Source organism: Choristoneura fumiferana, chromosome 15 (genome assembly GCF_025370935.1).
Source record: "Choristoneura fumiferana chromosome 15, NRCan_CFum_1, whole genome shotgun sequence".
NCBI classification, from domain to species: Eukaryota; Metazoa; Arthropoda; class Insecta; order Lepidoptera; family Tortricidae; genus Choristoneura; species Choristoneura fumiferana.
In genome coordinates, this window is record NC_133486.1 from 9,438,387 (window position 1) to 9,582,565 (window position 144,179).

The 144,179-nt window shown below is 37.3% G+C and overlaps 4 protein-coding genes across 7 annotated transcripts; 2 read left to right on the plus strand and 2 right to left on the minus strand.

Moving 5' to 3' along the window:
• The first annotated feature begins 13,510 nt into the window (after positions 1 to 13,510).
• On the plus strand, positions 13,511 to 15,656 carry LOC141435815 (cytochrome P450 6B2-like). The gene is made up of 3 exons (XM_074098638.1): positions 13,511 to 14,697; positions 15,008 to 15,261; positions 15,337 to 15,656. The coding sequence occupies exons 1-3, from the start codon at positions 13,583 to 13,585 to the stop codon at positions 15,513 to 15,515; spliced, it is 1,548 nt and encodes a 515-aa protein (XP_073954739.1). The 5' UTR covers positions 13,511 to 13,582; the 3' UTR covers positions 15,516 to 15,656.
• Positions 15,657 to 21,872: 6,216 nt separating this feature from the next.
• Positions 21,873 to 24,572, plus strand: LOC141435797 (cytochrome P450 6B2-like). The gene is made up of 3 exons (XM_074098622.1): positions 21,873 to 23,063; positions 23,916 to 24,169; positions 24,254 to 24,572. The coding sequence occupies exons 1-3, from the start codon at positions 21,949 to 21,951 to the stop codon at positions 24,430 to 24,432; spliced, it is 1,548 nt and encodes a 515-aa protein (XP_073954723.1). The 5' UTR covers positions 21,873 to 21,948; the 3' UTR covers positions 24,433 to 24,572.
• Positions 24,573 to 28,217: 3,645 nt separating this feature from the next.
• LOC141435798 (cytochrome P450 6B7-like) lies at positions 28,218 to 36,680 on the minus strand. Its single transcript, XM_074098623.1, has 3 exons — positions 35,620 to 36,680; positions 31,623 to 31,876; positions 28,218 to 28,683 (listed from the first exon to the last, which is right to left on the minus strand). The coding sequence occupies exons 1-3, from the start codon at positions 36,555 to 36,557 to the stop codon at positions 28,505 to 28,507; spliced, it is 1,371 nt and encodes a 456-aa protein (XP_073954724.1). The 5' UTR covers positions 36,558 to 36,680; the 3' UTR covers positions 28,218 to 28,504.
• A 10,534-nt stretch (positions 36,681 to 47,214) lies between these two features.
• On the minus strand, positions 47,215 to 113,656 carry LOC141435540 (U8-agatoxin-Ao1a-like). 4 transcript variants are annotated; one of them, XM_074098247.1, is made up of 4 exons: positions 113,564 to 113,656; positions 54,220 to 54,331; positions 53,010 to 53,088; positions 47,215 to 48,331 (listed from the first exon to the last, which is right to left on the minus strand). In XM_074098247.1, exons 2-4 carry the CDS (start codon positions 54,302 to 54,304, stop codon positions 48,169 to 48,171), a joined length of 327 nt encoding a protein of 108 aa, XP_073954348.1. In that variant the 5' UTR covers positions 54,305 to 54,331; positions 113,564 to 113,656; the 3' UTR covers positions 47,215 to 48,168. The 4 variants fall into 4 exon arrangements, with proteins under 4 accessions (XP_073954348.1, XP_073954346.1, XP_073954345.1 ...); XM_074098245.1 differs by having other exon boundaries at positions 113,434 to 113,646; XM_074098244.1 differs by having other exon boundaries at positions 113,498 to 113,645.
• Positions 113,657 to 144,179: the final 30,523 nt, after the last annotated feature.

Here is a 144,179-nt window from a genome sequence, read left to right on the forward strand (position 1 = left end):
TTGCTGAGACTACCGCTTTTAGCTTGAGTTCGTGACAGTGCAAGAGCCCCTGATACTTAAGTTAAGCCCAATTTGACGACCGGATGGCCAAGTGGTTATAGAGCCTGACTACGAAGCTTGAGGTCCCGGGTTCGATTCCCGGCCGGGCAGATATTTGTAGGAATAATACGAATGTTTGTTCTCGGGACTTGGATGTTTAATATGTATTTAAGTACCTATGTATTGATGTATATAAGTATGTTTATCCGTTGCCTAGTATCCATAGTAGGTACAAGCTTTGCTTAGGGACTAGGTCAATTGGTGTCAACTGTCCCATGTTTTTTTTTATTAGTCATTTTCTATGTCCCACTGCCGGGCAAAGGCTTCTCCCTCAGATTATTCACACAAAAATCGGCCCCGACCGGAAATCGAACCCAGGACCTCAAGCTACATGATTTCTTTGATTCTTTTTCTCTCCTTTGTAAATGTTACGAATAAATGTTTGTCTTTCTTTCTTTCATTACATAGTCAGGTTTTCAACCACTTCGCTATTCGGCCGATAACTAAACAAATTTCCAATTAAGTACGTTTCTTTTTAAAATCGATTATCATGCAAACGATGGCACGAGCCAAAACCCCTGTACCTACCAAAAAATATAACAATGCGAGTAAATCGAGTGAGTTTTTAATTCAGATATGATGATTCCCCAGCTTTACTTATTTTACATATGCCCTCAACCTTTTTAATGAAAAACATGTTTATCCTAAAATTTTTTTAGGTTTCATAAATATTAGCATAACCCTCATTTTTGCATAGAATTCTTTTGGAAAACAAAATCAGTTAAAAAAAATCTTTTGCTAAAGAAAATATGAACTTTGTAATAATTATAAAAGTCAGACTTTTCTGAAAACTTTTGAGTCCTTTTGTTATATACAGGGCTTGTTGGATCGAAGTAGTGCCTGCCAAATGTAATAAATAAATAAGACTAATTGACATCAATTGACAATTCACTATAATGCAGAAAAATTACTTTGAGAAAATCTACAAAGTTAGCAAAATTTACCATACGGACAGAAGCCATTTATTAAAAAAAAAATACAAAGTAAGCACTAGGAAGCTTTATTGCTGCTGATGTACCTCTGGCTGGCCTCTGCCTGTTCAGGCAGCCTCGCTGGAAGTGAAAAGAAGAAAAAAATAGTTTACGCAGGTACTAGGTAATTTTTTTCTGAAAAGTCAGTTTTTACGAATATTAGCAAAAAGTTGTACAGAAAACAGTAACTAGCTATTAAATATAACTATTTATTTACTTAGGTATCTTAAACTTAAGACTATCCAACTATCTACTAACGTTAACTGGTAAAATTGATATATAACTGAAGCCATGGTCGTTAAATTCCGTTTAGTGTTAAATCGTAAAGTATTTGAATTGAAACAGCGAGATTGCAAAATGAAATTCCTTTAGATCTGGTTCGTATTTTATTGCTTAGAAATCTATTGCATTGGGCACCTCTCGTTTATTCAGCTATTCTGGTATTTTTTTAAGCATTTGAAGTCTAGTCAGATATTTTGATCAAATTAGTACGAGTATTAATGTGAAAAAACCGGCCAAGAGCGTGTCGGACACGCCCGAAATAGGGTTCCGTAGCCATTACGAAAAAATTACGTAATATTTTTCTAAGGATTTTGTATTTTATACGCAATCTTTCATAGTTTAGGTATATTTTATACCTTAGGCTGCTATTTTCTCTTAAACTACTAATAATTCTCAAGCGAACTCAACCGTTATAATTTTCCTTGAAAGTTTGATATACCTACTTACACCATCCTGAATTTTTTAAATTGTTTCCACCCACCGGTTTGATTTTAGAGGGGGGGGGGACGCTCGATTTTAATGAAAATTTGCACTTTAAAGTTGAATATTTCGCAAACAAATCGCTAAATAGAAAAAAAGACTTATCCAACGACACCCTACACTATAGGGTTAGATAGATGAGAAAAAAATCACCCCCACTTTACGTCTATGGGAGGTATCCTTAAAATTTTTTTTATACTTTTTTATTGTATCATTTTGTCGGCATAGTTTACATATATATTCGTGCAAAATTACAGCTTTCTAGCATTGATAGTACCTGAGCAAAGCCGCGGACGGACGGACAGACAGACAGACAGACATGGCGAAACTATAAGGGTTCCGTTTTTGCCATTTTGGCTCCGGAACCCTAAAAACAGAACATGCTGATAGTATTTCATGAAAAGTTTTGTCTTTCAATAAAAAAAAGTAATAAAATGGGACTGGGCGGAACACGTCTGTCGCATGCATCCAGATGCTGGACCAAAGTTATCACCGATTGGGTTCCATGCGACGGGCACCGAAGCAGAGGCAGACCTAGGAGGAGATGGCGGGATGATTTGGACCGTTTTCAGCCAGACTGGCAAGATTTAGCCAAAAGTAGAGACGAGTGGAAGAAAAAAGAGGAGGCTTTTGCCCAGCAGTGTAACACACCATAAACTAAACAAATAAAAAAAAATAAGTTAGCATTTCTACATACCAGCTGAAAGACGTCTACTGCTGGTCAAAGGCCGCCCTCGAAGAGTTCCACAATGATCCACAACGATCGGTCCTGCACTCGGTCCCGCAACCATAACTAGACTATGATATTGGGTAGAAATGTGAAAAGCTTTTGGATTTTGAGCTGTGTTTGGCTATCCTTGATTTAGAACTACAGTATTGACTTTGAATTTCATAATAATAATACCACTTTCTCTGGTTACCTAATAAAGACGCCATTTTAGCAGAAACTTGAGTCACCTGACACTTGCTCAAAGCGGGACAAAGAGCGTTGTTTCTATTAAGACGGAGTATGCGCGTAACTCATACTTTAGTAGAGTCATGAATAAATATGAGAATCATTTTTCGTAATCCCACGTTTATTCTAGTGATGAAATGGGGACAAACCTGCAGAAATCCTTTTCGTAAGTTATCTAAAAAGAAAAAGCGTATTTTATTGGTCCTATCGAAAAATTTGACCCCTCTATTAGCGTATGCGCATTGAAGATTCGGGTAGGTTGGTAGGAAACCCCATGGTGCAGTTGGTATCATGAGTTTGCGGCGTTTGCTTTTGAGACAGTGGGACCATGATCAGAAGACACCAAACTTTTCATTAGAGATTTGTCATCACGTTTGGTTTTGGCTTCTGGCGACTCCAGGGCTGGGACTTTCCTCTCGCAAAGATTAGGAATAACAGTTCAGAGAGATAATGCGGCCGTGTCTTGGTCAATGCCTGTGGCAGAAAATCTTAACGATATATTTTTAGTTTGTAGTTTTAGTTTTCTAATTGTACTTAGACGTGTATATTTGATTTTGTATGTCAATAATCGTAAGGTCGCGGATGAGCAATGTATATAGTTAATTGTTTCTTATTCATTAATAGCTTAAGTATAGTTACAAGCTCGTATTCTGAGACTCAACTAATCTTATCAAACAGGCACGAAGCTGAATGTGAACGTGCACAAACGTAGTTAGCTCCACAATACATTGCCATGTTGACGCGGTTTTGCCCGGGCAAATAAAGGCAGATCCGCTGTTACGCCGACGTACGTCAACATCACGTAGGGATATATGGGTCAGACGGAAAAAGGACGCCGGTGGTGATTGTTTTTACACACTTATTCGTATCAGCTTCACTTGTATCTAATTCACTAGTGGTTCTGTGAGCTGTGGAATTGAGTGTTTATAAATGGCTGAATTTCTTAAGCTGGCCACACACGCTAGGCTATAACCGATTGATGGTTATGCGTGCACAGTTAATTTGTGCAGGCATAACTGAACGTGTGCACGACATGACTCCTATTTTTTTTATTCTTTTGGATGGAAAACGAGCAAGTGGGTCTCCTGATGGTAAGAGATCACCACCGCCCATAAACATCTGCAACACCAGGGGTACCTAGAGGCCTAAGATGGGATACCTCAAGTGCCAGTAATTTTACCGGCTGTCTTACTCTCCATGCCGGATTAGCGAGTAAGATGGTGGTAGAAATCCGGGCGGACCTTGCACAAGGTCCTACCACCTGCAAATAGCTAGCCTAGCCTAGCTAGTCCTAGCCTGCGCAAGCAAAATTTGAAATATATTGATACTTTTTGGTTATGCCTGCACAAATATACTGCGTGTGGCCGGCTCCACGTTTAATATATTTTACGATTTCAACCTACATAGCTTTGCCAAAATAGTAGATTGTTCAACAAGGGACTAAAACAAACAATAATGATACGAGATGTTTAGCCACCCTAGCAGAGCGATGCCAAAATCTGCAATACTGTACACAACGCAAAGGTATTGTGAAACACGCGGGACGTACAAAAAGCAAAAAGGACATTCGCATTTTTCCGATTTATACATTTTGAAGTTTTGATCACTTTGCAGTAGGTTTACTCGTGCCCATGACTGCTGTGATGTGGTCGAAACGTTGAATAATTTTACCAATAATTCGTCGTGTCGTGATTAAGTTCCAAGTGTGTTATTAAGGGTTATTATATCACCATTTCGACCACTGTGCCCTAAAAACGGCACAAATCTGGGCTATTACTGCCGTGACATCTGACGAAAATGGCGGCACTTCCTGTTGTATAATTCAGCCGTTTCCACCGGACCCCAACATACACTGACCCCGACATTCGATCCTCGTTTGGGGGATAATATCAGATTTTTTGGGCACATTTCGACTTTGATTTCGGGTCGTTAGATTTGTATCGGTGGCTTTCCATTTTTATTGTACTGTAACCATGAGATATCTGTGGAATCAATAAATATGAAACGTCATATTTCAATTTGAATATAATCTTCTTTCATTAATGCTTTTGTAAGCGCATAACTTCAGTATGGCTGCACTTTTCAAATTAGCTAGATAATTAATTAATATTTTGCTGCTTGTTATTTATTAGGACAGGATGGTTTGTAAGAAGAGCCGGTGAAATTACTGGCACTTGAGGTATCCCATCTTAGGCCTCTAGGTTGGCAACGCATCTGCAATACCCCTGGTGTTGCAGATGTTTATGGGCGGTGGTGATCTCTTACCATCAGGAGACCCACTTGCTCGTTTGCCATCCAGTCGAATAAAAAAAAAAAGAAAGAAAAATTGTTTGGAACAGTGAAAAATTTGAGTTAAAACAATTTCATAATAAAAAGTGGGCGAGTGACTGAGACAAAATTGCTTGCAGGGAAAATTTGGTTTTATTTGCTTCATTGTTATATCCACACGATGAAGGTGGAGTGGACAACTAGTAGATACTATAATGAATAAAGCCTTTCTACTTATTTCTATTTCTACAATCAGCACCACCTATATCGACACAACGAAGCGTGCATAAATATCTGATACACGTCTATTTCTATAGGGCCGGTAGGACCTGTCAAATATTTCTATAGGGCCGGTAGGACCTGTCAAATATTTCTATAGGGCCGGTAGGACCTGTCAAATATTTCTATAGGGCCGGTTGGACCTGTCAAATATTTCTATAGGGCCGGTAGGATCTGTCAAATATTTCTATAGGGCCGGTTGGACCTGTCAAATATTTCTATAGGGCCGGTAGGACCTGTCAGATATTTCTATAGGGCCGGTAGGACCTGTCAAATATTTCTATAGGGCCGGTTGGACCTGTCAAATATTTCTATAGGGCCGGTAGGACCTGTCAAATATTTTTATAGGGCCGGTTGGACCTGTCAAATATTTCTATAGGGCCGGTAGGACCTGTGAAATATTTCTATAGGGCCGATTGGACCTGTCAAATATTTCTATAGGGCCGGTAGGACCTCTCAAATATTTCTATAGGGCCGGTAGGACCTGTCAAATATTTCTATAGAGGGCCGGTTGGACCTGTCAAATATTTCTATAGGGCCGGTAGGACCTGTCAAATATTTTTGCACGATCGGCTGTGGCAGATATGAATACACGTGACTATATACATCAATTTGAAATGGTTTAAGTGTTTCAGATAATGTGGACACCCTAATCGAGCTATCCTGCATTAAGTTAAAAAACAAAAGTTCCAATCAGATTTATTACTCAGTGAGTACAAAATAATGCAAATCCAATCTGATTAAATTCCAAAAACGACTCCAAACTGCCGTTCGCAAAATTGAACCTCCGGAGGATTAGCATGGATCTTTAAATTCTACAAATAGGCAATTTATTTTTGCGCTCGCGCAAACTGCTACGTTAAATTAGCACGGTCCGGTTACATGTGCACTCGGATTTATGTCCCTCTGCGGCTGGCAGCACGCCTAAGCGACAGGCTTTGCCGGCAAATTGTTACTGGACATTTGTTTTTTGCATGTTTGCGGTTGATTCAATTGTTCGCTGTGGGCATGTGAAAAAGTATATTAACTGGGGTGCTTTTTCAATTCAATATATAAAAAAACAGGCCAAGAGCGTGTCGGACACGCCCGAAATAGGGTTCCGTAGCCATAACGAAAAAATTAAGTAATATTTTAGGATTTCGTATTTTGTACGGAATATTCCAAGTTTAGGTATATTTTATACCTTAGGCTGCTATTTACTTTTAAACTACTAATAATTCTCAAGAAAACTTAACCGTTATACTTGTCCTTGTAAGTCTGATATACTTGCTACCATCCTGAATTTTTTAAAATTATTCCACCCACCAGTTTAGATTTTAGACGGGGGGGGGGACGCTCGATTTTAATGAAAATTTGCATTTTAAAGTTAAATATTTTGCAAACTAATCACTGAATCGAAAAATCGTCGTAGCAACTCCCTAACTTAGGAGACATATCCAACGATACCCCACACTACAAGATTGGATGAGAAAAAAAGGTACACTAAAAAAAATTTTTTTTTTTCAATTTTTTATTGAACTATTTTGCGGCATAGTTTATATATAATATAATCGTGCAAAATTACAGCTTTCTAGCACTGATACTCCCTGAGAAAAGCCGCGGACGGACAGACAGACATGACGAAACTATAAGGGCCCCGTTTTTGCCGTTTTGGCTACGGAACCCTAAAAACGTAGCGTCTGTGGTGCTAGAGAGTGGCCAGCGACGACGAGGCATACCAAGAAGACGGGGGGGACGGTCTGGGTGTGTACACAAGGATCTAGCCTGAGGGACCAGGTACTGTGGAGGTCAAAAGGGCTACTGCCCAGCGAAAGGGCAGTAATAAAAATTATATAAAAAATTAAAACGTAACTGTTGTGTTACTATTCTGTGCTAATCTTAAAATTTTGGCAAATAGTTCGTGGTATGACCTAACCTACCCAACAAAAAGTTGGAAAACCTCCGACTTTGTCAATTCAAAGTTCAATATCTCAAAAACGGCTGAACCTATTTTGATAAAATACGTCTAAACACCATCGCTAGAAAACCTGCTTTCAAATAAAGAAAACCGCATTCAAGTGGTGCCACAGACAGACACACACACAGACACACATAGCGGTCAAACTTATAACACCCCTCTTTTTGCGTTGGGGGTTAAAAATAGGTTATTTGGAAACGATAAGCTACTTCTACGTAGATGCGCAACCGCGGGTATAGAGCTGCTAAGATTATTATTTTGTGTTCTGTTTCATCACTTAGTATTTAACTGTGAAACTCGCTTTCTGTTCGTTCCTTGCGCTAGGTATTCGCAATATCACGCATATTTTTTACTTTTACCGCTAACCGCGTAGGAGCGTTATAAAAATATATCGCGGCAGGATTTTTTCTAGTTTATGAGGCCATTTATAATTTTATTATAAAGGCGATATGAGATATGACAACTTTTAGTAAAGTGTGAACAACAGCAAGTTGCAGGTGGTAGGACCTTGTGCAAGGTCCGCCCGGATTGCTACCACCATCTTGCTCGCTAATCCTGCCGTGAAGCAGCAGTGCTTGCACTGTTGTGTTTCGGCGTGGAGAGTAAGACAGCCAGTGAAATGACTGGCACTTGAGGTATCCCATCTTAGGCCTCTAGGTTGGCAACGCATCTGCAATCCCCCTGGTGTTGCAGGTGTCTATGGGCGGTGGTGATCTCTTATCATCAAGAGACCCACTTGCTCGTTTGCAATCCAGTTGAATAAAAAAAAAACAGCTCGCCTTTCATATAGTATATCTCGATAGTAATTCTCTAGTAAATAATTAAAATTTGCAAATTTTGTTTCTCCGCTTTTTCTCCGTGATCAAACGTGACAGAACGTCATCTTGGAATCTGTTTGTACCTGTAAAAGAGTGACGTGACTGACTGATTGATTGTTTGATTGACAGACAACGCACATCCTAAAGCACTGGAGGTAGTATTGAGTAGCAGTCGCATGCCTTGAGTTGAGTAGGTATCATAGAGGTTCAGGAATTATTTTAATTCCCGCTAGGTGGGAAACGAAACTACATACCTAAATTACCTATAACACAAGATTTGCTTTTTTCAAGGCCCCACACTCGAATTTCGACGCGTTTCATCTTAGTCATTTTTTAACCCTCGACGCAAAAAGAGAGGTTTTATAAGTTTGACCGTTATGTGTGTCTGTTTGTGGCACCTTAGCTCTTAAACGGGTGAACCGACTTGAATGCGGTTTTTTATTTGAAAGCAGGTTTTCTAGCGATAGTTCTTAGACATGTTTTATCAAAATCGGTTCAGCCGTTTTTGAGATATTGAACTTTGAAGTGACAATGTCGGGGGTTTCCAACTTTTTGCTGGTTAGGTTATGTGTGACTGACATACTCGTAAGAAAAAATATGTATTCAGTATTTATTTATTACAATTTTACAGTAATACGTTAATTAACTTATTCATAACATAATTATTTTATGCTCACCCACGTCACTGGGCCAATATTTCCTGATAAATAATCTAAGTAACGGACTAAAGTCACATAAGGCTCAAGGTTATTATTAGTTACCTATGTGATCGGAAGGGTAGTCTAGGATAAACTTTACTGTGTGCAGCGGGCTTAGCCCGGCTTAGGTAATTGTAATTGCACATTCAGTATACGGAAAACTTTTTCAATTATATTTGATTATTGAGTTAATTGTTTTTCCAGCAAACTGCGAACCAATAAGACAAAACGTGGACCGTTTAAAGTAACGAAACCGCACTCTTGCCGCTCGTTTTATTTCACCCGCCCCTAAATTGTATTTCTTGCTCTTACTTAATTAGCTTCGGCTAAAACAGGCATTTGGTTAGGGCTGTCAGTTAAGATATTGTTTCAAGGGCAAGTGTGAGCTGGTTCCCACTTGTCGGATGTCGGGTCCGGACGCTATAATTTGGTATAGTAAGGATTATAGCGTGCGTTGCTGCAGTGTAATAAAATAATAAATAAATATCACGGGTCAATTCACACCAATTGACCTAGTCCCAAAGTAAGCTTAGCAAAGCTTGTGTTATGCACGTCACGCGGGCGTTTCGAGGCAGTGCGCGGCAACTAGTACATAGCACACTCTAGGGGGCCCCAGACATATACTTGTAGCGAAGAACAAAACCGCGGAGTGAGCCACGCCTAGTGTCAGCAGGAGAGTTCACCTCGTTGAACTGGATGATTACATATACAGCTAGGTACATAAAGTACTCATTGTATAAAACGCACTGAATGAATGAATGAGCAGGGTAAATGTGACAAAACCATTATCTGACAACAAAGCGTGCATAATAAAAAAATAATTAAAATAGTAGATTGTACAACAAGAGCATAAAACGAGCCATTTTACCCAAGACGTTCATATAGCCACCCGAGCCGGTACGGCGAGGGTGGATAGACATGTCGAGGGGAAAATGGATTTAATGCTCGAGTTTTACACTCTGCTTTTCACTTCGATGGCGAGGAAATGAAATAGCAACAGTGAAAACAATTGTTCACTCACTAAGTAATTAGTTTTATATAAATAAAAAATGTATTAAAAAAATATAAAGAAACCTCTTTGTTTGTGGCTGTTGCATAAAAAGTCATTTTATGTTGCCTGGATCCAGCATAAACACCAACTTTACGAGCATGAGAAGTGAAAAATATATTATTTCTAGGGCCAGTAGGAAGTGTCAGATATTTTTGCACGCTACACTCTGGCAGATATATACAAGTTTAAAATGCCAAATACAAAATACTTTGTGGAAGTATCGGGGGGAGGCCTTTGCTTAGCAGTGGGACAGAACAGGCGAATAATAATAAATACTATATTAGGTTATCAGGTAATATGTAAAATATGAATCATATAGTTAAATTATTACCCAAGTTACAATTTTATTTATGTTTTTAGATTTAAATAGTTGAAAGTAGTTGAATTGTAGGTAATTCCAGGATTACATTAAACTCTATTTACATTGTACGAAGAAAACCCGTAGAAAATGTCATAAAATTCTAGATTTAGCGGTTAAAATCTTGGGATTTTACATGGACCCCATGGGTTTGTCGGGATGAAAAGTAGCCTTTCATAACCTTAGTAGCCATTTGTCTTGTATTTGACAAATAACTATTTGTTCATTTGATAGATTCAAATTTGGGTTTCATATTTGGAATGGTGGCAGCCCTGACAGCTGATCACACTGGCGTACTAATGACAAGACAAATGAAGGACTCGAGAAAGGCGGGTCCTTAAATCCTTCAACATAGGTTAACTAACAATATGCCTCTTAGTGAATGGTGCCCACGAATATGGTAGGTAATTCCCACGCGGGCCCAGTGCGGATTGGGAACTTTACACACATCCTGGAATTGCTTCGCAGGTTTGTGCAGTTCTTCTCACGATATTTCCTTTCACAGTAAAGCTCGTGGTAAATTTCAAATGTAATTCCTATTTTCTCAGGAGGCCATAGGTCAAACCACTAGGCCACCACGAATTACTAATTAAATACGGTGTGTGGCACATCGTTAATACGTACCAGAAAGGCATAAATATTCTGGCTCATTGAACACTACTCTTTTTTGCCACTTCGATAGCGCACAAATAATTACACTCGCGCCAACCTAATGGGGTCGCCGGCTTTGCCGTACGCTCTTCTGCCCCTGAGACCAATCGGGCGAGCGACTATTTTACTGCTTCCCATTTATATCTCCCTGGTACCTATTTGTCTATAAATTAGTTGGTTTGATTCTCTGGAGGAGAGTTTTTCAGTGGGCTAAATTTAGTGTTTTTACCTTACGGACAGTTAGCTGTGTGGCAGTGACGTGTCGTCGTAACAACTCGATACCCAGTGGATTGTTTAATTTTTTTATGCCGTCACTGTGTACTAACTCCGAGGTGTTGCATTCGAAGACATTAGTATCTAACTCACGCTTCTCCAACTCTTCGAGTTGTCTACCAAAAATGTTCACACTTCGTCACTGCTGTGTAGTGCTTGTGATATTAGTTTGTATTTTCAATTTATCCTATTTATGTCCTTCCCCGGGACGCAAAGTATTTGTATACCGAATTTCATCGAAAAACTATTCTATGTCCTTCCCCGGGACTCAAACTATCTGTACCTACCTATACAGAATTTCCTCTAAATCGGTTCAGCGGCTTAGACGTGATGGAGTAACAAACAAACAAACTTACACTTACAAACTTTCGCATTTATAATATTAGTGGGATGGCGGAGTGTAGTCGGGAAAAATCAATTATGGACGAGTAGGAAGGAAGAGCCCAGATCGTGCAGAATTCTCACCGGCTGAAACACCCGGCTGCACATCCTCAACTCCCTGGAGCTTACTACGAGGAGAGGGTTGGAGGGGTCTCAAAAGTCAAAGTCAAAGTCAAAATATATTCAATTTAGGCCATAACAAGCACTTATGAATGTCAAAAAAATCTACCACCGGTTCGGAAAAACCTCCGTTGAGAAGAATCCAGCAAGAAACTCAACGAGATATATTTTTCTCTTATGTACCCACAGAGTTTTGCTTCAGCCATTCACGGGTGATGAGCAGGCACTGTATTAATTTGATAGGGCTAGCTTTAGGCGTGTTGGGGATTTAATTAATAAAAATGGATTCTCACTCTGTAAAACGTGTATTTGCGCTCGCACAGGTGCACATAGAAGGGAAGGGAAAAATCTTAAGTCTAACAAAGAGTCGACAATCGAGATAGTGTGTACCTGTAGTGTTGGGGTGCCAACAACGGGAAAGCCGGGAGAGTAGTGATTGAAGCCCAATATATGTAGGTGACGTAGAGTTCCACTCCTGCTGGCTCGTGCTGTGAAACCGACTTCAAACTACCTAGTTGAAAATTATTTTCAAGGTTTTTGAAGTCGGTTCCATTTTTTGTTAAAAACGTTTTTCTTTTATTGTTTTTGAAGTGACGCTTTAATATGCAAATATTTAGCCAACAGTTTCAAAATTGAAAACTATTTTAAAACTGATTGGATTATGCATAAATTATGCTGTTTGTTTCGGTCGGAAGTGGCCTGCATCTACCACGAACTCGCCGCATTGGCGTGACCACAATATTTTTTTTATTTTCATTGAAATTTCAGTAAAAATCTCAACATGCTCTAATGAACCACTTGTGCAAATCTAGTTATGTAATAGACACAGCTGGTTGCAAAGCCAGTCGCAATTTCAAAATCAATCAATGATACCCATTAAATTTAGTAGGTAGGTATCCAAGATTAACGAAGAATGATTCAGCACATTATTTGCACTTTGTTCGATGTTGACATCATTTAGGCTCATATTATCTGATTATATCTTTCAAGAGTCATCATTACGCTTGTTTTGGCACGTAGGACAAAAATTGGATGATTGTTGCATTTTGCCTTTCTACAATTTTTATGTAAGGGGATTATTTTTCGTCAGGGAATTAGGACTGGAACAACCCTGCGAATGTTTTTTAGTATTTTCTAACTATGGTTGACTGATGAATTTTTAAATTGATCTTTAACTAACTACCTTGGTTCCTGACTTTACAGTGGATTTTGGAGTTGGAGATGAATATAGTATGTAGTCCGGTAGTTAGTAAATTGTCCCCGCAGGTCAATGTTCAAAGTTAATGACGACTACATTTTTAACGTGGGTAAATATACCACGGTGAACGGTTGTGTTGCTATGAAGATGACCTCTGGTTTAGATCGAAACTCGTCAGTGTAGTGTGGTGGTGGTGATAGGTGAGTTTGTGTGATTTGTGTGTGTTACAGTATTGAGGTGGAGGAACTGCATGAGCACACATTTCTTGCATTAACGTATTTATCATAAGGTTGCGGGCACGTCGCGGGTGAGCAAAGTAATTGTTTCAGTTCATTACGTTTTTAAACACAGTTCTCTTAAAAAAACTTTTCCAGCAGTGTTTAATAAAAGTAACCCAACGATCTGTTCACATATTCCGGATACATTTTAAAACACCTGACAAAGTCAGTTTTAAATAACTTGATTCTAAAACTTAGATAAACTTAGATACTGATTATATATTATTATTCTGCCGTGTTACTCGATAATAAATATTTTGCATAGCACGAACGCTCAAAATATTCATTAAATAATAACAGTAAAGGTAATAACACAGATATGATATTATGTAGAAGATTAGATAATTATTGTTTATATCAAATAAACTTAGTACCTATAGTATAAAGCAATTTCAATTCGCTACGCTTTTAGTCAACGAGTCGTTGAAACAGGTTATAGTCGTGTTGATTTCATCGCCTGAAAACATGTTATTCATAACAGTGGGAATTATTGTCATTCTCATTCTGATTTACTACTACGGCACTAGGACTTTTAATTACTGGAGCAAGAGAGGAGTCAAGCATGACCCGCCCATCCCCTTCTTCGGCACCGCCAAGCGGCAGTTCCTGCAGCAGATCAGCTATGCTGATATCTACGACGAGATGTACTGGAAGTACCCCAAGGAGCGATTCGTCGGCTACTACCTCACGACTACGCCTCTGCTCATCTTAAGAGACCCAGAGCTCGTCAAACGTGTGTTAGTGACCGATTTCAGTTACTTCTATTCGAGGTCCGTCCATCCCCTTGATGAAGTACCAGAGCCGCTGCTAAACAACATATTTTCCTGCGAAGGTGATTTGTGGAAACTGTTGAGACAAAGGTTAACACCTGCTTTTACTTCGGGGAAATTGAAAGCAATGTTTCCCTTGATCGTGTCAAGAGCTGAAAAACTACAGTTACTAGCTGCTGATGCGGCTTCTTCAGGAACAGAAGTTGATATAAGAGATATTATGGCGCGTTACACCACTGATTTCATTGGAGCTTGTGGTTTCGGCATTGACACCGACACGCTCAACGACGAAAACTCATTGTTCAGAAAATTAGGGAAGCGCATTTTTGCTAATACAAAACGCGATGCGTTTGTCTCAGTTCTTAAATACTTTCTACCAAGTTTGTTTAGTGGTTTACACTTTGCACCACCTTGGGTGGAGAAGAATGTTATTTCATTAGTAAAGACAATAATGACAAGAAGAGATTATAAGCCAACAGGCAGGAATGACTTTATAGATATGCTTCTCGAGCTAAAAGCGAAGGGCAAACTTACGGGAGACTCTCTGAAAAATAAGAATCCTGACGGTTCGCCGTGTATCACCGAGATAGAGTTCGATGACGCACTTATGGCGGCCCAAGTGTTCGTGTTCTTTGCTGCCGGATTCGAGACGTCGTCTTCGGCGACCAGCTACACTCTGCACGAGCTCGCTCATCATCCGGAGTGCCAAAGAGAATGCCAGGAGGAGATCGACGAGGTGCTGGCTCGACATGGGAACAAACTGTCTTACGAAGCTGTCAAAGAGATGAAATACTTAGAAATGTGTTTCAGGTAATGATAGTTCAGACATTGCATCGGTAGCTAGTATTAAAAATGATAACATAATGACGATATACCATGAATAAGATTGAAATCCCATTGCGGATAGAAAATATTTTATTAGTTATTAAAATCCAGATTGCTTCAGAATAATTTATTGAATCAGGCGTTACTTTGCGGAGGTCCATGGTCCATATCAATGAACTGAAACAATTAGTTCGAAGGTCGCGGGTGAGCAAAGTAATTGTTTTAGTTCCTTGCTTTAGAATATTTACTTACTTAACTTTACTTGCTTTACCTAAATAACGGATTCACGTTTCAGCGAAGGCATGCGAATTTTCCCGTCTCTTGGCTACTTGATGCGGAAATGCGAGAAGCCTTATACCATCCCAGACACGAACATCACAATCGACAAGGGCGTTAAGGTGATAATCCCGGTGAAGTCGCTGCACGCTGACCCGCTGTATTGGGACAAGCCAGAAGAGTTCCGTCCGGAACGATTCCACCCGGACAACGTTTCTAGAATCAATAACCATGTATATTTACCTTTTGGAGAAGGACCAAGGGCCTGCATTGGTAAGTTATGAGTTTTATAGACTTGAAGCTTTTTAGTGCAGTCAGTTGTTTTATATGCTGTGTTTTGTTTTGCAGGTGAGCGTCTGGGGCACATGCAGTCGTTAGCTGGTATGGCTGCGTTGCTCAGCCGTTTTTCAGTGTCTCCTAGTGGAAGCACCATCCGACGCCCGCCTGTCAATCCATCGGACACAGTCGTGCAGAGCATCCAAGGCGGAATACCACTATCCCTCGTTGCTAGGAAGAAGTTACTATAAACATCAATGACTACGATGAACGAGTTTGAATAAAACATTGCAGATATTTTTGATCACTTATTTAATATAGAAAGCTAAACGTGTATTTTTTTAGTTTTTAGTTCAACTCTTTCAATTTGAATAAACTGTACTATTTTTAGCCTACTTATTTATCTCTCTGTGGCGGTAAAGCAAGGTAAATACTATTTACGTATATTAAGTGTAGTACCTATAGTTCATTGATATGGAATGTTGTGAAACTGTGGACTATGGGTGAAATAACCCTGAAATATTTGACGTGGAACGTTTTTGATTTATAAATGTTAATAGAGGTCCCTTGCTAAAATCAAATTTTATGAAATAATATAATAATAAGGCACGATCGCTTATGACTTTGAAAGTACTCAAAGGGGTCACTAGTAGAATGACTAGATCGCAAAATGACCACATCGCATAAGGGCTGCATCGCAAATGTGCTTCATCGCATTCATTTTGTATTTCCTTTTTGTACAATAAAAAGTATAAACAAACAAACAATTGCTATATCACTACATCATGATTTGACTAGGTCGTAAGATAGACTACATCTCTAAAATGCCTTGTTCTTTATAATGATGAAATAGTAAAATAAACTTAATGCTGAAAATCTAGGTCATAAAAAGTCAAAGTCGCAAAATGCAACCTATTCCGTATAGTTGGTTAGATTAGACATAAGCAATGTGGTCATTTTACTATTTAGTCATGATCATCATCATCATCATCATGTCAGCCGAAAGGCGTCCACTGCTGGACATAGGCCTCCCTCAAGGCTCTCCACTCAGACCGGTCTTGTGATTTTCGCATCCACCGCGATACCGCGATCTTAACCAGGTCGTCGCTCCATCTTGTTGGAGGCCTACCGACAGCTCGTCTCCCGGTCCGCGGACGCCATTCGAGAACCTTTTGACCCCATCGGCCATCAGACCTGCGAGCAATGTGCCCCGCCCATTGCCACTTCAGTTTCGCAATTCTTCGGGCTATGTCGGTAACCTTAGTTCTACTGCGGATATCATCATTTCTGATTCTATCCCGCAGAGAAACCCCGAGCATAGCCCTCTCCATAGCCCTTTGAGTGACTTTGAGCTTCCTCATGAGGCCCATCGTTAGCACCCACGTCTCAGATCCGTATGTCATCACTGGCAACACACACTGGTCAAAGACTTTTGACTTCAAACACTGCGGTAATTTGGATGAAAAGACACTGCGAAGCCTCCCGAACGCTGCCCAGCCGAGTCGGATTCGACGAGTGATCTCTTTCTCGAAGTTACTACCAAACTTAACTTCTTATTTAGTCATGATACTACCAAAGCATTGTTCGCATATAAAATAAAACAATTACTTATGCAGTTTTCAATAATGTTATTTAATTAACAATTAAAATAAACAAGGTTAATCTTGTGACAAAAAAACTATAGTACAATGTTGTAGAGGCTCGAATGTAAGCAATAGAGGAACGAGTTAGTTTGAAGGTAGAACCGAAGAGGAGGCCTTCAATAGTACGAGATCAACTATTGCACTTTTGTCCCAGACTAAACATTGGCTTTTCACGATCACTGCGAGGTAATATAAAAGTACATCACTTAGGCCAACATTATCTGATTATATCTTTCAAGAATTGTTATTTCGCTCCACCGATTGACATTTGACTTAGTCTTGTCTTGGCACGTAGGACAAAAATTGGATGATTGTTGCATTTTGCCTTTCTACAATTTTTATGTACGGGGATTATTTTTCGTCAGGGGATTAGGTAAATTTGACTGGAACAACCCTGTGAATGTTGACTGATGAATTTTTAAATTGATCTTTAACTAACTACCTTGGTTCCTAACTTTACAGTGGATTTTCTTGGAATTGGAGATGAATATAGTATGTAGGTGATATAGGATCCTATATCACCTAAATTATTTTCAGCAGTGCTGGAGATGATATTCAGGAATCTTAACTGGACCAAAAATGGCATCAATATAAATGGCGAAAATCTCAACCATCTACGCTTCGCGGATGATTTGATTTTGTTCTCAGAGGATGCAGGAACTCTGGGAATAATGTTGCAGCAACTAGCCGATGAAAGTGTTAAGGCCGGCCTGACAATGAACTTAACTAAAACCAAAATTATGACGAATTCCCAACAAACAGTAACCAATGGACAAATAACAGTAAATAACGAACAAATAGAATATGTAAATGAATATATATATTTGGGCCAACTTATATCTACAGATGATTGCATGAATAAAGAAATAGAACGAAGAATAACTAATACCTGGAAACGGTTTTGGTCTCTTAGGGAAATAATGAAAGATAAAGACATGCCAATGAAAGGAAAAAAGAAAGTATACGAAATATGTATTATGCCATGCTTACTATACGGATGCCAGACATGGGCGTTAACAGAACATCAAGAAAGTAAATTAAAAGTCTGCCAAAATTCAATAGAAAGGAGTATTTTAGGTATAAAAAGACGAGATAGGGTGAAATTACAAGAAATTAAACAGAAAACAAAATTTAAAAATGTACACACAGCCTACAGACAGCTGAAATGGCGTTGGACGGGACATATGTTAAGAGAAAGCAAAGAGAAATGGACTAAGTTAGTAACAGAATGGTATCCAAGAGATAGCAAAAGAAATAGAGGCAGACAAACCAAAAGGTGGGAAGATGACTTCAAGAAAATAGCTGGTCCGGTATGGACCCGTTTAGCAAGAGACAGGAATACGTGGAAATCTTTAGAGGAGGCCTTTGTCGACAGACAAGCTGTTTCACACAAACATCCAGTTGCCGATCATTCAAATACAAATAGAATTAATTAAATCAATTTAGTTTTTATAGTAAGTAGGCATGTATTAATTGTAAGGAAAGAAACAGCAATAAAGGCTATTTTATTTTATTTTTATTATAGTATGTAGTCCGGTAGTTAGTAAGAATTTTATTATTTATTAGAATACTGAACAGTTATAGGGGTGAGCTAAACATGTGGAAGCCGGGGCGCATTGCTATGAACCTGCTACCGAAGACTGACTGCAAATACAGAAAATATTTATATTGTCCCCGCAGGTCAATGTTCAAAGTTTATGATGACTACATTTTTAACATGGGTAAATATAGCACGGTAAACGGTTGAGTTGCTCTGAAGATGAACTCTGGTTTAGATCGAAACTCGTCAGCGTAGTGTGGTGGTGGTGATGATATCTATTTCGAGATTGTGTGATTTGTGTGTGTTACAGTGTTGAGGTGAAGGAACTGCATGAACACACATTTCTCGCATTAACGTAGCTATCATAAGGTTGCGGGCACGTCGCGGGTAATCAAAGTAATTGTTTCAGTTAATTACGTTTTTAAACACAGTTCTCTTAAAAAAACTTTTCCAGCAGTGTTTAATAAAAGTAACCCAAGGATGTGTTCACATATTCCGGATACATTTTAAAACACCTGACAAAGTCAGTTTTAAATAATTTGATTCGAAAACAGGTAAATTTGACTGGACTGGAGTACTTGTTTACTTTGGGTGAGTGAGATACTAATTAGCCGAAGGGTATTAAATTAAACTGCTTCTGTGTTAATGTTCACAAAACCTTCATTTCTATAGCTATTTCTGCCGAGGAAAGTTTGACATGAAAAGGTAACAGATAGAGAGAAAGAAATATAAAGTAACTTTCACGTTTATAAAATTAGCAATGTTCTGTTCTATTTTTATACTTAATACAATACAAAAACTCTTTAGTGTATTACACTATAAAGTTTAGAGCAAATGGCAACCTACCATTGGTCTTTATCACATATTTCTTACCATGTAAGTTTTCTTAATGTAGGTTGCCATTTGCTCTAAACTGTTTGGTATAGGTAAAATGGTCCAATTCATAAAAGATAATGTAATTTTTTTTTAAGCATAGGTCAAAGCTCATTGTGATCATTTAAAAAAAATCGTTTTGACTTTAATGACTTTATTGTTAAGCAATAATTAATTTAACAACATTTAAAATGTTCAAAATAATGATTAGAGACAAACAGTAGGTAAAATATGAATTTTAGTTAATTTATTTCAAAAATTAGTAAGTTATCATTATCAAATTGAACAAAGGAGTTCAGCTGTACCACAGTGTAAGAAAATGTATAGACTTCTTAGAAATGTATAGAGTTCTTAGACTTTGGCTGTACAGAGATAGCTGTGTAGACATATACCATTGTCATTTACCTACCGATTGTTTTATTTCTGAACAATTTTTTGTCTTTCTGTTTTATATGTCTAATATAAGAAACTAATACTAAAAGATAATAATCCAATATAAGACTTATGAAAATAATAAAATTATATTTGACTACTTACCATTATAAAATGTATAATATGACTAATTAAGAAAAAAACTCAATAATTATACCATGTATATGCCATATAGGCTGAATACGTGTTCCTTTTTTTTTTTTTTTTTTTTTTAATTTATATCTAAGCTGAAGTGGGACTGGGCTGGCCATGTTTGCCGCATGCCAGACGAGCTTTGGGCCAAGATAACCACCGAGTGGATGCCTACCATCTCGAAAAGGCGACCTGGCAGACCTAGGCGGCGATGGCGGGATGAACTGGACTTCTTCTTGAAGGACTGGCCCTTGTATGCAGGGGACAGAGAGCAGTGGAAGTATTGGGGGGAGGCCTTTGCTCAGCAGTGGGACAGAATAGGCTAACAATAATAATAATAATATCTACCCTTGGGAAGAATGTATAGTTTTCCTCCCTGTTGTTAGATATGATATGCCTCACTTTCCGAGTAGGTATTAGAGATGAAAATATTTTTTAAAGGAACTTAAAAAAAGGCTTCATATTTTCAAAGGTAAAAATTAAAAATTAATTACGATAGTGACATAAAAGGTAAGTATAGTTTATGGTTTAGGTAAGTATGTCTTTTTAACGTGCCTTGAGACTTTTTGTACTTATTTTTGCTCCTAATGTTATATCGGTTTAACAAAATACGTAATTTCCATCATACGAGTATCTATTGTTGGATTTTAAATGATAAAAATATTTAAAAACCAATTTCTTGATTTATTATGATCTGTACTGTGTTATGTTGTATTAATAAATGGATATATTACACTTACAGTATTGGCAATTAAATAAATGAGTATGAGTGGATTTCTTTATAATATGTGACTTAAAAATCTTATTTTATTTTTTCCTAATACAAATTAGACGTATAACGACATAATCACTTTAGTGTTTTTTTTAATTTCCTGTTAGATATAATCGGCGTTAGTGGATTCAGCTTGCGGGGCTAAAAACTGAATTATTCAAACATATTTTGTCTGTAAATTTACTGATAACATTTTTGCTAAAAGAAACACCTATTGTAAGGCATTTTTTTTATACCATCTTCCGGAACAAAATTTTCGATTCGACTTCGATTCGACCAAATTTGAAAATATAGGCACAGAATATATAATAGTACTAACGTACAGAATGGCTACGCTCCGCCCCGCACCGATACGAGTTACCCCACCCCTCAAGCGCAGATTGCAGGAAAACCGCAGGAAAGCAGTCGGGTGCGCGACGCGATGTGTGTCGGCCGCACGGCACTAACTAAGTTCGGGAGCAATAATTTTGCGAAATCGTCACGGTACCCTACCTACTTCCTTTTTCTAAATAAATAGTGATTTCTGAAATTAACGCGATCAAAACATGAAATAACTACCTACCGAATGATTCTTTTAAGTTTGTAGACGTAGATGTATATCTATTGTAATTGAAAATAATAATGCTTTAAATACGCAGACAGACACATTTTACGTAGGTTTAAATAAATCGAGGATATTCTGGCAGAACCGGATAAGTGCACAATATTTATTTTTCATACGGTTTTGCTAGATAAATAAAGCAGAAAACATTGAGTATGCCTATGTATGTAACTTTAAAAAAATGCACTTATTCTGTTTTGCCAGAATACCCTCGAATTAGGTAAGATTAACGATTACATTTATTTGCACATATCTAAGCCATACCTACATATGAGTGCCATTAAATGTCATTGGTAGCACTTATAGTAAACGGTTTTGCAATAGTCAGCCCTGTGCAGCTTACGCACACATTGACGCGTGTACAGACGTCGTCGTGCCTATGTTGATTCAAGAACGCGTATTTTGTACGGCGTGGCCGCCCCGTGATATAGGTTCTTAAAATTACACGTAAAAACCGCATACAAAACATTATCCTTATATCGAATTATTTCCAAAAAAACTATAAAATGACTAGGCTATTTTTATTTCTACATGCATCATGATTCTGATTTATTCTTTGATGACTTTGATAAGCTGGAGAGATAAGACAACATTATAAAAAGCAAACCAATATTTTTTTAATATCATTCATTAGTTTTCGGGCGTTATCAATTGTTTACGACGCATATAGCGTCAACTCGACGGCTATAATATGTTGTTGTTAGTAGCAGGACTATGCGCCATTCTCGTTCTGGGCTACTACTACGGCACTAGGACATTCGATTACTGGAGCAAGAGAGGAGTCAAGCATGACCCACCCATCCCTTTCTTCGGCACCGCTAAGCGGCAGTTCCTGCAACAAATCAGCTATGCTGACATCTACGACGAGATGTACTGGAAGTACCCCAAGGAACGATTCGTCGGCTACTACCTCACGACTACGCCTCTCATCATCCTGAGGGACCCGGAACTCGTCAAACGTGTTTTAGTGTCGGATTTCAACCATTTTTATGGAAGGTCAGTGCATCCACTAGATAAAGTGCCCGAACCATTGTTAAACAATTTATTTTCCTGTGATGGCGATTTATGGAAACTATTGCGGCAAAGAGTAACTCCTGCTTTTACATCAGGAAAGTTGAAAGCTATGTTTCCTTTGATTATCGCTAGAGCTCAGAAATTACAGATAATAGCTGCTGAATCGGCAGCCTCAGGATCAGAGGTTGACATAAGAGATCTTATGGCGCGCTACACCACAGACTTTATAGGAGCTTGTGGTTTCGGCATCGACACTGATACGCTTAGCGATGAAAATTCACTGTTCAGAAAATTGGGCCGACGTATATTTACAAACACTAAACGTGACGGATTGGTTGCGATCCTGAAATATTTCATGCCAAGTTTGTTTACAAGCTTACACTTTTTCGCACCTTACGTGACGCAAAACACGATTTCACTGGTAAAAACTATAATGGAAAAACGAGATTATAAGCCGTCAGGCAGGAATGATTTCATAGATATGCTGTTAGAATTAAAAGGGAAAGGTAAACTGACAGGAGACTCGCTAGAGAGTAAGAATGCTGATGGTTCGGCACGGATAGTCGAGATTGAGTTTGATGATGTACTTATGGCTGCCCAAGTATTCGTGTTCTTCGCGGCTGGGTACGAAACGTCGTCGTCTGCAACCAGCTACACCCTGCATGAGCTCGCTCACCATCCGGAGTATCAAAATAAATGCCAAGAGGAAATAGACGAAGTTTTGGCTCGACATGGAAATAAACTGTCTTATGAAGCTGTTAAAGAGTTGAAGTACCTGGACATGTGTTTCAGGTAAAAAAATATTGTTTCGCATTGTGTTGTCATCTATTTATCAGAAATGGAAGTCATTATTAATCACTTAAATTACCAAATCACAAGTGCAGCCATGTGCCATGTACTGGAAAATAAAGCAAAACTAAAACAATAGCCAGCCAATAAATAAAATTACATTTTATTTTGTATTGGTTCTGGTGTATGGAACATAAATATCTTTTAAGGGTTCCGTAGTCAACTAGGAACCCTTATAGTTTCGCCATGTCTGTCCGTCTGTCTGTCCGTCCGCGGCTAATCTCAGAGACCGTTAGTACTAGAAAGCTGTAATTTGGCATGAATATACATATTAGTCACGCCGACAGTGGTAAAATAAATAAATAAACGAAATTAATTTTTTTTAGGGTACCTCCCTTAGACGTAAAGTGGGGGTTATTTTTTCTCGACTAATCCTAATAGTGTGGGAAATCGATGGATAGGTCTTTTATAACCATTGGGGGGTTGCTATGACGATTTTTCTATTCAGTGATCTGTTTGCGAAATATTCAACTTTAAAGTACAAATTTTCACTAAAATCTAAACTGTTGGGTGGAAAAATTTGAAAACAATCCTGGATATTAATAAATATATCATTTTTACAAAAAAAATATGGGGGCTAAGATTGCTTAAGAATTATTAGTGGTTTAGGAGCAAATACCAGCCTAAGGTATAAAATATACCTAAACTTGATAGATTCCGTACACGATACGAAATCCTTAGAAAATTATTATTTCATTTTTTCGTTATGGCTACGGAAACCTATACTGGGCGTGTTCGACACGCTCTTGACCGGTTTTTTGTTCAATTTATCCTTAGATCATACTAATGTTTTAGCGAAGGCATGCGGATTTTCCCATCTCTCGGCTACTTGATGCGGAAATGCGAGAAGCCCTATACCATCCCAGACACGAACATCACAATCGACAAGGGCGTGAAGGTGATAATCCCGGTGAAGTCGCTGCACGCTGACCCGCTGTACTGGGACAAGCCGGAAGAGTTCCGTCCAGACCGCTTTCACCCGGACAATGTATCCAAAATCAGTAAACATGTGTATTTGCCGTTCGGAGAGGGACCTAGAGCTTGTATTGGTGAGTTAATGATTTACATTACATTAGTCTAGACGGCCTTTTGTACACATATAGATGTCTTACGAGCAGTGGTTTGTTTTGCAGGCGAACGTCTGGGGCATATGCAGTCGCTAGCGGGTATGGCTGCTCTGCTCAGCCGTTTCTCGGTGGTTCCCAGCGCCAGCACCATCAGACACCCGCCTATTGATCCTGCAGTTGTCGTCGTGCAGAGCATTCAAGGTGGACTGCCGCTTACCCTTATTGAGAGAAAGAAACAACAATAATGCAATTTAAGAATTTGGAATGTTATAGTCACCATCATCATCGACATTATTTAGACTATCTAGTGCCAATCGGTCCTGTGCTGAACACAGATAAAAGGTGTTACCTGATCTCCTTTTTAATAAATTTATTATGAATTTGCTTTTATTAATTTTATTTATGGTATTTTTTATTGCTGTGCCCTTGCAGGGTTTATGTTTCTGGATTTTAACCGACTTCAAAAAAAGGAGGTTATCAAATTCGGTTGTATTTTTTCTTTTGTTACCTCAGAACTCCGTCATTTATGAACCGATTTGAATTTTTTTTCGGTCGGCTAGGAATGCTTTCAATTAGGTCCCATAAACACCAAATCAGGATCTGATGATTGGATCCCAAGGAAATCGAGGGAACTCTTCAAATATCGTAGGGATACCTATAGTAATTTTGATATATTTAGTAGTAACTCATGCATTTGCTCTTAAAAATCATCATTTAGTGAAGTGGAACTGATGATGAAGACCACATTAGACCAACGGAGCGACTTCCCAATAACAAATATTTCACGGGTTGAATTTCAATTACTTTAACACAGTTGCTCAGCCATTTATGCTCATCGCAATGCATATGGTGAAATAGAACGGGTGATGAAGCACCAGGACTCTACAAGAATGAACGTCCTTGCATCGGAAAAAGCAATTTTTCGTAAAAGGTGACGAGCAGTTGACATTAAACTATTGTATCTTCGATCTTTTAGGTACAGTAAAAAGCGAGAAAAAAAATTTATAACAAAAAATTGAACCGACTACAAAAGTACGTACGATTAGTCGGTTCAATTTTTGTTATAAATTTTATTAATTATAATTAATGTAAGGCCTTATGTACGACATGACACGCAATAAATAAATTATAAATTATTATTATTATTTTACTTGTATTTAGAGTGCCTGAGGTACTAATTAGCCAAAGGGTATTTAATGAAATTGCTTATGTGTTAATGTTCACAAAACCGTCATTTTCCATACTTAGCTAATTCTACCGAGGAGCGGTTTAAACATTAAGAGGAAACAGGCAGATTGAAAGATATACAGTTACTTTCACGTTTATGATATTTTGTAAGGATTTGTTATTTTTATACTTATTATCACAATACAATAACTCTTTTAAGTCCGAATGCAAGAAGCACTATACCATCCCAGACACGAACATCACAATCGACAAGGGCTTGAAGGTGATAATCCCGGTGAAGTCGCTGCACGCTGACCCGCTGTACTGGGACAAGCCGGAATAGTTCCGTCCGGACCGTTTTCATCCGGACAATGTAGCCAAAATCAATAAACATGTGTATGTGCCGTTTGGAGAGGGACCGAGAGCTTGTATTGGTGAGTTAAAGATATTTAGTCCAGACTGCCTTTTGTATAGATCAGCTGGTCTTACGAACCGCGTTGTGTTTTCCAGGCGAGCGTCTGGGACATATGCAGTCGCTGGCGGATATGGCTGCTCTGCTCAGCCGTTTCTCGGTGGCTCCCAGCGCCAGCACCATCCGACGCCCGCCTATTGATCCCACAGTTCCAGTTGTGCAGAAAGTACGTGGTGGACTACCTCTTTCTCTCATTGCAAGAAAGAATCAACTATAAATCAGGTCAAGAACCCAACTGTATAAGTTAAGTCAATGGTAAATTAAAATTAACAATACATATTAACATGATGTCTAGGAAAGTATGGTGCCCTTTCACGCGAGGTAAACTCGCACTGGTCCGGTTTTTTATTATTTTATTCTACATTATTTAGGAAAAAAACTTCGCAAATAATAATATTAGTAATTTTAAACGATAAGAAATTATTGTTTCTGTTTGATTGTTTTGCGGTGTTGCAAAAGATAACCTTTACCTATCAGCTTTGATAACTTCGCCTTGTCCCGCTTTTCAACCTTTATCTGCCCAAGGCTTAGGACAGGTCTCTTATATAAACATATAACTCTTGCGATCAGTTTTTATTAAAAGTTAAAAGGCATAAAATCACATATTTCTATAACACAGCCTAACCCTTTTTTATCTTTATTAATAGTTACATAATTGTAATTAAAATCAGAAAATGAACCAAATATTTTTTTAAGCCAGTTATACCTAAATTGATACTCCAAAATGCTTGATAACAAGCCTTCTTACAAATATTTATGGAACTTGAATAACATAAATTATAAAATTCTTTGGTTAATGATTAACGTTCATTATTAAATGCATAAAAACCTTGATAACGCACGCGCACAAATCTTGTCAAATAGAAAATATAACAGTAGAAAACATAATAGTAGATTGTTCAACAAGGGACTAAAACAAACAAACAAACACCCGAGCAGAGCGAGGATGGCTATAGTTCGAGTGGCATTATGGTTAAGCCGGTACTTTTTGTGATCAAGTTCGAAGGGATCGGACTGCTAGGCAGACTTGACACCCTACACTTTAGTCTACTCGTGACCACGGCCACTGTAATGTGGTTGAAACGTCGAGGTAAATATTACTCGTGTGTTTTAGCGTTATAAGTCCCGTTTGTGGTATTTTGACTACGATTTAGACAAAATTCGGTGTACAGATACTTTGAGTCCCGGACATAGGATAATTTTTATTCCGGGAAATACCGTAAACTGCTTCAACTTTGCCCTCTGGCCCCAACATTGCCCGAGTTAATTTAGAGTCGATAACTTAGCACTCTTATAGGTTTTAAACTACACGGGAATTATTATTACGGGGGATAAAAGTTTTAAAACCTAAAGGGTGCTAAGTTATCGACTCTAAATCGAATCAGGCAATGTTGGGGCCAGAGGGCAAAGTTGTAGCAGTTTACGGTAGCATAGTTCCCGCGGGGTACCGATGAACCAATTGAAATACTTTTTAAAAGCAAATATCACATATAATCGTAATTTCCATAAGATAAAAACACAATTACGTCATTGCCGTTCACATATAATCATTACCATTAACACAAAACAAATGGCAATGATGACGATGGTTATGATGACCATGACTTCATATTTTTTTTTTAACTGAATACTAATCCTAAAAGAGCACCGCCAGCGATTTTTATTGTATTGTTCACAAAATACGCAAGCCTAAATAGTAAAAAAATGTGTAATATTGGTATTTTCCTTGTTTTCTTTGTTGTTGGTAATGATGCAAAAGTGTGACAAAGTGTCCACAAGCAAATGTAAATCCAAAATTTGATAAATCTGCGTAGGAAAAGTAGACATGCGCTCTGCCCCTATTAGCAAGAGATCTTGAGGAAAGAATGCGCGGCCTCTCGATTGCGGTAGGTAGTAAGAACATTTGATTAATTTAACTTTGACGGTGCTGCAACGGTGTTGACGAATTTCCGTGACAAATTTATTTTATTTATTATTATTATGATTCATCAAATCGAATTATTTCATAATTTATTTTGTTATTCTAGATCATGTGTACTTTAGAAATATCAAAACAAACACGGAAACTACGCAATGAATTTTTAGTAAATGAGTAAAGAAGTTTAACTATTCAACTTTTTTTTGTAATTGGCGATGACATTTGGTGCGTGTCTTTTGTAATAATTAATTAAATATTTGTCATAGACTATTTATAATACATGCAACTTATGTAAAAACATGTGAGAAACGTCATGCAAAATGAAAAAAGAACGCAGCCGTGATATTGAATTTATTATTAGCATATATTCGCTATTATTGAATTTTCGTTGATTGGCCCACCTAACCTTTCCTAACACCTTTCACCTTTCTAACTTATTTCAGAAATAAAAGATTTTTATTTTTATTTTTTTTATTTTATTAATAAAATTAATGAGCTACAAACAATTACTTGCTCACTTGGGACCAGATAGATGTCTATGCAATAAATGCGTGTTCATGCAGCTTCTCCAGTTCCTCCACCTCCGCACTGTAAGAACACACACAAATCACACAGACCCAACTGTCACCACCCCACACTGGCGCGTTTTGAACTCAACTAGAGTGACATGGAGAACTGTTGTGTTGCTCTGAGGATGAGCTCTGGTTGAGTTCGACACGAGTCAGTGAGTGGGTGATCAAGCTAATTGTTTGCAGTTCACTCACTGCGTCTTCTTCCTAGCAATCAGGGCCAGTGGTATACCTCCAAGGATGCTTTGCACCGCCATTACTTTGGTGTCGACGATGGGCCGGCGGATTGTATTCTTGCTGGGGGCCACGGAGAACTGGCTGAGGATTGCTGCTAACCCTGCCAGCGACTGCATTTGTCCCAACCTTTCACCTGAAATACAAGAAAAGAAAATTTAACCTTTTTTGTATTTATCGAATAGCGACCGCGGATCGGCAAGCGCAGCGTGAGGCGGCTACCAGCGATATCCCTTCGCCTGGCGCCGCCATTTTGCTGATTTACGCGCATCTGGCGCCTGTACTGCTCCGGGAGAGAAGGGGAAAGGCTAGATATGGCAGCCGCCATTTTGCAAGTTTTACCACATCTGGCACAGGTCTAGGAAGGACAATTTAAACTAGTCTTCGATGTTTAGAAAAACTTAAATTTTACTGCTTTTATGTATTAAAAGCGTAATAAAATGTAGCATTTTAGATTCTTAATTAAGTACGCTATCATATTGCATACGGTAAATATGTATAAAGTGTGAAAATAAAACAATAATGTAAAGTAAATATATGGTCATTGTATTTTTTCCAATTCTTGATATACCATACCATAATTAATAAATGATACTTTTTCTCATTAATATTTGTATTTTGTTTACAATACTATACCCTAATTTAAAACATACAGTCATAAAATCACCTCACTCCATACATTTTTTAGGAGTAGGAGCATTACTAAATGTGGGCCTTATCAGGCGGCGTCCCGCCGGTGTTATAAAGTGACTCATGTTTCAAGATTAGTTCTGAGAGAGACGTGGCTGTTGCAGTGTAGTCTATCCTTGTTCTATAATTAAGCTTCAGTATAAGTTAGAGCAGTGCAGAATGCTTATTAGCCGCCTAAATGCACGTTTAAAAAAGTCCTTAGCTACTCTCCCGGAGCAGGGCGGCCGCCAGATGCGCGAAATAATTATGTGTCCCGGAACGGGACAGATGCCACATATGCGCTAATATAAAAAATGACATCCGCCATAATGCGTCTATTTCTTTTTCTCCGGGAGCGGGAACTTGCCACACGAAGGGTTATGGACGGATGACTTGGTTAAAGCCGCGGGTTCATGGTGGATGCAGGCCGCGGAGGTCTATGGGGTCTATGGGGGAAGTCTGGGTTCAACAGTGGATGGCCTTCGGCTGATATGATGATGTACCATCTATATTTCATGCCGTTAGACAGAGAAGGGTTTTCTCGAAACTAAGTTAGGTACATAGGTGTAAAGTAAATAGGTGTATAGGTACGAGTATATCCCCAAACCGCGCATATTACACCCTCAGTAATTGATAATGGATCGCTCACAATTAGACCTATTTAAGTAAAACCTGTCAATTATATTTGAAACCTTTAATTGCAGGCCATGTACTTAGTAAATTAAATTGACAAGTAATAACTAATAATCAATGTATCAGTCGGCTGTCATTTATACGGGTCCATATTGACTCTCATAAAATTCTTATTCCTATTTTTATATTTTACTACCCACTTGTGTTCATAATAATCACTCTTCATAATTTTTTCCTCATACCTTCCTTCCTTCCTTTTGTTCATAAATTTTTATTACTAACATCGGAACTCATAACAGACAGTGTTCATATTTTTTTTACTCTATGTTTGTTGTTTTTCAGAAAAAATCTTTCATAACAGACGAATATCATAATTTTCTTATTAATAATGGCATTAATTAGCAAAAAATTGAACTCATAATATTGTTTTTCATAACGGTAACTACTTATTCAAAATAAGATTTACTTATATCGTTAATTATTTATATTATATTAGTCATCCCAGCCTATATACGTCCCACTGCTGGGCACAGGCCTCCTCTCAGAACAAGAGGGCTTGGGCCATAGTTCCCACGCGGGCCCAGTGCGGATTGGGAACTTCGCACGCACCATTGAATCGCTTCGCAGGTTTGTGCAGTATATTAGTATTAGTTGAAAAATATGTAAGGTCACAGTTCTACCTAACACTCCTCCTCGCTTCGCTCGTCGTCGTACCTAACGGAGTCATTCCTTAAATACATAATTTCGCACCATCAAAATTTTCCAAGTCCCTGCGCGTCAATAATGCGGATAAATAACACTTATGATTAAGAAATATATGAAAACAAATATTAGTACTAACAAAGTTATGAATATTGGCGTTATGAATTAGAATGATTAGGAGAATTATTTAAATCGTTAGTGTAAGAAAATATATGAAAACCAATATTAGTCTGAACAAGGTGTATGATTAGTGATATTATGAATTCCGATGATTATAAGTTTCGATCGTTAGTATTTAAAAAAAATGAAGAGTGATCGGTATGAAGTAAAATGGTATAAACACATTTTCGGACTTCCGATAATAGGACTTAAAATGTTATGTGAAAAAATGCGCACCCCATTTGTACACATACTTGTCAATTTACTTTGCTGACGTTGCTGGCAATTATAATTTTGTTAGAAAGAAAGAAAGAAAGAAATATTTTATTCGGACCTCGCACATTACGTAAAAAGCATAATTCAAATACATTAAAAAATAAAAAAGTAAAAACAACAATAATATTAAAATAAAAAGAAGTATTATGCATATGCTAGAAAGTATGTTAGAAAGTTAACAAAGTCTGAATTTTACTTTATTAATTAAATTAATGTCATGGTTAAGTTACAGAGATACAGATAGTTCAACTCAGTTGTGCGCGTGGCCCTATGTGTGCGTGCGCTTGTAAATATATAACATTCACGTGACGCGGCAGTCGTTGTCCGAGCAAGACGTGTTCTTATCGCTTCACCCACACATAGGGCCGCGCGCACAACTGAGTTGAACTATCTGTACGTTACTTTAACCTCCCTTAAAAAAAGCCTGGCTGCCGGTAGGTAACACACTGTATAACCAGTTGTAGCTCCGCGTGACGCCACACCGTGAGACACATTTTAGCAAGGCGTGTCGTCACTCCCAAACTTTGACGCATTTAATCTACGCCATTTTTTGTTTGATAGACAGAAGAAATAATACGTGTTTATAACTGACGGAGTAGATAATTATTTTTTACCAGTGAATCTACGCAAACTCACCAATACAAGCTCTTGGTCCATCTCCAAACGGCACATACACATGTTTATTGATTTTAGTCGCGTTGTCCGGATGGAATCGTTCCGGACGGAACTCTTCCGGCTTGTCCCAGTACAGCGGGTCAGCGTGCAGCGACTTCACCGGGATTATCACCTTCACGCCCTTGTCGATTGTGATGTTCGTGTCTGGGATGGTATAGGGCTTCTCGCATGTACGTATTAGGTAGCCGACGGATGGAAATACTCGTAAGCTTTCGCTAAAATGTTTTAAATAAATATTTAGTTTAATTTAAAACGTGTTACGAATTGCCCTTCCATACCAGCGATGGCGGAGTTCTAGGGTTGAGATTTTCGCAAAATCCCTTCCATCCTTTCTTTTTAGCTTTCTTTAGGAGGCGTTTAGTGTGAGCAGAGATTTTTTGGTAGGCGACGAAATCTTCGGAAAGACCGGATTCATTGAACTTACGTTCGGCGTTAACCAAAGGCTTGCCTAAGCTCCAAGGCACCAACGTACACCCGTCGGGCCTCTTTCCTTCCGAAGCAGACATGCCTGAGGGCTCGAGGGTCGCCGGTATGGCAATAGTGCTGAGTGCCCGGCGGATAAGGTCGTTAAGCGACTCATGTCTATATACACGACCAGCACTCAGTTGACAATGTAAGCCGTGTCGGCCTAAGCCATCAACTGTATTACCACACCGGCAGCAAGTGTGAGGTTCACAAACTTTTAATCCAAGGCGCAAACATATGGCAATTTTCAATGAGCCAGGGTCCAGAAGCGTGCCAAGGTTTCGGGAAGGAACTGCATGCAGCCAATGACCAGATAGTGTCCTGGCAGTTTTGTAAGAGCCTGTTGGATGAAGCTTTGACATAAACACTGCTCCAGGCAGCTTGGCTACCTTTTTCTACAGGGATGATCTCACTAGGATTATCAGCACTCCATGCTGCCTCCCCGTCCATCAAGCACGACACCTTAACATCAACTGGGTTGGTAATGTTTAAAATGCCACCGATGAGGGTGATAGTGCTGTTGACAGATGCCAAAAAAGCTGGGAGAGCCAAATCACTTGTGGTACGGATGCCAAGACCGCCATATTTTATCGGTAGTGTCCAACAAGGTGGCGAAGGGGAAATATTTAAAATTTTGCAAACAGTTTCTTTCAAAACGTTATCAATGGTATTTGTCAGTGATTGAAATTTAAAAACAGGACAGCAGCGCAGAAGGTACATCAATTTAGGTGAAAATAGGCAAAGGCGTAGAATGTATATAGCAATGTGAGGGTTAATTTCGAACAATAAGTCAGAAGAGTTTTTAAAAATATTTTAGAATTGAGTGTAGGTAGAACAGCATCTTCGAATATTGGAGCGCCCAGAAGGGTAAGAGAGTCGCGGGCTAGAATGGAGATATTAGGCATGAAATTTTTACAGCTGCTAATGATTTGAATCCGATTAATGTCAGATAGACTGTCCGAAATAAATATCTCACATTTGTTAGGGTTGAGTGTGAGACCAATCTCAGAGAAGCGACTTATAATTGTTTTCAAGTCCTCCAACACTGTAGATGCCGTTCCCCCAATGGTACCGTCATCCAAATACGGTTTTAAAATGGTGAAATAACACAAATTAATACTTAAACACTTTTGACCTAAAAAACTCGTAGATCTATTTCTTACATTCGTCTACATCTATACATGTAATAAATCTGTAGAAAACCGGTGCCTGTACATTGGAAATATTTGAGAAAAACTATCACTAGGGACCTATATTAGCGTAATAGAACCCAAAACAATGATTTTTAGAATTATTGTCAGTTTGTCTGTTTATCTGTTTCCTGTGCGTTTGCACACGCTAATCTCAGAAACCACTCAATATAGAAGGATGCGGTTTTCAATAATGTATTGTCCTTACTTTGGATTAAAATTTAGTGTTTGTTTCATTCGAAGCGGTTCACAAATAAAAAAGATATGTCCATTTAAAAAAAAAATGTCGAGCACGTTCCCAACCGTTGATGATTTCGCGAAAATTTTGGATACCTATAAATTTTATGATTAATTATAGTCTGTAAAATGATTTCAGGAATATAAAATTCGATAAATGTATATTTCGTAGAAATTATTTCCAGCGTAAGATGAGCTGACAACAATATCGACCATAGGGTTCATCTTAAGTTGGACAGTTCATCTGAGTTAGGTAGGTACAACACGGAGACGCGCTGCCTATCCTGGTATCAGAATTTGATTGATTTCAGGGTATATACATTATATAAAACTGTGACTGGCCGATATCTATCAGTACTGTACATTGAAGATATTTGCGATAAATATTCATAATTATTCATCAAAACAATGATTTTTAAAATTGTCTGTTTGTCAGTTTGTGTATTTGTGCGTTTGCTCACGCTAATCCCAGGAATGGCTTAACCGACGTGGATGTGGTTTTCATTGATGCGTTGTAGGTAAGTAGGTAGTTTTCTTAGATTAACGAATCGGTTCACAAGTAAAAAAGACACCTGTCAATTCAATCTAAAAAATATCAAAGAACGCTTTTGACACAATGACTGTTAGTTGAACGTTGGCCGTTTGTGGCCTATTGGCCTAGATGGACGGACGACATTGCGAGAGTTGTAGGCAATCGGTGGATGCAAGTGGGGAGTTGTCCTTAATTGTGGTGTTCCAAGGGAAGCCTTTGTTCTACAGTGGGCGAACTGCTGATGTCTGGATGATGATCATACTGTTAGTTTACGTACCCGAAGCTTTGGTTAACTATATAACCTTTTTGTGAATACAAAAATATCAATACAAAAGTAGAAATAAATATGCAAGTGGAAGTGGCAATGGACGGGGCACATCGCTCGAAGAACAGATAGCCAAATAACCTAACCTAACCTAACCGTTGGGGGAGAAAATTCCACGAGTGGCAACCACGAACCGAGGACGAAGCGTTGGCAGGCCTCCCACCAGGTGGACTGACGACATTGTGAAAATTCGGGAAACCGGCGGATGCAAGTGGTGAGTTGTCGTTCATTGTGGCGTTCTAAGGGGGATGCCTTTGTTCAGCGGTGGACGTCTTCCGGCTGATAATGATGAAATGCATAACCAACGTGAGTTGCGTCACATTAAGTACTATAGTTAAGCATATATTTAATAGAGTTCAGCTTATAGGCCGGAGGGTGTTTAAGGGCGCTTCGCGCCGGTTCTCAAGAGATTGTCGGCGAAAACAGGGAAAACACAGGACATATATCTCCATGAAGTAGAAGAGACTAGCATCGGTACTCCGATTTTGTGTTCAGACAGTGCTTTATTCAGGCACCGTAAAGGACCTGAGTGAAGTCACCGGTAATTCGTGTGGTGCGACGCACATCCAGATGCTGCCGGTCGCGTGTGATGGGCCTGAGAAACCAGCGCCTTAGTGATAATAGGTAACAAACAATAAAGCCGTTAAAAGCCACCAACCCGTCATGCGGTAGAAAAGCAAAATGGGATAAAAGTCGCAGAAAAGTTACCCGGTACGTCTAGATAAACTAATCGGGATAAGTCCACAATCACAGGTTTTTTATTCGGTAACTATGAATAAGAAGTGAACATTTTGATGGCATATATCTTTTGTAAGCTGCTAGGCAGTCAAATAAATAACTGACTGAGATAAATCTACGTCCAGGCGGACGAAGTCGCGGGCACAGCTAGTAATAATAATAAATATCACGGGACACTGGACACCAATTGACTCCCAAACTAAGCAAAGCTTGTACACTATGGACACTACGCAACGGATAAACATACTTATATAGATAAATAGATACTAAACATCCAAGATCCGAGAACAAACATTCGTACTATTCATACAAATATCTGCCCCGGTTGGGAATCGAACATTATCTCTTCAACTAAAATATTAAATTAAGGCCGCCTATTGCTTACCTCAGAAAGTCTCTGTGTTATCTATACTGCTTACTATGTGTTGGTGTGCAATAAAGAGTTATTGTATTGTATTGTAAATTACTCACCTGAAACACATGTTTAAATACTTCATCTCCTTTAAGGCTTCATAGGACAATTTGTTATCATAACGGGAGAGGACTTCATCGATTTCCTTTTGGCATTTCCTCTGGCATTCTGGGTAGTGGGCCAGCTCGTGCAGTGTGTAGCTGGTGGCTGAAGATGACGTCTCAAACCCGGCAGCAAAGAACATAAACACTTGGGCAGCAATAAGTAAATCGTCAAACTCAATTTCAACAATGCACGGCGAACCATCAGGGTTCTTGCGTTCAATAGAATCTCCCGTAATTTTCCCTTTGAGTTTCAACTCGAGAAGCATATCAATGAAGTCATTTCTACCAGACGGCTTGTAGTTTCTCTGTTTCATTATTGTTTGTACCAGAGAAATAGTATTTGATGTAACTTCAGGGGGTGTGATAGTTAAACTGGTAAACAGCCTTGGTATCATGTATTTTAGGATGGTGGCTATTACATCCCGAGTTGTCTGTTTGAAAATGCGATGCCCTAGTTTTCTGAACATCGAGTTTTCGTCGTTCAGTGTGTCAGTATCGATACCGAAACCGCAAGCGCCAATAAAGTCTGTAGTGTACCGTGCCATAAGGTCTCTGGCATCAACTTCTATATTAGTCGAAGTTGCTTCAGCGGCAACGAGCTGTAGCTTCTCTGCTCTTGAAATGATCAAAGGGAACATGGCTTTCAACTTTCCAGAGGTGAATGCGGGAGTGATTCTCTGTCTCAACAATCTCCATAAGTCACCTCCGCACGAAAACAGGTTGTTCATCATTGGTTCTGGTACTTTATCGATCGGGTGCATTGATCGTGAATAGAAATAAGCGAAATCGGATACTAGTACACGTTTGACGAGTTCCGGGTCCCTCAATATAAGGAGAGGCGTAGTCAGGAGGTAGTAGCCAACGAATCGTTCTTTGGGGTATTTCCAGTACATCTCGTCGTAGATGTCAGCATAGCTGATCTGCTGCAGGAACTGCCGCTTGGCAGTGCCAAAGAAGGGGATGGGCGGGTCATGCTTGACTCCTCTCTTGCTCCAGTAATCAAAAGTCCTAGTGCCGTAAAGTACAATCCAATAGAATCTGTCAATTTTCTACATATTTAAGACACCGTATCGTGGGCACACTTGATTATATTGTCCCTGTTGTTGCAATTATCATCTAAAAGGAATCAAAAAAGAATAATAGTCACATCACAAAGCATTAGGCGGCCCGGTGTTTACATTAGTAGGCTGGAAGTGTCTACAGGATTGTCAGATTCTATTGAATTGGAGTTTAGAAATATAATAAAGTGACAATGGCAGCTAAACCTATTATAAGCCAAAACATACTGTTAGAAAAAAAAACGCTGTAAATTTTAGTCCGATGGCGAAAGACATTAACAGACGTTTGATAGAATAATATCAGGTGCGGTTATTTAAGTGGTTTATAAACCTGGTTTGTTGTTGTTGGCGATTCTCGGAGCGTTTGAACCGTTTGTTTATACCACTCCAACAATAGCTAGCTAGCTCTGTAAGTAATAAAGCTATGCAACTATTTATATTTGTAATATAATTAGTTGCTTTAAAGAATCGTGGTTTTAGGTTTAGTGTTTAAGGTAATAACAATTTTAAAACCGATAGCGATATAGAACATAAGTAAGAAGTGCAAAACGGATAAAACTTGAATTAAAATGATATAATTAATATTTGAAATTACCAATGACCATAGGGCTGGTGCATTTCTCGCCCAACCTAGCCCAGTTAGTAAAGGCCCTAATAATCACATTTTATTACGTTTTAGTAAAAAATGTGGACTTCTTATTTTCCTTACAAAATTAATTAGAACGCAATGTACCACTACACGATACTACTTTGTTTTTATTCAAAACGTCGCACTTGTTGACGTGACAGCTGTCACAGGACGCTCCTATCTCGTATTAAATTATTGTACGCATTACATTGCTGCTCGAAAATATTTCAAAAATTAATTACGCTCTGGTAGTTAACTCTAAATTAACAATTTGTTTTGATATCGGTTTACAGCACTTAAATCTTCGTCTGGTTACAGTTTGAGGTAGTATCAAAAATACACTCTGTCTGTATACGAGTATATAGTTAAGTTATTTTTAGGATAGTTTAGTATACTTCAATTGTACCTTTACCATAATGCGTATCATCATCATCATCCCAATCCCAATAAATAAATATAATTAATTATTTAATTATGCAGTTAATTTTAAGTAAGTAGACTGTCACACTAGCATACCTAAACGTACTAAAAAAAAGAATAACAGCACATAGCCACAATGTGATATGTTATTAGTCGTCAATGCACTTTTATCAAAATACGATATTTAACGGCCGTAATCATTAAAATCTAGTGTTAGCAGAGCCCTGCTTCTTAGTAAAATTCACGCAGTGTGTGTAATTTTATTTATGGTAGTTGTTTAGGACCTACTTATATAATTTTATTTTAATTATTTTTGTCGTTGAAGCAGAAAAAGAAATACCTAGTATTGTATAGCGTGGGGGACACCACAATAGATAAATCTCGCTCTAGGTGGACCCATACGGTTCTCGTATGGTTGGTTCAGTTCGGTTCTATTACGGTTCTAAGACACAGCTCCGCACATAGCTATATGACTGACAGACGGATGAACAATGTGGCCAATAAACATTAGGGTTCCATTTGACATCGTTCGGGTGACAACTTTAATATCGCTGTTTTTTTACTATTCAATAACCGCTTGTTGTACCGGCTTAAAAAAATAAGATTTAATTGTTGTAGAATTTAGGTTACCAAAATAACTCTAAATAAATTATTTTAATTTAAAAAAAATGGGCGTTTGAACTGCTCGGGGAATAAACCGATTGCGTGTTTGTTAACCGTGGATGATATCAAGGTCAAATTTGGGCCATTGTATGATATGTATGACGTTAAAATATTTTAATGGCCGCCTATGAACATCGTTGATGTTAACATACTATTATCAGAAAAGATATGTATACATTTACTAATGTAATGTAATGTAGTAAGTATGTTTTTGAGAATAAAGTATCCACTGATACAATACCTACCAATAAGCACTTTATTATTCTTTATTATTGGACAAAGAATGATGCCTTTTTACCCGACTTCCTAAAGGATGGTTATGTTTTTCGATCAGGTAGTATTGTGTTTCTTTGGTTAACATATGAGTTATTAGATTTATAATAAAGGACTACGTTAGTCTAGAAAGAAGGTAAGCAATCTTGACGTGTCTTTTTATTGAAAAACACTTTTGAAAAATAAGTTAGGTACAGCAAATATGTAACAATTAGGAAGGACATATGATCATTTATATTCTTTTGGTATCATAAGTAATAGTTTAGTTACTGTTTATTAAAAACATTTCTCAATAAAAAGACTCGACGTGCTGTGTGGGTGGGTGCGCCGGCGCCAGTTAGCGTAATCCCTACCTGTCGGAGTGACATAATGTAGGTATATCATATATTTCATATGGCGCCTGCAAAAAAAAGTTTGCTACAGGGACGCTAGACTTTGTCATGGTATGTATGTATGTAAACTCTTTATTGTACAAAAGAAAATAAACAAAATACAATTGACAAACTTTGAGATACTTGTACAAAGGCGGACTTATCCCTTTAAGGGATCTCTACCAGTCAACCTTTGAGTGGATGAGAGGAGCAATACGTTAGGGTCCGACAAAGAGTGAGTTTAAGAGTTAAAATAGTGGAAGCTACAATACAGTGCTTTAAACAATATAATACATAAACTACAATATAAATAAATAAACTACTATATATATAACCATTATACATACAATATATAAGCATATTAAACAAAGGAATGTTCTTAAATATTTAAGGAGAAGGTGTAAGCCACATTCTTCTCAAGCCTTCCCTGAAAGATCCCTGATAGTATACGGCATTCATCATTTTCTAACTATAGGGCAAATTGTGCGAGTGCAAAAGAGATGAATGCTTTACATTAAGATAAACGCTTACGTGCGAGAGCCTCACGTTTTAACTTATTTACTGTCGTTACACGAATGTAGGTATCATAATCTGAAACTGCTTCATGACAATGTCATAAAATTGCACCTTTAACATGTACTTTTGTAACTGAAAAAGAAACATAAACAACGAAAAACAATGTTGCAGCTCGATTTATACTAATTTCTAAAAATAGGGTACTTTCCTGGGTGCAAACAAATATTAAATAAATAAATAAATAAATATCAAGGGACAATTCACACCAATTGACCTAGTCCCAAAGTAAGCTTTGCAAAGCTTGTGTTATGGGTACTACTAAGCAACGGATAAATATAATTATATAGATAGATACATACTTAAATACATATTAAACACCCAAGACCCGAGAACAAACATTCGTATTTTTCATACAAATATCTGCCCCGACACGGGAATCGAACCCGGGACCTCAAGCTTCGTAGTCAGGTTCTCTAACCGCTAGGCCATCTGGTCGTCTAAATATATATTCTCAAATAAATGTATATTATTCTATTATTTAGTACAGTCAGCATCAAGCATAGCTGCACACTTTCTTACTTTGTCGTTTTATAGCCACGTACAAAACGCCATGCAAGATTGCCAATGTGTCAATTTTTTTTTTTTTTTTTTTATACGACTGGATGGCAAACGAGCAAGTGGGTCTCCTGATGGTAAGAGATCACCACCGCCCATAAACATGCGACAGAGTAAAAAAAGGATCCGCTACCTTTGATGCCGACTGTACCGATGTACGAGTATGTGTAGGGGAGACTGAGGAAGGTTGTGACAGAGGAGAGTAGTGACAACGTCGATTTTTGGAAACTTATTAACTGCTAGCGAGCCCGCAATAGCACGCGTTTGATAGTTCGAGACTTGAACTAAACGCGCCGTTCCCTCGGGAACTGTGCATTTTCCGGGATTAAATGTAGCCTATGTCACTCTCTGGCCCATAAACTATCTCTATGCCAAAAATCACGTCGATCCGTCGCTCCGTTTCGATGCACAATGTATTTAAGATACTTATTGGATAAGGATTAATGCTGTATTGCTTAAAATCGCTTCGTAAATAAGCCATTATTTCTCGTAAAAAGTAAAGGATCAAAAATGGTTATTGTGGGTTATCCCTAAGAGATAGACATATGCCATCGTGGACTTTTTTGTAGACCTTTTTAACGTGTACAATACTGTAGTACATACTTTGATCTATCTCGTAGGGTTCAGCCAGCGTTTGCAATGTAAGCGCAAAAAGATGTGTTTATTTACGACATCACATTAGAAACCTCTAACATTATCAGTGTTTCTCAACTATATTATGCATCTATTATACATATAACCCTTCCTCTTGAATCACTCTATCTATTAAAAAAAACCGCATCAAAATCCGTTGCGCAGTTTTAAAGATCTAAACATACATAGGGACAGACAGCGGGCGACTTTGTTTGTTATATACTATGTAGTGATCAACTATTTAGCTTTAGAAATAGAAATAAACTTTAAGAGATAACTTTATTTTTCCGAATGACCAACTAATGACCACGTAATGTACACCAGTGTGAGGATCACTGATCTAATTGACAGACTAATTAACTGATTGACTTGACTTTGAGAAGGTACATAGATAATGTAGAGCTCCGATGACACTGAAATAATCAAGTAGGTACCCTCCACAATAATATATGGAAGTGTTTAACCTACGTCAAACACTGTGTTTCTTATTAAACTTGTTGTCAAGATCATAATATTTTTTAGATTGATCGTAAAGGGCCTTGAGTTGCTTGTTTTGGTTGAATGTATTCAACATGTCACGTCATGTATGATGTGATATGATATGACAAGTCTTATTGTTTGTTTTGTTCAGTTTGACTAAGTAAGAAGGAAAAAATCAAGGCCAAATTTCTGGATGTATGAGGTTGACTAGAAAAACCGAGTCGGACGAGCACACGAAGGGCCAGGGTTCCGTACAAGTGCCGTTTTGCCTAACACATTTGGAATCACCACCGATTTCACCACTTCTTTCTGTCACATGGCATTAGATTAGGGTAGAAGGAGATGGTGAATGCGATTGACCACTACAAACTCGTTGGCTTTAGGGCCTCGCAATCTAATGCAACTTGCATGATTTTTCTTGCAAGTCTGAACTCGGCTTATGACAATACGGCCGCAATTTTGAACCCAATACCTACACTATTAAACGCCACGGTTAAATTTCTTATCAGTAATCGACTATTGTACTCTTCGGTATTATAGACATTCGATATTTAGAATTTCGACCTTAGAATCGTTCGAAATTTCAATTTTCGATATTTTATCCGTCGATATTAGGATTTTCGAAATTTTAGCATTCGATAATTGTACCGTTCGATAATTTATACTTTCGACATTTTGAATTTCGACCTTATGATCGTTCCCATATCGAAAATACAAACTGAGACATGGATGCACAGAAAAACCAGAAAAAGAGACCAGCGCTGGGAATCGAACCCAGGTCCTCAGCAATCCGTGCTGCGTGCTATAACCCCTATACCACCGCTGGACAGGAATTTAGACACGAATTTTTCCTATGCATACATATCTCAGGTTGCTTATTTCTACTACGCTACTTATGCAGCAGCACTAGCGACATCTATGTTCCGCTCTCATCGAGAGACGTCACATTCTTTCGGAACCAACCGCTCACCCAGACAAGAGATGTCGCTACTAAGCAATCAAATTATGATTGGTTATTTGGAGTCTTTTTGTATTTTTTATTCAACTCCAAATTTGTTACTTCTACGGGTATCCCGTGAAACCATATCGAAAATACAAACTGAGACATGGATGCACAGAAAAACCAGAAAAAGAGACCAGCGCTGGGAACCAGACCTGGGTTCGATTCCCAGCGCTGGTCTCTTTTTCTGGTTTTTCTGTGCATCCATGTCTCAGTTTGTATTTTCGATATGGTTTCACGGGATACCCGTAGAAGTAACAAATTTGGAGTTGAAATAAAAAATACAAAAAGACTCCAAATAACCAATCATAATTATGATCGTTCGGCATTCTGATTTTCGATATTTTGACCGTCGACGTTCTAACTTTAGATATTTTAAATTTCGATATTCAAATACGTGCCCAGATGCAGGCTACCTATTACAAAATTCGAAAATCGAAGTTCGTTTCGGTCCGTCCCGCTTACGCTAATATCATTTAATACGACAATGAGAGGGACGGTTACGATACGAACTTCGATTTTCGTATTGGCCCCTCTGATCTATTGAACAATGTTTCTCCATCGCATTTTGTCGGATACGCTAGCACTTATCTTTCTTTCTCAATTAGTTGCAGTAAACTTTAGTAAGCTAGATGAGAAAGCAAGACAAACACGAACTCAACAAAACACGATGGCAAAGCACTATTCAGTACATACGTAACGTTATCTACCTACCTTTACCCGTTCCATAAAAATAGTCGTGTCAGATATACAGCCAGCCGCCTGCGCAGACAGACAACAAAGTCATTCTGTAGGGATTTCGTTTTTCCGTTTGAGATACGGAACCCTAAAAATATTTTTACCACTGCACAGCACAAGGCGAATAACAGAAATCCTTATAGTATAGCCTTCTGGGGCCAATGTCTAGTGACTGCTTGGTATTTTGAGTTGTAGGTTATGTGGTGTGGCAGGTGGTAGGACCTTGTGCAAGGTTGCAGATGTTTATGGGCGGTGGTGATATCTTACCATCAGGAGACCCACTTGCTCGTTTGCCATACAATCGCATAAAGAAAATGTTATACTTTTAGTTTTTCCATTTTCATTTCTGTATAGTATAGTTGTTTTTTACTTATCTATAATATTTAAGCTGCGGGTTCACGGTGGATGCAGGCCGCTGCCAACCGAAGCAACTGGAGGTCTGTGGGGGAGGCCTATGTCCAAAAGTGGACGTCCTACGGCTGAGATGATGATGATGATGAATATTTCGAATACTCACTTACCACAATTTCCTTTACCATAAACTCATTTGCTTTACTTACCATAAAATATATAGAACCGTGCTGTTTTCAGATTTTTAGAACAGATAGGTAGGTTAGGTAAAAAAAATAATTCTGAAAAAAATGTTCTTTTGAAAATAAATTAGGTACTTTATGATGAAAGAAAACTATTTCTATATTAGGTATAAGAAATTCAAGGAAACGATAGAAAACCATTACATTTATCGTAAAATGTTGAAATATTAGAATTGAATATAAATTATTATAAATCAAATTGTAACGTAGAAAAAAATAAGTGGGTGGGTCCCCACCCACCCACCTTCCCACTTTCTGGGAAGAAAGTTATTTAAATATCTTTCAAATTCGGGGAAGTTTGCGATAAGATAAAATAGAAAATATTTTCAAAGTTCCCAATTTAATACGTAAGTACGTTTAAAAGGGAATGATTTATGCGAAAGGATTAGCTGTGAGTGATGAACCGAATCAGAACTTCGGCGAAGTTCAGCATTAACCGAGTTGTTAATGGCGTTTTGTGAGTTAGGGGCGTTTGCTCCTGGCGTATTGTCAGCGGCCAACTGGAAGCACGTGTAGGTACCTACTGCAGCTGTTTAAGAGCAGAAGTGAGAGGTATTTAGAACAATTAACTAGGTAGCTGTTTTTAAAGGTCATCATAACAATTATATTACAATTCTTACCCCCTGTTTCGCCATCCATCCATACTAATATTATAAATGCGAAATTGTGTGTGTTTGTATGTTTGTCCGTCTTTTACGTCGAAACGGAGCGACGGATCAACGCGAGTTTTAGAGAGTGACATAGGCTACTTTTATCCCGGAAAAATGTAGAGTTCCCGAGGGAACATCGGACGATAACCGAATTCCACGCGGGCGAAGCCGCAGACAAAAGCTAGTTGATTAAATTTATTTGACGGATAAATGTGATGCCGTCTTAGTTGGTTTTGTTCGAATAGCCGTCTATTCGATGCCGTCTCCGTAGACGGCATCACATCTATCCGTCAAATAAAAATAATCAATGGGTGGTAAAACAGCCCCTTATGGTAAAACTAACCTAAAATAAACTAACTACCTCTATATATAAACTAGCCGGTGCCGACGACTTCGTCTACGTTGAATTTTTTTATCGCTATCTCGCGGGAATTATGCAATTTTCCAGGATAAAACTATCCTATGGCCTTCCTTGGGACTCAAACGGTCTGTGTACCGAATTTCACCTCAATCGGTTCAGCGGTTTAGACGTGAAACAAACAAATAGTCGCATTTATAATATAGTGGGATACTTAGAAGTAAAAGTAGTTTCTATCATAAATCGCCTAAATCTTGTCTCTGCGGAAGAGTTCCCATAATTTCTATACGACGGGCTAGAAATGCGCAAGCTCTATGTCATTATGGGAACAGATTTTTGGAATACGTCACGGAATAGAAATCCATGCTTTAAATATGTTTTTCGAAATGGGAAAAATATTATACTTATCTAAATTAAACTGAATTACTTACTACTTACCGATGATACAAAATACCAGCGCTGCCTATCCTCAATGCATGTCATAGCCTGTATCACGAGGGGTATTACAGGTGCTTTGCCGGCCCTTTTAAAGATGGATAGGCGGCTTTTGACGATCTCTAAGTTGGATCCCATATATTTAAATAATTTATTGAATCAGGCATTACTTGCTGAGGTCCATATCGATGAACTAAAATAATTACTTGCTGCGGGTGAGAAAATTAATTGTTTTATCGAAAATACAAACTGAGACATGGATGCACAGAAAAACCAGATAAAGAGACCAGCGCTGGGAATCGAACCCAGGTCCTCAGCAATCCGTGCTGACCCCTACACCACCGCTGGACAGGAATCTAGACATGAATTTTCCTATGCATACATATTTCAGGTTGCTTAAAAAATAAAACTGAAAAAAGATCTCTATCTGGTTTTTCTGTGCATCCATGTCTCAGTTTGTGTTTTCGATATGGTTTCACGGGGTACCCGTAAAAGTAACAAATTTGGAGTTGAAATAAAAAATACAAAAAGACTCCAAAAACAATCTTAATTGTTTTAATTCACCCATATGTGTTCGCATTTTAGTGGTCTGTTTCTACCTTAATGCGGACTGTGATAGACTACCAATGATCAAGGTGATGAGGATGAAGATTTTTACTGTGTACTCATTCTTGTCGGTTTGTTAATGTAATGGTGGTAACTTAATGTTCTACCTCACCAGCGCGGTGTACGCACCAGCACCAATATATGTATCATACAACAAAGCGTCCAATAATCTCATTGAGGTGTCCTAGCTTCCGTTCTTGAGAAGAGAACTTGTTCGCTACGCCGCTTTGTCGTACTAATTATGCCAGAAATTTATTCCTAGTGAGAGTGTGTTCTAACAATAATAAGAAGCTTCGGTGTGCTGATGTGTTTCATATGGAAATGTGAGAGTTTATGTCTGCAATAAAAATAATAATAATAATAATAAACAAAGTTCCTGTATTAAGGTGATTCTTTCAGTATTAAATATATTTTAAAGGTTGCTTACAGTGTTCAGAACGTTATCTAAATTTACTCTTATTTGCTTAAAACAAGTCAAATGACTAGGATTTGTATATTTTTATAACTATTTAAATTATGCGTGTAAATCGGAGCATTAAGATGCATAGAAATAGCTATGTGGAAACTGTTTTGGCTAATGTGTTATTGAAGTGTTTATATATCGTTGTGTTATTTTAAGCTGTTTGTTTCCCACTTTAATAAAATAAATAAATATTTGATACGACTATACTTCGGGGGCCGATAGGACGTGTCAGATATTTTTGCACGCGCCGCTGTGGTCGATATTAGTGCAGGTGACTGTACACTTCTCAGCGTGTGATTCTTCCTATGTTTATTATGCCTAAATTCAACAGTCGACTGGAATAAGTAGTTATTTTATTAGTGACTTGTAAGAGTGATTACTGTAATCAATCAGATTTATCAAAAAACTACAATATTCTACTAAAATTAAAAATGTGAAAGTTGTGTGTTGGTCACTCTTTCATGCTAGAACGGGTGGACGGGTTTGGACGAAATTTGATATGTTGATAGCTGAATCTCTAGAATATCTCATAGGCTATTTTTTATTCTGACATTGAATTTAATCATGATATATTCTGAAACCTCAACCACCGGAGAAATAGAATACAAGGGTATTCATCTTGCAACGTAAATGAAGAATACGAGATACCTACATTTAAAAACTTTAAAGTGGCTATCTTAAAATTCTTGCTATATTCAATATATATATAATTTTAGCTGTTACTTAATTGTTAATGACATCGAAATGTGAACATTATTCAACTTGTAGCTTTATTTACCTACACTAAGAACATTTTTGCATGCCTACTTCTATAAGATAATTGACATTATTGATACTTAATTGAAATTTAAACTTATCACCGCCTATTATGACATAACGTTACGCAAATATATTTCATTTCATTTCATTTACGGTGAAAACTTTCCGAATTTCGGTTCAACTACTTCTGTGAAACCGCGGATTTAAATCAGTTTAAAATATAAAAGTCATCATTCGGTTTAGGCAATTTGTTAAACGCTGTTAAAAGGGTGAAAAATAATAATGCTAAAATCGTCCATAAACATTTATTAATATAATTTATCATTTCCCATATTCCAATATTAGTAATAATACAATTATCATATTCCATAATCAGGAACGTACGATATAAGAAGCTACGCACAGAAGTCTACTAGGCTGCAATACCATATACCCCCTGTCCGAGAGTAGCAGTACATTAAAGATTCTTTATCAATAATATGAATAATTATATTATGACACATTCATATTGTTAAAAGTCTAAGTTGCCAATCGCAAATACAAGTGGCGCTGTTTCATAAAAAGGCTTAATATAGCGTCTTTCACCAAGTTTATTTATCATTAGTCTCTTATAACTCTAAAACACTAATGTTACATTTATATTTTTTTCTATTTTGTAGTATTTGCTACTTCCTATTGACATAAGTTTACCACCAATTTTTAGTAGCTACTGCGTTAGATTTCTACTGTTAGCTTAATTAACTCTACATACATACATCGTTAAGAAGTGTTGAACCGAGCATAGAACGACCGTGCTGCTGCCAGAACGAAATCGAACTCAAATGATTGGTCAGCAGCGCGGCGTTCGCGCAGGTTGCGAACATCTGATTGGCCGAGCACAGCGTCGAGGCGTACTGATTGGGCAATAAGGCTGGGTGATTGCCCAACCACGTAAGCGGACACTCAACTCAATCAGATAAATTATAAAGTACTAATGAAACCAAAGAACAGAACGCTTGTAGATGTAGCTAAAAACACTAAATTTTGTATACAAGGTCCAAAAATATTTCCAAACTAAAATTTAGGTCCCTGTTTTCGATTCGAATCTCTCTAATTTGAAACTATAAATACTGAAATTAAAAAGCCAAGAACGTAATGGGTCCGTTTATTAACGCAAGAGTTGTCGCTTCCGATGGAGCGGCGGTCAAGTCGGCTGGTAGGAGCTGGTCGCCGCTTCAGGGGAGCCGTGATTGGGTAGTGGGGCAATCACCCCCACTTCTGGAAGAGGCCCATGCGCTGGCAGCGGCAGTTGGAGCCCCACAGGTTACAGCGGCACGACGAGGAGTGGCAGCAGTCGCCGGGGCGGTGGTCGCAGTTGCCGCCGCGCCGCACACAGGCGCGTCTGAAAACGTAGATCAGCGACGATCGTCTGAAATCACCATCGGATACTAATCTATACTACTATTTCAGGCATTAAAAAGAATGCCTACAGTCTTTTGAATACCTTACAGCCCAGTTTGGGCCATCCATAATTAGTGCTTGTCTTAGCCAAAATTAAGCGTCCCTCACCCAGGGTGAATATCCGGGCGCTTGTACCGCCGTCATTGTTCTCACCAATTTTTTTATCAGATTTCTTAAGAACTAGGTACAATAAACATCAACATGTGTAAACATTCATCAATAGTGTCGGATGATGATGTTTGTTGTACCTATTTCTTAAGAAATCTGATAAAAAAAGTGGTGAGATCAATGACGGCGGTACAAACGCCCGAATATTCACACCCAACTAAATCAGTTCTTTACGACTAGATAGCCAGCAAATCTTACAATAAGCGCCTGAGTCTTACGAGGATTTAGTCACAAGCTCTAAATAACACCAATTTCTAGCTACCCCCACCCCTCTTCTCCCACTTATTTGCTATTAAAATCGCAATTATTTTTGTTCCTCTGTCACAAACCGCCTGACTTCTCCCCCCTCCTAAATGTGTCACGTAATTTACGGATGACCCAAGACCTGCAACAAATATCGTGCAAGAGGCTAACGTCCTAAATAAATTTATTAGTCATCAGTTAGATGTTAGAAAATATTGTACACGCATTTTTCTTTTGTCACTTAAACAACTAAACCTCCTTCGGGCAGTTTCGCAGGTTCACCCGTTTGGTCTCTATATCACGCTTAAACCACTGAATCAATTTATATGGTAACTAGCATGTTGCCCGCGACTCTGTCCGTGCAGAATACGCGTGCGTGTGTCCTATGTCCTTCTCCGGGACTCAAGCTATCTGTATACCGAATTTTATCTAAATCGGTTAAGCGGTTTAAACGTGATTGAGTAACAAACATCCAAACGGACGTGTCGGACACGCTCTTGGCCGGTTTTTGTTTATTTACCTACCTTAGAGTACTACCCAGGAAACTTTTTAAACTCGTGTTCGCTTTACTGCTACGTGATGTAAAGCAACTTGCACGATATTTCTTGAGGTCTAAAGTAGGCTTAAGAGGAAACGCGATTTAGGAGTCTATAGTGCTCTAATAAGTTAATGATGTACCTAAATCTACGTTTACTAGGGATGGAAAATGTGAGAGTGATATTGAAAGGAGAGTAAAGGCTGGTAACATAGTGAATGGAGCGTTGCACACCTTTATGAATAGCCAGAAAATCTCCAAAAGAGCTCGTCTGGCTGTGCACAGAGGGGTGCTAGTACCAACACTCATGTATGGAAGTGAAAGTTGGGTGTGGCAGGAAAGGCATCACAGAGTAGAATAAATGCGGTAGAAATGAGAGCATTAAGAAGTATATTAGGTGTGAAATTGAGTGACAGAATTAGAAATACATAGTGCGATAAGGGAACGCTGATAAATGAAGGCATAGTCACACGGATTGAGAAAGGGATGCTTGGATGGTTATTGTTGTTGTTGTAACTCTTTATTGTACATAAAACATATGAAAATAACAATTAACAAGAGAAACGGGCTTGTTGAGAGAATGAATGAAAACAGATTGACTAGGCAGATCTATAAGACGAGCGTGAATTGTATTGGGAACGTTGGAAGAGGAAGGCCCAGACGAAAACGTACTACGATCAAATCGAGGACGTTCTGAAGAAAGGTCGAGTCAGGAGTACTCTAAACCGACGTGCATGCATGAAAAGATTGATGAATGTAGAGGAAGCGAGAGTTGTATGCCAGGATCGTAGCAAGTGGAAGGATGTAGTTTCTGCCTACCCCGTTGGACAAGAGGCGTGATTTTATGTATGTAGTGCCCTAATAACGACTTAGTAGCTCGAGGATGGGCGCGCCACATCGCTCGAAGAACTAATAACCGTTGGAGGAGTCCTCGAGTGGCGATCACGAACCGGAAGGCGAAGTGTTATCTGATAAAGCCTCCCACTAGGTAGACTAATGTCGCGAGAGTTGTGCGCAACCGGTAGAAGCAGGTGGCGAATGGTCGTTCATTGTGGCGTTCCAAGGGGGAGGCCTTTAATTAAAGATACTTTGACTTTGACTTTGTTCAACAGTGGACGTCTTCCGGCTGATGATACTAAGGATAAGTTCTGACAAAGATGTTTTAAAATTAGCCCTGATAATAGCAATGGTTTTGAATATCGATCAGCGTATAAAAACATTGGAAATAACGCATTACATTTGAAATTTACCAACAACATTGTAAAGGAACCTGCATGCAGACGCAAATTCTACGGTGTATCTGATTTCCTAATTCGATCTGGACCCGCATGGAAACTATAGCAATGTCCTTCTTATCCTAAAAGGAATCCTCCTGAAAGGATCCTCCAGCTGTGAGACGTATATAAGCCGGAAAAGAGAAAACTCTTTTTCGTCCGCCTTTAACCTTAGTATGAGAGGCCTTGACATTTTACCATAAATAAAGCCGTTACTATACTGTTAAATATTTATAAATTGGGAAAAACAGCAAGCAATCATAAAAACTACTGATGTTATCACAGCAAATAGGCTTTTCTTCGTAAAACCAAACGTATCATAATAAACGTAAAGATGATTTACGCTTATGGATAAGGATTAAGGACACAATGTTTCCCAAATGTTGTTATCGTGCTTATTTTTTGTGAGCAATTCGCGTAAAATTGCGTTAATTAGATGATAGTTTATTTAAACGGGTTCGTTAACACAATCGAAGAGGAACCGTGGTAGTACAGCTAGCTATACCTGCACTGCATGCCTCTTGCGTGCCTCTTGCATTGGCTCATTGGGGGCTTGACGTCTCCCGCTGTTGAAGGTCAGCGTTAGAATAATTTTTGTTTTACTATACTTATTTTATTGTTTATTTCTATTTTTATTGTATATCTTTTTTTTTAGTACATCACTGTTGGTTACTGATGGTCGGGTTATCGCACAGTTGTCGGTGTACTTAAGTCTAGACATTGGAACTTTTCTATTGTTGATTCTATTGTTAGTTTTATTTCGTTATTGTTTTTTTGTTCTCTATTTTCTAAAATCTTAGCAGTACACACTGTCAGTGTCGAATTACTTTAATATAATTCTCAGTGAGAGCTGTCGAGGAGGTAGATGAATGTGATTTATAAGAAGTTAGAACATAAGAACTATTATTGTACATCTATTTCTGTTTGTTCTCCAAATAAAACTATATTGCATTAAAACCTATTTTTGAAATCTAAAAGAGAATAGGTCCTATTAGGAAATTTGACGCCATCAATTAATTGACTGTTTGTTATTGAGATGTCAAAACGTGATTCTATAGGTACCGAACTGTGACATCAGTAGACTACATGTAATAATTAGATAACTCAGTTGACAATACAATACAAATATTATTTATTGATCACCAAAAGCAGTACAGACAGTGACAGCGAGGCGTAGTGACATAATAGTCAACCCTTCCAGTATGGAACCCTAAACATGGCAAAAGAGAAACGCAAGTTTTAAACCGATTGTAAACGGGTTTTCAAATGCGTTACTGGGTTTACTATCAATATTTTAGATGATGGTTTATTACTTCGATTCGTACATGGTTGCTTTGATTTTTGTGGGAACTTCGAGCTTGATTGTGGGATTTGATTTCATAATACATACCTTACGGTCATTTCTTATATGAATATTTATAAAAAATATATATTTATTGACTAGTCATAGAACATGACAGATGTCTTATCTATCTGGGGTTGCAAATTAAGTTCTATTCCGTCTATAAAGTGGATTCTTCTTAACAGATATTTTTCCGAACCTGTGGTGGATTTTTTTGACATTCATAAGTGCTTTTTATAGCCTAAATTGAATAAAGATATTTTGACTTTGACTAATCAAATAACTTAAAAAGCTTTTTAATGAATTAATTTCCAGTTAGCTGGAAATCGTTTTAATACCTTCATTTGGTACTAACTGCCTATAATCCTAGTTTATAACATTGTAAGAGCAGATTGATGTTAAGCATATAATGTTTTTAAGGCTTGCCAGTACCCAACCTGAAAGAATAACCAAATTTATCTTCGGGGGCCACTCTTAGCCTACTAGACCACAAATCGAGAAGAGTATCGCTTTCGGTGCATCTACCCTTTGATTTTGGCTGTACCACTAAACCGAATTTGACGTTTTAGATGCTCATTCGATACAGAATTTAACATTCTTTAATATTAAAGCGAAGAACTTTTCCAGCGGAAGCGCCGTTTTTGTGCTACAAGCAAAAAACCGAAAAAAGAGCAAAAATTTTTTGGTTATTTGGCTCCCAAAAGTTATACACACCACCTGGAATCAATCACTGATTAGATACAGCTATTTAGGACCTAATAATGGTAATTAAACGATTTCCAGCTTACTGGAAATTAATTCTTCAAAAAATTCTAATTCTGTCGGCCTATCTTAAAGCTCGCTGAAACGTTAACTTTAACGCCGAGTTTAGACTTTCAAGAAAAATAGTGCGAGTTGCATTACATTGCGAGTATTTGCGAGGCCGTAAAACCAACGAGTTTGTAGTGGTCAATCGAGCGCCGCAATGTAATGCAACTTGCACGATTTTTTTTGCAAGTCTAAACTCGGCTTAACATTAAATTGGTATATTGGACTCCACTGAGTCCTAGCACCATCCATCACAACGAATGGTATCTGAACTTACTTCCCAACATCCTGCAGCAACTGCAGGTCGGCTGGATCCTCCCCGTAGTCGGGTAAACTGATCTCCACATCCTCGTCACCTGGGTAAACATAATTGATATAAGAAACATAGGTAACCCTTACAAAATTAAACGGTTCAACTTATGATTATAAATCAGGAAAGGTCCGACTATAATAGAAACGGTATTTCGGAAGAACTTTTTCATATAACGCTTAAAACTTTCGTGATTTTCACTCATAGTCAAAATACCACAAACGGGACTTATCACGCTAAAACACACGAGTAATATTTACGTCGACGTTTCGATCACATTACAGTGGCCGTGGTCACGAGTAGATTGAAATGTGGTATGACCAAGTTCTGGTAGTTCGAGATACGAGTGCCGGTACTTTTTGCGATCAAGTGCGGGTAGTTCGAAGGACTCGTGCTGCTAGGCAGACTTGACACCCCACATTTCAGTCTACTCGTGACCACGGCCACTGTAATGTGGTCGAAACGTCGAGGTAAATATTACTCGTGTGTTTTAGCGTGATAGGTCCGTTTGCGGTATTTTGATTATCTTTTTCATAGGTCAGTGCGTTCACTTTCACTTGTAATGGAATGTTTTTTTTTGTCTTTGTAACAGGTGTTACAAATGATTTGTTAATTATATTACACTATTAATCAATTATATTACTATTATTACTAGAACTATGGCACTATAGCACGAGTTGATAACTCGAAAAACTCATTGTAGTTACAAAAAACATTATCTAGGAGCCACTTTTTGAGTTGGCTTTTAAAATTGTGGGTAGGTACCCGTTTAATTTTGTAAGTACTTTTTTTTAAACAATCCGACGTTGTCCTCTTTCGAGGTTTGGTAGTGCCGCGGGATTCCGGAAAGAAAAGGTGGATTAAAGGCTACTTGACAGGCCATCGAAAATAATCGAAATATCGCTAGATGGCGTTAGTATCGTGAGGTTTTTTGACGTTGCGATCTTACTTGCAATTGGCTCATTCAAATAACTAAATGAGTCAAGCAAGACCGTAACGCCCTAGCCCTCATTGAAAGAAAGAAAGAAATAAGTGACAACCTTCGAAATAAGAAAAAGAAATTAAAGTTTAAACATGTCACGAAATGGCCCCAAATCAGCAAAAACTGCCGGTCTTGCGAACGGCGCTGTTCTTCCTTTGGGACCATCTGTTTATCATACATTCGTGGTGTGCTCACCTGGATCAATATAAGAGGCGTGCGCCCATTCCGCGGCGAGCGCGACCGCCGCGAGCGCAAGCAACAGAGCGCCGGTGCGCGGCATGCTGCCCACGCACGAGCCGCTGTTAGCCTGCAACAGAATATAATAATAATAATAATAAGAGACAAGAGACATCAAGAGACTCTCGCTAGATGGCTGGATCAAGGGCCAGATACAGAAGGCGGTACTTCTGGACACGGCACGCATCGTCCGGAGGTTCCTCACTCTGCGGCCCTGACCACCGGTAGCTTGGGACCCTACCCCGTTACCGGCGGCAAACTAGGTTAGGTTTTTATAATATTTTTATTTTGTATGTACTTTTCTGTATTTTACTTTTTATAACTATTATAAAAACCTAAACCTAAGATTGAAAGAAAAATAAAGAACATAATAATAATAATAAACGTTTATTGCAGACCAGGGTCCATAGATTGTTAGTAACATGTAGTCTCATTTAAAAGGGTTAGTAACACAAAGAAATAAAATTATCATCAAAATTACTAATCAGAATCAAAATAAAATACATCAAAATTACAATCAAAATTAAAGTCAAAATTATAGTTATATACCTATGTTATGTGCATTAAGATGTATAATGAGCTGCCGGATGTCTTTAAAGATAAGAAATTAAAGGCATTTAAAAATCTACTAATGCAATGGTTAAGTGAAAAGTGTTTCTATAGCGTTCGTGAGTTCTTTGATAAGTAGTTAATGTTGGCATCTGTGATAGAAATTAATAACATAAAAACGAATGCACTCAATTACAAATTTGTACGCAAGTCTGTTGGCATAATGTGGCGATCTTATGACTGTATAACTCTAAGACCTTGATTGAAACCCACTATTAACAAATAAAATATTTCCTTTCATTTCATTTCATTTCACTAATGCCGTAAAATATCGATTCATGAACAAAAGGTACTTTTTATGAACAAAAGGAATTCATGAACAAAACGTAGGTACTTTTTATGAGCTGTCTAAACGCGTTTCTCCCACAGATTTGGATGGCAATAAGTGTCCTGAAAAGACAAATAAAAACAACTCAACAATGTTGATTCTTGATTTCCGAGCGACCTTTTTCTCAAATCTCAATCATAGTTCTCAATCACTTCGGAATCTCACCCGAGCTGTGATTGATCTCAAATCCCCGATTCCTCGGTGTTCTTAATCAAACCTCTAAGAAGTAATTAAAGTTAAGTTCCATCTCTGAGCATCTCGGCCTGTTTATGAATGTCGCTCCAACTTGAGATCGAATGTTCACGATCAAATTGGCTCAATCTCAGCTTATTAAAGGGACTCAAAGATAGCGACAAATCAAAGACGCGGTATTTAAAAGTTTTATTGGATCGCGATTTTGTTTTGTTTGTTTTTAAACCTACAAAAATAATGTGTTCAAAGAAACTAAAAAAAATATGGAACCTCCAAAAATGTCCTCAATTAGACAAAATTTTAGGTTTAGTAGTTTTCGATGGTTTCTTTGACATTGTTCCAGCTGCCAAGTTCCATCAACACAACAGCATAAATAAATAAGATGGTGGTCCTTCACTGTGTGATTTAAGCCATCTTTCTTGCGTCGTAAGTGCAAAAATATGAATGGATTGGCAGCTGGAGTTTTCCCAAGTTTCCTAAAAAGTTATTAACTTGCACTTATAGGTATCTACGTATATTACAACCTTTCTCAAAGTTATAGACATTATTTTCTGTAATTTATTTCGTGGTAAAGACACCTTTCAAATATGTCTTATATATACCTATATTACGAGTATATTCAGATGTTATTACAACGAATTCAGTTTCTAATATAAAGTTAAATGGTCAAACTATTGAATTTGTAAAATCAACAGTATTTTTAGAATAACGCTCGATTCTAAACAACAATGGGGACCTCACGTCACAGCAATCGCGGTAGATTGAGCTCTGCTGCTTTTGCAGTTTGGAAAATACGGCAGCTAACCGATGTGGCGACGGCACGGTTGTGTATTTTGCTTACTTTAATAGCATTATTTCGTACGGCCTTATTTTATGGGGATCTGCTGCAGACATTGGTCAATTTTTATCTTACAAAAGAGAGCAATTAGAAGCAATTTATAATTGAAGACGCGTGAATCTTTAAGATATTTTTTTAAAGAAACATGTATCCTAACCTGCCGTCGCTTTATGTTTTTGAAAATAATCATATATGTAAGGAAGAACATATGTGATTTTCCCACTAACATCGATAAGCCAAAGGCTACTAGAAACACAGGGAAGCTTAAAGTTCCATCTTACAGACTGGCTAAAACCAAAAAGTCGTTTCAGGGAAGTTGCATACGTGTTTATAATAAAATTCCAAAAAATATTACAAACGAAACGGATACAAAATTCAGATCTATTGTCAAGAAGCCATTAATATCTAAGGCGTATTATAAAGTTAATGATTATATCATGGACAGGGATATTTGGAAATAATTCCGATCCGCATTAGCGATAGCCTACCTACTGTGTTAAAAATAAAGTTGTGTTAAATACTTGTGATGTATAGATACGAGTATAATTTAATAATATTGTTAATCTGTTTAAAAATATATATATACCTCGTTGAGCTTCTTGCCGGATTCTTCACAACAGAGGTAAGTGCTTGTTATAGCCTAAATTGAATAAAGATATTTTGACTTTGACTTAGACTTTGAATGCTCGGGTAATCCATCATTTTACCGAAAATTGTTTCATCGATTATCGTTTCTCATAACATTATTCGCAGAATTTTGTTATCAATTAGGAATCATTTATCGAACTTCGTTTCATTGCTCATAAAATTGCTCGAATTACTTTTTACACAAGAAACCACTCATCGAATTTTACTTCATCATTTTATTTGTATATCGACATAGTCGTTCATCGAATCGCCATTACTATGATTTTGGTTCATCGTAAGTTTCAGTTCCTAAAATTCTTATAACACAGAAAATCGTTTCGCCAGTGTTACTATACTTGATAATACGTTTCTATGACAATACATTTTATCGGAACACTAATTTAATATTAGATGGTATACTATCATGCGTGCCAAATGCAAAAAAAAAAAATGATTTGAGCGAAGCGAGCGAGCAAGACGGTTCGGAGCAAAAACGACTCGGATAGGTTAGGTTCACAAGGCTAAGGCGGGGGCGAAGCGGAGCCCCCTTAGCCTTCGATGTAAGATATTTTTTTATAGCAGCCCGGATAATATTGGTTCACAAATGATCTTTGCTGTTGGATTCTTAAATAGAGGGTAATTGTGTATTAACTTACGACTGACCGCAATAAATTTTCTAAACGTGCTGCAATAATAACAAATGCATCGGTCGATGAAACGTGACCGCGGTGATGATTCTTCGTGGCAATAATAATATATAGGAACCGTACCGTCTTTGAATCATGTTTCGATAATTTGATACTATTAATAATTGATAATTCCATGACAGGTAAATTCGATGAATCGTTACGCTTGATTTTTGCTTGATGATTAAAGATTATGTGATTAGAAAAAAAGGTAATGAAATTCGTAGAATAGTTTTCGATGAAATGAAAATGGACGTAACAAATTTCGATATAATGATAGCTACCCCAATGCTCGTATTGATTAAATCCAGAAAACAATAGTCTGATTTATGACCGCACTCGGATGCGGACGTGCGCTTTGTGCCATTGTTTACCAAATTAACTCACTGTATCTGATTATTTTATGAAAAATGGCGGTACGATAGAGCTTTCATTAAAATACGTCCTAATTAATGTTTTACACATTTAAATATTTTGTGTTAGCGGAGAGATACGAACATCGAAATCGAGGTGTTAATTACCAAAAATGCAAAGCGTTAATTGTTATAATTCAAACAATAATAGTTACACACAACACGCCCAAGTTTTTTTCTCGTTCTTTTTCTAGCTTAGCAAATCTATTTCATAAACTTTTATATTGTTTTATCACTTTAACAGCTCTAGGTAAAGATTGCTACTTTGGTCAAAATACATCATTTTGTTTGAAAAAAAAAATACTCTTCTGGCAGTAGGCTAAAAAAGTGAGGGAGGGCAGCACCACCCTTCCTGTCTTAACAGCCTTGCCTCACAGGGACGTCATGGCGGCGTCGCCGGTAACGTACATGATGGTTAAGTACCTCTAATATCCAAGGTCGCCAAACCTATGCTACGCCAAACAGAGTAGCTATGGCTACTCTTCAGTCAGTTCCGTTACTAAAGGTCGCGGGTGAGCAAAGTACTTGTTTAGTTCACTTACAATAGTACATTTTTAATCAAGGGACTAAAATAAGCCAATATATACCCGAGGTGGTTAGCCACCCGAGCTTTAGCGAGGGTGTCTATTTATCCGATGGTTTATATTGACATTAGTCTCGAGGTGAAAACTCTATTTTTCACTTCGATTGCGAGAAAAATCAATTTATTTTAATCGTTTATGATTTACGCTCTACAACATTTCAAAGTTTTCGCGGTAAGAATTTTTGTTTCCAACCAGACTCAGTTATATAACAAAATCGCATCGGCGAAATGGTCCATACACAAACTGGAATAAATAGAATGGCGCCATCTTCTATGCCGAAAAAGAAACGTAGACTAAAAACGTAACATTTCCGTCATTAAAATGGTCCACACACAATCTTATTTTATGCCAAAAAGGCCATCAGGGCTTCCATATGAAACTAACATTAATGTCCGCCCGTAGGTCAATTTGCCCATTCTCTTTTGGATAACTATAAGTATAGTATAGGTAGGTACCCAACAAAAAAAGCTTGTTCCTGTTACAAGTCAATAACTTATTTATTTTGTTTTTTATAGCGCAGGCGTGCAGTTTACAGCAACACTATTTAAATACTTTTAAACCGTCTTCAAAAAAGGAGGAGGTCCTATGTTCGACTGTATGTATTTTTGAGCTCTGGCATTATTAATACAAACAAAGCTTTAGTAACTGTACACAGATCAACACGGGGTTTCATTACGTCGGCTTTGTCCTGCGCCCACGGGAACGGGAAGATTAGAAGTCCTTTTGTGGCTTGCGATTGGTGCTTCAATGTTTGAGTTGTTGATGGAGCCTTACGAGCATTGATGAGGATTGAGGGTTTTTCGACTGGCGAAAAATCACTAGATGGCGTTAGTATTTTGAGGTCGGTTTGACGTTTCAGTCTTGCTTGCGATTAGCTCATTTATACTTGAAACCATAAATTCGTGAGACTAGATTGACAATTCATTGTGCACAAGTGTTGCCACAGTCAGGGTAGTGGTGTTCGTGTGGATATTAAAACAACATTACGACATTGGCTTCTAGTTGTATTTATCCATTACTTGCGGTGACATTATCAAATTAGTTTAATAATTTACTTTGCAATGTAAGATATCATTTAAAGAAGTGCAAATACGAACCGACGACAATTATTTCATTTATTGTTTTGATTGGTCTCATCTTAAATCCGCTTTATCTATTTTATATGCGCATGATATCATTGCCGTCACCAAGTGCGCAGTGCGCTAACCGAAGTAATAGTTTCATCATTATCTTCACAAGAGATGCCATTTTGACACCGGTATTGTTTCGCGATTGGCGGGGGCGGAAGGGGGTGCGGGTCATTCGTCGATTTTTCACTTTGAATCGATTTTTTGACTCATTATGGACCGTAAACCTCTGAAACGATTCACGGATCGGATCGCAAGCTTGTGAATCTATCTCACAAAAATCGTATCCAAAATCGATTTTAAATTGGTATTTATTTTGTCAATTTTAATATTAGATCTGACCACACATTGGATTTAATCGTTGGAGCCACCATTTAGTCTAATCGATACTGAATATCGATATCGGCTACATCACTATTTAATTTCGTCGAGCCCTGGTAACCCTTTAACTGTCATTGAATTGTCAATCTAGTCTCACGAATTATGGTTTCAACCATAGTTATTTAACCAATCACGAGCGCGACGCAAACGTCAAACGGACCTCACGATACTAACGCCATCTAGCGATATTTCGCCTGTCGAAAAATCCTCATTGCTTGTGGTTTAAAAGCTTTATAACTTCATCATCGTTATCTCAGCCTATATACGTCCCACTGCTGGGCACAGGCTCTAAATGAGAGGCAAAGAGTATAAGTACCTATGTAGAAAATGAGAGGGCTTGGGCCCACGCAGGCCCAGTGCGGATTGGGAAATTCACACACACCATTGAATTGCTTCTCAGGTTTGTACAGGTTTCCTCATGATGTTTTTCCTCACCGTATAGCTTGTGGTAAATTTCAAATGTAATTTCGTACATAAATTTCGAAAAACTCTGAGGTACGAGCCGGGGTTTGAACCCACGATCATCTGCTTGAGAGGTGATAGGTCAAACCACCGCCACCACGGCTAATTACTTAGGGATCTTTCAACCACTCTTATTTTTGTGGTCACATTTTATTATGATTGGGCTGTAGAATTTGATGACATTTTCGATTACTGTTTAGGACGATACTTTTACTAGATGTAACTACTGAAAACCATAACAGAATTTTCTACCATGCCAACAAAAATGTGCCCACGTTAAACTAAACGGAATAAACGCTCGAACAATGATCCTCTTAAACTTCGCCACAGAAACAAAACAAAACATGACAATTATTTATAAGACAGATTAATAAAACAAAAAATATAATTTTCATTTAAATTGCTGCTAGAAGTCTGAAGCTAATCTGCATAACACTGTCTCGAGTTGTAAAAACTTTGCCAACCCATGAACAATTCCACAAAGTTTTAACTTGGAGGTTTGGACACGTCAAACCGAGCGACAGATTTCAATTTAACTTCGCGGGTATTGAGGTCAAGTTCACGAATCTAGTTATTTTAATTGGATTCCAGGCTTACTGCCTTCCATTCCAGGGATAAACTATCAGCGATTTCAATCGTTACACACAGCCTTTTTGTGTCTATTTAATTTTGAAAATGTTTGCTTTTGCGTCGTTTTTGTTCTAAAGATTGTTTTACCAACATCTTAAACAGCTATTCTAAAGTAAGTTAGCCAAAATGTGTGAATTTTTAAGGTTTTTGTTTACTTTCTATTTCGAAGATTTCCGGACAGTAAGCCGTACGATTCAACACTTGTCCTCCAATCCGAAATATTTATGTTTCTAAAAAAACTTAGATTTTGTTGAACACAAAATTTGCATATCTGACTACACTTATTTTTAGCTGTTTCTTGATAAAACCAGTATTAAAGAACACCAACATAACATGCGATGAATTCATCAAATTTTTGCGGTTAAAACCAGTCTCAGATGGCGAGTTTTGTCACCAAATAAATAGATTTGTTGTTGTTTTCCCCTGTCAACAGGTCCTGTTTGTTCCTACACATACAGTCAACTACAAAGAGACTGATATGGTCAGAGTTGAAAGAAATATTTATTTGCAACTTTATTCACTGACGTCAAGGTTGTGCATAGATTTTTTTATTTGATTTTGGTTGACTGTACATATAACAGCGCAGCCAATACGAGACTGGCAGCGTTATAGGAATTCCCTTCATTTCACGGTACAGATGTGAATCAGACAGCGTAGGTATAAACAAATGCGATGCAAAAATCGCTCGCCGCACGGTTGATCTAGATTTGTCATTGTCAGGCCATAAGAATTATTTTACTTGGAAATTTCTCTATCTTGAGATACTGTTACCCCTTAAGATCTCTACATATTACATCGCGTGCATCGTATCATGCCATGACCGTAATAGGAACGTGTCAGACGGAGTGTCAAACGAAATGCCAAACGCATACATGACACGCGACGGTGATGGTATCCAATCATTTGGCAACAAACGTTTCAGCAATATTCATTTAACAAACAACGTTTCACAAATTTTTCTTTTACAAATTAATCGTTTTTTAAAACCACATTCTACAAATTTATCATTTCACAAACTCTTTATTTTACAAACCATCATATAACAAATCACTTGGCAAACTATTCATTTATTATTTTCGTCATTTGGCAAATCACGTTTGTCAAAAAAACATTTAATGAAATGCATTATTTGGCAAACATTTTATTAAAATTAATTAGAGGTGCCTTTAGCTCTGGTTAACTTGGTTAAGAAATAGGTTCTGCTAGTACAGTAGGTTAGGTTAGGTTAGGGTAGATAGAACTGCGACCCATCGAAAAGCTAACTAATGTTAGCGTAGTTGCTTAGGTTAGGTTACAAGTGCGACCTTAGGGAATGCGAAACGAGAACAAGCCACGAGAACCAAATCCTATCAATTTAAACATGTTATATATATAAATGTCAAATAATTATTTATAAATTGATGTTTTGTAAAATAACAAGTTTGAAAAATGAGTTGTTTGGGTAATGTATATTTTTTAAATGATGATTTATCATATGATGTGTTTGTAAAATGACAAGTTTGTTAAAAGTATATTTATCAAATTATCATTTGGTAACGAAACGTGCCAGTGGGCATAGTCGCATACTTTTCAATAGAAAGAATATATTTTTGCCTGTTATTTTAAACAAACCATTTTTTGGAATATAATATTAGCCAAAAGAAAATATTTGCTTAATAAACGTTTGTCATAATAAAACTTGACAATGTAAAATTATGCCAAATCATAATTTGACCAAATAAATAAAATGCGAAATGTTAATATGCTAAAGATTCGTTTGGGAAATGAAACTACTGCGTTAAGTTTTTTGGGAAGTGAAATTTGGCGAAACATATTTTGCCCAAACGGCAGTATACCCTACATTCAGTGTCGAGTTCACTTAATGAAGCTACAAACCACCAAACACCCACGTGCGGCCTGTTCCACTCCCACACTAATTTAAATTAGGGACCCAATGAATCAACACCTGAAGTTAAAATCACAGTATGTTCCACAGACACTCGACGAATTCGCTCTCCCCTGGAATCTATTCCCAATTTCGTTTCATACCGTCTTTCTCATTCCCACATAAATACTATACAAAGTTCGAAAGCATAAGACTAGCTCTCGTAGACACGTAACATTTTGTCAAATTCGGAACATTTGCTTTCCGATTTTTGAATTGTTTTTGCGATTATCAGTTTTTTTTTTCACGCTAGAAAAAAAAAACATAAGTCTAGCTGCAGCTGGGAATCAAACCTAATTCAACATTATTCCGTTATAATTAATTTGTAATTCATTTAATAATCGGGCTAGTGTGTTATTTAATTATTTTATTTTTAATTTTTTATGATGAAACACACACAACTGAGCCATGAGGAATAATGTTATTTTTTACCGCGTGTTCTACTTATATATAAAATAATAATAAAATATCTTTACAATTTGTTCTATGTAACTGAGAATCACAAGTCTTTAAAATGTATGCCACATTTAGGGGCTGTTTCACCACCCATTGATTAATTTTATTTGACGGATAAATATGATGCCGTTTCCGTCTATTCGAACAAAATAAACAGAGACGGCATCACATTTTTATCCGTCAAATAAATTTAATCAATGGATGGTGATACAGGGGGTTAAAGTCATTTAAAAATCCAGTCCATGAAAAAGGCGGTCATTCTCTGTTTATGTTTTTAAAAAGTTTGACTACACTCGTGACGTCAACACAGTTTATTTCTTGGACAAGTCGGTAACTCTCGAAGCACTTCAGAAGTTTTGCTTATGGGAGTCTTTTGTTTTTGGCAAATGTACAAGCATAGTTAACTCTGGTGCTAAATCTCTACCAACATTAACCTTATAGCTTAATCGATATTTATTTAATCAGTAAGTATATGTATAATGTCCATATATAAGTATATACAGGGTGAAAAAAATATATGGGCCCTGGAGGGCAACTACCTAAAATCGTTTAGTTAGCTAATTGTACTGAAAAGAAACATTCCTTTATTTAAAAAAAAAACTGCATTCAAAGATCGAACTAAAAAATTCGAACCAACTAAAAATGAACACTCGCTATTTTATTATACGAATCTATATGATTATTGTTTAGGATAAAATCTGTCTAAACATTTGGCCTTACACTCATCTATTGTACGAGATACCATGAAATGATATTTACAAAACGTGTTATAGTACTGAACAGGACTTAAGGGTTGCAGTAGAAAATGTTACCTATTAGGAGCATACACCACAACACTTTGCAGAGTGCTACGCGAAATGAATTTCAACGAAGACTAAATTTGTGTATCCAGAAAGAATTTTCGAATTGTCGATTTCGAACAACTGATCAGTTAAATGTTAAAACTTTTTCTCTTTTCAATATCCGTCTAAGTAAAAAAATGTTTCATGTTTACGTGTTCTTTAATAAAATTAAAATACAATTAATGTTAGTTTTCACTTTTTTTTCGCACACCAGATGTTTATTAGACAAATTGTATCCTGAACAATAATCCTATCGATTTATATAATAAAATAGCGAGTGTTTATTTTTTAATTTTTAGTTGGTTCGATTCCCGGGTGATACAAGCGAAGTTTAGTAGATCTTTGAATGCAGTTTTGTTTTATTTTAAAAATAAAGGAATGTTTCCTTTCAGTATAATCAGCTACTAACTAAAGGATTTAAGGTAGTTGCCCTCTAGGGCTCATAGATTTAGATAATCCGCAAAATTTTAAAAATTTAAAGAAGCTTTTGCCCGCGACTCCGTTGATAGTTCAGTGGTTCAGTGGTTCCCATGAGCTTAAAGTAAAGGAAAATATCTTGAATTCCCAATCCACACTGAGCCCGTGTGGGAGCTAGCCGTAATTCGTACGACTTGGGTTGCCAAATCCTCTCATTCCAAGAGGTGACCTATACCCTGTAGTGGGCCGCAGTCACATATAGGCCGAAATGATGAGGTCATAAATGAATTATTGATTTGTGACTATAAATTGAAGAATAAAATTGTATCGATTCCGGAAACACAAAAATAAACACCCTGTCTGCCTTGAATAAAACTTCTGTCAAAAAAAACTTGAACTGAAAAAATATTAATGACAGTTAAAAAATACAGCCCAGAGTATTTCCATGTAAAAGTTAAGTTAACATTAATTCTACAAGATTGTAGTGGCTCCTAATCCCGAACAGATACACGTGAAGCAAAGTTACCTAACTAATTATAGGACATGATTAGCTACCGATACAACTAAAACCTTTATCGAGGTGATCTCCTCTGAATAATCTGTTGAGGTGGTGCGCTTAATTACAGTAGCTAATTGGGAAACTGATTGATTAACCGTGTTATTAAACCCTAACGAGGCTTACTCGACGCTTCGTGCGGGTCTTGAGTAAGTTTCTTACATTTGGAAAAGAGACCTCGTCTGACCAAGCTTTTCTTTTTCTTTCTCGGCGGAGGACATGACACTTTGAAAGATGTAAAGAAAAAAAGTTAGGCACTTATATGGTAGACTTAATTGACCAAGAGATGTACTGTTCAATAAGGTCTCTGCATTGCCATATGCAGCGAAAGTATCTTAAATATTATGGATAGAAAAAAATATTTCAAGAACACGTAATTTTGATTTTAAAATCAAAAGATTTTTAATAATAAGTTTTTTTTAATAAGTTTTTAGAAGCATGGCAAAAGAAAGAAAAGGCTAAGTGTAAATTTTGTGATATCATAAAAGTAAAATTTTGTGGTGTTCTTTTTTATTTTAGATGCTATGTTATTCAGGAAATCTTTGCCCAGTTGTGGGACATTACCTAAAAAAAACTGTAAAAGCTTAAGAGATGTGTAGTCCTAAATTTACAAATAAATAAAACACAAAGCAAGTATATATCTTCTTCCTTCGAATGATATAAAACAATATCGTGCAAGCACTATCCAATTTGTTTAAGTGTTTCCATTTTCCAACGAACACTGTTAACATTGTTTACCCTTGGACTAGTTGAGTTCTAGGTAATCAGTCTGAATGGTTTTATTTCGATACCAATAAAATGTTAATCGAAATAAATTTATAAAAAATATTTTTTTTTTTCATTTCTGTCCAAAGTTGAGAACTGGAACACTGGAAGTGGTGAAATTGGTAAGCAAATAGCTCATACGTTGGAATAACACGGGGAATATCTAAAAGGAGATTTCTTAGTAAATATCCCAATTTTACCATGAAATCAAGTAAGTAATATAGTATAATAAGTAATACAAAAATTTCGTCCACTGGTCTTAGAAACGTGAAATTTTGGCAGGATATTGAAGACGTCGATGTCATTTTTGATATTTCCCATGGGTATTTTTGCAAATCCGGGAATTTCAATTTAAATGCAGATCTTATGATAGACGCGTCCGAAACCAGCGGTATTAGCTAGTATTGTATAATTTTGAGTAGGTGCAAAAGTAAATAATGAAATGATAACATTTTCGAATAATTGAATTGCAAAGCATTTGCAAAGATAATACCATATTCAAAACAGGCTTCGCTCGCTGAGTATCTACAGAAATAAATCTAAAGTCAGCTTTATTCAATAAATTGTACATCAAAGATAATATATATTACATATTTAAGCAATATACCTATTATATGGAGAATTAGCTTTTGCCCGCCACTCATTTTAAGAAGTATTTATTTATCGCTATCCCGCGGGAACTTGGCCACTTTTCGGGATGAAAACCATCCTATGTTTGTCCCAGCGTCTCCAACGGAAGGGTCCACGGAAAGAACATGTCTAGTCACCTAAGCAACTTTTTGAGTTAATATAGCGGTTTGAAAGTTAGTCATCACGAACAATTACTATGGTTGGTTACGTACCATTTCTTTAAAAGATAAAAATATATATTTTAAGTATAATTAGATAGTTTCCTGGGTATAACATAGTATTATATTTAGTCCGTCAGTTAGATTATAAGAGAATATAGGACAAAAAGCCGTCGTGGCCAAGTGGTTTGACCTATCGCCTCTCAAGTAGATGTTCGTAGGTTCAAACCCCGGCCCGCACCTCTTAGTTTTTCGAAATTCATGTTCGAAATTACATTTGAAATATACCACGAGATTTACGCTGAAGGAAAACATCGTGAGGAGACCTGCTCACATCTGTGAAGTCATTCAACGGAATGTGTGAAGTTCCCAATCCGCACTACTGCCCAAGCCCTCTCAATCTGAGAGGAGGCCTGTGCCCAGCAGTGGGACGTAAATAGGCTGGGGTGATGATGATGATAGTAGGAGACATATTTTTTCTTTTGTCAATCAAACAAAAAAATGACATAGATGAAGCGCTTCAAAGATCGGCAGTGGGTCCCCGTGCTAAAAAGTGTCGCACGACGTGACGTCACGCGTACATCTTTGGAGAAATCTTTTTTTTTTATTTGACTGGATGGCAAACGAGCAAGTGAGTCTCCTGATGGTAAGAGATCACCACCGCCCATAGACACCTGCAACACCAGGGGGATCGCAGATGCGTTGCCAACCTAGAGGCCTAAGATGGGCTACCTCGAGTGCCAGTAATTTCACCGGCTGTCTTACTCTCCACGCCGAAACACAACAGTGCAAGCACTGCTGCTTCACGGCAGGATTAGCGAGCAAGATGGTGCTAGCAATCCGGGCAGACCTTGCACGAGGTCCTACCACCTGCAATTCTCTCATTGCAGGTGCAATGTCTTTGCAGATCTGTATATTGTTGTCTCTCTGTCACTAAACTGGAATGAAGTGAGTGGAATAAAGTGGAAACACACAATACCACATTCCACGCTCTCGGTAATATATCTATACAGGGCTCATGCACCTTCGGCCTCACAAAACACAGAGACGGTGAAGTGACAAATCTTGTACCGGAACTTGATCTCGGATATTCCGCATTAAGCGCCTCTTGAACGTCAAAGCGATTGCGGCTTACAAATTGCCACATAAATTAGATCATAGAGTATAATATTGTGTACAGATTGCACAAGCAAACAGTTTAGTTCTGTCGCAGGACGTGAGGTGTAAATATTGGCTTCAGTCGATTAAATTGGTACAGTCGAGTGCAAAAATATGGACTTATCTAACCCTTCAAAAATATGTACCACAGAGTCTTATTCCGACGTAATAAGGCCGTGGTAACATATTTTTGAGCGGTTCGAATAGATACATATTTTTGCACTTGACTGTACCTACGCTAAAGTCTGGTCGCGGAGGACGAAGAATTTCGTACAATGACCTTTCACTGTGTGTCTCTGTTGCTCGCGCGTAAATATTTGCCGTCGCGCTCGCACAGATGAATTTATACGAATGCGACGTCAAATATTCACGCGCGAGTGACAGAGACAAGTAGTGGAGGTCATTGCGCGAAATTCTTCGTGTTCCGCGACCGTACTTAAAACAAATTATACATGAGTAGGTATAAAAAATCTCTATGTATTTAAAGCCATAAATAAAAACTTATTTATTTATTTATTTATTCATTATCATGTCAGCCGAAAGACGCCCACTGCTGGACATAGGCCTCCCCCAAGGCTCTCCACTCAGACCGGTCTTGTGCTTTTCGCATCCACCGCGATCCCGCGATTTATTTATTAAGTACACTTAATTAACAAGTTTAGATAGACTGTGACCTCACAAAGAAACGAGCTGGTACCAACAAAGTAGGTTAGGTTAGGTTATAACTGCGACCCAGCACACAGACCTTAGGCTGCGGCTCCACTGAGGCGAAGACAAGCGGAGCGGAGAGGAGACGTGTAGGGATCGACCAATCATATCAAAGTAAAATATCTTTATTCGTCTCCGAGACCGTGGATTTATAACTTTAATATGATTGGTCGATCCTAAGCGGACGGACATATCCCTATATTAAATCTCGTCTCCGAGACGTGGATTTTAACTAATATGATTGGTCGATCCTATACACGTTTCCTCTCCGCCTCAGAGGAGCTGCAGCCCTACACCCTCCACACCACACAAGGCGTTAAGCCAACAAGATATGAGTTTCGTACAAACGAGGTTATGTGAGATGAGTGACAAATGATGATGTGACAAAATCATGACAAATTAACCGCCAGTAACAAATAACATGCCTTTTATTCCTGTATAACGTGTAACTTAAACGTTTTATCCTCGTATGTCGCCTCGCTTTGCGCACTAAAAGATTCTATTTGTCACGTCTTTTGATTCAATGACTTCGATTTATGGCTTGCACAACGCTGGATGACGTTAGTGTATTGCATACAAAGCGTTGGACTAATGCTTGGTATTTTAACATCTTTTATTTTATTTGTTGCTAATGGTATAAGTAAGAGAGGCAGGCCGAAGAAAAGATGGCGAGATGACTTAGAAAGACGCATATCAAATAGAGTGGCAGGAGCATGCTTTCTATAGGGACGAGTGGCGGAAAGAAGGGGAGGCCTTTGCCGAGCAGTGGGACACTTTAACAGGCTAAAAAAATCCTCTTATAATAGTTCTGTGGGCATACCAACCGCATCACTACATTTACAATCAGCCACTGCCGCCACGCTGCTACACAAAAACAAACGTCTGTCTCCTCTACAGCGTTGCGGCTTGCCGTAACATTATGCTGAGTGGGGCCCACTTTATACTATTCGATGTTATTTTTTTATGATATTATTTGCTGATGATAGCACAACTATTATAAAATGTCAGAATCCAGCTCGACATAAATAATGCAATCTCTGACATAGTAATGTGGCCTAGTTTTCAATTATTATTATAATTGAAAACTAAATTTGACAAAAACCAATATAATGCATTTTTATCAACGCATTCAATTTTTTTTTAAAAAAAACCGTGGTGGCCTAGTGGTTTGACCTATCGCCTCTCAAACAGAGGGTCGTGGGTTCAAACCCCGGCTCGCACCTCTGAGTTTTTCCAAATTCATGTGCGGAATTACATTTGAAATTTACCACGAGCTTTGCGGTGAAGGAAAACATCGTGAGGAAACCTGCACAAACCTGCGAAGCAATTCAATGGTGCGTGTGAAGTTCCCAATCCGCACTGGGCCCGCGTGGGAACTATAGCCCAAGCCCTCTTGTTCTGAGAGGAGGCCTGTGCCCAGCAGTGGGACGTATATAGGCTGGGATGATGATTCAATTTTTTGATATTAATATCAATTACCAAGGAAATAGTAAAGCAACAGTAGGAGTTACAAAGATTTTAGGATTATTAATTGACAATCAAATGACCTGGAAACATCAAATAAATGCAATATGTAAAAAACTAATTAAAACAGCTTTTACTCTAAATAAACTATCAAAAACAGTTAATAAAGATGCTGTACGCATTGCATATTATGGGCGCGCTGCATCTATACTGAGATACGGCGTCATATTTTGGGGTAATTCAGTTGATAGGGCAAAAAAAAAGCAAGTATTCAAAGCCCAAAAAAGGTGCATTAGAGCCATGTGTAACTTGAAAATGACTGACAGCTGTAAACCGCACTTCAAATCACTGAAAATTCTTACTCTACCATGCTTATGTATATTTGAAGTAGCAGTACTTGTTAAATGCAATCCTAATTTAGTTACAAAGTTTCAGACACACGTAGGCTCCCTACTCGATCACAATACCAAAATATGTTGCGCAATACAGCATGTAACACAGCATTGATGAGGAAAAGTATATTAGGAATGGCACCAAAATATTTAATAAAATTCCAGATAGTATAAACAATCTTAATACCAACCAATTCAAAAAGAAATTGACATGTTTACTAATTGAAAAATGTTCCTACTATAATATTGATGAATATCTTAACTACACGAATTTATAATTTTAAGCATCTTAATGACATTAATTTTTAGTTTTATATGATTTAATATATGCGCTTACTTAAGTTATTTTTAAAATTTTGTTTTTATTGCTGCTGTGAACTTGTTGAAGGAAACAGATATATTTGTACGCCTACTGGCAAAACATAGAGATTCCTGAATGTTATACTTTTAAGATCGATTATGTACACCTATGTTCCACAAATAAACGTATTCTATTCTATTCTAGTTACTCGTATTTATTGGTATTGACGACCAGATGGCCTAGTGGTTAGAGAACCTGACTACGAAGCTTGAGGTCCCAGGTTCGATTCCCGTGTCGAATGTTTGTTCTCGGGTCTTGGGTGTTTAATATGTATATAAGTATGTGTCTATTTATATAATTATATTTATTCGTTGCTTAGTACCCATAACACAAGCTTTGCTAAGCTTACTTTGGGACTAGGTCAATTGGTGTGAATTGTCCCGAGATTTTTTTTTTATTCATTCCATCTAATGTATTTTTACGTGTATCAAATATGTGTAAGTAAATGTTTCACTCTCTCTCTTTCTCTCTTTAGGCGGTCGGCAAGTTTGACCGACGAAGCTGAATGTAAACACGCACTGTCGCTTGCGTTGCCGGACAAAAAACCGCTGGCAACGCTAATGGCAATGGGAGCGGCATGAGAAGTATCGTGCTTGCATAATATTCCTGCCCTATTCTCTGCCCGTTGCCCACTTTCCTGCTCACTGCGGCCGAAAGTAAATGCGGCATGTGAAAATGCGACACGGTGGCTTTGCTACAAATGAATCAAATAAATATACAGTAGTAGGCTTAATAATCGTAATGAATAGTCATACCTACCTTAAACAATGTCATTATAACTAAGAGTAGCATCAGACATCTGAGGCACTTTTGTCTAGCCAGGTACATCAGCTTCAAACGATTAGACATAGACAAGCCTTTATCAACCCCTCCTTTCAATGTCACAAAACAAATGTTTCTCACAGAAACCCCAGAGCACCTAAATCACAATGGTTCCGTTACCTATCCAATATTGTGTTTCGTAGAATAATACCAACACGACATTTGAATAACAAGAGACCTGGGCCAGTCGAATGTTAAATAATAGGTATAAAAGTGGATGCCGTTTCTGCTTATTGGTTTCTTCATATTTTGAATTTCCTTTCAGAGGTTTTCCTTAATAGGTTTGGTCCTTCAGGCTTTTGTTTACGCCAACAATTGTTGAGGAAAGATATGTCTACTAAGGAAATTTCGATTGCTCATTTTTTTTGCTTAGTCAGCTAAATCATTCAAATATGTAGATATTTTCGTTTTCATTGGTGCAACCGGGCCAGCATCTATAGGTATACCCTACAGCTGGTTACAGACTTTCTCTAAGAATGTGAGGACTTGGATTGTATGATGGTTTGTAGGATGGTAATGGCTTGGATTGTATGGTTATCTAAAATATTAGTGTTATTAGTTATAAAAAAAGTAGTGTCCATTTATAATTTGGGTTAACGGAAAAAAATCATTGTTGGTGCCCTGGTGCCATTACTCTAAATTATGTATGTATGTTTTTTTGTATAATTTCAAATTTCAATTCTAAATGACATATTTGTATTTTGGTACATTTATAAGCTTGGCAAAAACCTTGCATTAAAACAATAATATCAACAACAGTAATAATAATAAATTTAAAACATAGAAGTTTAAGAAATACTTCGTTCCAGCTTCAACGAAATGCGGCCAGAATATTAAACGTGCACAGTAAAGTTACGCAATGTCATAAAATGTTAAAATTAAAGAAAATAGTTTGAAATAACGACTTTAAAATTCCAGTCACTGAAGATTTTAATTATTCCAAAGACTTTTAGACCCGGAGATGGTGACACAAAATATTAGATCATTTGTACCAGTATGGCGGTTCTTCAGGGGTCTAATTACGGAATGACAAAAAAGAAAATGACGGTCATCATAGCGCTGGTACCGGCGGCCCAATCGCGTGGGCGTTAATCGAACGTGTCGGATAAATAACGAAAATCGAACGATTTGTTCCACAAAAATGCTTGTATTTTCCGATAGTTGATAAAAAAAGATGTAGGCGGTGCTCGTAGCGTAATGCCATACTTCTCCGGTGTCCGCCATACCGACGCGAATATTAAAAAAAATTTTATGAGTAATGAATTCGGTAACGTCGAAATAAAACGTAGCGATTTATATTCCAGGTAGTTTATTAGAACATACAATTGTCTCCAAAAAGACAGAAAGATAAGAGCTTGCGACAGCTAACACACACACGGGCGCACGCATAAAACGTAGTTTGTATCTATATTTTGTTTTAAAGTTGGGGAGTATTACTCTGATAGTAATCATTACAAATTAAGATTTTTTATTATTTAAGAGTTTTTAGCTCTTAAATTTAATAGCGTTTTTGAATGTTCTATAACATTGTTATTGTTAATTTTGAATTTTAATGGCAATAATTTACTTCTATTTTAATTTCGCGTTTCTTGATGCATCAATTGTAATTGTCATATGTCAATGTCAAATTATTCTTATCTTTTTATTACATTAGGTTTTGACCATATAATGATGGGATGGTACAGCCAATTTATATTTTAGTAACGTAGCTAAAATAGTCCATTTATTTACTTTAATTGGTTTCTGTGTGCTCCGAATAGCGAACTTGAACAGTCTAAGCAATGCTTCTTCGACCCGATATATAGCTGACATAGCGGCAACATGGGTTATTGTTCACTTAATTATGAGACTGTTGCCATTATAAAGAATTATACTTCTGGGTTTTTTAAAGACTATGCATATTAATTATACGGGTAATTAAATATAATATTAGTATTTCATTTATGGGTAGGTAAATCACATAAAGTTGGCGTATCGAGGGTAGAGACGTCGGAAGGACGTCATGTGAGCGACAGCAATAGACCCTTAGACCCCCCCCCTCCTTAGAGTCCCTTTACACCAGGACCTTTCGGGTACGGAGCCCTAAAAAGTATAGGTGAGAGTTTACAGAGGTGCTAAGCATTTGGTAATTGCTAAACCGCAATGACACTTACCTTTGTGTTGTTTTTTTTTGTATCTAATAATATTGTTGTCTTGTGTTGTGAATAAATGTATTTTCTTTCTTTCTTTCTTTTGAAACTTTGTCACCTGACCTTTGCCAAAGTATTAGTCTAACTTAATTACGATAAAGTGTGTATTATGTCAGCGTCTTGGAAGCACGCACCAACTTATTGGGATCCGATTAATTGACTAGGGCGCGATATTTGATTAATAAATTAAATAGACAGCGTCGTGGGGATTACCACTATTTATGTAGGTGATAGTATTACGATAAAGTCAAGGCAACGAAGAAAATGTTAATGTCTTTATAATGTCTATCCAGTGAAAACATTTTAAATTTACCACGCAATTCAATGGCGTGTGTAAAGTTCTCAATTTGGGATGAGTCCATCTGGCAACTATGACAGGCGTCCTTCTGAAAATATTCATGTGCTCAGCTGTGGGATATGTATAGATAGGAAACAATGATGCTGAACTAATTTCGCTTATTTATTTAAATTTGGAACACAATCATGTTAGAGACATAGTAAAAAAAACATAATTTATAAATAGTAGTGCTTCAAAAGTAAATTTTGAAAGTAGGTTATATTTACATTTTACTGAGATTAGACCGGAACTATGATAACTAAAAATGTTTACCTATGCGAAAAAAAGTTTTAAAATAATAAAGTTACTTAAAAAACAAGTGTTATCTATTCATTGTTCATCAGTATAAAATAATTTATTAAGAAATATTAACAAGTTTGAGGCTTAATTTTTTTCTTCTATAAAGAACCACCCTTAGTTATGTTCCCGATCAAATCAATGTTTTTCTTATTACTAAGTTTCCTTCGCCATCAGTAACTTTTTATTTCTTACAAAATGACGGAATGGCTTTGACATTAACTTTCAATTGCCCTACGGTCACCGACCCCGGTACAACTTTTCGCAAGGCCTAAAGGCAATCAGTGAGAGGAAAAAACTTTATAGCACGTCTCATTTATATCTATTTGTATCCCTTAGACTTTGGGTTGGTTACAAAAAGATTTAAAAGTTGCTCGGAAAGGCACTCGTAAACCTAATAATCCGCAGCAAATCCTTGGGTTTGCTACCCCTGTCAACGGGTGACCCACATCTTTATAATTGGAATTTCAAATAAATAAGTTACTGTACTTACTCAATTAAATAGCTTATCGGAAACTAGGTCTTTGCACGCGGGCTCGTCCACGTAGACTACGTAGGTTAGTAGATGAAAATTGTCTCCTCCCTGTGTCTCAGGAACTACACTTCATGACTTATTTCACTTCTTTTGGGGTAAATTTTTAGAAAAAAGGAACGCAATAGCCATTACCGTAATATTGAGAACTGTAGCTTCCGTTTAAATTTACCGTACTTACAAAATTTCATATTTTTTACGCTCTTAGTTACTAATTTTCAATAAATCCCATGAAGCCATTAACTTTTATTTACAATGATTAAGATCAGCCAAAATTTTGACAGCTCTAAGTTAAGTGGTATCACACACTTCATCTCTTACTTTAGTTTTTCGGGGATGAATTTTCAAAAATTTGGGTTGTTTTGAATTTTGATAGTGCTACGACGATATTTTTATTCTTTTATAAATTTATTCTAGGTACATTAACATTAAACTCACACGTAAAATCCAACAAAACTTTTGAAAAGTAGAGGCCCAGACTTGAACCCACGATTTTTCTGCTTGAGAGACGATTGGCCACAATGTACATAAGGCTACCGCGTAGACTTTGAATTAAAGATACAGATAGAATCATATTTCAATCAATTTTCAGATAGAATCAGATTTTCTATTTTTGGGTTGATTTGCCACAAGGGTCAAAGACTAGGTCCTTGAACTGCTATTGTTTAATTGTTTTTAGTTTTCTAATTTTATATGATACTTCAAGCTTTTCCATTGAGTGAAAGCCATACTTAATATTATAAATGCGAAAGTGTGTTTGTATGTTTGTCCGTCTTTCACGTCGAAACTGAGCGACGGATCGACGTTTTTATATAGAGATATATAACAGCGCGCGAGAACCGAATTCTACACGGACGAAGCCGCGGGAAAAAGCTAGTAAAGTATAAATTTATAAAACTCGTGACCGTACCGTTCCCGTCTGTTGTAACAACATTATGATTTCTAATTAGGAAACCGAACATCCGCTTCGTGGCTCAAGTTTAAGGAAATTGTTATTTGATTGAATTTGGTTGTTTTCTTAATGTTGTGTTTGTGTATATTGTTCTGACGTGATCTCGCCCTACTTAAATAAGTATTTTAAAAATTAGAGGATAAGGACAATATTTATTTTATCGTACGGAACCCACTCCTGTGTTCAACTCGCATTTCTTTAGTTTTTTAGAATATTATTTCAGGCAATCGCTTGAAAAGAAAATGCAAACACGGACAAAAAAGAAGAACTGGTTAAACTTACCTACGTCGATATATTTTTCCAACAACAATTGATTAATGAAGCCTTTGAAAATACGACTTTCGTTTTCGTTTTGCAGGAAATAGAATCGACAGACGGCACGGAGATAAATATTAGAAACGTAATATTTTCTCGCGGGATTTTAAGACAAGGAAAGTGTAATTTCGGCCTCTAGGGCAGCCAGACTAATGGAAATCTTTATGAAGTTCTGAAAGGTATTTCAGTTGATATTTATCGTACCATTTTTAGCAGTTTTTTTTTGTAGGTAGGTATTTATAACCGGAGATTGTCGAATATTTGAATCCAATGATTTTTTGAGTAAATTGTGAAGATCTGCATCATAATTTTAAAAGTCAAATAAAAGTCATTGATTGATTTTATGTAATAAATTGATTACAATATATTAAAATTAAATGAGTTTAAAAAGTGTTCACTTTGAAAAAATAGACAACCTCAATTATCATAAAAATCTTTTAACCCTTTTCCAAGCCCGGCGAATTTAGATGTGCTACCACAAAATAAATTACTTACGTTGTTTCATGTTGTTTACCTGTGAGGGATTAATTGAAAAACGAATAATTGTTTTAACGAATTCAAATGATTTTGTACCATATTGTATACTTAGTAAGGTGTAAATTTATGTGGTTGCTATATGCACTATGCCTGTAAAAGGGTTAAAGTGCGTGCTTATTACCTACTCTTATTTACTCTCGCTATTATTTATGTACGCCAAAATCACTTCCTTATGCCGATTCCCAGACAAATTTAAGCAAATTCTCATCACGTCTACGGGACGGACCTACATCACATCAGCCAGTGTAATCATGTACATGAATAAATAACCATGGGGTTACATAAAAACGGGCATCGGCCAGAATTGCCGGCCAGAGATAAAGGAACGAGACCCGACATTGGTGTTTTATGGCACTTCGCAGTAGACGCAGAACAAACAATATGATTTAAATTGCGCACTACATAAGTAACAAAATATACTGAGCGGCAAAAAAATCTGGCCCTCAAATGTATGCAGTTATAGGTAATTTTGTATGGAGAGTGGGCCAAATTTTGTGCCGCTGAGTATATGTATAAAGAACAAATAGCAAAAGTCAAGTCAAGACACAGTCATTAAAAATTAACTGACTTCACTCGGCGTCAAATACAAGTAGCTCAAATATATCGGAACACATCTCTATAATATCATTATGGGTGTTAGAGCGTGTATGTAGACTGAATAAATGACAACTATAAACGACTAAAAACTCAACTACCTGCTGAAATGTTTCAAATTATTTTTAGAATTCCTTATAATGTAAATATTTGGCCGCTTTCTTTCATTTGACATTAACTGTAGGCAGGCAAAGTTAGACGACGTTTGTTGTTTGGTGCCGATCTTTTTGACTGGCAGAAGTCTCTTTTCGTTCTCGTCTCTCGAATTTATAATCGACCGCCATTTTTAGGGTTCCGTACCCAAAGGGTAAAATTATAAATTAAAGGGGGTCGTCATACAAGTAACGTGTTTTTTTTCAGCGTTCCGACCGTTCGGCGGGTGCGACCGAGTCGCCTAGCAACGGGTAGCTATGTCGTTTGAATATTTACCTTTCAGTTTGCGATTTTAATGATGTTTTATAAAAGCTTCGATAGTATAATATAGTAACTGTCTGATTGTGTGGTTTATTCGTTTTTGTGCAAAATTAATAAAGAAATTTATGAACCACAAACCTCAATGAAGCCAACTTTGATAAAGCGCTCGCCAAATCCACACCGTATTAATCACTATGTTTACCTATTGTTTTTTACACTAAAAAATCATACTAAGTACTTATTTAACACTATTTACAAGGTTTATAATACAGCTTACAATTTATTCACACTAGTCGAGCTTCTTATTATTTAATTACACAACATACGAAGTCCGCCGAATTTCCCGCGAATGAACTGAGCTGACAGATATTTTTTTAGCCTCGCGCGGCAAGTTGCGGGCAATGGCTTCAGAAGCAAACACTCAGAACCAAAGAGGATGAGAATACAAATTATTTTTTATTCGAAATACTTGCACAAGTGCTTACATTTCGGTGATATTTTTAGAAGCTTTTCTTTAGCTTGCCCTGTTTGTTTATTTATTTATTTATTGTTTGTTTGGGTTAAATCTTGGAAGCTAAATTTGACCCACTTCCAGTGGTCCGATCGACTTGAGATTTGGTAGAGATATGAAATGTAGTTTAGACGACAGTGCAAGTACAGTCAACAAAAAGTACATTCGGCAAAAAAAGCTTGTATTAAAAATGAAATTTTTAAGAACAACTTATTACAACATATTAAATATAATGACCCGGATAACTCACGTCTTAAATCGAGTTTAGCTCGTTTATCCGGGTCATTATATTTAATATGAGTGAGTCTCACGGTAGTCATGTTCAAAACTTATTACAAGCATTATATTTATTTGCAGTGTACCTAATGTAACTACTCAAATTCTCTCTGCTCTTTCAACTCAAATTTGAAATGGATATCTTCAACCGATTGAGCTGAAATTTGGTCTGATGATAAAGCTAGCGGGTGACCATATAAACTCTGATAAACGACACGACCGCATCGAGTTTGGACTCGTTTGTCGTCTTGACGAGTACTTTCAGTCAGCAAAAAAAAACTTATATTAGAAGAATTTTAAGAAAAACTTTTACTGAACTGTTTACGTAACCCTTCATGTACGAGTCCGACTCGCACTTGACCAATTTTTTGTACCCTCTGCGTTGGCGACGAAGGTCATCGAACTGCGTTGACATACTGTTATTAGGGTGTACTGTTGCAAAGATATGAAATAACTGACCGTGAGCATCTCAACATTAATTTATAGTCACTATCTTAACATTATCTCATCATCATTGCATAAAGACGTCATATTCCGGGTTCCGGGGCACGATGCCGCAGACGAATAAAACATCAGGGAATATAGTTTATAGTATACACATATAATATAATATAGAATATAGTAGAAGTTTACAGTATACAATTTTTTGTTTTTTTTTTAGAAGTAACGTATATAATCAGCTTTCATTTGAGATATTAAACATTGAAATCGGTCTATTACTTTAGCTTGTAGATTTTTTTGTAATATTTTTTAAAGAAGTGGCGCCATCTCTGTTCTTAAGGGGTGAAACTTCCGCTGCTGCGGGTCAAATCACTCAGTTTAGTCTGTACTATCACTGTGCAAAGCGGCTTGCTTTCATCACGAAGTGCAGCATTTTGTCTCTAACAAGTATGAATAGAAGGAAAACATCGTGAGGAAATATTTTATTGCGATTATATGTTATAAATTATCCTACTAATATTATAAATGTGAAGATGTTTGGTTGTTTGGATATTTAGATGTTTGTTACTCAATCACGTCTAAACTGCTGAACCAATTTGGATGAAATTCGGTATACAAATAGTTTGAGTCCCCGGGAAGGACATAGGATAGTTATCCCGGAAAATTGCACAATTCAACAACAAATACTACGCGGACGAAGTCGCGGGCAACGGCTAGTATGTTATAAAATATAGTAATCTAACTATTAAATTAAGCGCAACATTGTGTCATTCTAATGGGGAGGCGTGTGTTCAGAAATGCATGCCTTCCGACTGATGATGATTATGACAATTATATTTTGACAAAATTCACCTTGATTGAACAGTAGTAATATTGATCTCAATTCAAAATAGTCAATATGTGGTCGTAGTTCCATTTTTACTGAATGACAGTCAATCCTTTCTTTGGAACCATGGGTACGGATGGACTCGACAAGGCGTCTCTTAAATACAGAACCGATCTTCTATATTCAGCCAGGCCTACTCAATACTTTATTCTCATCTGCATCGGGAAACTATTTTTAGCCATTTATATCCGTCTCCGAGCTGGGTTAAAAAAGATACGGACACCGGAGATGAAACCACATTGAGCCTTTTGATTCCGACGTTATGTAGGTGTATGTATGTCATCGACATCATTGCAGCTTATACAACGTGTCTCTAACCCTCTTCACAAAGATCGAAATCTCGCGTAGTTCCTTCTCACGAATGTTCCAATATTGTAAATTTTTTGATGAGATAAATATAAAAAAAGATAACTGAAGGCAGATCTTTTGGACGGGGTTTTCTTTTTATAATTTTTATTTTTATAGTAACATCTTAGATATTTAGTTAAGGTTTCTTAGGTAAGTTTTCTTTGTCTTCTTCTTATTAGTATTATTTTATTTTATTCAATCTGTACTTCTTTTGTTTTTTTATTTGAGTAAAAAAGATATGTTTTAATATATTTTTTGTAATTTTCTTTCTATGTACCTGTTTCCTGTATCGCTTACTAATTGCGGTTTACAATAAATTGTCATTGTATTGTATTGTTTTACTATTTTTTCACTATGTCTACACTACGGCTGCTCCGAAGTATTATTCAAATTTTCAAACTTCAAATCAAATTCAAATTCAAGTCATTTATTCAGTAAATAAATAAGCCGCAATGGTAACTTAAATAATTTTGGTAATTAGATAGCTGGATATCTGGAATAACACAAAGGCTATTTTTGATGTTCCCACGGGATCGGGATACAATTTTGAAATCCCAAATCTCAACTGCTAAGTACCTAAGTCATGTAATTTGGCATGGTTCTTTTAGTGCGCCAGTGAAGATCACGATATAATTTTTGACAATTGTCAACAAAGTTGTTGTTGTGTTGTGTTGTTTGTGAAAAATTCCTATATATCCTGTATCCAATATCCCGGAATTTCAAGCTGCTGGATCTAGGCTTTACGCGTGCGAAGCTATTGCGAACAGTAGTGGAGAATATTATTATTAGTTGAAATCTTAAACACCACGTGTAGTCAGACACGCACTTTGCCGTTTTTTACTTCAATTACAATTAAAAATAACAAATCGTAAATCGCCTGCTTTATACAACCAACTTTCTCTCGCAAACATGTCGTCCATGTAAATACTCAAGCTGAACAAAAAGCGAACAAAGTGGTAAATTTCGCGGAAGAAAGTATACTACTTAGGGGCCGAGGGAAACCGTAACAGGGCTCACAAACCCATTAAGTCCTTAAAATGCCATTTTTGAAATTCGGGCGTAAATATATCGTGTGCATACATCATTTTGGGGGAACGTTTTGGTTATAATGTAAGCTGTAAAATATCGCTTACATTGTTAGGTACTCAGAGCTTTAAGAACGCTTTTTGGGCATACCTATTGTATATTTTATTTTTATTAGCAGTATGTTTGCCACGAAAGGTAAGTTATTTTTTAGCGAAAATTTTTTTCGGACGAGGTTCGAACCCGTATCTTTTGGTTTTCAAGCATGCACTCCGGTGCTCCCCAACCCACCCTAAATTTTTGATCGCTTGCATACGCCAATAGTGGAGCTTTAGAAAAACAGAGGCCTTTCGAATTCAATTTAGAACGTGGAATTCTTGACTTATAGTTTTATGAGAGATGTCACTATAGTAGTTAAATATATAATGTATATTTAGTACATCAATTACACTACCAGAAAATATTGGACACGGTTTTTTTAAGGCCCTCAATGAAATCTTAGATTGTAGTTTATGGGATTTATTTAGTAAGATCACCAAATTTTTATTAAACTACATAATCTTATGATTTACGGGTGCGACGCCGCGGGTAAACCCTAGTGCAGAAATATATTAAACGCTACCCTCTCACAGTTTGAAACATTAACACCCCATAAAATTCTATGGCCGTGCAGTGGAAGGCGATCCACTGTAGACTGTTAAGTTTTACACTAACGGTTATTAGCGCCGCGAAATGAAATCCGCTACATGGTGTTGTTTACCCTCACGGTGAACAACTAGCTGGCTACAATAGTGATTAGTTTTATTAAAAAATGCAGTTAAATCTAGCAAGGAAATTAGAAAAAAAAATAAACGAACAAACTGAAAGACGAATCGAAACTGGTTTTGAGAACTGAGGCCGTATCGCCTAACGTTTCTGACCGTCGTGATCGTAATCAAATGACAGCTTTCGCATACAAAAACTCATTTGATTGCGATCGTGAGCGTCAGAAACGTTAGCCAATCCGGCCTCTGGTTATGCTGTTAAATGAATAGACACATACTTAAAAACAACACGAGATACAACAATATGATAGGAAACAAAATAAATAAAAACTACATAAATATACCTAACTATATATAGGAAAACACCATCTAAGAGGCCCTCCTGCGGCATAGACCCCAGCACACTGGCGGCATTACCTCTCTGTACAGTCAGAGAAATTCGCTGGGAGAGGTAAGCGCCAGCTCGGGGGTCGCCTGAGGTCTCTATCAGCCGGGACGACAAGGCCCCCATGAAGGCCCTCAGTCAGCCGACCAGGGACCCATTGTCTCCACTGCGAGCGCAGCAAACTCATAGTCCTTTAAAAGAGAAGAGTATTTGCGGCGCTTGAGAACTTGGGCCTGGTCAGCTGCAACCCCGGCTTGTGAGCGGGTTGCCTGAATGTGGGACTGCGCGAAAGTGTCGACACACGTTGCGTCCCTCACCAGAGCCCTACCCAGCTTCCATGGCACCAGAGTAGCCCCGTCGGGGCGCTTGCCATCGTCTCTGGCCATGCCCACAGGTTCAAGGATTGCGGTCACAGAAACGGTGGCAAGCGAGCGGCGGACCGGGTCATTGATGGTGCCATGGCAGAATAAGCGACCAGCGCTTTTGGAACATGAGAGGCCGTGACGTCCCAGCTGATCTACGTCTGCTGTTAAATAGTAAGTAAATTTTATTTTTGCTAACGATATTTGATTATTCCATTGTCATTGGAATTCTATACATCTACCAGTACGGGGGTCAGTTGACGCTTAATTCCCTTTGGTTTACCATGTACAAGCAAGAAATATTGTTCGTAGGCAGAAGCACTTCTATTGGCTGATATAATTGTACATCGCGAAGCAAAAAACGTGAAAAAAAAAAAAAAAATAACATTAGGTTATATTATGTCGATTCCTCTGTTACAAATGAACCTATAAGGTGATAAAAAAACATTAATTCTACTATAAAAGATCCCTTCCTCCTCTTAGACGAACTTTCCCCTTTATTTCAAAAGTTTGCCTTTTTACATCGGTCTCTTAAAGTAAACTGTTATTTTTATGTGTTTTATGTACCTACAATAAAGAATTATTACAATACAATACAAAACTATCTTATAGGAAAGTTTTATCTCGAACAATCAAATAAATCCAGCGGTAAAGTAAGTAATAATCGAATTCTTTAGACCGACGAAGACGAGGAATTGTAGAAGCTCTACTCTAACACAATTTAAACGTTTTGTAGTACCTAAACAGGTTTAGTAAGTTCTTAAGCGGCACTAATGCTGTAAAATACTGTTTTAAACCTCTCTAGATATTACGCCTGAATTAAAACGTAGTGTTGATCTCCTGGATTAACTATTATCTGAGGTTTGCGTGTTTCTAAACACATACTTGTAATTCGCAATACTAGCTGGTAGTATTTTAATACCTCTGTAAACTCTGTAAACCCTTGATCACGAGTTATGTGAAAACTAATGGAGTTTAAATGGAGTTAAAGTGGTTGGTTAGATTGTGCGTGACTAGTGTAACAATCCACCATAAAATTCTACACCTCGTTATACACAATTTACAGATGAGTTCGTATACTACAGTGTTGAGCAGTCATGCCACAATAACTTTTTCATAATTATTTTTGTGAACATGATAGGTGCTCAATAATACGGTCGGATCTTAGGCTATAACCCCACTATGTTATAGTAGGTATAAAAAGTATTACATTGTATACTTAATCTTTAAACGTTAAAAGAATTATGTAAACGTTTACCACGATACATAAATTAAAGCTTAGTTTGGTAAATTTCATCCCCTTTATTGTTTTGTTAATAACTCTTTGAAACTGAAAATAACCTAACCTACAGAAAGTTGGAAAACCCCCGACTTTGTCACTTCAAAGTTTAATATCCCAAAAATGGCTGAACGGATTTTGATGAAACATGTCTAAGAACCATCGCTAGAAACCCTGCTTTCAAATAAAAAAAACCGCATTCAAATCGGTTCACCTGTTTAAGAGCTACGGTGCCACAGACAGACACACAGACAGACGAACAGACAGACAGATATAGCGGTCAAACTTATACACCCCTCTTTTTGCGTCGTTATTCGACTGTATGACAAACGAGCAAGTGGGTCTCCTGATGGTAAGAGATCACCAACCACCGCCCATAAACATCTGCAACACCAGGGGTATTGCGTTGCCAACCTAGAGGCTTAAGATGGTATGCCTCAAGTGCCAGTAATTTCACCGGCTGTCTTACTCTCCACGCCGAAACACAACAGTGCAAACACTACTGCTTCACGGCAGGATTAGCGAGCAAGATGGTGCTAGCAATCCGGGCGGACCTTGCACAAGGTCCTACCACCTGCAAAACTAATTGGTGATGACTAATTCTAGGTATGATACACGTACGTTAGATTACAAAAGGAACATTGAAGCCGAAAGCGACCGACAGGACTGATTGACACCAATAAAACTAGCCAATGAAACGGCAACAACCTTTCCTAAAACATGCCATGATCGTAATATGAACGTGTCAGGAGCGGAATATCAAGCGCTTACGTGACACGTGACGGGAACGGTCGGTTAGGAAACGTGCTAGTGGGCATAGTCTCATACTTTTTAGGGTTCCGTTGCCAAAACGTCAAAAACGGAACCCTTATTGTTTCGCCATGTCTGTCTCTGTCTGTCTGTCCGTCCGCGGCTTTTCTCAGGGAATATAAGCTGTAATTTTGCACGTATATAGGTATATGTAAGCTATGCTGACAAAATAGAACAATTAAAAATTCAAAAACAGTAGAGTAGTACCTCCCATAGACGTAAAGTGGGGGTGATTTTTTTTTCTCATCCAACCTTGTAGTGTGGGATATCGTTGGAAAGCTCTTTTAAAAGCATTAGGGGTTTGCTGTTCAGTGATTTGTTTGCAAAATATTCAACTTCAAAGTGCAAATTTTCATTAAAATCGAGCGTCCCCCCCCTCCCCTCTAAAATCTAAACCGGTGGGTAGGAAAATTTGAAAAAAATCAGGATGGTAGTAAGTATATCAAACTTACAAGGAAAACTATAACGGTTAAGTTTTCTTGAGAATTATTAGTAGTCTAAGAGTAAATAGTAGCCTAAGGTATAAAATATACCTAAACTTGGAAAATTCCGTATGAAATACGAAATCCTTAGAAAAAATATTACTTAATTTTTTCGTAATGGCTACGGAACCCTATTTCGGGCGTGTCCGACACAATCTTGGTCAGTTTTTAAAACAATATATTTTTGCCTTACACGTTGCTATTACGGTCATGGTATGATACGGTGTAATGGGTAGAGACCCTTAAAAGGCACGAAATTGATGATGACCTAAAACATATTTCAAACCAAGTGAAAGCAATTCCCAAATGAGCCACATAAAATAACAACCGCAAGCCTGTAATAACTGAAATGGATTTAAATTTATTATAATTTATTTTTATTGTTGCAGATTTAGAACGCCAGCGACAAAGTGATGGCTCTTTTGGGACCAACGGCACATTAGAGTCTATATTTGGCATAGCCAAAGTGATATAGAATTAATGTTTCTAAGTAAATAAATCAGAAATGAGAAGATACGTAGAAGAACGAGGGTCACCGATAGGTTTAGCCAAGCGAATTAGCTCGTTGAAGTGATAATCAACGGGCAGGCCCTATACGGAGAACAGATGGCCGCTGGGGCCGAAAAAATATCGTATGGAGATCGCGGATCGGCAAGAGGTCTATAGAGGGCTTGGACCGACGTAAATAAACATAATATAATGAATGATCACCCACCGAACTCCAGATTTGTGCGCTTCGTCTAATCCGCCCTTTTTCCACAAAAGCAACATATTAGTTAAGACTTTAGTCCATAAATCTGGAGAATGTCTGCCAATCAGTCTCCAGAGCCCATTTTTTTTCCAAAAATCTCGATAATAGCCGTCATAGACAACCAGTTAGTGTTATGAAACGTTACTAACAAAATGATTAAACGCTACATGCGTGAAAGAGACAGTATGCGTTATGTTAATAACTCCAGTGCGCTTCAAATACTGGTTCGAGATTTCGTTTTACATCACTTGAACATTTCATAATAAAGATTCTGGTCGTAAATTGCACGCTTTGATTCCTTAGCTGTGATTTTGCGTTTGAGCTTAATTTTTACGTTTATGACGGATGGCGGTGAGAGGTTGTTTCTTAGTGCCTTATAAATATTCTAAACTTGCCAATTAACACTGAGTTATTTTATCTCTTGTGTACATAAAACGTGTTTTATAATTAATGTTTAACAGATGGTTAAGATAACTCGGCTGAAAACTCCCAATAGGCCACAATCCTGAATATGTTTTATTGGAGCAAACACAGGTGTTACTTATTCATGTTAGTTGGATGCAGTTACGTGAATGCATGCTCGGCACGCAAGTCTTAATCTGAATCATTATTACATTATATTTAATGTCTATACGGTATAATTTATCACTCATTCTAAATACTATAATAAAGTTAGCTATCGACCCATTGGTAAATCACTCTAAATAACTGATCTATTTGTAGACAAAATACATAATTAATCAGGTATAGTCGAGTTCATAAACTTGTGAACAAAAATTTGATCAAAAATATCTGAACACGCTTCTACGCGTTAACAATAGTCGTGTTTCAGCATTTTTGATAAAATTTTTGCTCACATGTTTATGAACTCGACTGTACCTACGCTGCAAAAAAGCAATTTCATAAACAAACAAAATGGAAGTTATCGAGAGCCCCAAAGCGATTCCATGAATCGATTTCCATAATTTTCGATGGCAAGTTTCAGATTTTTATAATTTGATGAACTTATTCCATTAAGCTTGGCGAAACCCGAAATAAGTTCTTTTAAAAATCTTTCCCAAAGCGGAAATTTCCTGCATTCCGCTGAACAGCTTTTTAATACTTACCACTGGAGATTAAAAGACGTGGAGAAGGAATGTAATAGCACAGGTACTAACTAACTACGAATAATAATTCTTATTATTCGTAGGGTACTAATAATGTAACGACTTATAGTCGTCCAAGTATGTGTTTTAACCTTTTTCCTTACTCCAAGGGAACGGAACTCTATTGCTATCATTTATGTGTCTGTCCGTCCATCATCTGTCAGACAAATCTACATACAGGTAACAAACAATAAATGAATTATATAGGGCAGAAGTACCGTTTGTGGCCACTGTGCCGTTTATGGCCATTTATTGTTAAAATATACGTTTAAAATAAATTCATAGCAATAAAACATTACAAACTTTATTCGTTTCAGTATAAACTTTTGAAAACTCACTAAACATATTGTTTTAATACAAAAACTTTTTATATATTACTTCAAATGTCAACAGGCCAAAAACGGTCTTATGGTGGCCAAAAACGGTACTTCTACCCTATTGCCTTGCTTCTCTGCTACAAAAAACCATTGATATCCACATCCACGAAGTAATGCCTGAATCGATCAGCTAATTAAATGCAATAAGGCTGGCAAAAGAGTCTTGTTAATTACACAGAAAGTAATAATATGTTTATAGAAGAAACTTAAATAAAGAACTGGTTAACTAACCAGAGGCCACGTTACTTAAATACGTGCGTAGATACCGAGAAATTCAGAAGTGCGAGCCCAGGTTTGAATCTACTCCGAGTACCTCCAGCTTGAGAGATCGTAAGTCAAACTCTACTGGTAGCGGTAGTCTTTTCCCACATGTATAATAAAACTCAAGTACTTCACCATCAATCAACCACCAGGCTTTATTGTCACTCCCCACATTATCCTCATCGTGGCTCGGAAGTAATCATATTTTCGTTTCGTTTGAAAGCAACGGAGACTCATAATGCGGCGCTAAAGAAAGAAATGAATTATTAATGGTGCTCCAACAATGCCTGTGTTCTCACTTAATTAAAATATCCTGAACGTGGGGAAGGTTGCGCCTGGAGAATTAATGGAAGCTGGAGAAGGAATAAATGGTGGCAGGATTTCGGGAGCATTCGCTGCATTAATGATAGCCAACAACTGTTCGAACTTTACGAACTACGGCTATTCAATTTTACGTAGTACGAGTAGGTACAGTCATCAATGTAAATATATGACTGTGAACAACCGTGCAAATTTGATTCTTTATTATTACATTGTTACATTTACATTGCTACATGTACAGTTGCATTGTTTTAATTAGACAAATCTCGAGTTTTTCGAGTTACAAACTTTTTCATCATGCCATTATTATTAGATATTTGTCAATATCGTGATTAAATTAAAACACTTCTTATATTTAGCAATCCCAAAAATAGCGCTAAAGATATTCCCACTTCGACCTACACTGAAGAAGCGAGAGATAAAAGTAGATATGTTGAGTTGGTTTAATACAGCATGTAAAAGGGCCGCACCGGCACGGTTCTGCAAACACCGATCGAAGTTAATGTCGATGTTAGCTGCGGAGGCGTGAAATCGGTCGTGAGTGCCACAGATAAGGTACGGATGTTCCAGTTTGAGAAAGCAAAGTTAGAAACGAGGCTGACATAGTCACCTAAGGTAAATGTCCTAGTGCTGGACACGCTAATTAATGCCCAATAGACGACACCCTGCTGTCATCTCTATGATATTACATAAGATTAAAGATGCCAACTATTGGGACAGTGACGAGCACTCGTACGTTTACCTTAATTTTACTTAAGCCTCGTCAAATATAAGATTTAAAAAAGTTAGAAACGTGATTATAGCTATAGCGCCACAATCAGCCTTACTAGAAAATAAACCCAAGTGTTTTTAGGCAAGTAGAATGAATGTTGTGACGTATTAAGATATTCTAATAAGATTCAGATAAACAGTTAAAAGCTAAAATACATCGTGCCTCAAATACAAATTACTCTTTTTAGCAATACTGCAAATATTGCTGTATTTCCTTCAGGAATTAATTTATTATTTTTCATCTCTCCTGTTCGGAAAGTTTAATTTTTATGGGTTTGCCGGGTTGAAAATTGCGTTTTCATCTCTAGGGTGAAAAGTATTTTTTTTTTAATTTTTTCGATTAGCAACGGAGTCAAAGATAATTGAGTTACGTCAGTGACAATTTTTATTCACGTTTCGGCGTGGCCGTCTAGATGCACGTCGTGACCAAGGAGCATATAATATATAACTCTGGAGGTTGAACGCCGAACATCCATTTGAAACAAGAAATTTGATCTTTATTACGTCACGAACGACTTCCATCTCTTTCTTAACCTAACTAAAGAAAGAGATGGAATATATAAATAAGTAATAAAGGTCAAACTTCTTCGTTCGGCGTTCAACCTCTAGTTTTGTATATAAGCTCCTTGGTCGTGACTAACTCTTTTTTTTTATAGTCGGCCGTGGCAAGTGGCCAGTCGAAAAGGTACCGTTGGAGGTTAGATATAAGCAAATTCTATTTACTATAATTCTCATTTTTTTTGTAGTATTTTACATTCCTCACAGTTGAAATGAACAGTAGTGTCTAACTCGGATGAAATTACCCATTTCCCTCGAAATATTTATCTCGGGTTTAATGGGTCACTTTCCACCCTTGGTTATCAATCTACTATTACTTTTCTCTAATCTCTAGTCCCCTTCTCTATTCTCCCGCCAACCACTCATTTTGAATATCATTTTTCCATCTTGAACTCTGCTGATTAGAGCTAATTATGAAACTCTCAAGACAAAAAGCACACTAAATTTAATTGTAGTATTAAAGACATTATCAAAATTTTTGCTTTAGGAACTCCCAGCACAATTATTATTTAAAGGTGTCGATATGTCGAACTGAATTTTTCGTAATTTATTGAATCAGGCGTTACTTTGCGGAGGTTCATCCACTGGGCACACTGGGCACGTGCCAAGGGCCCCGCTATGGATTGGGGCCCCCTAGTTCCTACTCCATTATCAAACGATAACCAATAGCTAAATAGTGCTTTATTATGGGTCATAGGGGCCCCGTTATTCTAATGTGCCCAGGGCCTCTAATAGGTGAAAGACGGCCCTGATTGCAAAGTATTTGTTGATAATTCACTGAACGTACAGTCTGGTCGTGTGGGCTCCACAGAAAACCCAGACACATGTTGAGTGGAGGCCCTTTTTGGTGTCCTGTCGTGTCACCACGTAACTTAGTTTTATTGGTAGTTTTTGTGTTTTTTTCTTAATATTACTTACCTACTTCTCGTTTCAAAATTCATTGTAAATCAGATTGTTTCAATTTATTTAGGTACCTATGCGCAAAGTTTCTAATAGAATAACAATGCGAACCCAATCAAATCAAACCACTGTTTCTCTCTTAGTTCGTTTCTTGGCACTTAGGCACTTATCCCACCATCGGCGAAGAAGTGATTATCTAACTGTCGACTATTTTCTCGCTCAAGAACCACAAACATCACAAAGAAGAATAACTGGATTCCATGTCAGTCAAAAATATTATATGTATTAACAGTCGATTGTTGGCTGTTCACACTGTCGGCGAGAACTCTCTTTCTCTCTCTATCCTTACTAGTGGAGATGGAGAGAAACGTTGTAGGGCTACTAAAATTAAAAGTCGCTTAGCCATGCTCGCCTCTCTTGCTGAGAGAACAAACAACGGTAATTTTTTACACTATAACGCAAGCAAGTGGTGCACTTCTACACTCGCTTACCTATAGCCCAGTGACAAAACTGTCTGAACTATTCACTCGCATCTCGCTGCTTACCAACTCGTATCTAGTTTATAAGCGCTACTCGCTTCTCATTCATCGTAAGCGATACGACAAGTGTCTTAGTTGCGTACCTAATGAACTTCGTCATTACCAAACTGTTACCGCTCACTAGCTAAACTTAGCTAGCGTTCGAAGTCTGTTCGATTGGTAATGATTGCTACGTTGTAATGTTTTAAAGCTGGTTTTACCTTTTTCTTGGCAGTATACCTACCAAGTGTTTTGATTGCACTTACATTTACTTTGTTTGTTAAATTATCACCAAACATAAGTGAGCAAATTAATGTGCATTGGGATCCTGCAGCATAACAGGACTCAGAACATTTTCTTGCTGTTTTTTTCAAAGTAATATTATTGTTTAAAATTTTGGAGGTCATTTGTTTATTGAAAAACTGGCCTGCAATTGAAAATAATGCTAAAACTGATGTTTGCTGGTTCACTGCTTGGCGCAAATATTTCGGCTCGCTGTTCTGCTCGTCTAAATGTTCAAATGTCTCGCTCCCACTTGACACGATGAAAAAAAAACTGATGCAACTAAAATCCCAGATCTAATTTATTATAAAACGCCATTCTAATCTAACATAGCTTCTAAGCACTTTTTTTATTTTATGAATTTCTTTCTATTCCGAATTAAGGAGATTTGAATTTTGAAACGAAATATCTAACTGACAAATCAAAATAATTCGAAAAATCCAGGCATGTACACTTATTTTCTTCGTTAGCCGTGTAAACAAACGTTTGGCTTAAATTTTGATGTTCTTTTACGTTACTCTTTTATATCATAGGTTGTAAGATGAAATTAAAAAACCCTTTCAAACAACCTTACACGTAAAAAAACCTTTTTGTATTCCTTTTTGTTTGGGAACTTCGAGTTTGCGAATGGTTTGAAACCCTTTTTCTGGATGTTTACATTTTAATTTGTTATTCTTTTCAGTGTTCAGGTAATGAAGAATGTATACGGTTTTCAGTTTAAGGCTTCATTAATTTTCCAACAGTTTCATTATGGACGAACGATTTTTTTCTGACACTGTATAGTGAAACATTATCCTAAATATATGTATTCGTATATGAGAACTAGCCAAATCAGATCTTAGGCTTCAATATATTATATTAAGTTATGAGACGAAATGTTATTTTAAGTTGTTATGAAATATTTTATGTTGTTATAAATTTTTAGGACTGATCATTGAACTTGGCACCCATTTAGATCTCATTTCTTTTGTCGTTGAAGTCAACAATCAAGGCATATACCATAATATTGAACTTGGCTCTCATTTCACATTTATGTTTTGATGGGATTTAACACACTTGATTAAACCTACATATTTTAAACAAGAGCTTTAGCATTCATATAACCGTGTGAGCTAACTGGGCGGGAGCCGGGGCGCATAATTAGTATAGCGCGTGACTTGGGGCCCGACTGGATTCGTTACTCGCCGCTCCCGCGAAGTTACCTCAAAATGCTGACACCCACACAACAGCAGGGGTGACGCCACAATACTATTTATTTAGGATAATGTTTCAGAAATATCCTTTAATACACTATTGTTTAGGTTTAGATAGTTTTATAATAATCCTGAAGTACCTACTAGCAGTTTAAAAAAAAAAATATTTTCGGCGAAACATTTGAGAACCGTCACCCTAAAGTTGATAATCGTTTGAATGTCATAAAACAATAATGCCAATAGACGTGTCTGTCAACTTGAAAGTTCGACTTTAGTGACATATTCATTTGATAGAAACTTGTTTAAAAATTGATAGACCACTTATTTGGCTGATGGTACGTCATGCTATGTTAGGCTAAAAGACTTACTCCACTTTTGGCTTTTCCTCTTGGAAAAACAAATTATATCTAACTAGCTGTTGCCCGCGACTCCGTCCGCATCGAATTCGTTTATCGCAATACCGCGGGAACTATGCAATTTTCCAGGATAAAAACTACCTGTTTACTGAATTTCATTTACGGTTCAGTGGTTTAGAATTGATAATGTAACAAACAAAGAAATAGACTTACAATATTTCGCATTTATAATATTAGTAGGAGCAGCAATTTGCTACTGGTAAGAAGACCGAGCCCTCTCATTCTGAGAGGAGGCCTGTGTCCAGCAGTGGGACGTGTATAGGCCGGAATGATGATGATGAAGAAGACTGGATTGAAATTAGAGGTCTAAGCTAAGATATGTTTTAAAATAATATAATATATTATCATTCCATTAATATACGAAGCTATTTTTGCCCTATTTTGTTTCGCTCGACTGGCCCTTTAGATGTTTCTTTACCTTCAGAAACGAGCGTTAATTAAATTTAACGGAGCGGAGACTTGCTAACAAGCAAGCAACACCTGAACGTCCTGGATCTTGGTCTCTAAATACAACACTTTATACTGATACGATGCCAGTATCTCAGTCATTTTATATGTAGTTTTTTTAGGGTTCTGTACGTGCAAGGTAACAAATCCTATTAATTTCGCTACACTGTCCGTCCGTATGTCTCGTTAAAATTAAAATTTTTGTCGAAAACCTTATAGGCAGCTATATATTTTGCTCTTAACTGTACAGAACCCTCGTGTGTAAGTCTGACTCACACTTGGGCGGTTTTTTGTTTATTAAATAGAAAATAATCAACCACGGAAATCCATCCACCGCGATCCCGCTTTGAGATTTACTAAGCGACATTTTTGTGAAAATTTTGAAACATAGCTCAAACGACAGAGAAAAATTCACTGATTCCGAAAATGTGAATACCTAACTCAATATCTTAATAAATGTCGCTTAGTCAATTTCTCTCAACCACAAGTACAAGTAACTATAACATATAAAATTGTTTTCCATGAATCTCAAGAGTCTTAGCACCACCTGAAATAACTTCTAACTAGTCTTCAAAGGACTGCTTTAAACTTAGTTCATGAATATACTTTTGCTCTGGAGATAGCTTTTCAGGAATACGTATATAACTCAAGGGTGCCTTACGAGACCCTTATAAAGCCTCCACTTTGTATGTCTGCCTGCCTAATTGAGGGCCGTATCTTTTGAATGATAATAGATATATACTTGTAATTTTCAATACGTACTACTAAAGTCACTGTAATAAGAAATCTTTACTAATATTATAAAATTAAGTGAGAAAGTAATCGTTTCTGTTTGACTATTGCTTCTTCATTTGAGTGAAATTTGGTAAGCAGATAGTGCGAGAACTCGATCGAGAAGGATGTAGGCTAGTTTTAAAAAAAATAATGTTTAATTTCTAACGATCCTCATTAAGTGCATCCAATACTCAAAATACTTTATTGCTCTTTCACATCCATTATACATACATCCGCATACATTATCGATTGTTTTATCAATTTCGTTCTCATTTCTACACCGGATATTCAGATAGATAAAGATTGACATCATGATAAAAATTATTGCTATTTATAGAAGTCGGTAACAGGAACAATTTGGCGGGTATAAATACCTAATGTACCTGAGGCCGTATTGCCATAGTAAAAGAGAACTTAGGTTCACTACGAACAAAAGTACATCGCGCGGCTTAAATGTGTGCGCGCCGGTTGGCGCCGGTACGCACGCACCCGCCGCACGCACACACTGATAATTTAAGGAGGATTAAGTTTTCTTTAGTCAAGGCTGCACTGCCGTCGGTGCCATACGTTTCGATTTTAACTCGCTCGTCTTGCGCCTTAATATGCGCCGAAATATGTTTCGCCAAATTTCACTTAGCAACGAATCTTTCGCCGAAGTTTCATTTGGCAAACCATTCGTTGGCATAACTTTACTTCGCATTTTTCTTATTTCGCAACATTTTTATATTGCAAAATTTTACTTCATCACACTTTTATGTGGTAAATAATTATGTAGCAAATGATTGGCTTAGGCAAATAACAAATTGTCAAATAACATTTGGCCTATTTTTATATTGCAAAGTTTTACTTCAAAATTTGAGCGAGCAAGCGAAGCGAGCGAGCAAGACGTTTCGGAGCAGAAGCGACTTGGATAGTTTAGGTTCAGAAGGCTAGGGCGTTAGCCTTAGGCCTTAGCCTTCGATGTTAGGTTTTTTTTATAGCAGCCAGGATAACTGCCACTAGGAAAGTAGGTTGGATGCCATTCAATATGTTGCTAAGTTAAGGTATGCCAATCAGTACATTTGACCAAAACATAAATGACATCTTAAAAAATCCCAGGTAATAGTTTGCATAATAATAATTTATCAAATGATTAGTTGGGAAATGACATCAGTGCGAAATGTTAAGTTGGGAAATAATATTTTGCCTAAATAAAAATATGGGATAAATAGTTTGGGAGCTAATAATTTGCTAAATATTTTTCGCCGAAACATTAGTAAACCTATTTATCATTTCGTGATACCGCGCGTACAAACCACATAGAAACTACGAGTTTTTTTTTGTACAATTTAAAGCTTTTTTTCTTTTTCAACTTCGTGAACAATACAGGGTGCCCTGGTGGTTTGACCTATAGCGTCTCAAATAGAGGATGGGGTTCGAATCTACTTCGTGTCTCTGAATTCTCACACGTGCAAAATTACTTTAAAATTTTCCACGAGCTTAAAGGCGAAGGATAAAATAAATATCGTCAGAACTGTATAGCCCTATTTTTTACGCAAACCCTCATTTCGAAAGCTGGGGTCAAACGAGGGTATGGGATCGCCTGGGGCGCACGTTTCGTGGCAAAGGCTCAGCTATTTTTAACTTGTCATAAAGCTGCATTTCTCTTTCTTTTTACTGCCGGCCACGTACGAATTGTTATGTGAATTGCGAGCCGCCGAACGAAAATGTTTTTGCCAGCTTCAAACAAAAGAAGTGGTGTCCATTTGTTTGTGTAAGGAAGTTTTACTAGGGCGATTTGTAAATTTAAATGAACTTTTTCATCGGCAATGTACCTCATAAAAAGTAATTTAAAAACCGACTTGTAAACTGTATCTAAAAAGGGAGTAATGAAAGTTTTATCTTTTGAAAGTTTTAAAGTAATTATGGCAACCTTTTTTTTGAGGTCGGTGTCTGTCTCATTTGTTTATTCAACCAATCATAGATGTGACACATATGTCACAATTTTCAAACTGACCTCACGATATTAACACCAACTAAACCAACCAACCAACTTTTGCACGTAGTAGGACCTTGTGCAAGGTCCGCCCGGATTGCTACCACCATCTTGCTCGCTAATCCTGCCGGAAGCAGCAGTGCTTGCACTGTTGTGTTTCGGCGTGGAGAGTAAGACAGCCGGTGAAATTACTGGCACTTGAGGTATCCCATCTTAGGCCTCTAGGTTGGCAACGCGTCTGCAATACCCCTGGTGTTGCAGATGTCTATGAGCGGTGGTGATCTCTTACCATCAGGAGACCCACTTGCTCGTTTTCCATCCAGTCGAATAAAAAAAAACTAGCCCATCACAAAAATCCTCATTGATTGACGGTTTTTTGTGATGTATTAAATATGTAACATCACTCACACAAAAGGCGCTTTATTTTATTTTTATTATTATCTTTAAATTATTAGTGCTTTCACCTCAAGAACTACGCACAAAAGATGCAAATAGCGAAAATCAGGGCGAACTGTAAACAGTGAAATTTTGCAAGATGGCCGCGCTAATTCAGTGTTTTCCGCGTTCAAAATATTTGTCACATTGTAGTTGGGAGCGTTTTCAACCACAGCTCGTGAACATCGTATATTTCCCACTATACTTTTCTATTTAAATTGCAGTAATACTCAAATTCATGCACTTTACAACTTTTTTGTTATTCTGTAAAAATTCAAATCCCACATTCATCATCATCAGCTTTAGTCCGGTGCTGGAAATAGGCCTCTTCAGTTGCACGTCAATGGTGCACGATCCTCCCTCGGCCACTCTCTTCCAGTTCTTGCCAGCCACCTTACGAAGATCATCGCTCCACCTAGTCTGAGGGCGTCCCTCAAGAACTTGTTACGCCAGCGATAAAACCACAATTCCATATTGTAATGTATTCCAAAGATATGCATAATCTATCCGAGTCTGAAATGTGAAACCCATAAATCATCCTCGGGCTCAAACTTACCGGGTTTACATACAGAATGATGCTAAAATCAACGAGAAAAAGCGCTGCGATTCTAGCTACAATAGTATAACAATATCAACCATAGTAAAAAAAACAATTCTTAGTGGTATGTAAATAGGTATTTATTGGCACTTGGATAATTATGATATATAAATAAATAAATTTATGGGACACTGATACCAATAGTATAACAATATCAACCATAGTAAAAAAAACAATTCTTAGTGGTATGTAAATATCTAGCTACAATAGTATAACAATATCAACCATAGTAAAAAAAACAATTCTTAGTGGTATGTAAATAGGTATTTATTGGCACTTGGATAATTAATAAAACCACAATTCCATATTGTAATGTATTCCAAAGATATGCATAATCTATCCGAGTCTGTAATGTGAAACCCATAAATCATCCTCGGGCTCAAACTTACCGGGTTTACATACAGAATGATGCTAAAATCAACGAGAAAAAGCGCTGCGATTCTAGCTACAATAGTATAACAATATCAACCATAGTAAAAAATAACAATTCTTAGTGGTATGTAAATAGTTATTTATTGGCACTTGGATAATTATGGTATATAAATAAATAAATTTATGGGACACTGATACCAATTGACTTGGCCTCGAAGCAAGCAAAGATTGTGTTTTGGGAACTAGAAACAAACACTTATTAATTATTACCTACTGCGCCACAATCTCAAAAACATTATCCCATTGTAGTTTATTCTACAAGCTTATTTTCTGTGACTGGTGTTTATTCAAAACTTCGTAGAATTTTAATATACAAACCTTTAGGAATGTGTTAGCTCTTATTTTTGTAACATCCTGTAGATCGTATTGTCACAATAAGTACAACCTCATGGGATCACGAATACAGATATAAAATATAGTTATTACGTTACAGGAAAAAAATGTCTTTCGGTGTAGTAGGTACTTTCCCCCCGGTTCATTTAGGTATACAAGTCGACTTTACGAGTAGGTACATGATAAAATGATAATATAATTAATTGTTCAAGTGGTTTCACCCTCTCTCTTTTTCCTTCTTTTTTTCTGAAGGAACTTATATACCAGAACTTATAATGTAAATAAATAAAAAAACTATCTTTCAGGGTTCTGTACCCGAAAGGTGACAGACGGACAAACAGACAAATCCATCCGTCAGTTACAGGGCTGTATCATAAGAACCGTAATAGATAGACATCTGAATAAAACTGTTTAAAAAGTCATCAAGAGTCCCCAAGTCAGCAAGAGTCGACTTTAATCCATAAAAGCCTACCATAAATCCAGTAGGTAATCTACAAAGGCATCGTTATCATTTGCATTCACACAGTCGTGCGCTATCCTTCGGCATTACGCTGTGTAAATTCTGACCCAGTCAAACATTTCAGCGTGAGAGCAACTCTACGAGTTATTTGTACTCTTAGATTAACTGGGTTTATGCTGTAAAATTTTAATTATTTTTGTTCGTTCCAAACGCTCATTAATTTGCCCCAGGGTGCTTTACAGGGAAACTTTTGGCCCTGTCCTCGTAAAATAGTCTTAAAACACCTCAAAGATAAATTTTGAAACATGCTTCCAACTTTATTAAGTACGTTAAGTAAGAGTACCTAAAAGTTCAGAAAATCGTAATAAATCTTTGGCGTTTTCAACGCTGAAATCGTCGGCTTTGAATATAATATCTTATTTTAAAGATGAAATATTTACGACAGATGCTATTTACCCTCAAATAGGAAATTTCTAGAAAATAATCTATCTTCTACATTTCAATGACGTGGGAAGGAACAAGAACGGTTTTTTTTTTATTCCTCCGAGATATGAAGCTTAGTCGTTCGCGAAATCATCACTGCTTTCGGCATACAGTCATAACTTGATCTGTCTGATCGTAGGCATTATACGGTGTAAGGTGAATTGAGTAACTATTGTGTGTCATGTTTAAAAAAATAAACCTCTCTTGCCGGGTTCTTCTCAACAGAGATTTTCCGAACCGGTGGTAGATTTTCTTGACATTCAGTAGTGCTTGTTATAGCCTAAATTGAATAAAGATATTTTGACTAAGAAATTGATTCAGTCAAACTAACATAATAACGTGCTGAAATATATCGGAAGAATTTAAAAACACCTTAATATAATTAAGTTAATTAAGAAGCACCTAATATTAAGACAAAGTATCGAATACATATGTCTTAACTTTTTGGAGCAACTACATTCAAGAATATAAGAAATGAAAATGACTCAGCTAAACTTACTCCGTCTACTTCTGGAAATTTGTCTTCTAGATATGATCCTTAGAATAACTTCGTGAAACGTGACAAGACTTAAATTGTGGTTTGTCCCAAAATTTATTAATATTTTTTTCATTTGTCATCTGTTGTTCACATTTTAAGCAAAATAAAGATATTGATAATCATAGCTATTCAGCAAACTAGCGAGTGATTAGTTGATTTTTAATGATGACCTATCATACTGGGTGAACCTGATGCTTGCCGCCCGCAAAAATAATAATAAAAACGCCCGAAGAAAAAACGCCGCTAAAAAAGACAACTAAAATGTAAAAAAATAATTATGCCTAGCTGTTGCCCGCGACTTCATCTGCGAAGAATTCGTTTATCCCTATTCCGCGGGGACTATGCTGATTTGCCGCAAAATTAGCCTAAGTTAATTTAGTATAAGTATCTAGTAATATTTTTTTATCTAAGCGTCGTCGGTGTCGGGGGACCGCTAAGGTTAACAGGAAACTAAAGTACATATTATTATGTTGTATTTTTTAAAGTATTAACCTTAGCGGTTTCGGGCGTTTTTATTATTATTTTTACGGGCGTTTTTTATGTCGAGAGTTCTTAAATTTTTTAATTTAAGTTTATTTATTTCATGTTTTTTAAACTTTGATATTTTTTTTTTATAAAAAGTGTACTAGTGTGTTGGATATCCTGGCTGCAGCATGAGCTCATCTTGTTGCCACCATTGCATTGTATGTAGAATCAATTACTGATCAAAACGAATCCAAACACGACATATGTGCTATTATTTTTTATAGAGTGTACTAGTGTGCTGGATATCCTGGCTGCAGCATCAACTCATCCTGTTGCCACCATTGCATTGTATGTAGAATCAAATACTGATCGAAACGAATCCAAACACGATATATCTGCTATGGTTTTATCAAGAGTTTACCTACTAGTGTTCTGGATATCCTGGCTGCAGCATCAGGCCGAGAATTCCATAATCTTGCATAGTTATATAGCATATATGGGTGTTTCTAATTTTAGGTCCCAAATATGTTTGGAAGTAAATACCCGTTATGCGTCTAAAAGAGCTGATGATCTTGAAACGGCTGAACCGATTTTGATAAAACAAACAACACAGACAGACACACATAGCGGTCAAACTTATAACACCCCTCTTTTTGCGTCGGGGGTTAAAAATACAGACAAATGACAAGTATCAGGATGTTGTAAATAAAGCACAGGCGAGCGCGTAGAACGCATTTAATGAAACTGAACCTCATCTTACAAGCTTCTCACTTACTACAACGTATAGCTATAGCTATGTACCTAACACAGGACAAAAATCTATACTCCTAAATTCGTACATATAACGGGAGACCTGACTCATTGACTCGTCAACGCCCAGCTAGCTACGCAAGCTAGTGTAAAGACATAGTCTCTTTTTGTATCGTACCTACAGATCTTGCTTTTGCGGGAAAAATCTAAATTCTGTCCCAGTAGTGGCCATCTTTAATTTTATGTCATTACTTAATACTTCATAGAGGTGACGGCCAATCGGTTGTAGTGGGTCAACTAAAGTGGAATTAACCCACCGCACGTCATTGTGACAGGAGCTTATCATCTATTGAAACATTTACTTTACGTGTGAAAGCAAAATGTTCTACTTAGCACTAAGTCTCGAAAAAAAGATCCGTACAAAATTGTAATCCGGGAGCTCGAACAATTTCCCCGTAATTACGTTGCTGATAACACGACGCCAGCGTGGGCCTTTATCAAAGGCTTTTGTTACCAAATTATCCTTGATATTTCACGAATTTGGTCCTAATCTTATCACACTGTAGCGCGATGTAATAAAATTACGGTAAAATTTACAAATTTGCAGTTCGGTTTTAGTTTCAGTTTATTATTAAGATATTGTTTAGTTTATAAGGTATAGAAATTATAAACTTCATTTAAATTTAAAATAATCTAACACAGAGAGAAGAATTTATTGTATTGGTGTTTATTATAAACTCAAAAACTACGGATTATTAGAGATGCATTAATTTTTGTAAAATGATATTACAGCTAAAATAGGTTATATTTATTCATGAAGTGTATAAAGTTTCCACGGGAATCAGACGAAGTCGTAAGCAAACAACCAGTTTCATATTATTAGACAAATACACAACTACGAAAGCAACATAATTCAGATTTCAACAAGAAATGACAGAAAAGAGCTCATACAAACATCTTGGACACTTAAGCTTTGTGATTTGTCTTTCTAAAGTTTTTATTGGTCTTCTTTCGTAGAGAAAAATTGACTTTGTCGTAAAAAAAACGGAAAATTATCATAGAAAAAAATTACATACTGATGGAAAAACTTTTCACAAATATTATGCAAAAGAAATCTAAAATCCTATACAACTTCACGTTAACATAAATCAGGTTTAAGACCCGCGTGGAAACCTAAAGAATATTTGTAGGAACCTAACGAGGGGATAAAAAGTTAGATGCGGTAAGGCAGTTGAAGAGAAATTTGTTTTTTACAACTCCAAATAAAAACCTACTGAATGGAAAGAAAGATTTGATAATTGGTATTAAAAACTTCTTAGTTGATGAAAAGGAAAGTTAGTTGGAGCTACTAAAAACTAAACTAAAAAACGCTGATCGCTGTGGATTACTTTTAGGTTTTAAAAGAGTTGAAATAATAATTAGTTATTATAGGGTAGTGGGTAATTAGGAGAGGTAGATACTTAATTGATGATAAAATTTGATGGCAAAATAAAAGAATAAATTAATAAATCAAAAAACGCGACCGTCTTAAAAAAGACTTAAAAGAAGAAAGCAAAGTCTAGTGGTCAAGATAGAACTCTGTTAAGTAGCTTAAAGTTCACCAGTCGGGACCCATTGAGTACTAAGAATTTATTTTTGAGCTGGTCACGATTTGAATGGGTCCCGACTGTTGAACTCTAAGTTAGCTACCTAACAGAGTTCTAGACCACTAAACTTGCTTTCCTCTTTTTTGTATTTTTAAGGCAGTCGGGTTTTTTGATTTTTACCCGACTGCAAGGAGAGGTATTGATTTTAAATTTATTGTTTTATTTCACACTTTTTTGATATTTCTGTGAAAATGGTGGATTCAAAGTATTATAACCCATACATATTAAGAATGGGCTTTGGAGGCCTTTGCCCAGCAGTGGGACGCTGTATAGGCTATTAAAAAAATGGAATTTTCTTAAGGCTCTAAATTTTTTATTAGTATTCTGCGACTTTACAAACAAGATGCTTTAAAAATATGGAATATTTATTTTTGAACAGGTTTTTGGATTGGTTTCACCGAGTATTACTGAAAAGGTTTTTTTTTTATTGATGTTCAAAGTGTGCCGAGTCAAAATTAAGTGACTACGAGTACATATTGGATTAGAAATTTGTACAGTCGAGTTGAACCGGAAGACGAAGCGTTGGCAAGCCTCCCACCAGGTAGACTGTCGACATCGTGAGAGTCGCGGGAAACCGTTGGATGCAAGTGTCGAGATGTCGTTCATTGTGGCTTATTCAGCAGTGGACGTCTTCCGGCTGATGATGATGATGATGATAATGATGACAGTCGAATAACATAACATTACCATCTATTTTTTTATGTAAGAGGGGGCAAACGAGCATGCGGGTTACCTGATGGTTGTAATATATATATATTTTTTTATTCGACTGGATGATAAACGAGCAAGTGGGTCTCCTGATGGTTAGAGATCACCACCGCCCATGGACACCTGCAACACCAGGGGTATTGCAGATGCGTTGCCAACCTAGAGACCTAAGATGGGATACCTCAAGTGTCAATAATTTTACCGGCTGTCTTACTCTCCACGCCGAAACACAACAGTGCAAGCACTGCTGCTATTAACCGGTGGTTGTATACCTACTGACTTAATATGTAAATTATAAGCGAAAACAATATCTAAGCAAACAACATCTTGGGATAATAATTCCCTTTATTCCTCGTAGTACCATCATACCACCAACTTGTTCCACCAGTGGGTTGAGAAGGAATTCATCCGTTATGACTATAACTTATCCATTCTCTAACTTTATACAAATGTTTATATTTCATTTTAGTTCTCTATCCAAAACCAAATCTTGCGGTAACGCGATTCGACAGACCGCCTCCCTCGGGTCAAAAAGTTTAAAGCAAAACATATTTCATAAAAGTAGCGAACAACAAAGGCCGGGGTATCTCTGGGTCGCATTATGGGGAATCCACTGTTTTTATTATAGTCAGTGACGGGTCAAAAACAGATTTTGTTGGCGTTTTTGGGACAAAGCTTATGTAGGGGTCTTAGAGTTCATCATAGTTTAGTTATATTATAAATCCGAAAGATGATTATCTCTCTCTCTGTATGTGTGTGTGTGTGTGTGTTATTTATTTCTTTATTTATTTATTAAATTTAAATTATAAAGTAAAAATTTACGAAAATACGCGCTATAAAGGTACAACTTGGGATAAAACCTTAAGATGTATTTTAGGGTTCCGGAGCCAAAATGGCAAAAACGTAACCCTTATAGTTTCGCCGTGTCTGTCTGTCTGTTTGTCTGTCTCTGTCTGTCTGTCGTCCATCCGCGGCTTTGCTCAGGGACTATCAATGCTAGAAAGCTGTAATTTTGCACGGATATATATGTAAACTATGTCGACAAAATGGTTCAATAAAAAACTAAAAAAAACATAGACGTAAAGTGGGAGTGATTTTTTTTCTCATCCAACCCTATAGTGTGGGGTATCGTAGGATAGGTCTTAAAAACCCTTAGGGGTTTGCTAAGACGATTTTTCGATTCATTTTTTTTTTTTACGAAATCCTTAGAAAAATATTATTTAATTATTTCGTAATGGCTACGGAATCCTATTTTGGGCGTGGCCGACACGCTCTTGGCCGGTTTTTTCACGGAGATCATCCTAGAATCAGTTAAACTTTCAAATCCTCAAGGGGCTTTTAATCTATCTATCTAAACCTTTAAACGAGCAACTCTTGTATATATATATATAAATATATTTCGGGGATCTCGAAAACGGCATTAACGATTTCGATGAAATTTGGTATGTAGGGGGTTCCGGGAATGAAAAATCGATCTAACTTGTTCTAATCTCTGGGAAAACGATTGTTACCGAGTTTTAGCCCGAGCAAAGCTTACTTACTTCATAAAATATGTACAGCAATAAAATTTATTTAATTTTAATTTAATTAAAACAATAGCATATCCAATTATTACTTACGGCACCATGAAATCGACTCCTAAATCAGCGTTCATGAAACAATGCTAACGTTTTCCAGCAAAAACTTTACTAACGATCGGCGTATTGGTTACAAAAACATCCTTTGATGCCGGCTACCATTAATCCTACGTCAAAGTTAAGCAAAATATATTCGACAGTAAAAAGGCAGTGGGGAATAAAACTAAGGTTTTTCTCGAACAAGCGTCCTGATTCCTGGTCAGATTATTGCCAGAACGATTTTCTTCCAATAAATCTAACATTGGGGATCTAGAGGCCTAGTCGAAGGCGCCATAAATGGCATAATGGCTAAATAATCTGAGGTAGAATGGTTTATGATTTTTAAAAACGAAAACTTTCAGATCGCCGGACAGGGTCCAAGTCCTGGTGTCTTACCAAGTGGATCATCGGGGAATTCGACCAATCAAGCGAAAATCCTAATTACTTGCATACACCAACAAAAACGTATGGTGCCATCCATCATATTCACCATAAATAACAACTCCTGCGTTCTAAACGTCTCCTGCGTTGGAAAGACGTAAGTACGTACTTGCCATCCGGAATGAACGACAGTAATGCTTGACCTGATGATTTATTATTCATTATTCCAATTACTCGAGGGTTGGAATTATCAGGCCGTACATTAATAGCATTAATTCCGGGTCTACGATTAAAGGTAACCGCATCCGATTTGTTGACAGAAATTGCCTATTCAAAGGTGTCTTATAAGCTGACTTGTCGCTGGCTACGCGCGACCGCCGATGCGGTGAGAGTTTTTGCACGTTTCCACCAGAGATGTGCGAGAAATGTGTTTTTCATGAATGCTTCACTTACCTCTCTTCGCACAGCACCAACAACTGAGCTGAGCCGGAAACAACTGAACGGAGCGAGGCTAAGTAAATGAAGCGTTTCTATTGGATTATGAAAATCACATCTCCGGTTGAAACGCAACGTTAGCTTAGGTTAGCGTGCATGGATGATATTTTATCAGTGTCAGTTGAAACTCTGTTAAGCTGGAAAACGTACGTACACTGTTGAACAATAGCCTCCCACATTGGACGACAACTTGCAATCTATGTCCAGATTCGAATTGTAGCATTCGAACATGGCGGATGTAGAATGTCTAATTTTGCTATTTCTGTTTCTTTGGCGAGTTGAAAAGCCGCGGACGTAAGCTAGTGCTATAATATTTATTAGTTTATGGCATTTAATTTATTTGACAGAAATATCCTAATGTCCGCCTTGCTCCCCGTACATTATTTTCTACTTCAAAGAAATGTGGGTACTTAATGTAATTGGTCACTTTTACTGTCAATTTAGGTTCCGTAAAATTAGGACGATGACGTGTAAAGCGAGGAGAATGTTAGATACAATAATTTTAAACACAATGCGCGAGCCGAGCGAGCGAAGCGAGCGCGCCACGGCATCGACCAGCGAAGCGCCAGGACTTAATTAATTTTGGAAATAATTTTACCTCCACCAGCGTTAGTTATATAAGATGGTTATGGAGAGTGAACAAGGGTAAATTCCTCCCCAGTTAGTATAAAAACAGTTCTAAAATGTAGTCTTCTCAAAACAACCTCATCGCACTCACCGGTGATTTACCCTCAAAATCTGGAAAAACCTTAAAGCTTGGTAACCCCGCCATTTCGTCACTGGAGCTTAAGACAATAAAGACTTGGGTACTTCAAAACCTACTCTATCTTTTGCCATCGTAGTACGATTTTTGGGTAACACTGTATTTTGTGTTACATTACAATGTTTTGATGTTCGTCTGTAAGGCCCTGTTTACATTAGTCCAGTAAAAATATTTCAGTAGCATTACATGTTCGAAAGGTAAGAGATTCTTTTAAGGAATAAATTCGTCTTTGTACGTCTATTTCCTCTATTATATTTCAATAGGTTTACTAATGTTTCGGCGAATAACGTTTGGCAACCTGTTTCATTTTGCAACTTTTCATTTCCCAACTGTTTAATATTTCTGAAGCTGTAAATATTTCAGGATTTTTATAAAACCAACCTAACCTAACCTAAAGGGTTCTATACGATGGCCCTGAAATAAATCCTGAAATATTTACAGTTTTAGAGTTTGCGAAATAAAAAGTTGCCAAATGAAACAGGTTTCCAAACGTTACGTTGCGAAAAGGCAGTACTCGATTTCAATGTCATGTATTTTATGTACAAAAAGAGTAATACAGACATATAATAATATGACATTGCAGTAGAATCATTCCAGTAACATACCTAACACTATTTGGTTGTGATAGCTTAGTGGTTTGACCTCGCAATCAGAAGGTCGTAGAGTCGAACCCTGGCATCTGACTCACACTGGCACTCGTACATCAGAGTTCTTCGGAATTTATTTGCGAAATCAGAATGGGAATACTTTTAATCAGGTTCCATTTTCACCAAGACAGCTTCTGATGAGTGAATCCTAGTTGCCGTGGTCACGAGTAGACACCACTACTACTACTACTCGTGACCACGGCAACTGTAACGTTGCCGAAACGTCGAGGTAAATATTACTCGTGTACAAATAGCGTGATAAGTCCCGTTTATGGTATTTTGACTATTTAGTCCGTACTCGTTTTGCAATGTACTGTCAATTAAGTTTTTTTTTATTTAAATATTTATATTCCAGGTGTATCTATATTAATATCTACATATAACAATAACTCACTCTTTCCGAACTCTGCTTACCTATAACTCGTTAGCATCGCCCCGCAATGTCATGTGTAGAACAATTTTACTGGAATGATGTAAACAGGGCTTAAAAGAGTAAGGGAGCAATTATTTCATTCCAGTGGCTTTCTGGCTCGGGTGGCATGTGCCTGGAAATTACCCTGGTAATAAACTTGATGGGGACGATGAGAAACTAAGGGTACGACTACACCAAGAATGGCACGGTTAGCGAGCGCTTCGAGTGGCTAAGGTGACATTTCCGAAAATTATGCCAACCGCCGTGGCAACAATTTTGACTGGTCGTAATACAAGGTGGTTGAGGTTCTTTGTTACAACCCTAATGGCCTAGTACTAACTATCCTAGTAAAAACCTTCTCTAACTATTTTCCATTTTAATGTTTAAAGTTTAGTATGTCTCTGTTTTCTTTTGTATTATTAAAGAAACAAAGTGTTCATTGATCGTTAAACCAATCTATACTTAACTGTCATTATGTCGTTAATCTATTCCAGACCTATACATTTTGCTATATGAATTATCAACAGATTTTTAAAATCTAACTGTGTTATATGTTTTGGTTGGAATACTGTGGGCTGTAGCAGTGGGACGTATATAGGCTGGGATGATAATGATGATGATGACTGTATAATACGGTGGTGGTTGATAGCCAGTTTTTTATGTGCCTCTTGGACATACAATCTTAGCTCAAACGAAACTGCAGTACCTAATCTACAGGGGTCGGACAAAAAGTGCCGATGACGTCAAACCACTTATAGAATGATTTCAAATAGTATTTTTGATTTTTATAAACAATTATCACTTATCATTTATCAACCTCTTTATTAAAAGATATGAAATTTATTTTATTCACTGAATTCCATTGATTTATTTACGATTATTTTGTTACTTCATTAATGCTACTTTGTTACTACATGTCACACGGAAGTTTAAATAAAAAACATCATCTTGTGTGCAAGATTGCGTAATTTTTACGTCATCCGCACCTTTTGTCCGACCCCTGCTAATCTACATGTAAGTTATTCTGCTTAATCTCTTTTCTAAGCGTTCTGCCTCAGTCAGTGTGGTCTTACCTTACGTTGCCTAGGTTATTTGAAGAGCGCGACGATGCCAGAGATTTTCGGGAAACCAATTTAAGAATGTGGTTTTACGATGGAGGTAATTGGGTTGTAAGAGGTGCGGTTTGAGGATTACAGATTAATCATCATCATATTACGATGATTAATATGACATTACTAGCTTTTGCCCGAGGCTTCGCCCGCGTGGAATTCGGCTATCGCACGCTGTTCCCCAGGGATAAAAAGTAGCCTATGTCACTCTCTGGCCCGTAAACTATCTCTATGCCAAAAAAAAAAAAAAAGAGAGAGAGAGCACAACACGACACGACAGATACAATGTGAATGCGGATTTATATAGGCCGAGATAGGATAAGTCAGGAATAAGACATCAGTCAGCTATATAGCTTGTGTAGTCAAACGTGTACTCAACAAAGACCTCTTCTCTAGATCTCCACGTCTTATATAGCGCAACTACGGCCCAGCCATTAACATATTGTCACTACACTACTTTAAAAGGATCTCGCATCTAAAATCAATGTCAACAAAATTTAACCTTGATGTAATGTTCACAAAGGGCACTCTGAACCAAAAAAATCTACTTATTTTGAGGTACCAGTTTTTTTTTGTAGTGACGATTATGTCGCGAATCGAATCCGTTTTAGAATAAAATGAATCATTCCATGAAAGTTACATAAAAACCAATTATACAGCTGTATTGCGTAAAAGCATGCATGGGTCGTTATTGGCCAAACAAATCCTGTTGTTTTGTTATCAATTAATGCTTCCAATATTTCTATAATTGTTGAATTGTTACAGTTTCCCAGTAGGTAAAGTAAATACATATCTGGGGACAATAAACACCCGTTGAATAATAAATCAAGTCAATTTTATGACCGGGTAAACTTTATTGTGTATAAATATCTAGTTTGGTACACAAATATACAGTTGAACCTTGAATCAACTTTCATTAAAACGACTAAGTTTCAAAAATCTGTTTTAACTTATTTTTAACAGACAAAAAAACACTTTTAGATTGTGGTTTTTAAGTGGAATTGGTGGTCTGGTAAGTTTTGCATGAAAAGTACGTGTCACACGTAGACATTCTGCACGTGTGTAATCGCACAGTTTAACAACAAAAAGTTGGAAACCCCCCGGCTTTGTCACTTCAAAGTTCAATATCTCAAAAACGGCCAAACCGATTTTGATGATACATGTCTAAGAACCATCGCTAAAAAAATTGCTTTCAAATAAAAAAAACCGCATTCAAATCGGTCCACCAGTTTAAGACGGTGCCACAGACAGACACACACACACAGACACATAGCGATCAAACTTATAACACCCCTCTTTTTGCGCCGGGGGTTAAAAAGCTTTTATTTATTTCGCCGTGTCCGTATGGGTCCAATCTTGACAGTCGAATTTCAATTCAAGTGATCAAATTGACTTGACTGAAATTTGACAAACAATAAAATAAGATTGGTTTTTTGGAATCTTTTATGTATTTTTTATTTCAATTCCAAAAAACAAGCTGAGATATGTGGTGCATAGGAGAAATTCGTGTCTGTATCACTGTCCAGCGGTGGTGTAGCGGTATAGCACACGGCACGGAATGCCGAGGACCTGGGTTCGATTCCCAGCGCTGGTCTTATTTTTTTGGTTTTTCTGTGCATCTGTGTTTCAGTTTGTATTTTCGATAACAATAAAATAAGCAAAACAAAGCTTATATTTATTCATACTACTTTTTACAAAATTAATCCACTATTTTTGCTCGTCAATATATATAAATCTACACTTCTACTGACTGAAATCGAATCAAATCGAGACCCTCAAGACATCAAACGTAAACAAACAATTGAGTTTTAAATATTCCAGTGTTATATGTTCTTTGTAATTTCAAAACTTCCCAAACTAAGCGAAGACAGGGTCCGTTGTTCGGAATACTGATATCTCTTCAAACAACGGGAACCTTCGGAGATCGTAACTCTGCATAAACTGGAGTTAAAAACAATATAAAGTTACTGCGTTGGTCTGACGAGATGGTTTCCTTGATTTTGCAAAAACAACATAATTTTAAGGTTTATTGTCGTTAAACTGAGATTTTACATTTAACTTATTCCTTAAATTTAATCTCAAACTCGAATTATGGATGCCCTCAAAAGACTCATTAAAAAAAAAACAAGTAAGTATGGGAATTATCGACTAACACAAGCTAGATAAACTTATTTTGTATCACATAAAAGCGTTATTAGATCGCTATAAAACGGTATAACATCCGCCTGGCAAGAGCTCTATTAAGGCCTAGATACGTGCTTTAAAAATTTTCTATACGTACCTACATTTGGACCAATCGCGTAGTTATCAGAGACGGATAGTAGCGGGGACATGACAGATGTTAAAATCCTAGAGGTATTCTATGTAATATCAAATAAACCTGTAGATACTTACGAGTAACTACGCAGTACAGGTGTTTATTAAAGAACTCAATCAGAAGAAAGTAAGAGTTAAGAAGATGTAACATATTAAGACTTCAAAACACAGACACTAAACTGAATCGCGTATAGACCCGTAAAAGGCAAAGACGGTTTGGTTTATACGAGATGGCATTTTATGCTTTACTCCATAAACGCTATAACCCTAAAATGGCACTAAATTTTATAGAGACATTGAGGTCAGATACAAATGTCATGCTTATAGCAAGAGTTTTTTTGAAGTGTAACCTACATAATTATTCTGGTTTTAGGGTTCCGAACCCAAAGGGTGCCAAGGGTGGGTTTTTAACCGTGTGACTTTGTGAATCAAGTAAACTTAAGAGTCGCGAGTACGCTCACCGCAGATCGCATTTTTATACAAAAGTAGTTTCGTTCTAATTTACAAACAACACACGGAAACAAAATAAAATTTTGCAACTATAATGGGAGCAGCTGTTTTGATGTCTATAATTCAATGTAACAGAATAAAATCGCTTTAATTTTAAGTTTTGAGGAATAGAAATTCGTTATTGTTTAACCAAAACTAATTATAAATATCGCGATATGGCTGCTCCCATTATAGTTGTAAAGTTGCGTTTTGATCCGTAGTGCTGCTTGTAAATTAGAACAAAACTAGGTTTGTATGGGGACGCGAGCGTACAGGGGACTCTTAAAGCCTTAAAACCTCTTAAAGACTCCTAGTTTACTTGATTCACAAAGTCAAGCGGTTAAAAACCGCGGCAGTTTAGCCCTGGTGCGGCCTAGCTCTAAAGTTCCATCATACAAGACCTCGTTGAGTTTTTGTCGATTTCTTCTCAACAGAGGTTTTTCCAAAACAGTGGTAGATTTTTCGTCATTCAGCCAGCCTGTATTTATCTAATAAAGATTATCGACTATGAATTTCGAAAAGTACCTCCCCTTTAGGTAGTTAGGTACTTTTATGATACAAGTTAGATAATCACGGCGGAAACTTGCAAGTTTTCCAGTGTTTTAGGATATGTACATTGACTGAGAGTCACACGGCTTTATTTGTTAAAAAAAATAACATGGCGAAATTAAATTGTCATGACTCTTAATTAGTTTAAAATGTTCGGAACATTTCCTTTGTCTCCCGATTATTTTAAGTACAATCATTAATTATTCACGTTGAATTATTTTAAGTCTACCTGTTGTCCAATTAAAATTTAATTAGTTTTTGACAATAATGACGACATTGAAATACAAATAATTACACCTAATAAGAATGGACATAAATTATTTATCTCTCATTCTGAGAGGAGGCCTGTGCCCAGCTGTAGGACGTATATAGGCTGGGACGATGATAAATTATTTAGTTGAAATTTGGTATGAGTTTTTCAGAATTCACGTGCAAAGCGATTCAATGGTGTGTGTGACGTATCCATTCTGTACTGGGCCCACCTGGGAACCACAGCCGAAGCTCTCTCGTTCCGAGAGAAGGCCTGTGCCCTGTAGCGGTACTTACGTATATAATAGATCTTAGATGATTGTAAACTTATAAGAATGGTGTTTTTTTCAATTCAACTTAAATTTCTATTAACGATTAACCTTAAAACATTGTATGTTAGGGGATCTATTTTAACATTACGTTGTATCCTCACTAAATCATCAGACCACAAAAACTTTATATTCGCCCGTTGGTGGTTCTATCTATGTTGAATATATTAGAAACGCAAAACAATCTACTTTATAAAATTCTATCTATCTAGAATTTTTACGAAGATAATAGGTAATCATGGAATTGCCGCCGATATCGGTACATATTATTCACGAATCCTTCATAATGCAATTCACCACCAACGAACACGGCAGCGTGGCAAAGGACTGTCCTTGTGGTAACCATAAATGCTTTCAGAGATTTTACTAAAACTAAGGCTACTCGTACTGGGTGTTAAAAGGATTAGTGCCTATCCCCGATCCCCCGAATCCCCTGAATCTCCCTATCTTGACGCTCAATGTTTTAATTAAGTTTAAAATTGGAATTTGAACAGCCATCGCTATTTGTTCAATTCAAACGATTATTCTCACCAGCCAGCTTCTTCATTCCATCGACGCTACTTGCGCTTTATTTACCTCTTTACCCTTTTCAAAAGTTACTGGCCACATAAAAAAAGAATGCCGTATACTTTATTAAATGTGGACCAAGATTTGATGTACCCACAGTCGAGTGTAATACCTAATATCTACCCTCGCAACGGTTCAAAATGTTACGAACAACACGCTATTATTTCGACGGAATAAAGTGGTGGTGCATATTTTTAAGTAAATAATTCGAAGAGACACATGTATACAAATCTCCTAAAACATTGACGGATTTTACGTAAATTGACGTTGAATTATTCGTGACATTAGAGCCCTTTAAACAGCATATCAGAATTATTTATGCACCAGAAACACATTTCCCTTCTAATATAATTAATCCTGCAAGCTGTGAAAAGTATCGCAGGAACAAACACGCAAATCGAATTCGATTCTTACACCACCAGCTCCTCATATGAAAACTATTTACATACCGTAACACCAAAAGCAATAAGGCATTACCGGTCCCGCTGGTGCACACACAACACTAACACTTACTTAAAACCTTGCTGGCTGGTTACACAAAAAAAAATTTTGAACTTCGATCGAATTGGGGATACGTACACGCGCGTTTGCAGGGATGAGCGGTGCCGCCCCGAGTGGTCGGGTGGCGAGTGGGAGCGCGAGTGACGGCCACCGCCGCGCGGCAGCCCTTATACGCCGTCTCAACCCCTACGCTAGCGCTCTGTGGGCGGGAGCTGCCATAGAGCTGTTGCAACGATAAAAAAATGTAATGTGTTAAATAGTGTCTAATAGTAATACATTCAATTTCATCAAATTCAGTTAATAAATATGTGAAATTAATATAAAAACAAAAATTGAACTAACTTACAAATTAATTGAATTAATGTGTTTATTTTAAAAATAAAATGCGTGGCCACGACGGGATTAGATTTAGTTTTAGGTGTTTTGTCTTACTTTCATTTGGATAGGTACATGTTGAATTTCTTGCCAGATTCTTCTCAACAGAGATTTTTCCGAACCGATAGTAAACTTTTTGACATACATAAGAGTTTGACAGAGGACAGAGTTTGTAGCCTAAATTGACTAAAAATATTTTGACTTTGATGACAGGATAGTCAGCCAATTTGACTCCTATGCCACCATAGAACGTGTCTTAATCATAATACTATTTCCTCATTCGATAACTATCGCAGCAAATCCTTTTACAAGCTTTTATTTAGTTTCAAGCCAAGAGAAACGTTGGGAGACCTTTGCTCAGATTTAAGGACTGCGCTAAGCGAGACATGGCCGCCTTCAAAATTGACCACCTTGACTGGGAAAAGTTGACGGAGACACGCACAGATTGGCGCGGACGTGTATTGGAGGGTCGCAAGTATTGCGATGAAACCTGGCACAAGGCTCTTGCTGACAAGAGACAGAAACGACATCAAGGCGGTTCTGCACCAACATCCGCAGACTTCTCTTGTCTAGCCTGTGGGCGAACATGTCGCTCTCGCATCGGTCTGGTCAGTCACCAAAGACGTTGTGCACAGGCGCCACGCCAAAATTCGTCTGGAACAGACGCGTAGGCCTGATGAAGTGATTTAGCTTCACCTGTCCCGTTGTCTGTTCGTCTGTCTAAAGACTAATCTTGCAAGTTCAATTCGACCAACTTCCAGTAGTTCGATTGACTTGAAATTTGGTATACTTATATAAATTGCGTGACAATACAATAATCTGGTAGTGACATCCTGTAGTTCGGCATTCATTACTAACATTAATTTGTCTGTAACCGTCTATTTTACATTTGCTTTTGCCAGAGACAGACAAAACATACATTTTGTTGTAGATTTGGTAACATTTTACGAATAAACGGGTAAATCTTTTGAAACCAAAGAAAGTCGTTTATGGAAAATTGCATGTACGTTTTTATAATCAAATTCCAAAAAATATTATCGATGAAACGGATACAAAATTTAAATCTATTGTCAAGAAAACATTAATATCTAAGGTGTATTACAGAATTAATGATTAAACGAGTATCATGGATGGACAGGGATATTTGGAAATAATTCCGATCCGCAGTGGCGATCCCTTATTCCAAATAGCGAATCTAATGTGTTAAAAATGTAGTTGTGTTAAATACTTGTGATATATAGCCACCATTAAATATTATTGTAAATCTGTATAAAAAAAAACATACCTCGTTGAGTTTCTGGCCGGATTCTTCTCAACAGAGGTTTTTCCGAACCGGTGGTAGACTTTTTTTGACATTCATAAGTGCTTTGACTTTGACTTTGAAAATGTTGATTTATGAGGAAACATTTTAGTGGAAGCTAGGGGTCTACGGAAAACATTGGTGTTGCATAGATGTAGCTAACTTACACATACCTATTATTGCTATTATTGTAGGGCCTATTGTATTGTTATTCATGTTAAAATTTTACGTCAGTAGGAAATCTAAATATTGATTTAACCACAGAGGTATCAGTACCAGCTCTAGATGAATCGTCTAGCGTCCCTGTCACGCCGCTCGTTGTCAACAAAATGTTATTAGCCACCATCTGCGGGACCACGGTTACGCGGAAAAATTCTCTAACGGAAGTGGAAAACTATTGCAGTACGTTGCGGAGCGCGAATTGCAGAGTTGCGAGGTATCGCGAAGTGTACAGATAAATTGCAAACCCCGGTTGGACATCCAAAGTAGTAAGTAGTAGGTAGTAGGGTATACTTAGTTTTAGATTAGACATCGGAGTTTAGTGTACTGCATGCCTTTGTGTTCAGTCACCCGACGGCAACGATTGGGTTTCTTCTAAGGCAGGGATGGCGAATGAAATTCACGCGTGCTAGTATTACAAACTTTCATCCCAGCCAATACTTACTGTCTGAACTTGTTCAAGCGCGTTGCCTCACTGTAACGACTGCTCACCCGGGTCTTATCAGAAATGGATAAAAGTACCGACGTAAGTCGCGTCCATATTTAATCCTATATAAAGCTCAATTATTGGCCATATCTAAATAAATGTGATCGTCTAGTTTTAAGTATTTAGGACCCTCTGATACGTTGTGTAAATTTTAATTATGCCGCAGTGAGAAAATGCTTTGTTTCAGAAAGTTAATGTTATGAGATGAATTATGCTATGAAATTTCGTTAGAATGACAAAGTCAAGTAGTTATTATAAGTAATCAGTCGCCGCCTCTGCTTCCTCGCCGGACAACGTCGCACCTAGGAAAAAATACCCGAGCACAAGGGACCCATTGGAATAAGACCTTTAGGTCGTATGGGGGAATCCTAATCGATTTGAAAATCTAGGCCTCCCAGCACACCTCAATAGCCTAGTCCCACACATAGATCGTTAGAAGGCCCCTGCCCCGATCATGTGTCCAACAAAGCCTTTGGAACAATCCTAACCCCCTAAAAATATCTTCCTTCAAACCGTCACGCTTTGCGTACAAAATCACACACGCCCACACACATGAACCCACAATCACACACGCCAATAGTGCAAGTTACGCTCGCCGCTTCATGCTGATTTTACGCTCACAAGCTCTTAATCTATGCTGATCTTACGCTTCCCTACACTCGAAGCTGCCGCGGGTTTGTTCGTGTCAAAGAACTAGAGGGTGTTGACGAGTTGTGCGAGGTAATCCGAATATCACTTGGATGCGTATAAGAAGCACCTTATCTGTGAACTCCTACAAAGGATACAGCTCTAACCAGTCTCCTCACAAGACGCTAGACGGTCAAGGGTCAAAAGGCCGAGACGGCGCACCTCAGAGCCACTGGCGACAATTATAAACACACAAGTAACTCAGGGCTCGTTTGTGTACCTAGTGCTTGTAAAGGACCCAGGTTAGTCGACAGACAACGTGTGCCTCCTGAAAATGGGCCCTAGTCCTTGACGTGCTGCTCTCCAGTTCATCCAGGAGCTAATCTCAGCCAGATAACCTTCCTGCAGGTGTGTTAGCTAGTGTTTGTATTCACTGCACAGGAATGTGTGGTGTGTACCTAGTGCATGCTGTGACAATCGAACAACTAAGATCATTCGGCTCATAAGGCGGATTACCTAGGCCGACCTCACGTGTGATGTTGTATAGTGTAAAATGATTTGTGCCTGTATAGTGTAAAAGTGTATTCGTTCTCTAGGTTGGCACGAACTAGAAACAAATTAAGCAGTGGCACGTGTGACACAGTAATCTAGTAAAACTCAGGATCGAGTGAGTAAGGATTGATTAGTGCATAAGATGTGTGCACTCTCTCCTTTATTCCACTGAGATTACAATGACACCTTAAAATTAATCAACTTAAGCGGTATCAAATTTATTTCGCTCACAAATAAATTCTTGTCACTCTCACACTCTTCACTCTTTCACTCTTTGTCCAATAAATTTCACGCAACGCAGCTCCGCCTCACGACGAACGACTAAAATAATATAAACGAATATATGACTAACTCAACTGCACTAAATACTAATCACCGCTGGCTCGTACAATACTCGTAGAGTATAGCTGCACCTCAAACTAATTGAGTCCTACGCGAATAAAGTAACAAACTAGACTTCACGCCCCGCAGCTCCTAGAAGGGAAGTGGTTTTAGAAGGTTTGATCAGAAAATTAACCAATAGTAGTAGAATTATGTGGGACTACGCGTGGCTATCCTCCGAGGAAGGTCACGGCGAGTCAGGTTAAGTGATTTTATAGATTTGAGGTCAAGAAATGGTAAATTTAATAGTTTTACGTGTTTCATTAAAGAACGACTATTTAGCTAGCTGGTTTAAAGAATGAACATAGTCCGCGATTTTTAAAGCTAGATCAGAACAAATAAATTCACAAAATTAATGCAATTACGTAACACACAAATCCAAAATTAAAACAGAGCACGAAATAAAATACCGTAAATTTGGGACCGAATCAGAAACACATATTGTCACTGTGACAAGATAAATTAAGTTAGACTTAGCTGCCACTACTCGTCCTTAGTAGTATAAAACTTCGACCGCTATGCTCCGGAAATGCGCCTAGCCCGCAACTCTCCGCATTCGCGCCCCGAGGTCCGATGTCGCGCCTATCTTTTACGGTTTCTCCGGAAGAACCTTTCGCGTTCGCGTGCCCAAGAACTGTCCCGCGCCTGTCACCTACGAGCTCTCAGGAAGGACCCCCTCCTCCCGACAAGCTCAGCAGTCGCTTCCACCACCATCTCCACCCCACTGCCCCGGTAGGAAGATACCTGACAGAGATGGAACTATCTACCAGCTGTCCTTGTCTAATTTCCAAAAAACCCCATCGACAATTGTTTCGGCGCAATCAAAAGAACCAATGCCGCCGCTGTCCTGGCAATAAAACATCCGGCTCGAACTCTCACATCTGGTCATTTAGACAAAGCTTCACTAGGATCATGTCTATTGTCTACAGATTCTCCCAAGTCACTTGTCTATTGCTATATTGCTTAAAAATACATCCTACGAATAAGTTAATTGAGGGTCCTTTGTACTGAAGAAAGTTTAAACAATAGCTCATAGTTTGGTTTTTACCAAGTCACACGCATCTGGCAAACTTTTCAATGCCTAATATTATTTTATTGGCTCGCTTTGAAATTCCGACAGCAAAATAACACAATAGCTATAATAAAGTATTATTTTATTTCGCGTTAGTCTATATTTTGAAAAAAAAAAAAAAACCACGTGAAACTACACATACTGTCACGGATTAACAGCCGTTACAGAACGCCCCGAAGATGACAAGATATTTTGCATTCGTAGTATGTAAAATATTGAGGAATCTTTAATAGGAATATGAAAAATGGCTAATGTACTCTTAAACCTTAATATACTACCATCGTGTACCCCTTACGTCTATCAATAAACATATATCTTACTTAATTACTGCGTCTTAATATAAACATTGGTTGTTATAGTGACATGGTAAAATGTACCAAGACATAACCCCTGTATACATACGTACATTTTCACTCTCACATTTTTTTATTCTTTTTTTTTTTTTTTTTTTTTTACTAAGGACATAAATACCCACATACTTTAATCCTTCAAACAGAGACATACATACATACCGAAAGTATTCAACCCAATGACATACATACATACCAAAATCATTCAAAACAACGACATACATACATACTTTGATCTCTCAGAACTCACGACAACTCAAAATATCTACTATGGTATAAGTTCTGTTGTTCCCTTTCCGGTTGAAAAAATAATGGGGCTAAACATGCGTCTTTGTAACAATCACAAAAGTAGAGGTCAACAATCTACCTTTTCCGTCTGACATCCAGTCTCCATGTTTAATTTTATTGCTAACCTTATACTGTTACTTACGACCCCAAAGTAGATAGAAAAGTCATTTTCAAATTCATCATCATCCTTCCAGTTTCCTAAATATAACCGCGAGCCTTTGTATTATTGGTTTAAGGGTTAACGAAACGAAATGATTTCCATTATTAAATTAACTTCAGAACAAGTAAATCCTCTAGCCTCTTCGCCCCGCAGTCTATCATCATCATCACCAATATCAGTATTACTTTTAAACTTCGAAATTGTATTTATTAAATTCTAGCACTTAGTCGATATTACAACGTGGCGTAACAAAAAAAAAACAAAATTATATACCAACTTTATATTCGCCTGCCTAAGGTAAGTACGCCCCGTATTCTATCGATTCTAATGATACGATTCTCATATTTCCTATGGTCATAAACTAAATCCTGGGCCTTTGTAATGATACAACAAAATGTACACAGGAATCGAACCCGTACTTAGGATTTTATATGTTTAATTAGTATTTACACACGTGGCTATCTACAACAACAAAAGATTACATACGGGAATCGAACCCGTAGTTAGGATTTTATCTACCTAATACAGATACATGATTAGGATAGCTAACAATGACAACAAAATTATACACGGGAATCGAACCCGCGAATGAGATTGATCGACAAACTAACCTCCACCCTAATCAAAAGGTAGGAATTTAACTAACCGGGCAGAGACAAGCCCGCTCCTAAACTAACTTAACAATTACTTTTACCAAAAAAAAAAAAACAAATGGCAGGATTCGAAAACACAAACAGTGTAACTACAGTTACACACGAACTTAATTCTAATGCTATTGTTAACTTAAATTAGTGTCTACTAAACCCTTTTCTCATAAACACAACGAAATTATCGCAGGTTTCGAACCTACGTGTGTAAGGTTATTAAAGTGATCTTATAGAACCACTTAACCCATTTACATATTAGTCTAACAGTTATTCCCTAAAGACATGCCAATATGTCGTGGCACATTCATATGGGTTAATATGGGATTCAAACCCACAACCAAGCAGAACTATGCTTACAACTATCACACCAGATGGTAGAGTAGTTTAAAAATTCTTATACGAAATCTTATAAGTAGATATTTCCTAATACAAAAGAAAACTTATAAGGAAATCTAACATGTAGTAACCCGAATTCTTTAAATAAGTATTTGAACTAAAACAATTCAAATTTTACTGACTTAAATCCTGGTCACGGCACCAACTGTAACGACTGCTCACCCGGGTCTTATCAGAAATGGATAAAAATACCGACGTAAGTCGCGTCCATAATTAATCCTATATAAAACTTAATTATTGGCCATATTTAAATAAATGTGATCGTCTAGTTTTAAGTATTTAGGACCCTCTGATACGTTGTGTAAATTTTAATTATGCCGCAAAGTGAGAAAATGCTTTGTTTCAGAAAGTTAATGTTATGAGATGAATTATGTTATGAAATTTCGTTAGAATGACAAAGTCAAGTAGTTATTATAAGTAATCAGTCGCCGCCTCTGCTTCCTCGCCGGACAACGTCGCACCTAGGAAAAATACCCGAGCACAAGGGACCCTTTGGAATAAGACCTTTAGGTCGTATGGGGGAATCCTAATCGATTTGAAAATCTAGGCCTCCCAGCACACCTCAATAGCCTAGTCCCACACATAGATCGTTAGAAGGCCCCTGCCCCGATCATGTGTCCAACAAAGCCTTTGGAACAATCCTAACCCCCTAAAAATATCTTCCTTCAAACCGTCACGCTTTGCGTACAAAATCACACACGCCCACACACATGAACCCACAATCACACACGCCAATAGTGCAAGTTACGCTCGCCGCTTCATGCTGATTTTACGCTCACAAGCTCTTAATCTATGCTGATCTTACGCTTCCCTACACTCGAAGCTGCCGCGGGTTTGTTCGTGTCAAAGAACTAGAGGGTGTTGATGAGTTGTGCGAGGTAATCTGAATATCACTTGGATGCGTATAAGAAGCACCTTATCTGTGAACTCCTACAAAGGATACAGCTCTAACCAGTCTCCTCACAAGACGCTAGACGGTCAAGGGTCAAAAGGCCGAGACGGCGCACCTCAGAGCCACTGGCGACAATTATAAACACACAAGTAACTCAGGGCTCGTTTGTGTACCTAGTGCTTGTAAAGGACCCAGGTTAGTCGACAGACAACGTGTGCCTCCTGAAAATGGGCCCTAGTCCTTGACGTGCTGCTCTCCAGTTCATCCAGGAGCTAATCTCAGCCAGATAACCTTCCTGCAGGTGTGTTAGCTAGTGTTTGTATTCACTGCACAGGAATGTGTGGTGTGTACCTAGTGCATGCTGTGACAATCGAACAACTAAGATCATTCGGCTCATAAGGCGGATTACCTAGGCCGACCTCACGTGTGATGTTGTATAGTGTAAAATGATTTGTGCCTGTATAGTGTAAAAGTGTATTCGTTCTCTAGGTTGGCACGAACTAGAAACAAATTAAGCAGTGGCACGTGTGACACAGTAATCTAGTAAAACTCAGGATCGAGTGAGTAAGGATTGATTAGTGCATAAGATGTGTGCACTCTCTCCTTTATTCCACTGAGATTACAATGACACCTTAAAATTAATCAACTTAAGCGGTATCAAATTTATTTCGCTCACAAATAAATTCTTGTCACTCTCACACTCTTCACTCTTTCACTCTTTGTCCAATAAATTTCACGCAACGCAGCTCCGCCTCACGACGAACGACTAAAATAATATAAACGAATATATGACTAACTCAACTGCACTAAATACTAATCACCGCTGGCTCGTACAATACTCGTAGAGTATAGCTGCACCTCAAACTAATTGAGTCCTACGCGAACAAAGTAACAAACTAGACTTCACGCCCCGCAGCTTCTAGAAGGGAAGTGGTTTTAGAAGGTTTGATCAGAAAATTAACCAATAGTAGTAGAATTATGTGGGACTACGCGTGGCTATCCTCCGAGGAAGGTCACGGCGAGTCAGGTTAAGTGATTTTATAGATTTGAGGTCAAGAAATGGTAAATTTAATAGTTTTACGTGTTTCATTAAAGAACGACTATTTAGCTAGCTGGTTTAAAGAATGAACATAGTCCGCGATTTTTAAAGCTAGATCAGAACAAATAAATTCACAAAATTAATGCAATTACGTAACACACAAATCCAAAATCAAACAGAGCACCAAATAAAATACCGTAAATTTGGGACCGAATCAGAAAACACATATTGTCACTGTGACAAGATAAATTAAGTTAGACTTAGCTGCCACTACTCGTCCTTAGTAGTATAAAACTTCGACCGCTATGCTCCGGAAATGCGCCTAGCCCGCAACTCTCCGCATTCGCGCCCCGAGGTCCGATGTCGCGCCTATCTTTTACGGTCTCTCCGGAAGAACCTTTCGCGTTCGCGTGCCCAAGAACTGTCTCGCGCCTGTCACCTACGAGCTCTCAGGAAGGACCCCCTCGCCCCGACAAGCTTAGCAGTCGCTTTTAGCACCATCTCCACCCCACTGCCCCGGTAGGAAGATACCTGACAGAGATGAAACTATCTACCAGCTGTCCTTGTCTAATTTCCAAAAAACCCCATCGACAATTGTTTCGGCGCAATCAAAAGAACCAATGCCGCCGCTGTCCTGGCAATAAAACATCCGGCTCGAACTCTCACATCTGGTCATTTAGACAAAGCTTCACTAGGATCATGTCTATTGTCTACAGATTCTCCCAAGTAACTTGTCTATTGCTATATTGCTTAAAAATACATCCTACGAATAAGTTAATTGAGGGTCCTTTGTACTGAAGAAAGTTTAAACAATAGCTCATAGTTTGGTTTTTACCAAGTCACACGCATCTGGCAAACTTTTCAATGCCTAATATTATTTTATTGGCTCGCTTTGAAATTCCGACAGCAAAATAACACAATAGCTATAATAAAGTATTATTTTATTTCGCGTTAGTCTATATTTTGAAAAAAAAAAAAAAAACCACGTGAAACTACACATACTGTCACGGATTAACAGCCGTTACATCACAATTACAAAATATTAGCGGCAGTAGTTACTTACAAGCAAATCGCTTAGTGCGTGTAAGTTGTGCAACATCGAACAACCAAATGGAATCCATAATTTGTACGCTCGTGCTAATTCGCTGTGCAAAGTTCCGTCGGATATTTTTGGAAAATACGTGGCTTATTTAGAAAATTTTCAATCAACTCTGGAAGTCAAATAAAGGAATGTGTTTTATGTTCGGATATTTTTGTTTTCTCGAAGTCCACATTTTCCATTTTTTTCTTTTACTTCTGCAAAATTTAAAGCATTGTAAAATTTTAGATAAAGCCAAGTATCTTTACGAGTATTAGATTGTTATGTTGTGTTGTAACAACAAACCTATTTGAGTTTGAGTTTGGTAAATACTTAAATTTTGTTATAAAATGAAGCATAATATTTATTTGCCACATTTAGGTGGGTACTTCTTTTTGTAATCCTCGTTGCTAATTTTCCGTTGTACTATTTTAAAGCAGGAAGCTACCGTAACATTTTGTAACGGACGGAAATGGACGGAGCTCTATTGTAGTTACGGTACGCAGTGAATTTAGGGTTGTTTAAAAATCAGCTAAAAAATGTGTGTGCGAATGTGGTAAAAGCTACGGTAAAAGAGTCCGTGCCGTGCCCGGTTGTAAGCCCGGTTTCCACCACAAGCGGAGAGGACTATCATTAATGACTTACCCCCTGTTTCACCATAAATTGATAAAATTATGGTTTGACTTGTTAATTTTGTTTCCTATTTTAGTATGACAGACTCGTATGGGAATTATTATTTATAACATGTTAAATCTATGTATGGGCTCTGATCGACTTTTTATTTCTATGACTTTTATTTTTTTGTTTCTATTCATGTACATTTATATTTTTGCATGCCTGATATTGGTGAAGTGTGTGAAACATTATTTTTTTTTTACATTGTGACCTGTATTATTGTATCACATTTTAAGCAAATAAAGATATTGATTGATTGATTGATTGAAAACTTATTTGGCAGATAAATGTGATGCCGTCGCTGTATGTTTGTTCGAATAGACGGAGACGGCATCACATTTATCTGTCAACTAAAATTAATCAATGGGTGGTGAATCAGCCCCTTAGTTTAACTTACATCGACCAACTTCTTTCTAACTACTAACTACTTTCATGCACCCGATCGTTTTACGTTAAACTGAGTCATTAATGAGTCCGCTGCGCTCTCGGTGTAAACCAGGCTTTAGAACAGGACTTCAGTTAATGTCTCAAATTTTTTGTCATAGTATTTTAACTAATGTTTGAAGTACTTCGAAAGACACTAAACATTTATTCGGTGGCCCAGGTCAGTTTAGGACGCCCCACATCTAGAAACAAACTAGCCTTTTAGTTCAGAGCCAGCTGGAAATTGATGTTACCTGTTCCTTGGAATTAAGTGAGTTCACAAATAGGTAGGAGTATTTACTTTGTAACAGCTTTTACAGTTTGTGTGCACATTTTGGTTATAGTCATCATCATCATCCCAGCCTATATACATCCCACTGCTGGGCACAGGCCTCCTCCAGTAAGCCGTGGTGGCTGAGTGGTTTGCCTATGGCCTCTCAAGCAGAGGATCGTGGGTTCAAACCCCGGCTTGCACTTCTGAGTTTTTCGGAATTCATGTGCGAAATTAAATTTGAAATTTGGCGATAGTATTTCTCTGTAATAATAATAATAAATCGTTTATTTCGATAACAAAAGAGCTTTTACAAACAGCGGTTGAGACGTCCTAGTTCCTAGTAGGTAAAAAAATACCAGTATCAGGAGACCTCATTCCTCCAATAATAGTAGGTACATTTTAACAGTGTTTATCTTAGACTAGTTTACAGTAGGTACTATCTTTAGAGTAGGTACTATGTTTGCAGTGATCGTATGTAAGTATTATTAAAGTGGTGGCTTCAGCTATGTACTTAATTAATGTAGGTATTATGAAATTATGAGAAAAAAAGCAGTTTTTTTTTACTATTTTCTAGTATCTGATTAATCTGTGGCTTACTTATGTAAATTCAGTGACAATACAATAATCTGGTAATGAAATTCTGGTAGTCCGGCCAGGATCGTCTCCGCAGGACCACAAAACAGATAGGTACTGAAGTCAATCACATTCACATGTATGTACTTCACTTTTCATACCTACGCTCGGCGGTTGCTCTAGGGTTGTCAACTATGGCTTATGCACAAAAAACTATCGCGGTAGTGGCACTCGTATCCAGTTGTTTGATTTATTGTTAAGAATGAAACGGGAAGAATGGAAATATAAATTAATTTTAATGTCATTGTTACCACTGGTAGCTTAAAAAACTATAATTCATCGTTTAATGTTGAATTTAAGCAACCGTCCACTGAACAGTTATAATAACTTTTTTTTTGTTGCTCCATTATTGCACAAAAAGTTAACAGACGCGTGTCTCAACCGGTCCGAGGTGTCGTGTCCGTGAGCAGTGTCTATGTGTGCGTTGCTCGAGCGCACTTTGTATGTAAATACATTGTTTTCTGTACCTATCTGTTTTGTGGCAGGACGGAACTTGGTACGGATGTGTTATTTGGGGGTGCGCATTTTATCACATAACTTTTTAAGTCCTATTATCGGAAGTCCGAAAATGTTTCTCATACTATTTTACATCATAACGATCACTCTTCATATTTTTTTTAATACCAACGATCGAAACTCATAATCATCAGAATTCATAATATCACTAATCATACACCTTGTTCATACTAATATTTCTTATACTAACGATCGAAACTCCTAATCATTCTAATTCATAACGCCAATATTCATAACTTTGTTAGTACTAATGTTTGTTTTCCTATATTTCTTAATCATAACACTTTATTTACCCGCATTATTGACGCGCAGTGACTTCGTAAATTTTCGATGGTGCGAAATGATGTATTTAAGGAAGGACTCCGTTAGGTACGACAACGAGCGAAGCGAGGAGTTGTTAGGTAGAACTGTGACTCTACAGTGCGCGAGCCGAGAAGCGAGCGTGCCGCGGCAGCGGCCGGCGAAGCGCCAGAGGACCGAACATATTTTTCAACTAATACTAATATAATATAAATAATTAACGATATAAGTAAATCTTATTTTGAATAGGTAGTTACCGTTATGAAAGACAATATTATGAGTTCAAATGTTTTCTTATTAATGCCATTATTAATAAGAAAATTATGATATTCGTCTGTTATGAAGGAATATTTTCTGAATAACAACATTATGAGATGTGTTCTTAGTAATGACATTATGAGTATAAAAAAAAATATGAATACTCTATGTTATGTTAGTAATAAAAATTCATGGATAAAAAAGTATGAGAAAAAAATTTAGAAGAGTGATTATTATGAACACAAATCGGTAGTAAAATAAAAAATAGGCATAAGAATTTTATGAGAGTCAATATGGTCCCGTGATTTGGATAACGATCCAAATACCTACAGTCAATAAAAAATACAGTCAGAAAAAGCTTGTTATGTAAAAGTTTTTTTTACTATTTTTTTTCATCATGTTGTCAGTTAACAAGTTGACACTTAATATTGCAGTTCTCTTTTGTTTAATTTTTCAGTTTATGAAATAGTATAAAATATAGTATAATAGTATAAAGTGCAACTTTTATTAATAATCTAGACACGTTTAAAACGTTGCATAGCTTTTAGATTCTTACAAGCCTTGAAGTGTTTTACAGTAGAACTGCATACAAATTGAAAAGGCTGATGAACTTTCGATTCTTCATTCAGTTAACGAAATTTTATGTACAAATTCGAAAATTCCCGTAAAATAGCATACGTTGCTTAGAATTTCCTTGAAGATTTGCTTTTTTTAAAGCCTTTGTTTTTAACGATTCTAAAAAATAATCCAAGGGCGGCCACAAAAAGAAATAGGTTTACCATTTAACCTGGAAACCCAATGGTCTAACAGACTTGTGGTTACGACCGCTTTTAAAGGCAAATGAGATGAGCAATGGCGTTACGTAGTAATGAACCAAGAAGTAAGTATAATACATCAACGTTGTACTTTGCTTATTTCACGATTTTTTTATATATATAAGAGGGGGAAAACGAGCATGCGGGTCACCTGATGGGAAGCATTCACCGCCAACACGAAGGGTATCACAGGTGCGTTGCCGGCCTATTGAGAGACTGATAGGCTCGTTTTTTAAAGATCCCTTAGTTGTACCGCTCCAGAAACACTGGGAAACGATGGGTACAATACGACGTAAATTAAAGAAACAAAAATACGATAACGTTTTTCATAAAGTCATACATTTTTTATTTCATGTACCTCGTCCTAAATATAGTGGATTAGGGACGTGATGCTTGTTTTATAACTTCACTTTTTTTGTAAACACCAAGGCTTAAAGTCAGAACGTGAATAAAATATTCTCATGTAGGTATCAAAGTACAGCCTGTTTTTATTTTCACATACAAATGCAAAGATTCTTGATGAAACACCGCAAATCAATACATTAAATTACTATACAGACAGGAACTATCTATACTTTTATGACTATGGATATCTAAGATGTTATGTTTCTTATTATCATGTAGTTGGAAAATGGATATAAAACTGGCATCCGATCGTGATATCTAGTGTTACTTGAAATTATCTATTCTTATTACCCTACTGCAAGGAGAGGTATTGTTTTTATCATAAGTAGTCGAAATTAACCCGTGAGCGACCCGGAGGTGCACCAACCAAATTTGTCCGCAACTGCAATAGTCGCTCTTACTGAGTTTTTTTTCACTGACAGATGGCGTTAGGCACACGGGTGTCTGCCTAGGCCGCTCGACGGGTTAAGCTCCTAGTCATTCTGGAAGGAAACGTGTAGTTTCAATCCATAGCGAACATTGAGTGTCTAAGTATGTATAATTAACTATCATAAAACTAAGTTATAAAATATAAAACCACACGATGTAATTTAATTAATAGTAGGTACCTATTGTTGAATATTATAATGTTAAAAATAAGGAGTGTAGTATTCGCCAACAAACTGTTTTGCAGTTTGGCGAAGTATTTGTCATAAATTTAATGTATTTCTTTTTGTTGAGATAAATAAAAAAAAAAAAAAATATATATATGTAAACTCTTTATTGCACATAAAAATATAAATACACAGAGAGGAGAACAAAGGCGAGCTTATCCCTAAAAAGGGATATCATCCAGCTAACCTAGTCTGTTTGTCTATGTGTGTAAAGCTATCTTATCGATCACTTTGGCATCATCATCATCATTATCATCATGGATAATTTTGGCATAACGCCATCCATTAGAGACCACTTTAAATCATTAGGGTAGTCGGGTTAGCCCAGACACGGGTTTGACGCGCATACGTATTCTCCCTCGAACTGTGAAGACTAATAGTCCTTTTGAAGCGTATTACGTGAACTATTCATAGACGTGAGCATTGTATCGAGAAAGGTTGGGGTTAATACATTTTTAAGGAATATAATATTAGATTTTTTTTACACATTCAAGTTTTCGTTCGAAAATGGAGATACAAAAAGTTGGAAACCTTGACGACTGTACTTAAAATATGTATGAAAGTTTTCTGTTGTGACACGAAATTTAAGCATGTCAGGCTATCAGGGTTTGTACGTCGGGGGTAATTTCGGGAACTGCCGATTTTTTGAAAAAACTTATTCACCAACAGAAAGAGACAATTCCAGATGCCAATAATAATAAATAATAAAACCACGCTTAATAGATTATTCGCCACCGAAAATAAAATATTAAATAAAATAGTAAAAGTCATTTCCGAGATCCCCAAAACAAATAATTACAAATATACAAAATAACTGTACCCGCGACGCCGTCCGCGCGGAATTCATATATCGCTATCCCCTGAACTATGAAAATTCCCTGGATAATAACTCAGAATGTCCTTTCCCGGGATCTATTTGTATACTGAATTTCATCCAAATCGGTGCAGCGGCTTAGAAGTGAAGAGGTAACAAACAAGCAAGCAAACAGACTTACAAATTACGCATTTAAAGATATTACATTTTGCGGTCTTCACTTTTCAATGTATTTTTATTTATTACTTACAAATAATAGCAATTCATTCAAGAGTTCATCGACCGACAACATTAAATTTTACAATTTATCTAATCCCGTCACCGAAGCTTGTAGCGTGAAATGAGACATGAAAAACATTAACTTCAACACTCTCACCCGGTCAAGACACACACCCATTCCCATGTCTGCTCCTAGCATGTTATTGAAAATACATAAGCATCATAACTTAGAGATTGGTCATAGTATAAAGGCAGTAAGTAATCTACAAACCACGCGCCGAAAGCACCCAACTATTACCCGCTTTTACCCTTCATAAATTTAGAGATTCTCACTAAAATATGTGCTATGTGTACAGTGTGTGTACAGTTAACCAATTTCATTCATTTAATACACAAGTATCGTTCTAGTCAAATCAATTTACTAAGATAAGGTTGTATGCCTGGAATACGGTAAGGCTACCTCTTACTTAGTCTGTACCCTTAGTGTAAGTTTTCGGTTACACAATACGTCTCGATCGCGTTCGCGTTAAAATCTCAATCTATATGCAAACACGAACAGCGCCTCTAGCGGTGCGTTTGCGATGTTCGTGTTTCCATACAAATCATAAAACAAAATCTATTGTATGTAGTTTTTGTTTTTCAAATTTTTTATTGATAACATAATACAATTGGAAACAAACATACTTGCTAATTAACAACTATATTATTATAATTTGCTAAAATTAGGGATACTTACAGGCTACTTGAAGTCTCTTAAAATTAACGGCATATAAGGACTTATACATTTGTTAGACGACTAGGTGGCATAGTGGTTAGAGAACCTGACTACGAAGCTTGAGGTCCCGGGTTCGATTCCCGTGTCGGGGCAGATATTTGTATGAAAAATACGAATATTTGTTCTCGGGTCTTTAAAAGTATTTAAGTATGTATCTATATCTATATAATTATATTTATCCGTTGCTTAGTACCCATAACACAAGCTTTGCTAAGCTTACTTTGGGACTAGATCAATTGGTGTGAATTGCCCCCCCCCCTGATATTTATGTGCACAGTAATAGTTTGAAAAAAAAAACGAAACACTGCACATTTTCTATATTATAACCAATGCAGGCGCATAACTTTGTTTCAGTTATTGTTTATGTTATGTAGTGACAGCTTATTTTAAGTTTCCTCGCTGGAATTATACTATGTCGCAATGCTGCTTCGAAGGAAAACTGTTAAAACGCTGGTGAAATTCAATTACATAGGGCATCGTGAGGCAATGCCGGTGCAATTCGCTGCACCCTGCCGTCTGCAGTCCATTGATGGGTAGTTTATGAGTCCAGTGTGTTCACCGAGCAAATAGAATGCGAGGGAGGGGTGCGTTGCAAACCATTGTGAATCACATAAAATGAATAACCAATGTATAACCAAGTGCCAAATTTCATAACTCCATCCCCAGCTGATGAGATTTTGTCCAGATCCCGTAGGAATATATTGAGATGAAAAGTAGCCTGTGTATACGCACAGCTAACTTGTATGTCAATAAAAAGACATGTCAAAATCGCAGCTAAACTACATGCCAAATTTCATTGAAATCCATCCAGCCGTTTTAGCATAAAGGAGTAAGAAACATATAAGTACACACATAAATAAATAAATATCATAGGGCACTTGACACCAATTGACCTAGTCCCAAAATAAGCAAAGCTACGCTAGTACTATGGATACTATGCAACGGAACGGATAATAAACATACTTATATAGATATATACATACTTAAATACATATACATACTCACGAACTTTCGCATTTTTAATGTTATTAGGATATATTTAATTCATTTTTTATTTGTGTATTAGAGATTAAAATTATACATTTGGAGAAAAGTTAAATGAAAGCATTTAGAATATTATAAACCGGTAAATTACTGGTTACCGGTTTAAGGCCGTGGTTGTTTTTCCAGGACAACAAATTTTACACGTGCTTAAATTTAATCACCTGTCCCAACGATTTTCAAAAAATCTACGAAGGATTTTCTCTCAATTTATAATTAACCCTTGTAAACTCATAGGTCGATGTTAATAATTAATACTTCGCCCACTCAAATACTTAGTTAAAAGGTCATCAGTTACTCTAAACTCGATACATTTTTGTTTACGTCCGTACGATGAGAGCCTACTTACTTCACAATCATCATCATCATCATCATCCCAGCCTATATGCGTTCCACTGCTGGGCACAGGCCTCTTCTCAGAACAAGAGGGCTTGGGCCAAAGTTCCCACGCGGGCCCAGTGCGGATTGGGAACTTCACTCGCACCATTGAATCGCTTCGCAGGTTTGTGCAGGTTTCCTCAGGATGTTTTCCTTCACCGCAAAGCTCGTGGTAAATTTCAAATGTAATTCCGCACATGAATTTCAAAAAACTCAGAGGTGCGAGCCGGGGTTTGAACCCACGACCCTCTGCTTGAGAGGCGACAGGTCAAACCACTAGGCCACCACGGCTATATAGTTCACAATACCTACTCAGAAACATAACAGAGAATGGTGAAACAGGGGGTAAAACTTAAATTAAAAAGACGAAATGCTGTTTTGGCCCAATTTTCTGTAATAGAGAATTTATACTTAACCCACCTAAACGTTTCTCATCTCTACTACATCCTTGTCCTTTTTACTTCAAGTACTAAAGGAGTAGAACTCTAACTTCTCTAATATTAAGGGACCTACAATTTTTCATCAATCCTACTAATATTATAAATGTGAAAGTTTGTGAGTGAGTGAGTGAGTGAGTATGTTTGTTACTCCTTCACGCTGAAACGGCTAAACGGATTTGGATGAAATTTGGCAAAAAGTTAGGTTATAACCTGGATTAAAACATAGGATACTTTTTATCCCGATATTCCTACGGGATAGGGATACAATATCGAAATAACAACCGTTTGGTATTGAGTCATGAAATTGGCATGGGTGTTTTAATTTAACGTCAATGAAAACCACGTTGTTATTTTAGGGAATTCCCACGCGAATTTAATAAAATCCCGGAATTTCAGTTCAACTGCTGTATTATAATGATTTACGCGTGCGAAGCCGCGGGTAAACGCTAGTATTTAATAAGGCAAAGTTCAAAGCTTTTGAACCAAAAACAAGTCACCTATTTATAGCGTGAAATGTGATTCAACACGTCACAACTGTTTTCCAGTGAAAACTGCACGTAAACTATTTTAAAATGAAAGCTTTTAAACGCTTTCAGCGAACACTTTTTCAGCGTCAGGTCGTGAAACGTTAAAAGGTTGGGTCATAATTTTGCTACGTGAATTTAAAAGTTGAAAACTTATTTTGAACCTGTTGCACCTGGGTGTAATTTGGGCGAGTTTATAAAGGACGTCATATAAGGTAAACGGTAAGGAGAAAAGAGAAGAAGAAAGAGACTCCGATTTATTTAGGTGTGAAAACGAATTAAAGAAAGAAAGAAAGAAGAAAGAAAATGTTTATTTGGCTTATAAACAAAGTAACAAGATAAAACAACAAGGTACACAATATTGTATTACTTAAAGCCGAAAGGGCTGGCAGCTCAGCAATGCTAAAGGGGATAGTAGCCGCCGTGTCATATAAAAAGGCAGCTTAGAGCAGGGAAAAAATGGAGACAGGTTCACTGACTGAACCGACAAGAGTGTAACTCTTACAATGGAAGAAACCACCTGAATAGGGAGTAATAGATAAGTTTCCATTATTACGGAACAGACGTGTGCAAAATCTACCAATCATTAGTCGAAATCCACATCACACACATTTCAAAGGGAGCGGAGCAAGACGTAGATTTCAACTACTTAATGTATCAAAGTGGTTTAGTTTTGCCAGAGACAAAATAGGCTTTGTGATGTGGTACTTGACTACTAGCTACTTGGAGTGGCTCAGAGTGACGCAACGGCAACGAGCTATGGACAGAGCTATGCTCAGAGTCTTTTATCTGCGCGGTAGAATCCGGAATACGGAAATTCGCCGAAAAACTCAAGTCACCAATATATATGTAGCTCCAAGAAAATGCAAGTTGAAGTGGCAGTGGGCGGGCCACATTCCTCCAGAAACAGATAAGCGATCGTGGAGATAGAATTTCGAGTGGCGACCATGAAGTACAAGGCGAGGCATTGGGACGCTTTTTTTCAGCAGTCGTCATCTCCTGGCTGATGATGATGAATGTGATTCGTCAGATTCTGGAAATGTCTGCTCCGCTCCACCTCAGTGTGCGATTTTTCGAAACGTTTTGAAATTTAACGGTCTACTTCTTTCTTTTTGATAGGTAGTTCGAGAAATCTAATTGAGTTTTACCAAAGGATAAGCTCTATTTTGTACCTAAAAATTGGGGTTTGATTATTTGCCTTTCGTTAAAAACATAGGTAGGCACTGTACCTATATATGTTACTTCTAGATGTTTGGAATCAACCTACCTTTCTAAATCAGCTTTATTCATTGTCTTACTAATTTCAATATTCTCTCTAATGAAAGCATAATAAATACCATTCCCAACTAAAACTCTTGTCCCTTAAATGTAAACAGAACTATAATTCTCAACATAAATTAGAGCAAATGACAAAAGTTTCGCGCAAGTCAAATCCAACACCAAATTAGAACTTGTTCTTTTAAAGCTCGTGTTACGACAACTTTTTGATTAGAATTCAAAGTTTCTACAGCGGAATATGATTGAAAAGACGTCTGGCTTCATCTAGTTCTCTCCGTCTTGCTATGATTACATGAAATACCCCACAGAGACCAAGCTTTTGTTTAAATTACGCAAACGGGTCCCCTTTGATCAAGCAGAATTTGCGTGCGATGAAATTTGTGTGAATTTATGTCAAATTTCCGAATTAGACAACAAAAGCAATAATAATTATTACAGAGTTGACAATCGCCGAATTATGTATGCAGACCAGCTGACAAAGAATTTCCTAATTCATTTTGTGCTTATAAACTATTATAGCGAAAAGTCGTCACGGAAATATTGAAGAACAAGTTATACGTTTTCGTTCAAAAAACACATACTAGTTCTAAAAATAATTAAAACCAATTTAAAGAGAGAGTGTAAGAGAGAGTGAGCGAGAGAGAGATAGAGAGAGAGAGAGAGATTTACACATAAGTATTCGAATCAAAGGGCAAAAAAAGGCAAGGCAAAAGGTAGAAAATATATTATGTTATCCTAAGCTGTCATACATAGGTGCGTTGTTTGCGTTAAACGTATATAAAAAGCGTTGTCTTTGTAATAAACTTACTTGTGTGGCATGTCTTCTTATTTTCCGAATATTTGCATAAAAGACCTCTTTGTCCGATGAAACTTGTTTGATTCTTTGACGTCAGAGGCTAGTGTACTTCAAAGGGTTTAGAGGGACGATAAAAAGTAAAAAAAGGAAGACTGTAGTCGCGAGTAATCGTGCGAAGCGACTATCGACCTTGTCACTTATGTAGGCAGGTAACAGGTATTAACTAAAGTGTGGAGTGTTCTGGACCAGTAAAATTTTCAATTAATGTTAAAAAAAGTTGAAATGTTATTTTTATGCACTGAAATTGAAACCATCAAAACCTAAATTTAAATGGAACTCTTGCTTTGGAAATATCATGAATAATGTAATGAAAGCGGTAAATTAATAATATTTGACTTTGAAAACTATGAAACGGACAGTCCGAGTTGTATTTTATTACGCGAAGATAATAATTTTCAAACGCGTGGATATTATACTGACATTTGATTTGGACCCGCAATCTGACATAATCATACTTTGACAATGGCGCTAAGTATTCGTGTTCTTTACACTGTTGCGGTCATCGCACGTCGTATGCGGCGATCAACGAATATAATTGCCGCATTATAAGTACATTCGCGCTGTCATCGTTCATCCACCATTACCTCTTATATTTTGTTTTTCTAGAATATTTTATCGTACAACGGCAAAACTCGCTAGACACCGGCAAAATTGTCCGTCTATGGACAGAGCCATATTTAAATAAACACTGAACTAATTGCCGCATTACTTTACATTTCATTTCTATTCTTCCTTTTATTCGCTCTATGGTACATTGAACATGCAGAATACTGAAATATCGTCGGAACGCCTCGAGGAATCTAATAAGGGTATTTGAGAGACGTGTCGTTTATCTTAAAGATATTCGTTTACGGTGTAATATTGATTCATACACGATCGAGCGGGAAGTGCGTTGCAGTACGAATATAAAGCATATTGTGTGCAAACACTTAAACATACCATTTTTACGTGTGTGAAATGAATTTAAACAATAAAATACAATAGAAATATTCTATATTGTACACCACAAATCATTACAATAATTTTACAGAGACTAAATGCAGGGTAGACCAACCCTTGTAATCAAAAAATCATAAAATGTTATATTAACAACGTGGCGTCTTCTTTAAACATGACTCTGAACAATGTACAATGTACTCGTAGGTTACAAAGGCCTGATAAAAAATCCATAATAATCGAAGAGGTCATACATAGCTATGTCATAAGAACATCACCAGGGTTGTGTGGTCGAAACTCGATCTCATAATTCGTAAAAACTTAATTAAGTAATTAAAACTTTTGCGCAAGTTCTTTTTTCAACAGTCACTTATTTCGACTTAAGCAACGTTTTCACCAATAATGTGCGAGGATGTGTTGCGAGGGATGTGTTTTTCATTAACCAATAGAAACGCTTCATTTACACATCCTCGCACAGCACATCTCTGGTGGAAACAGCTGAGCGTAGCGAGGTGAGGTAAATAAAGCGTTTCTATTGGTTAATGAAAAACATATACCTCGCAACACATCTTCGCACATCTCTGGTGGAAACGCTGCTTTATCGGGTTTGACCACGCAACCCTTGGAGCAGTAAGGGAGTAGTTTATTACATGAGTCAAACTAACAGCGAACCTTTTTCAATAGACAATGCAAACTATTCTTATTTCACTCCAGACGACAATAGAATCTACGTCATATGCAACCTAATCTTACCTCGGCACCCGTGCCAAGTAAGATGCCAGGCATCAGTTTATAAATAGTATTACCAAGTTTGGCAGAGTTCCCAAGTAGGCGCGAGTAGGTACTATATGCATATTACTAGACTAGGCTTTGACGAGTTTGATTTCAGTTTAATCTAGGCTTTCATGGCTTTGTGTATGCTAAGTTAGTAAATTTAACTGAGTAATTTAGGCACAGAAAAGCTAGAATTATTGCCTACAATTTATTTTAAGGTTTTTTTATGAAATAGAAAGGCAAACGAGCAAAAGGGTCACCTGATGGTAACTCAGCACCACACATGGCGGCCTTCTACACCAGTCCAGGGGATTACCGATACGCTGTCAGCTTAGAGGCTAAGATAGAACATTTAATGTACCAGTAATTTTATTGAATGTTTTTACTTTCGATGACAGGATACAGCGCATTGTTTAAGTTGTTGGAATATAGCAATGTCTTAACAACCCATTATTTTTCTGTATACAACTTTCTAGCCGCGTGGTTTTTGATCTATGACCTCTTAAATAGATGATCATGTGTTTAATCCCCGGCTTACATCTCTGAATTTTTCAGAATTTTCATGCGAAATTACATTCGAAATTTACCATAAGCTCCCAAAATTTCGACGCGTTCAACCCCACACTGTCCTTTTCAATGGCCTGTACTTAGTTGATTAGAAAGTAAACGTTTAGTTAATTAATGAGAGAAGTTTGTCGATATTTCACACCGCAGCCGTTGCACAACGACAGGCAGTATTTACGACCTCGGTACAATGTTTGACAATGATAATTTACGGCCGTACTATCACCAGTAATTGTTAAGCCTATGTGGAACCTTGTCGTGTAAGATGATTGCTTTTACTATACTAACACCTTGCTTGAGATTAATTACGTTGGTTGCATAGTACCTAATCATCATAAATAAAGAGCTAGAGCATTTGCGATCCCTTACATCAAATGAACTTTGATGAGTTTCTTGTCAGATTCTTTCTCCAGATTCCTCTCAAAAAGGGAGGGTTTGAACTATATTCCCTTATCCCACTCGGACTCAGAGAGAAAAATAGAACTTCAATTCCTTCACTAAAAATCTCATGTTAAATCAAAATTAATCGCTTGTAAATCCCAAAAAACAAAAAGGGCGGGTTTGAACCCTAGATCCCCGTAAAAGGACTTGTCAAACCACGCTTCCACACATAATTATCCATTGTTTCCTCAACAGTCAGATAACTACGGCCACAGTTGTCCGCCATCGCAACCAGCGTGATTGATTGATTACTCTGACCTATTATAAAAGTGGAGCGGGGACAATTGGCTACTCACCTTCATATGTATGTTCATCAATGGTAAGTAAATATTATATGTTTCTATTAAATTAATTAGGGATGAAAATAGCTTTGCGCTTAGTCTTTAATTGGTGGTATTGATTGATGTTTGAGGTTGTTAACACACGTAACTTTAGGTCAGGATACTCCGAAATTCGAAATTCGTATCATACCGTCCCTCTCGTATAGACGTCCTGAGGGAGATTTGTCCTTAAAGGAGGTCTAGTAGGTTATTTTTCTAATAATCTAATAATCGAAATTTGACGTGTGTCTTACGAAGCTATGTGCATAAATCCGAGTCGCACTTGGCCGATGCTTAATTGTATTGTTTTCATAAATACGTCATCAGTACTGTCCCTAGCACCAATATCTGACACAGAAACCGTAATAAATATCTGATACTACTCTATTTCTAGGGCCCTTATGACGTATCAGATAATTTGCACACTGCTGTGGCAGATATTAATGCAGGACTGTACTTCCCGCAAACTTTTTTGAAATGTCCTGTTTTCATCGGCCTATTCAAATTCCGAAATGGTAACTCTACCCACGCCAGGATTGGCATGCAATGAAGACAAAGCTTTGTTGAAATGCACTCAAATGAATGGAGTCAACTTTGTCGATTTGTGGAATTTACCACGTAGGTTTGTTCGAAAATCTAGCGCTTTATGTGAGCTGGTGTAGCTTCCTATTGTGAACGGATGACGCAGATTGGGTGAACTGCTATATCTGCAGTAGTGAATAGATAGATGATGTTGAAGCCGCGGTGACCTAATGGTCTGACCAATGAGGTCACCTGTGGTCTACAATGGTTTGAGCTATGGTCTACAATGGTTTGAACTATGATCTCAAGCAGAAGATCGTGGGTTCAAATCCGGGCTTACACCTCTGAGTTTTTAGAAATTCATGTACGAATTTATTTATTTTTTAATTTACCGCAAGCTTGGTGAAGGAAAACATCGCGAGGAAATCTGCACAAACCTGCGAAGCAATTCAATGATGTTTGTGAAATTCCCAAGCCTGACTGGGCCCGCCTGGGAACTATGGCCCAAGCCCAATTCTGAGAGGATGGCTGGGATGGTGGATGGTAAAACCATTCAAATTTCAACCCGTGTTTAATAATGTAATTTTTAGTAAATCAAAACTTTGCGGAATCTTGAAACAATTCAAATATCAGTTCTTATGGTTAACGCGAGAGACGCCGCAAGTAAAAGCTAGTGTAAAATAAGTAATCCGCACCGCCACATTCGTTATACAGTTTAAACTATGATGTAACTTCACAGTAAATAATAGATTGATCGTTAACATCCCAGCCCTCAAAGGTCAGAGATGTGTATTATTAGAACAGTATATTACAAAATAACGTTGTGCGATCGATTGTGTCTAGCTTTTAAATACCTCGGTTTTTAGGGTTCCGTACCTTATATATACTGTAGTCTTTGGTTCCGTACACGGAGGTGACAAACAGAAACTTATTAATATCGCTACGCTGTCCAGCAGTCAATGCGTTTATGAGATACTAGCTGTTGCCCGCGACTCCGTCCGCGGAGAATTCGGGAACTATTTATCCTATTTCCTTTCCCGGGAGTCGAATTACCTGCATACCGAATTTCATCTAAATCGGTTCAGGGGTTTAGATTAGATGAGGTAACAAACAAACAGACTTACAAACTTTCGCATTTATAATATTAGTGGGATGGAAAGTGGAATTGAACTTGGAAATTACAGTGGCAGGGATTTACTATATAAGCTACCTTCATACGAAGTTTAAAATTTATAGTGCATACTACTGAAAGTATGTATAAGTTTAGATTCCTCGTAAATTTTTCGATTGCGTTGACTTAGAAGTTCGACATTTGCACTATTTTACTAATGGGTAGTAGTTTTATTTAATATTTCAGCTTGATACCTCCACCTGTTCCTGAAAAAAAAGGGTCTTGAACGACGAACGGAGGAAAAGATGGACGAACGGACAGCAAAGTGATCCTATAAGAATTCCGTTTTTACCTTCTGAAGTACGAAAGTGTAAAAATAGAAAACTCATATATTTCCCAGGATTACAAACATGCTGCAGATTTTAATAAAGAATACTTAACATGAAGCCAGGATCTCACTAAGCCAGTCCTACCTAGAGCTAGCATTATTTTAATGACCGTGCCACATTAACAAAGTTCTTATGAATAGAAAGTTATTAAGTTTCTGCGGCTAAATGAATGAGCTCGTTCTCAATTAAGGTTTCTTCCTTTTAAGTTTTGTAGTTATAATTTAATTGTAGACTTTGTTCTTTGCAAAATTTTCATTAAGTATTACATTAAGTTGCAATATAATGCTTATAGAAATATGTTATTCTTCATGGAACGTCACAAATAAATTAGTAAGTAAGTTTACAAAAAAAAACCGGCCAAGAGCGTGTCGGACACGCCCAAAATAGGGTTTGGTAGTGTTAATTTAGGGGAATTCTGGGAAGAATAAAAAACAGATTATTCGGTTTGGTGCCGACCGCTGCAGTCGGTGGTGGCGAAAAAATGGCTTTTATTTCTATGAGGCAATTCTTATATACTAGTTTAAAAGCGCCCTCTTTGGGCTGTTTAGAGAACTGATTGATAAAATACAATCATTCGGTAGATCTCGTAGATCTTAAGGGAAAGTAGTACCATCAGGTTCGACTAGATGGCATTGCTTATATAAATCGTTAAATTAATAAATTTAACAGGTAGCCATTACGAAAAAATTAAGTAATATTTTTCTAAGGATTTCGTATTTTATACGGAATCTTCCAAGTTTAGGTATATTCTATACCTCAGGCTGCTATTTACTCATAAACTACTAATAATTCTCAAGCAAACTTAGCCATTATAGTTTTCCTTGTAAGTTTGATATACTTACAAGCCACCACCACCACCACCCTGAACTACCATCCTGATTTTTTTTAAATTTTTCCACCCACCGGTTTAGATTTTAGAGGGGCGACGCTCGATTTTAATGAAAATTTGTACTTTCAAGTTGAATATTTCGCAAACATATCACTGAATCGAATAATCGTCGTAGCAAACCGCTAATGGTTTTAAAAGACCTATCCAACGATACCCCATACTATAGGGTTGGATGAGAAAAAAAATCACCCCCACTTTACGTCTATGGGAGGCACACTAAAGATTTTTTTTTTTAATTTTTTATTCTAAGTACCATTTTGTCGGAATAGTTTACATATATATCCGTGCAAAAATACAGCTTTCTTTCTAGCATTGATAGTCCCTGAGCAAAGCCGCGGACGGACAGACAGACAGACAGACATGGCGAAACTATAAGGGTTCCATTTTTGCCATTTTGGCTCCGAAACCCAGGATAGATTAGACCGCCTCCATCTTTGAATTTCATGTTTTGCGCCAAACAATATTTATTGTTGAAGCTAATGAAAGTGAAGCGTACATTTACATACTTTAACGAATTAGAACAAAATTCACAAATATAGGCTGCTCGAGAATCGTTGAAATGGTAATGATTTGATTTAATATTCACCTCGATTCTCCAGGGGACCGATTCTTGAAATCACGCAGTTTAAAATACCGCTCGAAAGTGTAACAAAATACTTGTTTTACTGCAATACTACTGAAAAAAAAAGATTGGCTAACAGTAACAAAAAAAAATGTTACTACTATTGCTTGTAACATAACTTGAGTGACTACAAAAATAATCCCTACTAGTAGCTAAAAGTTAGGTGATGTCTTACAAAATCAGTTTTGTAATATTACCATAATTTTGGTTCCTAATTAGTAAATTTTGGCTAAGCGTCAAGTAGCCAAACTAGTTCAGCTATCCTTTTTTTTTCAGTGTAATGTTCATGACTATCCGACACAGAACTATAAGGTCATCGACATAGCTCAGAGAATTAGCAGGTTGGAGTGGCGGTGAGCTGGCCATATCTGATGCCGAAGGACCGAAAACCGGTGGAATAAACGAATTCTTGAATGGAGACCGCGTCTCATTAAACATAGTGTAGGACACCCTCCGGCCAGGTGGAGTGACGACCTGCTAAAGGCTGCCGGTAAAAGCTGGATGCGTCGAGCCGCGGACAGGGTGCAATGGCGCTCTTTGGGGGAGGCCATATCCAGCAGTGGACTGCTATAGGCTGATGATGATGAAGAAGAAGATTAATAAACTAATAAACTACGTCTACGTATATATAGACCACACTATTGAAAACGGCAAAGTACAAATTACGCTACATTTCTTTTAGGATACAAATAAGTGTTAATACAGCTTTGGAAATAATTTCCCTCTCCAAAGGATCAAAGGAACTGGACAAAGCGAAATCGTTGAACAGTAGTTCTTTCTTTTCTACAGAGGAAATAAACTCGAATGAGTAGTTTAATTAAAAACAGTTAAATACATAATATGTTAACTAGACACTTAGTATTGAACTAGTACAGTCGAGTAAACCTTACGTGTGCTTTATCTTTTTATCGATTAAAATCGACCTTCGTGTTAATAGTTTATCGTAGTCTCTATCATACGTTCTTGGTCATATTCACATTGAAATGTAGTCATTTAACCAACAAACGTTTAACAAATGTTTGCTTTGATAAATTCTTCTTCTTTACTCGTACAACATTTCGCACTCCTAAATCAAGAGTACCTATATCAACTCTAAATAATCCATTATAAATTAGACCTTCCAGAAATTGAATGAAGTGTAAATCGAAACGGATGAATGGACGCATTATCAGAACTCAGTATCAGAATAAATTTTCAGTATCAGAATTGCATCAGGCTGGGTTGCATAATCTGCGTCACGGATTTCTGTAAGCGCGTCTCTGATGACCATCTCAAACACACACACCCACAAACTTTCACATTTACAATCGATATAACAAAGTAGGAAGTAAAAAAACTTTTTAAAAAGTTACCTAATGGTAGATGTATGTTGATAGTAACCAATCAGTTGGCGCATTACTGTGAGGTCCGTTTCACTATCTGTGTGATTGGTTAAATAGAGTAAGGGGCTGTTTCACCACCCATTGATTAATTTTGGGAGCGCCAAAGTTAGCATATTCGCAATTCATACCATAGTCTTTGTCCGACTCATCGTTTGTCATAATTCTTTTGCCACTGAAACCTTACTTTTTTCTGAAAAATGTAATGGTCACCCGTTAGAGAACTATAGGTTAGGTTAGGTTTGTTTTATAACACTTCTGAACAATTATTGGATTTTTATCTATTTTATTATTCCTACATACACATACATTGGGGAAACGTTGGGGGAGGCCTATGTCCAGCAGTGGACGTCTTTCGGCTGACATGATGATGATGATGACACAAACATCACGCCTGTGTTCCCAAATGGGGTAGGCAGATCACACGAAACGATACCGCTTCGGAGCCACTTTTAGGAAATTTAGGTTTGAAGTTTGTCACAGTTATAATTATAAAATTGGGTCTTAAGCTAATACTTCCTTTGATACTATAGATTATAGAATCGATAGATAGATAGATATTAGATTTAAGATGTCGTTAAGAAAACTTAAAAGCTGAAAGAGGATCGGCGAAAACAAGCTATTATTTCACTTCCTGTCTAGCTTGTCTAGTGAGTACTTTCTGTAGATCTGATAGTTCTAAAAGAATGGCTTTTAGCCCGGCTTAGTTCTATTTTATCGCCCAAATATTCATTCACTTAAATTGAATGTGGATGTTAGAAACTACACATGCAATAAGACAAGTTTGAATTACTTGTAATCTTTTTGTGCCGTAGGGCGCCGGCGTTAGTATGTTGTCCTCCTCTCCAGTATAACAAATTATGAATCAGTTTAAAAGATAATAAATTATTACGCAAATTAATTACAAAAAATACAATGTCCAAAACTTTTTTTTTTGTATTCGTCTAATCAAATAATTTACAATTTTAGAACATTCAAGAACAATTAAGAAAGAACTCTACGAGATTGCGGTCATTGCCCAGAGACTATACCTTCCGCCACCTAACTTTGCCTAAAAGTTCATTGCCCCGACTAGTACAGTCAAGGGCAAAGATATCGACACGGCCAAAGTTGCAAAAATATGTAAGTATACACGGCCTTAATGTTAAGTGCATAGAGTCGCGTATACATATTTTTGCAACTTTGGCCGTGTCAATATCTTTGCCCTTGACTGTACCACAAAAAGTATAAAGGTATAATTCCAATAATTGATTAGGCACTATACCGTTAAGCGATTCGAACACAATCCGGGAGTAACGTAAAGACGTCGCATAAAAAATGTATCTCAAAAATGCGTCAAAACGGAGTTTAAGTAATTAACTTTTAGGCAGATTTATATGGCGCGTGGTATAGCGAGCCACGTTTTATATCGTGTTCTATGTTCTCCGGGTGTTATCGGATTTAACCTGCTTAGTTAAGATAACGCAACGAGTTGTAGGAAACTCTTTCTTTTAAGACTATTTCTGAAAAAGTTGTCCATTTTAAATTTTTCAGTTGTCCACTTATTAAAAAAAAAATCCTGACGCTATTTCACCGCAAAAAATAAGTAATTATTGTTTTTAAATATA

Bases quoted from the DNA above. Each gene is read 5' to 3' on its own strand.
- LOC141435540 (XM_074098247.1), bottom strand. From the start codon at position 54,304: ATGCCGCGCACCGGCGCTCTGTTGCTTGCGCTCGCGGCGGTCGCGCTC. The intron at 53,089-54,219 runs GTGAGCACACCA...ATGTTTACCCAG, and splicing joins CGCCTCTTATATTGATCCAG to GTGACGAGGATGTGGAGATC. The intron at 48,332-53,009 runs GTAAGTTCAGAT...TGGTGATTTCAG, and splicing joins TTGCTGCAGGATGTTGGGAA to ACGATCGTCGCTGATCTACG.
- LOC141435798 (XM_074098623.1), bottom strand. From the start codon at position 36,557: ATGTACTGGAAATACCCCAAAGAACGATTCGTTGGCTACTACCTCCTG. The intron at 31,877-35,619 runs GTGAGTAATTTA...AAAACATTTTAG, and splicing joins TATTTAAACATGTGTTTCAG to CGAAAGCTTACGAGTATTTC. The intron at 28,684-31,622 runs GTGAGTTTGCGT...CTTGTATTTCAG, and splicing joins TGGACCAAGAGCTTGTATTG to GTGAAAGGTTGGGACAAATG.
- LOC141435797 (XM_074098622.1), top strand. From the start codon at position 21,949: ATGTTGTTGTTAGTAGCAGGACTATGCGCCATTCTCGTTCTGGGCTAC. The intron at 23,064-23,915 runs GTAAAAAAATAT...CTAATGTTTTAG, and splicing joins TACCTGGACATGTGTTTCAG to CGAAGGCATGCGGATTTTCC. The intron at 24,170-24,253 runs GTGAGTTAATGA...TTTGTTTTGCAG, and splicing joins GGGACCTAGAGCTTGTATTG to GCGAACGTCTGGGGCATATG.
- LOC141435815 (XM_074098638.1), top strand. From the start codon at position 13,583: ATGTTATTCATAACAGTGGGAATTATTGTCATTCTCATTCTGATTTAC. The intron at 14,698-15,007 runs GTAATGATAGTT...TTCACGTTTCAG, and splicing joins TACTTAGAAATGTGTTTCAG to CGAAGGCATGCGAATTTTCC. The intron at 15,262-15,336 runs GTAAGTTATGAG...TTTGTTTTGCAG, and splicing joins AGGACCAAGGGCCTGCATTG to GTGAGCGTCTGGGGCACATG.